Source organism: Oncorhynchus gorbuscha, linkage group LG14, assembly GCF_021184085.1.
Source record: "Oncorhynchus gorbuscha isolate QuinsamMale2020 ecotype Even-year linkage group LG14, OgorEven_v1.0, whole genome shotgun sequence".
Lineage (NCBI taxonomy): Eukaryota > Metazoa > Chordata > Actinopteri > Salmoniformes > Salmonidae > Oncorhynchus > Oncorhynchus gorbuscha.
Genome location: NC_060186.1, coordinates 30,239,445 through 30,383,623, shown reverse-complemented (window position 1 = coordinate 30,383,623; position 144,179 = coordinate 30,239,445). Strand labels below are relative to the sequence as shown.

The following is a 144,179-nucleotide window of genomic DNA, read 5'->3' as shown; positions in this document are numbered from 1 at the left end:
CTCCCCTCTCTCTCCAGATGAAATCTCGCGTCTTGTGACGGCCGGCCGCCCAACAACCTGCCCGCTTGACCCTATCCCCTCCTCTCTTCTCCAGACCATTTCCGGAGACTTTCTCCCTTACCTCACCTCGCTCATCAACTCATCCCTCACCGCTGGCTACGTCCCTTCCGTCTTCAAGAGAGCGAGAGTTGCACCCCTTCTGAAAAAACCTACACTCGATCCCTCCGATGTCAACAACTACAGACCAGTATCCCTTCTTTCTTTTCTCCCCAAAACTCTTGAACGTGCCGTCCTTGGCCAGCTCTCCCGCTATCTCTCTCAGAATGACCTTCTTGATCCAAATCAGTCAGGTTTCAAGACTAGTCATTCAACTGAGACTGCTCTTCTCTGTATCACGGAGGCGCTCCGCACCGCTAAAGCTAACGCTCTCTCCTCTGCTCTCATCCTTCTAGACCTATCGGCTGCCTTCGATACTGTGAACCATCAGATCCTCCTCTCCACCCTCTCCGAGTTGGGCATCTCCGGCGCGGCCCACGCTTGGATTGCGTCCTACCTGACAGGTCGCTCCTACCAGGTGGCGTGGCGAGAATCTGTCTCCTCACCACGCGCTCTCACCACTGGTGTCCCCCAGGGCTCTGTTCTAGGCCCTCTCCTATTCTCGCTATACACCAAGTCACTTGGCTCTGTCATAACCTCACATGGTCTCTCCTATCATTGCTATGCAGACGACACACAATTAATCTTCTCCTTTCCCCCTTCTGATGACCAGGTGGCGAATCGCATCTCTGCATGTCTGGCAGACATATCAGTGTGGATGACAGATCACCACCTCAAGCTGAACCTCGGCAAGACGGAGCTGCTCTTCCTCCCGGGAAGGACTGCCCGTTCCATGATCTCGCCATCACGGTTGACAACTCCATTGTGTCCTCCTCCCAGAGCGCTAAGAACCTTGGCATGATCCTGGACAACACCCTGTCGTTCTCAACTAACATCAAGGCGGTGGCCCGTTCCTGTAGGTTCATGCTCTACAACATCCGCAGAGTACGACCCTGCCTCACACAGGAAGCGGCGCAGGTCCTAATCCAGGCACTTGTCATCTCCCGTCTGGATTACTGCAACTCGCTGTTGGCTGGGCTCCCTGCCTGTGCCATTAACCCCCTACAACTCATCCAGAACGCCGCAGCCCGTCTGGTGTTCAACCTTCCCAAGTTCTCTCACGTCACCCCGCTCCTCCGCTCTCTCCACTGGCTTCGGCACCTCAGGCTTCGGCTCTGATCAGGCCCTACACCCAAACAAGGGCACTGCATTCATCCACCTCTGGCCTGCTCGCCTCCCTACCACTGAGGAAGTACAGTTCCCGCTCAGCCCAGTCAAAACTGTTCGCTGCTCTGGCCCCCCCAATGGTGGAACAAACTCCCTCACGACGCCAGGACAGCGGAGTCAATCACCACCTTCCGGAGACACCTGAAACCCCACCTCTTTAAGGAATACCTAGGATAGGATAAAGTAATCCTTCTCACCCCCCCCCCCTTAAAATATTTAGATGCACTATTGTAAAGTGGCTGTTCCACTGGATGTCATAAGGTGAATGCACCAATTTGTAAGTCGCTCTGGATAAGAGCGTCTGCTAAATGACTTAAATGTAATGTAAATGTAATTATTGGCAAGGATTCATTTGACATCCAATCACCAGGAGAGATTCTTTATTTTGCATTCAATACTTCTATTGCAGGAGAGGAGAGCGCCTATCAGATCCCCCTGCTGTCCTTCAGCCTCTTGGTGCAGTCTGCTGACCATCGCTGAGGCCAGGAATAACTCCACCAGCCAAAGTAGGAGCCATGTTAATCGCCATGCAACACTCTACTGACCGAGGTAGACTATTCTTTGAGTAGCAACTAACTAACTGACAGGCAGGCACACACACACATTTGACATTACTCGTCAGTATAGGTCCCTTTCACCACCTTAGGTGCCAAGTGGTCTCCCATCTCCTTCATAGTATCCTCAGCTGGACCCCGCTGCATAACCTCTTGGTCTAGAAAGGTGAATCAAGAGCTTCACCAGAGACGGAAGTAGAAGTAAGACATCCCACTCCCAAATGTTTTCCGTTTCAATTCAAGTCAATGAACTAAGTAGACCAGATCCAGCTGCTATCGGATTGGGTGTCTATGGGAGAGCCACCCCCTTAAGTAGACAAATGGTACACGGCCTGATTGAACCATCTTAATTTATCCACCATCTTTGGCTTCCTCTGAACCCCCTCCCCTAAGTGTATCCCCAAAGATGGAGGAAGCACACCTGCTTGCTCTGTCCCTCCAGTACTGTTTACACCATATTTGCTTGAGTCAATACTTTAAGAAACATCTTATTTCACAAGATAGAAAATCCTACAATAAATGCATATCAAGTTGTCACTGTCAACATGAAAAGGTTGTGTGAGGTATAATGTAAATAATGTTGATATCATTAGTACATTGATTTGTCATCGCCAATCTGAACATTTAACCATATACCCTTACTGTAGCCTTGGGGACCTATGATGGAAACATTGTCCTAAAATATATACGCAACATGCAACAATTCAAACTATTTTACTGAGTTACAGATCATATAAGGAAGGACTAGGCCCTAATCTATGGATTTCACATGACTGGGGCGCAGCCATAGGCCCACCCACTGGGGAACCAGTCCCAACCAATCAGAATGGGTTTTATTATAGACAGAAATACTCCTCAGTTTCCTCAGCTGTACTGGTGGCTGGTTTCAGATGATCCTGCAGGTGAAGAAGACTGATGTGGAGGTCCTGGGCTGGTGTGTTTACACATGGTATGCAGTTGTGAGGCCGGTTGGACGTAGTGCCAAATTCTCAAACTACGTTGGAGGCAGCTTATGGTAATTCTCTGGCAACAGCTCTGGTGGACATTCCTGCAGTCACCATGCCAATTGCACGCTCCCTCAAAGCTTGAGACGTCTGTGGCATTGTGTTGGGTGACAAAACTGCACATTTTAGAGTGGCCTTTTATTGTTCCCAGCAGAAGGTGCATCTGTGTAATGATCATGCTGTTTAATCAGCTTCTTGATATGCCACAGCTGTCAGGTGGCTGGATTATCTAGGTAAAGGAGAAATGCTTAGTAACAGGGATGTAAACACATTTGAGCACAACATTTGAGAGAAATAATATTTTTGTGCGTATCGTTCTGGGATCTTATTTCAGCTAATGAAACATGGGACCAACACTTTACATGTTGCCTTTATATTTTTGTTCTGTATAGGTTTCCGTGAATATGGTTTCCAACAAAGTGGACAGAACTTCACTAAAGAGCAAGTACATGTCTGTAATGTAATTATATGTACAGAATACATTGGCCATATGACTATGTAACACCTACCGCCTATAGTTACCTAACATGGCACAACTACCAGACTACGGCAGTTCCTTTTTACTGAGGGGGAACCATAAGAAGACTGGTTCGTGTCAGGCCACCCATTGAATTGGCTCATGAGTTCTGAGCATTACAATGGACCAGACAACACTTTATAAAAAGTGTATTTTTAAGTTACAAGATTAAAACTGGCACTTCCTGTTTGTTAGCTAGTTCCAACATTCATCAATCAATAATACATAGCCCGGATGGTAGTCTCAGACGGGTTGCCTCCCACAGTGTACCGGCTTATACGTCTGTACGTAAAAAAACGTCAGTTTGGCATTGAGGAACGGACGGAGTTGGGACATCCGGCATTTCTACATCACTGCCATATCTGCATTATTGCCCTAGTGCAGTGTTTCACAACTCCAGACCTCAAGTACCCCCAACAGTACACATTTTTAATGTAGCCCCAGACAAGCACACCTGACTCAACTTGTCAACTAATCATCAAGCCCTTGAGTTGAATGAGGTGTGTTTTTCCAGGGCTACAACAAAATGTGTACTGTTGAGGAACGGAGTTGGGAAACACTGCCCTTGCACAATGAGGGAGTTCTATTAATCTGAGCTGCGGTGCAACAGTATGGCCTGTGAGGTGAATGAGCAAAAGTGGTGAGGGAGGAGCGCCCTTCTCAAATCTAATAGTAATTTGCCTCGCTCTGTCATTTTGTCAATAAGGCAGCATGGTGCATCGTCTAGTATCCCTTCTCCATAAAATATGTTAACATTTTAAAACTAGTTCTCATTGGGAAGGCCCATTTAAAGCATTTTTTTCTACAAAAGCAATCACTTTTGCATGTAAGAACAACAACCCTACTCATTACACCACGTGCTTAATCTTGCCTTCGTCACCTTCGTTTTGAGCTGACTTTGCATTGGGCTTTTAAATGGGGCACCTGGCTCACGCCCAAGAGGCGGTTCCAAAATGAATGCAATCACTTTTCACCAGGTGCAAACTCCTCTCACTGGGTTAATCTGGGCAGGATAATCTTATCCCCTCAATTCCCACTAGCATTTTAAACCTTGTCCACCCAAACGTGTGATTTGTTGGGAGAGTTATTTCTTCTTTCATTTTACGAAGTTACCAATAGAGTCCGTCATTAATCCAAAACCCAGTCACTGCTGTTGCCTTGGTCTGGATTTCCGAAACTCCCCGGATGGTGGTTTGCGCTCTATTCAATCAATACTTTAAATAGCTTGGAGTACAAAGCAATAAATGAGTTACATCTCAATCATAAGAAATACCTTAGCGAACCCACCATCACACCAAGCATGGGGAAGCACGTGGAGTGGCGCAAGATATAAAAAATAAAATAACGATAGCCGACAACCCGGGAAAGCAAGGCCAACTACACGGTGTACAAAACATACTATGATCCCTTGTTAAATCCACTTCAATCAGTGTAGCTGAAGGGGAGGAGACAGGTTAAAGAAGGATTTTTAAAGGTGCACTATGGAGAAATCGCTCCGCCAGTTCCTGGTTGCAAAAATTTGAATAGTTTGCCTTATGTCAATTTATGTGAAAAACCAAGCAAGAATAGCGTAGAGCGGGGGTATTCAGCTCTTGCCCTACGAGGTCCGGAGCCTGCTAGTTCTGTTCTACCTAATAATTAATTGCACCCACCTGGTGTCCCAGGTCTAAATCAGTCCCTGATTGGAGAGGAATAATGACAAAAAAGCAGTGGAACTGGCTTCGAGGTCCAGAGTTGAGTTTGAGGGGTGTAGAGAATCATTCTACCATCTAAACCGCTGTTTGAAGCAGGTGTACAAAATTGATACCTAACACGAAGCATAGAAAGTGGACATAGAACATATCTACTTCTTCTTAGACTTGCTTCCAATGAGAATGACAGATTTATAACACACATTTCTATGTGAATTTGGTCGGGATGCCCCAAAAAGGTACATATTGCAGCTTTAAGCCTTGAGACATGGATTGTGTATGTGTGCCATTCAGAGGGTGAATGGGCAAGACAAACTATTTAAGTAGTATGGTAGTAGGTGCCAGGCACACCGGTTGTGTGAAGAACTGCAACGCTGCTGCTCAGAAGTTTCCTGTGTGTATCAAGAATGGTCCACCATCCAAAGGACATCCAGCCAACTTGACAACTGTCGGAAGCATAGGAGTCAACATGGGCCAGCATCCTTGTGGACTGCTTTCGACACCTTGTGGAGTCGATGCCCCGACAAATTAAGGTTGTTCTGAGGGCAAAATGGGGGGACGGAGTGCAACTCAATATTAGGATGGTGTTCTTAATGTTTTGTACACTCAGTAAGTTAGGTCGGACGCCACTATGAGCTAGCTCAACTAGAGCTCCGCAGCGCAGACATTTGCAGTTTGGACCGACAGCGTGTTCATTGGACACAAGCGCCATGGAAATGTTCCTGCTCCCGTAAGAGGTGATCGAACACAAACACAGGTGGACTACAGGTTATAAAGAGGCAGAGGGCATGAAATGCAAGGAGAGGAGTTGAGTAGTATGCTCGAATCACAACAGGAGGGTATTTCAAAATGTTCAGATAATGAAACACAGTCGGTTGGAGTGGAGGCTCAGTAGTTGTTGAGTACTGTAGGATGGTTGTGGTAGGAAGAAATGTTTGTTGTTTCTGGAATGGAGATACCAGCACGTCAATTAGGATAGACATAATATAAAAAAGTACATGCGTGATGAAGTAGTGGCAAATATGTAGGGAGAGTGCCAGAGCTGAACAAAACTTTAATAGCGTACCCAAAGTGGAGATAAGCAAGATCCTAACTTGTTACCTGAATATATTGCAGATTCGGAATGACAGGAAAACATGGCTTGCCTTAAAACAGTCTTGTCCATAGTTGCCAGTTAAATGCGCCAAGATTTTCAGGGGTACATTTGACTTTTCAGAGAAAGGAAGCGGTAACCAGGCAACTTTAGGCCAATTTGTTGCCACAACATCCCTTACTTTCCATGGGAGAACATCCTCACCTGGCTGATAGTGGACAGATCTAAAAGACAGGTGGTCTGCTGGAGCACCTAGAGGAGCTGCTGAAGTTAACTACACACATCAATGGCATTGGTCAGGTGTCCCACTCCCTTCTCATAATCTCCTGAGGGTTGGAAAACAACATAGATTAGTTGAAAGGCACACTGTCAGGTCGGGACTAGGTGGGGTCTAAATTATTATACTGAACAAAAATATAAAGGCAACAAGTTAAGTGTTGGTCCCATGTTTCATGAGCTGAAATAAAATATCCCAGAAATGTTCCATATGCACAAAAAGCTTATTAATCTCAAATTTTAGGCACACATTGGTTTCATCCCTGTAGGTGAGCATTTCTCCTTTGCCAAGATAAATCATCCACCTGACAGGTGTGGCATATCAAGAAGCTGATTAAACAGCATGATCATTACACAGATGCACCTTGTGTTGGACATTAAAAGGCCACTAAAATGTGCAGTTTTGTCACACAACACAATGCCACAGATGTGTCAAATTTTGAGGGAGTGTGCAATTGGCATGCTGACTGCATGAATGTCCACCAGAGCTGTTGTCAGAGAATAGAATGTTCATTTCTCTACCATAAGCCACCTCTAATGTTATTTTAGAGAATTTGCCAGTATGTCCAACCGGCCTCACAACCGCAGACCACGTGTAACTACACCAGCACCTCCACATCCGGCTTCTTCACCTGTGGGATCGTCTGAGACCAGCCACCCGGACAGCTGATGAAACGGAGGAGTATGTTTGTCTGTAATAAAGCCCTTTTGTGGCAAAAAAACAAATTCTGGCTCCCCAGTGGGTGGGCTTCGCTCCCAGGCCTACCCATGGCTGCGCACCTGCTCAGTCATGTGAAATCCATAAATTAGGGCCTAATTAAATGATTTCAATTGATTGATTTCCATATATGAACTGTGAATCAGTAAAATCCTTGTAATTGTTGCATGTTGCGTTTTATATTTTTGTTCAGTATAATATAGAAAATAATGTATTCCCCAAAAAACTTCTGTAAACTCCTAATCAGGCAACAGCCCACTTACAGTCCCCGGTACTGTCCCCTGAGGGAATATAATCATTCACTATTGTAAGTCATCAGACCATGATAACATTTAATTTATAAAGTAAAATCAGCGCCTCTAGAAGAATGTGAAGCCCCTAGTTGATAAATGAGGCTGGTGGAAGCAAACGGCATTGTAACTAATCCACCTGGAAGCCAAAGCCAGCTGAGGCCACTATGAAGTAGATGGGAGACCACTTTGGCACCTAAAGTGGAGAAAGGGAGGTGAATGGGATGGGAAGGAAGATGGGGCTACCTGTGAGTAGAGTGCTGTCACTAATAAGGTCAAGTCAAATGTGAGTGTGTTTCAGTTGCTACTCAAAGCATAGTCTACCTCGGTCAGTAGAGCGTTGCATGGAGATGAACATGGCTCCTACTTCGGAGTTCTTCCTGGCCTCCTGCAAAAGAAGTGTTGAAAAGGATAAGGCATCTCTCATGGTGATTGGATATCTAATAAATCCTTGCCAATAGTTAAGAGCTACTGTTGCTAGGCTAGTCCCAGATCTGTATGTCCACTCACTCACATCTACTAATCATAGACCAGGGGGGTCAATCTGAAGTTACAGATAGGATGAAGGAGAGACAGATTTCGCCATTAGAGTAGGAGTGCTGATCTAGGATCAGGTCCACTCTGTCCATATAATACTAGTATTCATTATGATCTTTTGCAAATTATTAGTCTGGATTGATGGCACCGACAGAGATGGTCGCCACGCTTCTATTCCTTAGTAAACTATGCAGAATTTAAAAAAATGTATTTCTTACATTGCTAGCCCAGAAAATCTTAAATGTTATTAAATACAGTCGGGAAGAACTATTGGATATCAGAGCAACGTCATCTTATCAACATCACGACCCAAGGATATTGGATCTGATTCCAGAGGCTGAGCCAAATTCAACGTCGCCGCAGAAGAAGTAGATGGAGCGGCCTCCTGGTCAGACTTCAAAGGCATGCAACACGACCCACCGCTTCGGAGTATATTACTCGCCAATGTGCAGTATCTAGATAAGACGAAATTAGTCGGTACAGCCATTCTTTATGCATCGCCCCGACAGAAATAAACATATCTCTGGGAAGGAGGGCGGGGGTGTATGCTTCATGATTAACGACTCATGGTGTAATCGTAACATACAGGAACTCAAATCCTTTCGTTCACCCGACCTAGAATTTCTTTACATATCAAATGCTGAGTACATAATCCCCTAAAATAATTATCGTCAGTCATTATCACAGCCGTGCATATCCCTCCTCAAGCCGATACCACAGCGGCCCTCAAGGAACTTCACTGGAGCCTACGCAAACTGGAAACCATATATCCCGGGGCTGCATTTATTGTAGCTGGGGATTTTAACAAAGCAAATTTGAGAACAAGGAAACCTAAATTGTATCAGCATATTGATTGTAGAACTCGTGCGGGCAATACACTGGATCACTGCTACTCTAACTTACGCGATGCATACAAGGCCCTCACCTCACAAGGCCCGCACTCCCTTCGGCAAATCCGACCATGACTCTATTTTACTCCTACCGTTCTATATAGGCAGAAACTCAAACAGGAAGTACCCGTGACTAGATCTATCCAACGCTGGTCTGACCAATCGGAATCCATGCTTCATTGTTTTGAACACGCAGACTGGTAAATGTTCCTGGCAGCCTCAGAGAATAACATTGATTTATACGCTGATTTGGTGAGTGAGTTTATAAGGAAGTGCATTGGAGATGTTGTATTATTAAAACTATTAAAACCTACTCTAACCAGATAGATGGCAGCATTTGCGCAAAACAGAAAGAACAAAACACTGCATTTAACCGCGGAAAGATGACTGGGAATATAGCTCAATATAAACCATGTAGTTTATTCCCTCCGCAAGGCAATCAAACAGGCGAAATGTCGGTATAGGGACAAAGTGGAGTCGCAATTCAACAGCTCAGAGACGAGACGTATGTGGCAGGGTCTACAGGCAATTACGGACTATAAAAAGAAAACCAACCAAGTCACGAACACCGACGTCTTGCTTCCAGTCAAACTAAACACCTTCTTTGCTCGCTTTGAGGATAATACAGTGCCACCAACGCGGCCTACTACCAAGGACTGCGGGACACCCCTCTCCTTCTCCGTGGCAGATGTGAGTAAGTCATTTAAACGTGTTATCCCTCGCAAGGCTACCGGCCCAGACGGCATCCCTAGCCGCATTCTCAGAGCATGCGCAGACCAGCTGGCTGGTGTGTTTACGGACATATTCAATCGCTCCCTATCTCAGTCTGCTGTCCATACATGCTTCAAGATGGCCACCATTGTTCCTGTACCCAAAAAGGCAAAGATAACTGAAGTAAATTACTCACTTGTCATCATGAAGTGCTTTGAGAGACTAGTCAAGGATCATATCACCTCCACTTTACCTGCCACCCTAGACCCACTTCAATTTGCATACCGCCCCAATAGGTCCACAGACAATGCAATTGCCATCACACTGACCTATCCCATCTGGCCTAAAGGGATACCAATGTAAGAATGCTGTTCATTGACTGTAGCTCAGCATTCAACACCATAGTACCCTCCAAGCTCACCATTAAGCTTGAGGCCCTGGGTCTCAACCACGCCCTGTGCACTTGGGTCCTGGACTTTGACGGCCACCCCTAGGTGTTGAAGGTAGGAAACATCTCAACTTCGCTGATCCTCAACACTGGGGCCCCACACGTTTGCATGCTCAGCCACTGCGCGGCCATATACGCCTCCAACTCCATCATCAAGTTTGCAGACGACACAGCAGTAGTGGGCTTGATTACCAACAACGAGAAAACCTACAGGGAAGAGGTGAGGGCACTCCGAGTGTGATGTCAGGAAAACAACCTCTACTCAATTGTAACAAAAGAAGATGATCGTGGACTTCAAGAAACAGCAGAGGGAGCACCCCCCTATCCATCGACGAGACCGCAGTGGAGGTGGAAAGCTTCAAGTTCCTTGGCGTACACATCACGGACAAACTGAAATGGTCCACCCATTCAGAGTGTGGTGAAGAAGGCGCAAGGAGGCTGAAGAAATTTGGCTTGTCACCCAAAACCCTCAGACTTTTACAGATGCACAATTGAGAACATCCTATCGGGCTGTATCACCGCCTGGTACGGCAACTGCACCACCCACAACTGCAAGGCTCTCCAGAGGGTGGTGCAGTCTGCCCAACGCATCACCCGGGGCAAACTACCTGCCCTCCAGGACACCTACACCACCCTAGCCACTGCCTGTTCATCCTGCTACCATCCAGAAGGCGAGGTCAGTACAGGTGCATATCAAAGCTGGGCCTGAGAGACTGAAAAACAGCTTCTATCTCAAGGCCATCAGACTGGTAAACAGCCATCACTGACACAAAGGTTGCTGCCTACATAGACTCAAAATCATTGGCCACTTCAATAAATTGATCACTAGTCACTTTAATAATGTTTACATATCTTGCATTTCTCATCTCATATGTGTATACTGTATTCTATACCATCTATTGCATCTTGCCTACGCCGCTCATCCATATATTTATATGTACATATTCTTATTCCAAATCCCTTTACTTAGATTTGTGTGTATTAGGCACGTGACCAATAAAAATCGATTTGATTTATTCATAGGTTGCACCGCTGTCAAGCTAACTCTGCTCACCTGGGGCACCGGGCCATGCAAAATTAATGTTCTTAAACTGCCCTCTGCCAGCAGCGCCATGGTGGTGCCCAAAAGTCGTGATAGAGGCAAACGACTTTTGTCTAAATGGTCTGGAAATATGACATTGCTATCTTTAGTAGGAAACAACTTTGCCATCAGCTAGCAAAGCTAGTCAAAAACATAGCTAGCAATGCTAACGGTCGCTAGCTAAAATGCGTGTTGGTCTCCCCCCAATCTTAACATTGAAGTAAATCAGGGAACATCAAAATTATGATTAAAGGTTAATTGAATATGCTCCATCAGTCAGTCGGACACGCTTCTCAGATAGGGTTTGCTTGGTCTTAAGAATAGCCATAGCTAGCTACAATAGTGATCCCCTCGAGAGTAGTTAATTTCAGTGCATCATTCAGATAAAGCTTGCTAACGAATTGGTTGTGCTAGAGAATATATAATCATGCTAGCTAATTGTTTCACCGTCCAAATATGAAATTACAAGACAAAAAGGACACTTACCTAAACTGTTCCTCTATGTCCTCTTAGTGGTGAAGGTAAGGTAGCTAGCTGATCTCTTTCCCAGAGACTTCTGCCCAAATGCAGTCCATGGGGGTCTAGAAGTAAATGTCTGACTTTGTTTTGGGTCACCACAAAACCCGTTCTGATACATTTAAGATGCATTAGTTAGTATCCATTAAATGTCCCATGTCCGTCCAGTTGATCAAGACGGAATAACGTTATGTCAAGGAGGTCCGATTGTTTTTTCTGTCTGCCTTAGAGAACTCAGATTTCTCTGCAATATAGGTAAACTACTGAGAACACCATCTACAGTATATTGCACAATGACACGAATATCTCCTAATGCCTCAAATTGTGGGGAAAATAAAACCGGCCATAATGTCAAGCTGTGCATGAGATGAAGTCAAGCCGGCCAAGTACCCTATGCTAACATTTCAGCATAATAAAGGCTCTCTCTCATAATAACATGCATTCGGCTTATTTCGTATTAACTTGATCTTTAATGTCTTAAAGTAATGTTCTGCCATAATATGGACTTGGTCTTTTACCAAATAGGGCTATCTTCTGTATACCACCCTTACCTTGTTACAACACAACCGATTGGCTCAAACGCATTAAGGAAAGAAATACCCCAAATTAACATAACAAGGCACACCTGTTAATTGAAATGCATTCCAGGTGACTACCTCATGAAGCTGGTTGAGAGAATGCCAAGAGTGTGCAAAGATGTCAACAAGGCAAAGGGTGGCTACTTTGAAGAATCTTAAATATAAAATATTTTTGATTGGTTTAACACTATTGGTTACGACATGATTACATGTGTTATTTCATAGTTTTGATGTCTTCACTATTATTCTACAATGTAGAATGTAAAAATAAAGAAAAACCCTTGAATGAGTAGGTGTTCTAAAACTTTTGACCGGTAATGTATGTAAAAAAGTGAACTAGGCCTTTATTACTTCTGTATGAGCAGAGAAAAATACTTGTCAGCACCCACTGTGTTTGATATGCTCCTTGTTCTCTTAAGTAAAGCATTCCTCGCTGAAGTCAAAAGCATTTTGTCTTGTCATCTAGCACAATAGAACGAGAAAGATTGAAAATGAACTAAACTGACACAGTATACTGTACACACTGTATCAAAAAGGGAAACAGATACTACATTTAGCTTGTGACTTTATTCCAGCAATAGTGAAAGCAGTGTATCATCTTTTGTTTAACACCAAAGGCCTCCTGGATTAGATTGTGTGGCAGAAGTCATAATCCTAAAAGAGAATGAAGTTAATGGAGATTTTACATATTAATTGGCAATAAAGTATTATTCTATTCAATTAATAACTTATTTAATACGAACAATATTATTTCATCAATCAACAAAAAAATGGACCAAAATCATAAGCACAAGGATAAATCTCTTTTGTGTGTCTCCCTACCACATCAGTGTGTTGGCTCTTGCACAGCCACTGTTTTCTGTAACTCTCGTAGTGTGTGTCATGGGTCATGTCCTTCAGGTCCTGCATATGAGTCCTCACCAACATGTTCCTCAGGTGGACAAAGTCACTGTGATATGGGTTCTCCACTGACAGCACAACAAGACAACAGTGAACTGCAATAAACTTAAATGGAGTGGACAGTACATTTATCTCAAGTTCACTTACAAAGTGTGTGAGTGTGCATGTTCGTGTGTGTGTCTGTATTTAATCTGCACCTTCCACCACTCCCCAGGGGTAGAGACGGGCGCGGATCCGCCGACCATTAACATCCACCACCATGTTACTGCCGATCACTGCAAACGGAACACTCCTCTGACAGAGAATGAGACACAGAAACTTATAGAAGACACTTCCTCATTTAGCAGCAGGGTAAATCCATTTGAACGGATTTTATTTTTTTGTTGTTATTGACAGCATCACTTTTGATTTAAGCAAAACTTTCCTTACATGTTTGCCCATGGAAGAGGTGGTCAGAAAGGGACTTTTTTGACCTGAATGCAAAAACATTTAGGAGATAAAGGTCCTCAAAGTTCACCCATTTTGCATACTTTACGAGACAATGTCTTATTCCTGGAAAAGATAAACAGTTGAGTTTGACATAATTTAAAAGCTTACAGTGTTGTCAAACTATTTTATTATATCATTATGAAAAATAAAACATTTTAAAACCTTTAATATAAATTATCTAAAAACGTGTCAAATCAGATTGTCATTCACATATGTGGTAGCTTAGACCATATTTCACATCTGAAGCTGTTGTGTTGTGCCCGCCATCGGTTGGGACAACATGCTCTTGAATAAAGCGTGGATGTCATTTCAAGCATAGAAATAAGTCACAGAATGGACCCGTCCCTTCAGACCACTGCAATTTAGCTGGTACACCCCTCACCTACCAACCGGCGAGGACGCTGTAATCAACTGATCTGATAAGGTACTTATTACACATCAGGCGTCTGCTTTAAGCAAAGGCCTCCCTTTTGTCCCCACACTTTTTTTTGACAAATTTAACTTAGGCATATGTTTGGCAAGTCTAATGACTCCAATGATGCACAAAGTGCCAATATCTCTGTGTACAAACCCAAGAGTTGATTTATGCCGCAAGTATCAAATCCTTCCATTCACACCTGTAGAATTGTGGAACAGAATGTTTTACATTTTTCATTCCAAACTGACTTATTCCCCAAAGAATGTGAGCCGAGAGGAAAGACTAGCTATTCAGGAACTTGGATTGTCATTAAACCTGCCAATTAGGGAGGGGCTATAGTCATTCACACTATAAGGCAGAAGATTATCACCAGCCTGATGAACATTTCTATAGGAAATTCAGAACAGACCCTGCATCGGACAAACCAACTATCTGACATTTGCTGTCGATCAGAACTGGATCTCTAAACATGAATTTGACTACCTTCATTGCAAAATCCTTGTCATACCTGTTTTCTATATGCTACCTAAGATCCATAAGAGCTTATTCAAACCTAAGGGCAGACCCAAAATTGCCAGTATTGACTCACTTCTGGAGCCACTCTCCAACTTTGTTGACTCCTTCATTAAGCCTATTGTGCAAAAACTCCCAGCATTCGTCAAAGATTTTACAGATGTGATTAACAAAATATCTGAACTGTCTAATCTCCCTGGAAACTTATTGGCTACATTTGATCTAGATATCCTCACCACGAATCTCTCATGAAAAAGGCCTAGATGCACTGGGATATTACCAACAGGACCGTCACGGAGAAATGTCACCACCTAGTGAATTCTTCTGTGAACTGGCTTCTCTAGTTAATAATAATAATAATATATGCCATTTAGCAGACGCTTTTATCCAAAGCGACTTACAGTCATGTGTGCATAGTTCACAAGCTCAACTACTTTAACCTTTGTTAGTGGAGTTGCTATGGGCTCCACCTTTGCCCCTAATTATGCTAATTTATACACGAGCCATTTTGAGCAAATGTTTCTGTGATGAGACCAGAAACCCTTCTCCAAGATCCTCCAATGGTTTAGGTATATTGCTGAAATTCTCTGTTTGGATTGGCACTGAACAAGACAATGAGTTCACTTCCGTTTTGAACAATAGCAACACTGACCTGAAGTCTATTGTATATGACCATAAGCGGGTCAATTTCTTGGACATGTGGATCGAGGTTGCTAATGGGGAACTTATCACCACTCTATATCAGAAAGAGACTGACAAACACATTTCTCCTAGCAAGTAGCACTCATCGTAGTGCCCAAGAGACAGTTTTATAGGCTCAAACGTGTGTCATTAAACAGAGGACGCTGTCAACATGAAACAATGTTTTCTGGACAGGGGTTACTCCACTCCGTGTTTGGAAGAGGCATACCAAACTGTGCTTTCTAAACCTCGCCAAGATAAACAAAAAAAAGTTAAAACTTCTGAGTTGTTTGTTACTTGCATTTCTACATTCACTGACATATGCTCACCTCAGACCCAGCACTGGAATTCAGGAATTCAAGGATCCCCCTTATTCATCTACAAACGGGAACCCAATTTTAACAGTTGACTAGTCTGTGCCAGCCTCAACACGGGTTCTAAACAAACCCTCCTTACTCGCCTGAGACGGAAACTACCCCTGTGGCAATTGAGCTCAGTGCAACACCAATACAACACCTCAGCGTTCCGACACCCTAGGTCTGGAAAAAGATAGCGTTAAAGGCCATAACAAATTTTGTGATTTACATCCTACGCTGTTTGTGATAGAATGTACATGGGCAAGACATCCAGAAGCTTGAAATAGAGAATAAGTGAACATAAGAATTCTATAAAACGTCTGCTTTATAGAAATCCAAGATGGCGTAGCAGTGAAGACGTGTTTGTTTTGTCCTTGTTTTGTCCTCTCTGCTCCTTTAATTCTTTGTCCCCAACGCTCTAGGCGACCAGTTTTGATAGCCTTTAGCCGTACCCTCATCCTACTCCCCCTTGTTCCTCTGGTGATGTGGAGATTAACCCAGGCCCTGCGTGCCCCCAGGCACTGTCATTTGTTGACTTCTGTAACCGAAAAAGCCTTGGTTTCATGCATGTTAACATCAGAAGCCTCCTCCCTAAGTTATGTTTTACTCACTGCTTTAGCACACTCTGCCAACCCTGATGTACTTCCTGTGTTCAGGGAAGTCAGGAACCAATACACGCAGTCAGTCAGGAAAGCAAAGGCCAGCTTTTTCAAGCAGAAATTCTCCTCCCAGCTGCCCACTGCACTGAGGCTAGGTAACATGGTCACATCGAAAACTTCAACAAGCATTTCTCAACGGCTGGCCATGCTTTCCTCCTGGCTACTCCAACCTCGGCCAACAGCTCCACCCCCCCCGCAGCTACTCGCTCAAGCCTCCCCAGCTTCTCCTTTATCCAAATCCAGATAGCAGATGTTCTGAAAGAGCTGCAAAACCTGGACCCGTACAAATCAGCTGGTCTTGACAATCTGGACCCTCTATTTCTGAAACTATCCGCCGCCATTGTCGCAGCCCCTATTACCAGCCTGTTCAACCTCTCTTTCATATCGTCTGAGATCCCCAAGGACTGGAAAGCTGCCGCGGTCATCCCCCTCTTCAAAGAGGGAGACACCCTGGACCCAAACTGTTACAGACCTATATCCATCCTGCCCTGCCTATCTAAGGTCTTTGAAAGCCAAGTCAACAAACAGTTCACTGATCATCTCGAATCCCACTGTACCTTCTCCGCGGTGCAATCTAGTTTCCGAGCCGGTCACGGGTACACCTCAGCCACGCTAAAGGTACTAAACGATATCATAACCGACATTGATAAAAGACAGTACTGTGCAGCACTCTTCATCGACCTGGCCACGGCTTTCGACTCTGTCAATCAACATATTGTTATCGGCAGACTCAGTAACCTCGGTTTTTCTAATGACTGCATTGCCTGGTTCTCCAACTACTTTGCAGACAGAGTTCAGTGTGTCAAATCGGAGGGCATGTTGTCCGGTCCTCTGGCAGTCTCTATGGGGGTGCCACAGGGTTCAATTCTCGGGCCGACTATTTTCTCTGTAAATATCAATGATGTTGCTCGTGCTGCGGGCGATTCCCTGATCCACCTCTACGCAGACAACACCATTCTGTATACTTCTGGCCCTTCCTTGGACACTGCTATCTGACCTCCAAACAAGCTTCAATGCCATACAACACTCCTTCCGTGGCCTCCAACTGCTCTTAAACGCTAGTAAAACCAAATGCATGCTTTTCAACCGTTCGCTGCCTGCACCCGCACGCCCGACTAGCATCACCACCCTGGATGGTTCCGACCTAGAACATGTGGACATCTATAAGTACCTAGGTGTCTGGCTAGACTGTAAACTCTCCTTCCAGACTCATATCAAACATCTCCAATCCAAAATCAAATCTAGAATTGGCTTTCTATTTCACAAACAAAGCCTCCTTCACTCACGCCGCCAAACTTAGTAAAACTGACCATCCTACAGATTCTCGACTTCGGCGATGTCATCTACAAAATGGCTTCCAATGCTCTACTCAGCAAACTGGATGCAGTTTATCACAGTGCCATCCGCTTTGTTACTAAAGCACTTTATACCACCCACCACTGCGACCTGTATGCTCTAGTCGGCTGGCCCTCGCAACATATTCGTCGCCAGACCCACCCATCTACAAGTCCATGCTAGGTAAAGCTCCGCCTTATCCCAGTTCACTGGTCACGATGGCAACACCCACCCGTAGCACGCGCTCCAGCAGGTGTATCTCACTGATCATCCTAAAAGCCAACGCCTTTCCTTCCAGTTCTCTGCTGCCTGTGACTGGAACGAATTGCAAAAATTGTTGATGTTGGAGACTTATCTCCCTCACCAACTTCAAACATCTGCTATCTGAGCAGCTAACCAATCGCTGCAGCTGTACATAGTCCATCGGTAAATAGCCCACCCAATTTACCTACCTCATCCCCATACTGTTTTTATTTACTTTTTTGCTCTTTTGCACACCAGTATCTCTACCTGCACATGACCATCTGATCATGTATCACTCCAGTGTTAATCTGCTAAATTGTAATTATTCGCCTAGTCTTTTGAAGATATTTATACGAGGGTCAAGTTATAATTCCTATTGTGATCATCTTAAACACACACCTTCCCTGTTATTAGGGTGTCCTGTATTCATGACGGCCCTAGTGGCCCAATTTTTCCTTGACAGGTTACCTTTATCTAGTTATTTTCTAGATTTCTCCTGGTTCTATATTTGAAGGTGTCCACATACTTTTGTATATAGTGTTGAATGTTTTATTTTTCTTTTGCCTTTTTTGCTCTCTTTGAGAGTATGTATTCCTTATACTAACACCACATTCCCAGTGTAGATGTGTTTTTGTTCTACTATAAATCCATGTCATGTTCTGTTCTATCCTGTAATGACACCTTGTGGATACTTTAGATTACTACAGGTGTCTGCAATTACCTCTGGCTCACTGTGTGGCCTTACCTGTCCCACTTTTGTTTGTGGAGTTATGCTCTGATGAAGGTCGATTGACCGAAAGCTTGGATGTAATTGAAATACATTCACATCTCACTCGAAGTGAGCAAGCCCCCATTCTCATCGACGGGGCTGTAAGTAGAGCAGTTGAGGGCTTCAAGTTCCTTGGTGTCCACATTGCCAATAAACTAGAATGGTCCAAACACACCAAGACAGTCGTGAAGAGGGCACGACAAAACCTATTCCCCCTCAGGAGACTGAAAAGATTTGGCATGGTTCCTCAAAAGGTTCTACAGCTGCAACATCAGGAGCATCACCGCCTGGTATGGCAAGTGCTCTGCAAGGCACTACAGAGGGTAATGCGTACGGCCCAGTACATCACTGGGGCTAAGCTGCCTGCCATACAGGACCCCTACACCAGGCGGTGTCAGAGGAAGGCCCTAAAAATTGTCAAAGACCCCAGCCACAGACTGTTCTCTCTACTACCGCAGCTTTTACCCCCAAGTCATAAGAGTCCTGAACAGGTAATCAAATGGCTACCCGGACGATTTGCATGGTTCCCCCCAACTCCTCTTTTATGCTGCTGCTACTCTGTTTTTCATCTATACATAGTCCCTTTAACCATGCCTACATGTACATATTACCTCAATTTGCCCGACTAACCGATGACCCAGCACATCATAATCTAAAATAACCCTAATTTATAAAACAGTTCTTATTTGAATGGTCAGACCCATCTATGTGAAGCCAGCCACAATAAGGATTAGCCACAATAGTGGACTTCAAAATAAACGTATGTCACTGACAGTGATGCAAATGAATACAAATAGTAGAATTATACCATAATTGAATAGATCATGCTAAACAAGGTTGGAATGTTATATAAAAATCAACAAAAGACAATAATTAGTTAATTTGACAAAATATCTGTTGAAATCACACTGGATGTATTATACTTTAGAATTGTATTGGGAGCATACTTATTTCACTGCACAGCCTTACCTTTGGATTGTGAATAAATGACATGGGGTATCAGTCTACTCCGTGACACCCAGGGAACATTAGCATCGTAGCTCTTATTGCGGGACTCTGAAACAACTGAATTGAGCCACATTTGCTTTTAAAAGCCACAAGATGCTTTTACAACCTGGAATTAAAATAGATTTTTTTGGGGGGGGGGGGGGGGGTTTGTATCATTTGTATTACACAACATGCCTACCACTTTGAAGATGAAAAATAAATAGTTATTTTGAAACAAACAAGAAATAAGACAAAAAAAATGAAAACTTGAGCGTGCATAACTATTCACCCCCCCAAAGTCATTACTTTGTGGAGAGCCACCTTTTGTAGTAATTACAGCTGCAAGTCTCTTTCTTGGGGTATGTCTCTATAAGCTTGGCACATCTAGCCACTGGGATTTTTGCCCATTCTTCAAAGGCAAAACTGCCCCAGCTCATTTAAGTTCGATGGGTTCCGCTGGTGAACAGAAATCTTTCAATCATACCACAGATTCTCAATTGGATTGAGGTCTGGGCTTTGACTAGGCCATTCCAAGACATTTAAATGTTTCCCCTTAAACCACTCAAGTGTTGCTTTAGCAGTATGCTAAGGGTCATTGTCCTGCTGGAAGGTGAACCTCCGTCCCAGTCTCAAACCTCTGGAAAACAAACAGATGTCCCTCAAGAATTTTCCTGTATTTAGCGCCATCCATCATTCCTTCAATTGACCAGTTTCCAGTCCCTGCCGGTGAAAAACATCCCCGCAGCATGATGCTGCCACCCCCATGCTTCACTGTGGGGATATTGTTCTAGGGGTGATGAGAGGTGTTGGGTTTGTGCCAGACATAGCATTTTCCTTGATGGCCAAAAAGCTCGATTTTAGTCTCATCTGACCGGAGTACTTTCTTCCATATGTTTGGGGAGTCTCCCACATGCCTGTTGGCAAACACCCAACGTGTTTGCTTATTTTTGTCTTTAAGCAATGGCTTTTTTATGGCCACTCTTCCGTAATGCCCAGTTCTGTGGAGAGTAGAGCTTAAAGTGGTCCCATGGACAGATACTCCAATCTCCGCTGTAGAGCTTTGCAGCTAATTCAGGGTTATCTTTGTTGCCTCTCTGATTAATGCCCTCCTTGCCTGGTCCGTGAGTTTTGGTGGGCGGCCCTCTCTTGGCCGGTTTGTTGTGGTGCCATATTCTTTCCATTTTTTAATAGTGGATTTAATGGTGCTATGTGGGATGTTCAAAGTTTGATATTTTTTTATAACACAACCCTGATCTGTACTTCTTCAACTTTGTCCCTGATATGTTTGGAGAGCTCCTTGGTCTTCATGGTGCTGCTTGCTTGGTGGTGTCAGACTCTGAGGCCTTCAGAACAGGTGTATATATACTGAGATCATGTGACACTTAGATTGCACACAGGTGGCCTTTAACTTATTATGTGACTTCTGAAGGTAATTGGTTAAATAGGTCTTAATAGCAAAGGGGTGAATACATATGCACGCACCACTTTTCAGTTTATTTTTTTCATTTCACTTCACCAATTTTGAATATTTTGTGTATGTCTATTACATGAAATCCAAATCAATATCAATTTAAATTACAGGTTGTAATGCAACAAAATAGGAAAAACACCAAGGGGGATGAATACTTTTGCAAGGCACTATGTGTATTGAACACTATTCCCAAGGAAAAACAATACTGCGTGGATGTTTGAGTCTGATAACTCTGAGGATGTTGGGAGAAAAAATAAATAATAATTGCTTGGGTATTGATAAACTGATACCCCATTTCACTGATCCCCAATCCTTAGGTAAAGCTCTACAGTGCAATATGAATGTCAACACACACACAATAGCCTGACAAGGGAGGTGATTTCACAGTCACGAGATAAGAGCTACAACGTCAATATTTGCGTAAACTCTTCACAGTTGTGTTCTGCGGGTGTCAGCGAGTAGACTGATACCCCATTTCATTGCTTCACATTTCAACCTTGTTTAACATTATCTAGTCTAAATACGGCATGATTCCACCAATTGTAACCTTCTGCATCACTGTCTAAGAGATACTTTTATTTTGAAGGCAAACCGCAAATTACACTATTGTGCCCTAATCCTTCACAACATATAACCCAGTTCGGTCAAGCCTCACTAGCCAGATGAAGCTAGCTGGCTGCTTATAACATTAGCTTTTGGGCAAAAGGGTTTAGTAGCTGGCTAGCTATTTATTTTCATTAACTGAAGTTCAATTTCAATAGGCGAACAACAACTGGCTACCTAGCTAATACTTACCTCACAAGGATTCCTAAATCATTGCCAAGAATAATGAAAATGACTGCAGTTCCTACTGGTCATTGTTTTCAGGCTGGTTGAGTTGGTGGTTGCTAGGTACCAAGCTAAAGCTAGCTAGCTCGCTAGAAGCTGCGATCGAACAAATAAGGCTTTATTGTAAACACCTTGTTTGTGGCCGGTGTTTGCAGACCTTTTTGTACAGCTTTGACAGTGCTACTGATAGTAGTGGTGGCGCTTGGCTTGCACGTGCAAATTCTGAACACACATTCTATAATAGAACTGTGTTATTTGACGTGTATCTTTTTTGACACGAAAAGACCCAAACGGCATTCCATAGTATGTCGTGAAGCTAATAGCAGTGACACTATTACTGTGCAACTCCGGTAGGGAAACATCTGAAAAATAGCTCACTTGGTAGTGTGTACTGGTGCTCGACCAGTCGCTAAAGCCAACATCACCCACGACAGAGAACGGTTGATTGTCAAGGGCAAAGAATTCCATTATCTTGGCATTAATGTATTTCGCCTTCGAGTTGTCTCGCTGAAATGTTCTTACTCTTTCAAATGACTGTTCGACTTGTTGACTGCTCGTTCCACACAGCAGATATTGTGGGCTAGGTTAGGAATGCAGTGTTGCTTGTGTAGCGCAAAACTTTACGTGACTTCATTACGTCATGTAATTATATAGGTATGCATGTCAGCTTCGACATTGGTTTTGCACTGGTGGCATAGCTCAGTTGGTAGAGCATGGCGCTTGTAACGCCAGGGTAGTGGGTTCGATTCCCGGGACCACCCATACGTAGAATGTATGCACACATGACTGTAAGTCGCTTTGGATAAAAGCGTCTGCTAAATGGCATATATTATTATTATTATTATTATTATTATAATATCGCCGTTAAACTAGACGTCAGGCCGATACCGATGTTGGCATTTTTAGCTAATATCGATATGTTCACCGATTTATCGTGCATCCCTAGTAGTAACCAAAAAACGTGTTAAATCAAAATATATTCTTCTTTGCCTGGACAGTTTTGCACAGTCTTGGCCTTCTCTCAACCAGCTTAATCTGGAATGCTTTTCCAAAAGTCTTGAAGGAGTTCCCACATATGCTGAGCACTTGTTGGCTGCTTTTCCTTCACTCTGCGGTCCAACTCATCCCTAACCATCTCAATTGGGTTGAGGTCGGGGGATTGTGGAGGCCAGGTCATCTGATGCAGCACTCCATCACTCTCCTTCTTGGTCAAATAGTCCTTACAAAGCCTGGAGGTGTTAGGTCATTGTCATGTTGAAAAACAAATGATAGTCACATTAAGCCCAAACCAGATGGGGTGGTGTATCACTGCAGAATGTTGTGGTAATCATGTTGGTTAAGTGTGCCTTCAATTCTAAATAAGTCACTGACAGTGTCACCAGGAAAGCACCCCCACACCATCACACTTCCTCCTCCATGCTTTACGGTGGGAACCACACATGTAGAGATCATCCGTTCACCTACTCTGCGTCTCACAAAGACACAGCGGTTGGAACCATCAAACCAAAGGACAGATTTCCACAGGTCTAATGTCCATTGCTCGTGTTTCTTGGCCCAAGCAAGTCTCTTCTTCTTATTGGTGTCCTTTAGTAGTGGTTTCTTTGCAGCAATTCGACCATGAAGGCCTGATTCACGTAGTCTCCTCTGAACAGTTGATGTTGATGTTTCCAAGCATTTATTTGGACTAATTTCCAAGGCTGGTATTTCTAATGAACTTATCCTCTGCAGCAGGGTCATTTCCTGTGGCTGTCCTCATGAGCGGCAGTTTCATCATAGCGCATTATGGTTTTTGCGACTGCACTTGAAGAAACGTTAAAAGTTCTGACTGACCTTCATGTCTTAAAGTAATCTTTGCTAATTTGAGCTGTTCGGGCAATAATATTGACTTGGTCTTTTACCAAATAGGGCTATCTTCTGTATACCATCCCTACCTTGTCACAACACAACTGATTGGCTCAAACACATTGAGGAAAGAGATTCCACAAATTAACATGGCACACGTGCTAATTGAAATGCATTCCAGGTGACAACCTCATGAAGCTGTTTGAGAGAATGCCAAGAGTGTGCGAAGCTATCATCAAGGCAAAGGGTGGCAACTTTGAAGAATCTCAAATATATTTTGTTAAACACTTTTTTGGTTACTACATGATTCCATATGTGTTATTTCATAGTTGATGGTCTTCACTATTATTCTACAAATGTAGAAAATAATACAAATAAAAACCCTTGAATGAGTAGGTGTGTCAAAACTTTTGACTGGTACTGTATATGTTGGAGGTCAATGAAGGGTGAATAAGAACTTTGTGTATAGAAAGTTACTGAGTGAGACAAGGGGAAGTGCAGAAAGTTCATATTCTGTTCAAACATGTTATTGCTGAATATTAATATTTCTAAAGGAAGGACCAAAGGGTAGCAGTCTGGTTTCAGTTCCTGACAAGGCAGGCAAGCTGCTGTGGAACTAGGACAATGAGGGATGTGGAACTCAACTCAAGATAAGTCAACAGTTAAAGAGAGAAGACACTGCTGGGAGGGGGGCCATGGGGGTCCAACCTGAAGACCATTTGACTACAGTCCTATCTTATATGCACACACTTCCACACCTAGATTTAGGCAGGCCATGACAATACCAGTTAGAGGAACAGACTGAGAATTGTAAAGGAGGTGACTGCCTAGTCAGACGGTATAAATATGTTATTTTGTGACTTGTATGTTGTGTTCGCAGCAGAAGCACCCAGTGGGTTGAATTAACACAGTTTTAGCTTTTTCTAGATGTCTGAGATTTTACTCGATTTGTTCAGAACCTAACAATATATATACACACACACACAACTCTGACATTGCTTGTCCTAATATTTCTTAATTACATTATTTTACTTTTTAGATGTGTGTATTGTTAGATATTACTGCAGTGTTGGAGCTAGGGACACAAGCATTTCACGACACCCGCAATACCATTGCTAAATATGTGTATGCAACCAATAAAATTTGATATTTTAATTTGAAAGAAATCAGATTAGATTTTTTTAAATAATTGACGTTAAAAGTAAAATAATATATATATGTTTAAGAAAAGAAACAGTTTGACAACCCTGTTTATAGGCTTTTAAATGATATAAATCTCAACCATATATTATTATTATTATTATATTTTCCAGTAATGAAGACATGGATGTCTCATTGTATGGTGGGGGATACTAAATAGGTCAACTTTGAGCACCTTTATCTCTTGAATGTTTTGGCATACAGGTCCAAAAAGTCCCTTTCTGAGCACTTCTACAATGGGCAAATATGTATGAAAGGTTTTGTTCAAATCAAAGGGTGTGCTGTCAAAAAGTGATTGAATTCAAATGGTTTTAACCAATATTTTGCTGACAAAGCTGTTATTATTGTCATCATCATCCGTCTGTCCGTTTTCACCTTGAGCTCCATGTCCTGCCTCCTGAACTCCTCGTCAGAGTCAGAGTCACAGTCTGGGAACTGGTAGATCTTTAACCTGTACTTATCTATCTCACTTAGGATCTGTATAGGGGAGGGAGATGGGGGAGGGAGGGGGAGAGTGAAGTAGAGAAAAAGGGAGGGAGAATACAAGGGATAGGGGAGCGGGTTAGGGGGAATATATATAGATATAGAAGGCAAGAAAGGGGAAGCGAGAGAGACGGGGAGTTATAAAATATCTGCACGGTGAAATAAACAACTGGTGGGAAAGGTGATAGCTTGAGACATGTCACTCTAACTAGGGTCTGGAAAACTATCTTATTTACCCTGCTCTTCTTCTTCTTAACCTCATCATAAGTGAGACCATCAGATTTGGCCACAACAGGGATGATGTTGACCTTGTCCTGCAGAGCCCTCATACACTCTACATCCAATGGCCGCAGACTGACGACACACAGACACACAATGTGTAACGTTTGCATAGGGTGAGTGTGTAGTATGAGTGTGTGTGTAGTCTGGTACCCATGTCCGAAGGGAGAGATGAAGTAGAGGCAGCAGTGGACTCTGTTATCCTGGATGTTCTTTCTGTTCAGGCCGATTTCATCCCTGCGGTACTGCTCAAACTGATGGTCAATGTAGTCTGAAACACACTTATAGCTACAGCAGCACACGCACACAGGACAGAAGTGTGTGTAAGCACAGCTCCCATGACACACACACACACTCACAATGGCTCTGGGGAATACTTTTTCATGAGCACACCATGTCATTTTGAGACTAGGCTAAGCTTATTACTATTTAGCGTCTTTATGAACCTACATGTACCGGTGAATACCTATATACCTGTCTGTATTATTGATGGTATCTCCATAGCCTTGTGTGTCCACTATGTTGAGTTTGAGCTTCACTCCCTTCTCCTCGATGCACACTGTGTTCTTAGTGATGCCCACAGTCTGAGCCAGCCTCTCTGGACAACACACAGATGCACACACACACATAAACAAAAACACACACGTGTACACAGAAGATCAGAGGTTGTATAAAATCAATCTTGTAGATCAGGGTTGGGTAGGTACAGTAGAGAAAAACCACTCCACAGGATACAACTTGATGTTGCAGAAGTACAATATCAACAGTAATAGACTCATTGAGAAATTAATCTCACCCTCTGCATTCAGCACCTTCCTGTCCTTGTAGAGGTCTGTAAGGAACAGACTGTTGACTAGTGTAGATTTACCCAGACCAGACTCTCCTAGAGAAAGAGGGGGAGGGAGAGAGAGCGCAAGAGATCCTGCTTAGCCTCAGACCCTGATCATATCCCTGCTAAATACTTCTAATTTAGCAGTGGAAACTTTGTCATGAAAGTGAACAAACTACAACTCCCTGACAGCCCTTCCCCTGTCCTCACCTACCACCATCAGAGTGAACTCAAATCCCTTCTTTACTGACTTCCTGTGTACCTGGTTGGGCAGAGTAGCAAAGCCTACATACTCCCTGTCCTGGTCCTGCAGGGGTTGACCACATGACAAACCAACATAAAGCAAAGACAAAGAGATTATACTGTAACTCACTACTTGCATAAAAGAGAATATACTGTACTCACTGCTTACATAAAATAAACTCAGCAAACAAAGAAAACGTCCCTTTTTCAGGACCCAGTCTTTCAAAGATAATTCGTAAAAATCAAAATAACTTCACAGATCTTCATTGTAAAGCGTTTTAACACTGTTAATGAACAAGCACCTATGGAACGGTCGTTAAGACACTAACAGCTTACAGACGGTAGGCAATTAACTTCTTTGGGGTAAGGGGCAGTATTTTCACGGTCCTTCTGTAGCTCAGTTGGTAGAGCATGGCGCTTGTAACGCCAGGGTAGTGGGTTCGATTCCCGGGACCACCCATACGTAGAATGTATGCACACATGACTAAGTCGCTTTGGATAAAAGCGTCTGCTAAATGGCATATATTATTATATTATATTATTCACGTCCGGATGAAAATAGGCTAGGATATGCATATTATGCATATTATCAGTATATTTGTATATAAAATACTCTGAAGTTTCTAAAACTGTTTGAATGATGTCTTTGAGGCGAAAGTCTGCCATATGAGTTCTGTTATACTCAAAGACAAATCAGAGACAAATCCAACCAGGAAGTGGGAAATCTGAGGTTTGTAGTTTTTCAACTGATTGACTATCCAATATACAGTGTAAATGGGGTCAGATTGCACTTCCTAAGGCTTCCACTAGATGTCAACTAGATGTCAATGGTCTTTAGAACGTTGTTTCAGGCTTCTATTGTGAAAGGGGAGCGAATAAGAGATGTTTCAACCAGGGGTCTGGCTAAATGCCTTTAGTTTAGTCACACGCACAGTTGTGATCACGAGCTCCGTTCCCTTTAATTTCTAATGACAAAGGAATTGTCCGGTTGGAATATTATTTATGATAAAAACATCCTAAAGATTGATTCTATACATCGTTTGACATGTTTCTACAAACTGTAATGGAACTTTTTTGACTTTTCGTCTAGACTTAGTGCCCGTGCCTCATGAATTTGGATTACTGGGCTGAACGTGCGAACAAAAAGGAGGTATTTGGACATAAAGATGAACTTTATCGAACAAAACTAACATTTATTGTCTAACATGGAGACCTGGGAGTGCCATCAGATGAGGATCATCAAAAGGTAAGTGATTCATTTTAACGCTATTTCTGACTTTTGTGACACCTCTCCTTGGTTGGAAAATGGCTGTATAGTTCTCTGTGGCTAGGCGCTGACCTAACATTTTGCCGTAAAGCCTTTTTGAAATCCGACACAGCGGTTGCATTAACTTCTTGGTGACAGGGGGCAGTATTGAGTAGCTTGGATGAATAAGGTGCCCAGAGTAAACAGCCTGCTACTCTGTCCCAGATGTTAATATATGCATATTAATAGTAGTATTGGATAGAAAACACTGAAGTTTCTAGTCGCAGTTGCAAATGAGAACTTGTTCTCAACTAGCCTACTGTAACGGCGTTCTTCGTTTGTAGAAAGAGAGTCGGACCGAAATGCAGCGTGGTGGTTACTCATGTCTTAAATGAAGAAAAACGGAACGATACATGAAATAACTAATAAATACAAAAACAACAAACGGAACGTGAAACCTATTACAGCCTATCTGGTGAACACTACACAGAGACAGGAACAATCACCCACGAAATACAAAGTGAAACCCAGGCTACCTAAATACGGTTCTCCATCAGAGATAACAAGAATCACCTGACTCAGATTGAGAACCGCCTCAGGCAGCCAAGCCTATACTAGACACACCCCTAATCAACCACAATCCCAATGCCTACTAAAAACCCCAATATGACAATACAATAACCCCATGTCACACCCTGGCCTGAACAAAATATATAACGAAAACACAAAACACTATGGCCAAGGCGTGACACCTACCTGGTTAAATAAAGGTGAAATAAAGTTTCTAAAACTGTTTGAATGATGCCTGTGAGTATAACAGCACTCATATGGTTGGCGAAAACCTGAGAAAAATCCAACCAGGAAGTGGGAAATCTGATGCTTGTAGTTTTTTTTATTTTTTTTTTTACTTAGCCCCTATTGTAGATACAGTGGGATATTGGTTATGTTGCACTTCCTAAGGCTTCCACTAGATGTCAACAGTCTTTAGAACTTTGTTTGAGGAGTCTACTGTGAAGTGGGGGCTCATAAGGGCTGTTTGAGCCAGGTGTCTGGCAGAGTGCCACAGGCTCCGAAGTGCGGTCAGGAGAGAGTTAGCTCTCGTTCCATTGCTTTTCAACAGACAATGGAATTCTCCGGTTGGAACCTTATTGATGATTTATGTTAAAAACATCCTAAAGATTGATTCCATACTTAGTTTGACAAGTTTCTATGGGCTGTAACGGAACTTTTGAACTTTTCGTCCGACGTTCGGCGGGACCCGAACGCGCTTTTGGATTTGTTTACCAAACGCCCTAACAAAAGAAGCTATTTGGACATAAATGATGGACATTATCGAACAAAACAAACATGTATTGTGGAACTGCGATTCCTGGGTGTGCATTCTGATGAAGATCATCAAAGATAAGTGAATATTTATAATGCTATTTATGACTAAGGTTGACTGCCCAATATGGCGGATATCTTTTTGGCTGCTTTGTTGTCTGAAAGCTGTACTCAGATTATTACATGGTTTGCTTTTTCCATAATGTTTTTTTTTTTTTAATCTAACACAGCGGTTGCATTAAGGAGAAGTATATAACAGTATAACAGTATTTTCATCAACATTTCTAATGAGTATTTCTGTAATTTGATGTGGCTCTCTGCCCTTTCACCAGATGTTTGTTGGAGACAATGCATTTCTGAACATAACGCACCAATTTCAAATGATGTTTTTGGACATAAAGATGAACTTTATCAAACAAAACACACATTTGTCATCTAATATGGAGTCCTGAGAGTGCCATCTGATGAAGATCAATCCCATTGAGCTAGTCTGGGACCTGTTGGATCGGAGGGTGAGGGCTAGGGCCATTTCCCACAGAAATGTCCAGAAACTTGCAGGTGCCTTGGTATAAGAGTGGTGTAACGTCTCACAGCAAGAACTGGCAAATCTGGTGCAGTCCATGAGGAGGAGATGGACTGCAGTACTTAATGCAGCTGGTGGCCACAACAGATACTTTTGATTTTGACCCCCCTTTGTTCAGGGACACATTATTCAATTTCTGTTAGTCACATGTCTGTGGAACTTGTTCAGTTTATGTATCAGTTGTTGAATCGTATGTTCATACAAATATTTACACATGTTTGTAAGTTTGCTGAAACTAAACGCAGTTGACAGTGAGAGGACGTTTATTTTTTGCTGAGTTTATAATAATATGTAGCTCAATCAACAGAGGCGTTGTAAATAGTTATGATGGCATCATGAGAAAGCCCTGAAAGCTGCCTATTTTCAGACCATATATCACGTTTCACCTTTGACACTTGAAATCTACGTTTTGGATTTTCATCAGCAAAATCTAACTCCATTAACAACTCAGCACAGGAGCCAATGTTCACAGGCAGTGTGTATTGGAAGAGATTTCTGAATGTTCCTTGCCCAACATACACCCCTCCAACCAGACATGCTTTATCTACTATTTTGCAGGATACAGAGTTCAACAGAGTTCAAGTGAAGGTAAAGCAAATCATAGAGAAATAAGACTGTATTGCAATCATCTCTGATGGGTGGTCAAATGTTTGTGGGCAAGGAATAATTAACTCCATCATCTCCACCCCTCAACCAGTATTCTACAAAAGCAGAAACAAGGGACAACAGACACATCCATCTCTACATTGCCGATGAGCTGAAGGCAGTCATCAATGACCTTGGACCACAGAAGGTATTTGCACTGGTGATAGACAATGCTGCAAACATGAAGGCTACTTGGACTAAAGTGAAGTAGTCCTACCCTCACATCACACCCATTGGCTGTACTGCTCATGCATTGAATCTGATCCTCAAGGAAATAATGGCACTGAAAACAATGGACACACTCTACAAGAGAGCCAAGGAAATGGTTAGGTACTGTGGGGCAAAAAAGTATTTCGTCAGCCACCAATTGTGCAAGTTCTCCCACTTAAAAAGATGAGAGGCCTGTCATTTTCATCATAGGTACTTCAACTATGACAGACAAAATGAAAAGAAAGAAATCCAGAAAATCACATTGTAAGTTTTTTTGTTTTTTTATTAGCAAATTATGGCGGAGAGTAAGTATTTGTTCAATAATAAAAGTGTATCTCAATACTTTGTTATATACCCTTTTTTGGCAATGACAGAGGTCAAACGTTTTCTGTAAGTCTTCACAAGGTTTTCACACACTGTTGCTGGTATTTTGGCCCATTCCTCCATGCAGATCTCCTCTAGAGAAGTGATGTTTTGGGGTTGTTGCTGGGCAACACAAACTTTCAACTCCCTCCAAAGATTTTAAATGGGCTTGAGACTCCAGGACCTTGAAATGCTTCTTACGAAGCCACTCCTTTGTTGCCCAGGCAGTGTGTTTGGGATCATTGTCATGCTGAAAGACCCAGCCAGGTTTCATCTTCAATGCCCTTGCTGATGGAAGGAGGTTTTTTTCAGAATCTTACGATACATGGCCCCATTCATTCTTTCCTTTCCACGGATCAGTCCATGCAACTCAGCATTCTTTGTCCTCCAAACACGACGAGTTGAGTTTTTACCAAAAAGTTCTATTTTGGTTTCATCTGACCATATGACATTCTCCCAATCTTCTTCTGGATCATCCAAATGCTCGCTAGCAAACTTCAGACGGGCCTGGACATGTACTGGCTTAAGCAGGGGGACACGTCTGGCACTGCAGGATTTGAGTCCCTGGCGGCGTAGTGTGTTACTGATGGTAGGCTTTGTTACTTTGGTCCCAGTTCTCTGCAGGTCATTCACTAGGTCCCCCCGTGTGGTTCTGGGATTTTTGCTCACCGTTCTTGTGATCATTTTGACTCCACGGGGTGAGATCTTGCGTGGAGCCCCAGATCGAGGGAGATTATCAGTGGTCTTGTATGTCTTCCATTTCCTAATAATTGCTCCCACAGTTGATTTCTTCAAACCAAGCTGCTTACCTATTGCAGATTCAGACTTCCCAGCCTGGTGCAGGTCTACAATTTTGTTTCTGGTGTCCTTTGACAGCTCTTTGGTCTTGGCCATAGTGGAGTTTGGAGTGTGACTGTTTGAGGTTGTGGACAGGTGTCTTTTATACTGATAACAAGTTCAAACAGGTGCCATTAATACAGGTAACGAGTGTAGGACAGAGGAGCCTCTTAAAGAAGAAGTTACAGGTTTGTGAGAGCCAGAAATCTTGCTTGTTTGTAGGTGACCAAATGCTTATTTTCCACCATAATTTGCAAATTAATTAATTACAAATTCTGCAATGCGATTTTCTGGATTTTTCTTCTTCTCATTTTGTCTGTCATAGTTGAAGTGTACCTATGATGGAAATTACAGGCCTCTCATCTTTTTAAGTGGGAGAACTTACACAATTGGTGGCTGACTAAATACTTTTTTGCCCCACTGTATGTGGTTCAAGTTATAGCAGCAATCTACCTCACCAAGCAAAGTGAGAAGAATAAGAGCACCACAATGAAGCTGCCTTGAAATACATCCACAGGTACACCTCCAGTTGACTCAAATGATGTCAATTAGCCTATTAGAAGCTTCTAAAGCCATGATATAATTTTATGGATTTTTCCAAGCTGTTTAAAGGCACAGTCAACTCAGTATGTAAACTTTTGACCCACTGGAATTGTGATACAGTGAATTATAAGTGAAATAATCTGTCTGTAAACAATTGTTGGAAAAATTACTTGTGTCATGCACAAAGTAGATATCCTAACCGACTTGCCAAAACTATAGTTTACACAGGGTCGCAAGAAATTTGTGGAGTGGTTGAAAAATGAGTTCTAATGACTCCAACCTAAGTGTATGTAAACTTCTGACTTCAACTGTATTCCCGTTAATTCCCACTGAAAATTTCCACCTCTGAATATTCCCCAAAATGTGCAACCCTACGCTGTGCCTAAAGCCTAATTGTGAACTTACACAGGTACGCAACCCAATAACACAACTACACAAAATGGCTGTTCTGCATACTTGCGTAGCAAAAATATGTAGACATGTGCAACCCCACAATTTGTAGCTCGACGCAACTACACAGGGTCGCAATTTTGTGAAGCCAATTGGGTCTTTCTGTGTTTACTTCCTTAAGGAATAAATTCGGCTTTAGGCCGTAGCTAAATTACCTCAGAGGTGTAGGGGTCTAGGCAGCCCCAGGGGCTCTTGGGTCGTGGGGGGCGGTCAGAGGTCCAGCTGGTGGGTGTGGCCAGGTAGTGGTGTTCTGGGAGAGGGGAGGAGTAACAGAAGTTTCCTGAGATCAATCCTGTGCCCTGATGAAAGGAACAGTTGTATCTGTTCTGGGGAAACTCCCTGATGAAACTCTCCAGATTTAAGTTCCCCAATTCATCTTTAGCCAGGCAGGAGAACTAGACAGAACAGAGGACAGAGAGGAGGGAGATGAGAACGAATGTGAGAGGAGAGGGAGGGTTGTAGAGAAAGGAGAAGTAAGAGGGGGAGAGGAGAGGGAGGATAGATTCCTTATTAAAAAGGTGTGCTTTGTGCTACTGTATGTCTGAGTGTAGGGTTTACAGTAGCTTACATATGGAGAAAACAATCTGATGACACTTCATCATCATTGGCATGGCACAGTGATAGCAACACTATTTTTGGAGATACTGTTTTAACTGCTTTCTGTGCATCCTACATACCTCTCCATCTGAAGGCAGTGCAGGTATGGTGGCAGAGGAGAGAGAGAGACACACACACACACACATTCAGGATCATAAAGAGAGAGGGGACCAGGATGATGTCAGCACAATTTCAACACCAAAGGGCAGAATTTTACTGTTATATTATAGGCTAGTCTACACCTGCTGAACATAACATCAAAATACCTCAATTGCAGCCAATAAATGTGAGTATCTGACAGACAGCAATAAGTTACATTTCTATTGATTATGCAGGGCTCTAGTGACATTTTTTACAAGGAGCAAATGTGCTCTAAGTAAAAAGATGTAGGAGCACAATGAAAAATATTTAATGTGGCAATCCGCAGTTGAAACAAAGCATTTATCCGCACCACTGTTTCTGTAAAAGGTTGAGAGATGCGGCTGGAGAAACGTAACCACACTCAAATTCATAGACGGATGCATCCATGATATCAAAATGACAGTTTGAACCATGTTTTGAGGCTATATAGTGTTTGTTTACATTTAGCTTGTTTACAAACCTCATGTTATATTTTGGCTTCTTATGTGGTACGACAGTTAAACTAAGCTCATGGGGCATTTAAAAGTGATATTCTTCAATAATCAATGGGTTTACATCATTAATTTAAGTCCAAAAAGTGATGTATTTACTACTGCAGCAAGCCCTTTTAAATTATAAGAATTGCCAGCAATAAAAACATACAGGGTTTAGGAGCACCAGAACATTTTATTTTTAAGATTGGGCCTATGAATCCTAGCTACTTTATAAGCAGTCCATTTTCCTTTCTTTGTGCTACCACATATTTGCACTACTGTGGCTGCGGGACATTCCAACAATTATTCCATGAGTGATTTTTTTCTTCCTAGGGGCACTGGTTCCAGGTAGCACAGCAAATTCCATATAGCATAGCTGGCCACTCCATTATAGACAGAATACCAGCTGACAGCTTCTTCCCTAAATAGTTCTCGCATAGTTTGGAGCTGTACTTTCGGTCATTGTCCTGTTGTAGGAGGAAATTGGCTCCAATTAAGCGCCGTCCACAGGGCGTTGCAAAATGGAGTGATAGCCTTCCTTCTTCAAGATCACATTTACCCTGTACAAATAACCCACTTCACCATCACCAAAGCATCCCCAGACCATCACATTGCCTCCACCATGCTTGACAGGTGGCGTCAAGCACTCCTCCAGCATCTTTTCATTTTTTCTGCATCTCACAAATGTTTTTTCGAGATCCGAAACACCTCCAACTTAGAATGGTCTGTCCCTAACACTCTTTTCTAGTCTTCCTCTGCCAGTGTCTGTGTTCTTTTGCCCATCTTAAGCTTTTATTTTTATTGGCCAGTCTGAAATATGGCTTTTTCTTTGCAACTCTGCCTAGAAGGCCAGCAGCCCGGAGTCTCCTCTTCACTGTTGACATTGAGACTAGTGTTTTGCAGGTCATCTTTAATGAAGCTGCCAGTTGAGGACTTTCTATTCTGGGTTGGGGGAAGTTTGCGCTGTTCTGTGAAGGGAGTAGTTTGTTTTTTCACCTTTATTTAACCAGGTAGGCTAGTTGAGAACAAGTTCTCATTTGCAACTGCGACCTGGCCAAGATAAAGCAAAGCAGTGTGACACAAACAGAGTTACACATGGAGTAAACAATAAACAAGCCAATAACACAATAAACAAATCAATGACACAGTAGAAAAAATAAAGTCTATATACAATGTGTGCAAAAGGCATGAGGAGGTAGGCAATAATAGGCCATAGGAGCGAATACTTACAATTTAGCAGATGATGATGTGCAAGAAGAGATACTGGTGTGCAAAAGAGCAGAAAAGTAAATAGAATAAAAACAGTATGGGGATGGGGTAGATAGATTGGGTGGGCTATTTACAGATGGACTATATACAGCTGCAGCGATCGGTTAGCTGTAGTACACAGCGCTGTATGAGATCTTCAGTTTCTTTGCAATTTCTCACATGGAATAGCCTTCATTTCTCAGAACGAGAATAGACTGACGAGATTCAGAAAAAAAGTTATTTGTTCCTGGACATTTCGAGCCTGTAATCGAACTCACAAATGCTGATGATCCAGATACTCAACTAGTCTAAAGGCGGACAGTTTTATTGCTTTTTGAGTTTTCATCTGTGCTAACATAATTGCAAAAGGGTTTTCTAATGATCAATTAGCCTTGTAAAATGATAAACTTGGATTAGCTAACACAACGTGCCATTGGAACACAGGACTGATGGTTTCTGATAACGGGCCTCTGTACGCCTATGTTGATATTCCATAAAAAACTGCCGTTTCCAGCTACAATAGTCATTTACAACATTAAAAATGTGTCTACACTGTATTTCTGATCAATTTTATGTTATTTTAAATGGACAGAAAAATATATTTTCTTTCAAAAACAAGGACCCCAAACTTTGGAACAGTAGTGTCATAAACCCCTCAAAGTTCCAGGATGGTTTGAAAATGACAGCCATATTAGCCAGCAAGAAAAATTAAAGGCATGTGATATACACTATACAGACAAAAGTATTTGGAGACTCCTTCAAATTAGTGGATTCTGCCATTTCAGCCACACCCGTTGCTGACAGGTGTTAAAATCGAGCACACAGTCATTCAATGTGGCACCTTCATAGGATTCCACCTATCCAACAAGTCAGTTCTTCAAGCTTTTGCACTGCTAGAGCTGCACCGGTCAACTGAAAGTGCTGTTATTGTGAAGTGAAAATGTCTAGGAGCAACAACGGCTCAGCCACAAAGTGGTAGGCCACACAAGCTCACAGAACGGGACTGCCGAGTGCTGAAGCATGTAAAAATGAATCACAGTTCACCATCTGGCAGTCCGGTGGACAAATTTGGGTTCACCATGCGCAATGCCAAGTCTCGGTTGGAGTGGTGTAAAGCCGCCATTGGACTCTGGGGCAGTGGAAAAGCATTCTCTGGAGTGATGAATCACACTTCACAATCTGACAGTCGAATCTGGGTTTTGCGGATGCCAGTAGAAGGCTACCTGCCCCAATGCAAAGTGCCAACTGTAAAGTTTGGTGGAGGAGGAATAATGGTCTGTGGCTGTTTTTGATGGTTCAGGCTAGGCCCCTTAGTTCCAGTGAAGGGAATATTACCTCTACAGCATACAATGACATTCTACAAGATTCTGTGCTTCCAACTTTGTGTCAACAGTTTGGGGAGGGCCCTTTCCTGTTTCAGCATGACAATGCCCCCGTGCACAAAGCGAGGTCCATACAGAAATGGTTTGTCGAGATCAGTGTGGAAAAACTTGACTGATCTGCAGAGAGCTCTGACCTCAATTCCATCAAATACCTTTGGGATGAAAAGGAACACCAACTGCGAGCCAGGCCTAATCTCTCATCAGTGCCTGACCTCACTAATGCTCTGGTGGCTGAATGGAAGCAAATCCCCACAGCAATGTTCCAACATCTAGTGGAAAGTCTTCCCAGAAGAGTGGTGGCTGTTATAGCAGCAAAGGGGGGACAAACTCCATATTAATGCCCATGATTTTGGAATGAGATTTGAAGAGCAGGTGTCCACATACACTATATGACCAAAAGTATGTTGTAATAGCATTATTGTCAACCTAAAATTATGTAATATGTTTTATACAAATTTTCTGCATAAATACCCTCTAAAATATATGTAAGCAGACCATAAATGTCTAAATTTCAGTGGTGTAAAGTACTTCAGTAAAAATACTTTAAAGTACTACTCAAGTAATTTTTGGGGTATCTGTACTTTACTATTTATATTTTTGGAACTTCTACTTTTCCTTCACTACATTCCTAAAGAAAATGGGTCCTTCTGTAGCTCAGTTGGTAGAGCATGGCGCTTGTAACGCCAGGGTAGTGGGTTCGATTCCCGGGACCACCCATACGTAGAATGTATGCACACATGACTGTAAGTCGCTTTGGATAAAAGCGACTGCTAAATGGCATATATATATATAAAATAATGTACTTTTTACTCCACACATTTTCCGATACCCAAAAGTACTCATTACATTGTAACAGGAAAATGGTCCAATTCACACACTTATCAAAAGAACATCCCTGGTCATCCCTACTGCCTCTGACCTGACGGACTCACTAAACACATGCTGTTTGGAAATGATGTCTCAGTGTTGGCGTCTGCCCCTGGCTAACTGCCAATATATATATATTTTTTTTTAAATTGTTCCTTCTGGTTTGCTTAATATAAGGAACTTGATATGATTTATACTTTTACTTCTGATGCTAAAATGTACTTAAGTAATTCCATTTACTTTTAATACTTAAGTACATTTAAAACCCAAATACTTTACTCAAGTAGTATTTTACTGGGTGACTTGAGTCATTTTCTATTAAGGTATCTTTACTTTTACTCAAGTATGACAATCGAGTACTTTTTCCACCACTGCTAAATTTGAGTTGAGTTCTTGGAAAGCTATATGTGCTATTATATGATAAAATGTCAGTACTTCGAATTAAGCATTAAGGCCCAAGTAGGTGTGGTATATTGCCTATATACCACGGCTAAGGGCTGTTCTTGTACACAATGCAGAGTGCCTGGACACAGCCCTTTGTATATTGGCCATATTTCACAAACTCTTGAGGTGCCTTATTGCAATTATATACTGGTTACCAACATAATTAGAGCATTAAAAATAAATGTTTTGTCATACCCATAGTATATGGTCTGATATTCCATGGCTGTCAGCATTCACGGCTCAAACCACCCAGTTTCTCATTCTTAATTATATGCCCAGAAATGTTAAAGTATGTCATGTTGTAAGGTAGCCAATGTGCCTGTGCAGCGAGCTTTGCTAATGTTGCTAGCTAGATAGAATTTGTAGAAAGTCATTTGGCTACAACTAGCTAGTCCAAGATGTACTCTTAAAGAGCCAACCGTTACTCCCTAAGGTCCAGGGCCCTTTTAAGTTATTTACTGAGGTAGACTGGCTTTGGGAGCCAAAACAGCCATATACTCCATCTAAACAGGAATCGATTCTCAATCGGATATCTAGAAACATAAAGCACTTTACTTTCATATGACATCAAAATAACTTCACAAATGCAACATATACACGGTTTTAACCAGATTTCACTTTTGCCGCCGACGGTATTTTTCAATGACACGTTTTGGGAGCCTTCTTCCATTACACAGGTGTTTGGAGCATGCTAGATAGCTCATTAGCACTCAGTCTTCCGTAAACACGCGCTGTAACACGGTGATATGGCTGTCTGAGAACACTAACCCTAAGGTGTGTATCAAACGTTTTTTATTATTACAATATTTCTTGATTATATAAAACGGTCCTTATGCTTCCCAAAACGTACCGCAAGCGATGCGTAATTACGTTCGGACCGAGAATTTGGGCTCTTAATTAAACTCCCCCTTAGAGAAAATTACTTAATCCAATGACTCTTACGTGTAATGTAATGAAACGGAGTCATGATCACAGGCTAGATAACTAGTTAGCAATACGTTTAAGAATTGAATTCACCCTCACCACCCTGTAACTAACACCATGTAGCTAGTAGCTATGTACACAGACACCTGCAAATAAGACTTCTTAGACTAGCCTACCTGGAAGGCCTTCGTCTGTCTGTGTGCCTGGAGTGGAAAGATGTTTAAGGTTTTAGCAAATAAAAGTTAGCTTTGTTAACCAACTCAAATGGCATAATGCCATGTTATGACTAAATAACCCATGTTCAACTTATCTCTGAACAACAAAGTCACACATGGACAAGTGAGAAGCAGGGAAGTTACGATTTGTTTGCTAACTACCTCAACCTGGTCTCAGAGGACTTCACATTATTGTAAATAATCCGAGAAAATCAAATATAGTTTGATATGTTACGTTTCGTATGGTATGTATTAATTTGTGGATATCCATCATCCATTTCGTATAATGTTACGAATTACAATTTGTATGACTTAAGAACTTGAAAGATGTACAATATGTTACGAATTCTAGTCAGTGAACTCCGACATTTGCTCGTTCTAATAATTATAAATGTCTGAATTACCTTTTTACTTGTATATTGTTAGATATTGCTGCACTGTTGGAGCTAGGACACAAGCATTTCGCTACACCCGCCATAACATCGGCTAAATATGTGTGTGACCAATACAACTTGATTATAATTTTCTAAAAGTGTATGTTACAAATTCTAATTTCATGTGGCTAACGTCAGCTAGGTGGCTTGTTTAGGAGCAAAAACGTACTAAGTACAGTAGTTGAAGTTGCTAATTAGCTAGCTAAAGTTCTCCGTGATGAGATTTGAACATTTGGGCGGCTAGATGTTCGCGTCCTGTCTTATGTAGCTAACGTTAACCACATCAAACCTAAGAAATCATACTCATTTGTACATACAGGATTTACATTTCCTACGTTACGTCTAGTCTACTATATATATATATATATATATATATATATATATATATATATATGCTGTTTTCAACCCACAATCAAAAGACAAGGCAAGCTAGCTGGAGACAGCCAATAGCTTATTTAATGTATACTGTAAAAGCAAACGGGACGGGCGAAAATAAATGTGTCATTTTAGTATATATTGATGTGGCTGGCTTATTATGGTCTCGTTTTGTCTACAACTTGTGTTTACCTTGTTCATCGTTGTACATTGTATTTATGTCGTTAGATAGCGAGGCTCAACGGTTAGAATCGTTACATTTAAAAGTAGGCTATATACCCAATGCGTTCGGGCACCAACATATAGATAAAACCCGCGCGCTCGACGACGTGCTAGTGGCGCCAAGATGCACTTACTACAGCATGTGTTTACGCCTCATGTCCACCAGATGCATCAAACGCTTTGCGTTCCGCAGGAAGCAATTTATTTTATCAATCTAGCAGACCGCAACGCTACCTTGGGGGTGCAGCACTAGACTTCTTCGGTGGGGTTTATCGGTGGTTGGCATCCAACGTTATGGTACATTACCGCCACCTATTGTACTGGAGAGTGGGACCAGAAACTAAATCCTACCTGCCAGCCCTGTTGCTCTTACAAATATAAAATATTTGACACTATATCTAATTACGTTCTACTCCATATACTCTTTAAACAAATTTCCTGTATCCCCTTCTCCCTCATACTAGATCTCATCCTCTCTCTTTCCCTCCAACAATGTCCACACTATCAATACATGGACCACTGTTTGTTTCCTGGCAATAATCACACTTTCCGGTTGGATGCTTTCCTGTCACATTTAAGGTCTTATTCAACTGGCTGTGTCCCACCCATAATCTTGTAAATATAGCCTCCTCTCTTCTGTCCCTTCCTGCCATTCTCCCCTCCCCAACTTTCCTCTGTATCATTGAAACTGCCACATCAACATCCCCACTACTTAGTGCTTGTTTAGTCTTTATATCAACTGCCCCGTTCCCTTCCACTCCCACATGAGCTGGAACCCATGTAAATATTATCTGTATACCCACTTGTTTACTCCTGCCAAATGCGAAATGCCCCACTACATATTCTGAGTCCTTGTCCCTATATGACATCTAGCCTTTCCAATGATGTCCGGGCTGCAGAACCATACACTACACTTCCATAGTGTATAACAGATCAGATCAATGCAACATATATGGTCTTCAATGAGGCACACCCAGCCCCCTACTAAATGCACATCACATTTAGTACCTTCCTACACCCCACTACTCACTTGATGTGTTCTGCCCAGGTCATTCTAATATCAAAGTAAATAACAAGGTTGCCAACAAACAACGCATACAGAGTCGTATAACAGTAGAATGAGAGACCGGGTAGGGAGTGAGCTATGTAATTACGTTTATCACTCACCACGTTTATTCTCAAAAAATGTCTTCGTTCTGGTAGCCTTCACCATTTCTCATTCGTTGGTTTAGTTAATATTTCCCGGTGAACTCTGTTGCGCATTAATTGGGGAATCGCTGTGTTGAAATGTAACTAATGACCGCAAGCCCCAGTATTTTATTAGCTAGGTGGCTTGTACACAATTGTTACCGATGATACTGTACTACTCGTACTACAGAAGCATGCATTGTATTTTGTCAAGTTCTCTCTGTGTTAATCCTGTTTCCCAAATATAGCAGGTAACGTGTGCCTATGTCGATGTTGTTGAGTTCATCTTGCCTAGTTAAATAAAGATTAAATAAATTAGAACATTTAAAATACACTGCTCAAAAAAATAAAGGGAACACTAAAATACATATTCTTATTAAATATTTTTTTATTAAATACTTTTTTCTTTACATAGTTGAATGTGCTGACAATAAAATCACACAAAAATTATCATTGGAAATCAAATTTATCAACCCATGGAGGTCTGGATTTGGAGTCACACTCAAAATTAAAGTGGAAAACCACACTACAGGCTGATCCAACTTTGATGTAATGTCCTTAAAACAGTCAAGCTACCTCTGGCGAGCACATGGAGGGCTGTGCGACCCCCCCCCCCCCCCAAAGAAATGCCACCCCACACCATGACTGATCCACCGCCAAACCGGTCATGCTGGAGGATGTTGCAGGCAGCAGAACGTTCTCCACGGCGTCTCCAGACTCTGTCACGTCTGTCACATGTGCTCAGTGTGAACCTGCTTTCATCTGTGAAGAGCACAGGGCGCCAGTGGCGAACTTGCCAATCTTGATGTTCTCTGGCAAATGCCAAACGTCCTGCACGGTGTTGGGCTGTAAGCACAACCCCCACCTGTGGACATCGGGCCCTCATACCACCCTCATGGAGTCTGTTTCTGACCGTTTGAGCAGACAGACACATGCACATTTGTGGCCTGCTGGAGGTCATTTTGCAGGGCTCTGGCAGTTCTCCTCCTGCCTCTCCTTGCACAAAGGTGGAGGTAGCGGTCCTGCTGCTGGGTTGTTGCCCTCCTACGGCCTCCTCCACGTCTCCTGATGTACTGGCCTGTCTCCTGGTAGCGCCTCCATGCTCTGGACACTACGCTGACAGACACAGCAAACCTTCTTGCCACAGCTCGCATTGATGTGCCATCCTGGATGAGCTGCACTACCTGAGCCACTTGTGTGGGTCGTAGACTCCGTCTCATGCTACCACTAGAGTGAAAGCACCGCCAGCATTCAAAAGTGACCACTTCTCCAACTGAGAAGTGGTCTGTGGTCCCCACCTGCAGACCCACTCCTTTATTGGGGGTGTCTTGCTAATTGCCTATCATTTCCACCTGTTGTTTATTCCATTTGCACAACAGCATGTGAAATGTATTGTCAATCAGTGTTGCTTCCTAAGTGGACAGTTTGATTTCACAGAAGTGTGATTGACTTGGAGTTACATTGTGTTGTTTAAGTGTTCCCTTTATTTTTTTGAGCAGTGTATATACTTTGACCTATTTCAGGTAACCCCAAGATGCCCAATTTCAACTTCCTGCTACTCATGCCAAGAATATAAGATATGCATATGATTCATAGATTTGGATAGAAAACACTCTGAAGTTTCTAAAACTGTTTGAATCATGTCTGTGAGTATAACAGAACGTATGTAGCAGGCAAAACCCAGAGGACTAACTGTTCAGATGTTGTTGTTGTTGTTGTTTTTGCCTCTCTCTGTTCCCGAGTTGTCATTGCCAAGGGATATTTCTTAGGAACCTGTTTCCAGTTCCTACCGCTTCCACTGGATGTCACCAGTCTTTGGAATTTGTTTGAGGTTATTCCTTTGTGCAATGAAGAAGTAGGCCAACTAGGAACGGGTAACACTTTTGTGAGTTGCGCAAGACGTGAAAAGCAGCTCTGGTGTGTTTTCTTTCCTGTATGGAATACAGATCACCCCGTCTCCAATTTGATCGATTGTTAACGTTTAAAAATACCTAAAGTTGTATTACAAAAGTAGTTTGAAATATTTTGGCAAAGTTTATAGGCAACTTTTGAAATATTTTGTAGTGACGTTGCGTTTTTTGTAAGTTTTTTTTTCTGGATCAAACGCGCTTTATAAATGGACATTTTGGATATATATGGACGGAATTAATCCAACAAAAGGACCAATTGTGATGCTTATGGGACATATTGGAGTGCCAACAAAAGAAGTTCATCAAAGGTAATGCATGTTTTATATTTTATTTCAGCACTTTGTGTAGCGCCTGCAGGGTTGAAATATGCTAACCCCTTTGTTTAATGCTGGTGCTATCATCAGGAAATAGCTTCTCATGCTTTAAGTAACACAAGACAATTACATAACAATAAGGAGGCTATATACATGGGGTACTTCAGCCCTGTCGATGTTAATGGGGCCCTGTTCGGCCCTCCTTTTCCTAAAGTCCACGATCAGCCCCTTTGTCTTGCTCACATTGAGGGAGAGGTTGTTGTCATCAGGCTAGCAAGTCCTGAGGCATGGTTCCAGGGCTCAGGACCTCTGGAAGGGGAGGGAGAAAGAATTAGAGGGTGCATGATACTTGTGAAAAATTAACCAGATTCTTTCTGTGTATATGCAGAACAGTATACAAAACACTAATAATACATCCACACCGCGTGGCCGCTGCCACCCTAATCTGGTGGTCCCAGCGCGCACGACCCACGTGGAGTTCCAGGTCTCCGGTAGCCTCTGGAACTGCCGATCTGCAGCCAACAAGGCAGAGTTAATCTCAGCCTATGCCTCCCTCCAGTCCCTCGACTTCTTGGCACTGACAGAAACATGGATCACCACAGATAACACTGCTACTCCTACTGCTCTCTCTTCGTCCGCCCACGTGATCTCGCACACCCCGAGAGCTTCTGGTCAGCGGGGTGGTGGCATCGGGATCCTTATCTCTCCCAAGTGGTCATTCTCTCTTTCTCCCCTTACCCATCTGTCTATCGCCTCCTTTGAATTTCATGCTGTCACAGTTACCAGCCCTTTCAAGCTTAACATCCTTATCATTTATCGCCCTCCAGGTCCCCTCGGAGAGTTCATCAATGAGCTTGATGCCTTGATAAGCTCCTTTCCTGAGGACGGCTCACCTCTCACAGTTTTGGGCGACTTTAACCTCCCCACGTCTACCTTTGACTCATTCCTCTCTGCCTCCTTCTTTCCACTCCTCTCCTCTTTTGACCTCACCCTCTCACCTTCCCCCCCCTACTCACAAGGCAGGCAATACGCTCGACCTCATCTTTACTAGATGCTGTTTTTCCACTAACCTCATTGCAACTCCCCTCCAAGTCTCCGACCACTACCTTGTATCCTTTTCCCTCTCGCTCTCATCCAACACTTCCCACACTGCCCCTACTCGGATGGTATCGCACCGTCCCAACCTTCGCTCTCTCCCCCGCTACTCTCTCCTCTTCCATCCTATCATCTCTTCCCTCTGCTCAAACCTTCTCCAACCTATCTCCTGATTCTGCCTCCTCAACCCTCCTCTCCTCCCTTTCTGCATCCTTTGACTCTCTATGTCCCCTATCTTCCAGGCCGGCTCGGTCCTCCCCTCCCGCTCCGTGGCTTGACGACTCATTGCGAGCTCACAGAACAGGGCTCCGGGCAGCCGAGCGGAAATGGAGGAAAACTCGCCTCCCTGCGGACCTAGCATCCTTTCACTCCATCCTCTCTACATTTTCCTCCTCTGTCTCTGCTGCTAAAGCCACTTTCTACCACTCTAAATTCCAAGCATCTGCCTCTAACTCTAGGAAGCTCTTTGCCACCTTCTCCTCCCTCCTGAATCCTCCTCCCCCTTCCCCCCCCTCCTCCCTCTCTGCAGATGACTTCGTCAACCATTTTGAAAAGAAGGTCGACGACATCCGATCCTCGTTTGCTAAGTCAAACGACACCGCTGGTTCTGCTCACACTGCCCTACCCTGTGCTCTGACCTCTTTCTCCCCTCTCTCTCCAGATGAAATCTCGCGTCTTGTGACGGCCGGCCGCCCAACAACCTGCCCGCTCGACCCTATCCCCTCCTCTCTTCTCCAGACCATTTCCGGAGACCTTCTCCCTTACCTCACCTCGCTCATCAACTTATCCCTGACCGCTGGCTACGTCCCTTCCGTCTTCAAGAGAGCGAGAGTTGCACCCCTTCTGAAAAAACCTACACTCGATCCCTCCGATGTCAACAACTACAGACCAGTATCCCTTCTTTCTTTTCTCTCCAAAACTCTTGAACGTGCCGTCCTTGGTCAGCTCTCCCGCTATCTCTCTCAGAATGACCTTCTTGATCCAAATCAGTCAGGTTTCAAGACTAGTCATTCAACTGAGACTGCTCTTCTCTGTATCACGGAGGCGCTCCGCACCGCTAAAGCTAACTCTCTCTCCTCTGCTCTCATCCTTCTAGACCTATCGGCTGCCTTCGATACTGTGAACCATCAGATCCTCCTCTCCACCCTCTCCGAGTTGGGCATCTCCGGCGTGGCCCACGCTTGGATTGCGTCCTACCTGACAGGTCGCTCCTACCAGGTGGCGTGGCGAGAATCTGTCTCCTCACCACGCGCTCTCACCACTGGTGTCCCCCAGGGCTCTGTTCTAGGCCCTCTCCTATTCTCGCTATACACCAAGTCACTTGGCTCTGTCATAACCTCACATGGTCTCTCCTATCATTGCTATGCAGATGACACACAATTAATCTTCTCCTTTCCCCCTTCTGATGACCAGGTGGCGAATCACATCTCTGCATGTCTGGCAGACATATCAGTGTGGATGACGGATCACCACCTCAAGCTGAACTTCGGCAAGACGGAGCTGCTCTTCCTCCCGGGGAAGGAGTGCCCGTTCCATGATCTCGCCATCACGGTTGACAACTCCATTGTGTCCTCCTCCCAGAGCGCTAAGAACCTTGGCGTGATCCTGGACAACACCCTGTCGTTCTCAACTAACATCAAGGCGGTGGCCCGTTCCTGTAGGTTCATGCTCTACAACATCTGCAGAGTACGACCCTGCCTCACACAGGAAGCGGCGCAGGTCCTAATTCAGGCACTTGTCATCTCCCGTCTGGATTACTGCAACTCGCTGTTGGCTGGGCTCCCTGCCTGTGCCATTAAACCCCTACAACTCATCCAGAACGCCGCAGCCCGTCTAGTGTTCAACCTTCCCAAGTTGTCTCACGTCACCCCGCTCCTCCGCTCTCTCCACTGGCTTCCAGTTGAAGCTCGCATCCGCTACAAGACCATGGTGCTTGCCTACGGAGCTGTGAGGGGAACGGCACCTCAGTACCTCCAGGCTCTGATCAGGCCCTACACCCAAATAAGGGCACTGCGTTCATCTACCTCTGGCCTGCTCGCCTCCCTACCACTGAGGAAGTACAGTTCCCGCTCAGCCCAGTCAAAACTGTTCGCTGCTCTGGCTCCCCAATGGTGGAACAAACTCCCTCACGACGCCAGGACAGCGGAGTCAATCACCACCTTCCGGAGACACCTGAAACCCCACCTCTTTAAGGAATACCTAGGATAGGATAAAGTAATCCTTCTCACCCCCCCCCCCCCTTAAAATATTTAGATGCACTATTGTAAAGTGGCTGTTCCACTGGATGTCATAAGGTGAATGCACCAATTTGTAAGTCGCTCTGGATAAGAGCGTCTGCTAAATGACTTAAATGTAAATGTAAATCCAGTCTCTGGTTATTGGTGATACTTTCCATTCTGCCCTATTGTAACCTTTGACCCCTTGCAGATGACATTTCCAGGCGAAAGACTGAAACACCTGGAAAAGTACACTGACATGACCAATAACCCACCACCACCCCCAAACACATCATTCATGCCAGAGTACCAACCTCGCAAATTGGCACAAGTGAAGAACACAATTCGTCGAGCAAGGGACATTACTGTTTTGGACCAGGACGAGTTGGTGGCACAACACATATGATGGGTGATGTGAAATCCCTTGCTTGCTGCTGTTGGCTGTTGCCGTGGGGGTGGGGGACAGCGGAAAACAAAGTAGTGAACTAGCACAGTATGAGGCTTGATGCAGCAACTCATACTCCATTTTTTTGGAGCCCTGGTGCTTCCTTCCCTGCATACTAATATATGCCATTTAGCAGACGCTTTTATCCAAAGCGACTTACAGTCATGTGTGCATACATTCTACGTATGGGTGGTCCCAGGGATCGAACCCACTACCCTGGCGTTACAAGCGCCATGCTCTACCAACTGAGCTACTATCGCAGTAGTGTAGGGGCAATCTGGGAGACGGAGGGGGGTTGCGCATGGCTATACTTCACCTCCTCCACACGTCGTAGAGTTGACGATGATAGCTGAGGGTGTTAGACCTTTCCAGTTCAATGACCAGCACCGAAAATAATAATTTTCCTGATGGTAGCACGCTGCTCTAACTTCGTCTGGTGAGGCCTAGCCTTTTAACAACTGAGGCAATGTCAACAAAAGTTGGGGCCCTCTTTCTTTTTGGCATTCTGATAAGTATGGAGATGACACATAGGACACGTTTTCCAGACAGTTACAGGCTAACTATATGGAATGTTATATGGAGAAATGTCCCCTAGTGCTTCAAATAGTTTTCCAGCTAGATTGGGGTCCATTCAGAATTAAATTGAGACATGTTACATTCTACATCAGTTACTTCTTTTTGAATGGAAATAATCAGTATACAGAATTTGACATCGAATGTAAAGAACATGGATTGAAAGTGAATTACAATAGTAATTTCTTTTAACCATATCCCCCCTGTAATCAATGATAATTTCTAAATACATGACTTGCCCAATCATGTCTAAGCAATGATTACTTCCAGTGAGGATGGAATTGCGCTATGACGCATAACCACAGTGGGCTGCAGGCATAATCCACATAAGCAGTAGCTAGGGGGCCACCGTCCATTATTATCATTATTATTACATTTTTTTTATCAGCGGTCACTTTACAATAGTAAAATACACAAGGTGAAATTTAGAGATTTGGTTGTGAATCAGCATTTGGTTAGCAAATAAAAGTTTGTCACATACAGATACAGTGGGGCAAAAAAAGGATTTAGTCAGCCACCAATTGTGCAAGTTCTCCCACTTAAAAAGATTAGAGAGGCCTGTAATTTTCATCATAGGTACACTTTAACTATGACAGACAAAATGAGAAGAAAAAAATCCAGAACATCACATTGTAGGATTTTTAATGAATTTATTTGCAAATTATGGTGTGAAATAAGTATTTGTAAGACTTAAAGCATAATACATGCAAAAAGTAACTAAATGTTTTTTTGGTAGGGTCCACTACATCATAGGCCCTGTCCGGGGGAATCATAGGACATGGCCACAGTGTCTCCCTACCCCTCGTATCTCAGCCTCCAGTATTTATGCTGCAAAAGTTTGTGTCAGAGGGCTAGGGTCAATCTGTTATATCTGGAGTATTTCTCCTGTCTCATGCACCCTCTAATTCTCTCTTCCCCTCTCCCGCCCCTCCCAGAGGTCCTGAGCCCTGGAACCTTGCCTCAGGACTTCCTGGCCTGATGACAACAACCTCTCCCTCAATGTGAGCAAGACAAAGGGGCTGATCGTGGACTTTAAGAAAAGGAGGGCCGAACAGGCCCCCATTAACATTGACAGGGCTGAAGTGGAGTGAGAGTTCCAAGTTCCTTGGTGTCCACATCACCAACAAACTATCATGGTAGAAACACAACAACACAGTTGTGAAGAGGGCATGACAAACCCCCCCCCCCCCCCCCCCCCAAGGAGACGGACAATATTTAACATGGATCCCCAGATCCTCAAAAAGTTCTACAGCTGCACCATCGAGAGCATCCTGAGAGGTTGTATAACCGCCTGGTACGACAACTGCTGGGTATCTGGCCATAAGGCGCTACAGAGGGTAGTGTGTACGGCCCAGTACATTACTGGGGCAAAGCTTCCTGACATCAAGGACCTATATACTAAGCGTTGTCACAGGAAGGGCCCAAAAATAGTCAAAGAGCCTCCACCCAGTGTTTTTACACTGCTGCTACTCACTGTTAGTTATAAATGTAAAGTCACTTTACAAATGACCTCAACTAACCTGTACCCTCGCATATTGACTCGGTACCGGTACCCCATGTATATAGCCTCCTTATTGTTATGTAATTGTCTTGTGTTACTTATGGATTTAATTACATTTTTTTACTTTAGTTTACTTAGGAAACATTTTCTTAACTCTATTTCTTGACCTGCATTGTTGGTTAAGGGCTTGTAAGTAAGACCATCACGGTAAGGTCCACAGCTGTTGATTTCGGCGCATGTGACAAATACATTTTAATTTGGCTTGGTTTTTGCTCTGGCATGCACGGTCAACTGTGGGACCTTATATAGACAGGTGTGTGCCTTTCCAAATCATGTCAAATCAATTGAATTTACCATAGCTGTACTCCAATGAAGTTGTAGAAACAGCTCTAGGATGATCAATGGAAACAGGATGCACCTGAGCTCAATTTGAGACTTATTGCAAAGGGGATGAATCATTATGTAAATAAGGTATTTCTGTTTTTTAATTTGTAAATAATTTGCTTAAATGTATAAACCCGATATTAACTTTGTCATCATAGAGTATTGTGTGTAGATTGAGGGAGAATATGAATGTAATTGATTTTAGAATAAGGTTGTCAGGTTATAGCATGTGAAAAAGTAAAATGAGTCTGTCTCTGGTAGAGTAGTGGTTATGGTGTTTCCTCCCCAAACTGGACTTTGAGAGTTCAAATCTGAGGAGAGCATTTTTTAGAGAGCCATTTTTTATGTTGCCTTTTGTTGGCATGAAAGAGCTAACTTGAGGTTTGTAGAGGGGTAGAGGCTAGTTCCCATCAAATAGAAGGACTGAATTGACACCCTGTATAGAATGTCCTTTTAATCGAGTTGTGATAACATACTATGTCGTGGAGTAACAATATATTCCTTGTCTGCAAAAGCCAAATTTGACCTGGGGGCATGCTTTGTAGACCATTCAAAAGCGTTCCGATACCTTGTCCCCAAGAAAAAAACACATGTTATGATAGCTTATAGACACCAATATTAAGATGCTGGAATAACATTTCTAGGGTCTATTTGCTGGTAATTGGAAACACGTCCCTTTCAAATTTCGTCCCCCGTTCCTAAACACATCCATCCTATAGTGTAGGTTTTGAAAATTCATGTTTGTAGTCATCAGAAGAAGATTGAGGAACGGTTGGTGGACCCAAGAAGTACAAGCCCCCACACCATTCTCCAATATTTTAAGTGTTGTCTTTGATGTGTGCATTTTCAAGTACCCTTTACTATTTAGTCTCTTGTCTGTCTAGTAGAGTAGTAGTTATGGTGGTTGCTCCCCAAACTAGAGTTTGAGTTCAAATCCCAGAGAAACAGTTAATGGAACAACTTCTTTCTTGTTGCCTTTTGTGTGCCTGAAAGAGCAAACAAGAGGGGAAAAGAGGCAAGTTCCCATCAAATAGCAAGAATGAAGTGACACCTTGTTTCAAATATCATTTCAAGAGAGTTGTGATAACATACTATGCTGTGGAGTAACAATACAGCCACACTCTGCAAAAGCCAGATAAAGATAAACAGAATGTATTGGAGTACTTTAAATACAGTTTTATGAAGTAATTTATAGCCTCACTATTTTTATTTTACTGCTGATCTTTAATTATGTTACATTTATTTCTAATTTTTTAATTAACACAACTAAATTGTTGGTTAAGGGCTTCATTACAGCATTTCACTGTAAGGCCTACACGTAGTATTCGGCGCACGTGACAAATACAATTTGATTTGTTACGTGAAAACATGTGAACCTGGTTTTACATTATTGAACCAGTGCTGACACCTAGTGGACATCAAGAAGACCTACACTACACACATGTACACACATTAACCTTAAAACAGATGGAATGCTTTCCATGAGTTGATTTATTTGACAATAATATATATATTGTATGTCCAATAAACAGACATTCAAAAGTCGGAATGTAAAGCAAAAACGACTGGAACGTTATTTAAAAGCAGCTATAGTGAATCAAGCATCTTGCGGTTACCTGAAATAGGTCAAAGTATATATTTTAAATGTTCTAATTTATTTAACTAGGCAAGATGAACTCAACATCGACAGACACAAGTTACCTGCTATATTTGGGAAACAGGATTAACACAGAGAGAACATAGCAAAATACAATGCATGCTTCTGTAGTACGAGTAGTACAGTATCATCGGTAACAATTGCTTATAAGCCACCTAGCTAATGAAATACTGGGGCTTGCGGTCATTAGTTACATTTCAACACAGCGATTCCCCAATTAATGCGCAACAGAGTTCACCGGCAAATGCAGGAACAACGGAAATAACTAAACCAACGAATGAGAAATGGTGTAGGCTACCAGAACGAAGAGACATTTTTTTCCAGAATAAACGTGGTGAGTGAAAAACGTAATTACATAGCTCACTCCCTACCCGGTCTCTCATTCTACTGTTATACGACTCTGTATGCGTTGTTTGTTGGCAACCTTGTTATTTACGAAGTTTTTGGAACGTTCGACAAATTATATCCACCCGCGGCGAATAGTCCGTGATATGCAACCTTTCAGGAAAGTTAAGAACAAATATACACAGGCAGTTAAGAAAGCTAAGGCTAGCTTTTTCAAGTAGACATTTGCATCCTGTAGCACTTACAACTCTAGGAAGAGTGAACGCGACACCCTGCTACAACGCAATTCCCTGTAGAGTGAAAGCGGTATGGGATTGTAGGTGCGAGTAAGGATGACAAAAGGTAGAATTTATTCCTTCACAGTAAATTTTGGAAAACGGGGCTGAACGGAACCAAAGCAAAGAAAGTAAATGACAAAGCCCCCTCTCCTACCTTACGACCCACTATTTAGCTACCTTAGCACCACCTGGTGTGCTAACCAAAATACAGATGGTGGTCCGCCCAGGTCTTACCGAGTGTGTGTAGACAGTAAATACTATGGGTTATGTATGCCCGCAGGCCTCTTGCCTAAGCGCCGCGCCGCCCCCCTCGGAACAAATGAAACATAATAACACAATGTCAATACTAAAAACTGCATCCTATTGACAAACACAGGACATGCCAATTAGCTCTCTCGCCGCAACAACCAACACAGGACATTGACTTATATAGCGGGAGAATGAGTCTGTAATGGGATACAGCTGTATCCTGACGAGGGGGCGGGGTCAGCTCTCCAATCATCAATGGGGCCGACCAATCAGCTGCTTGGGGGAATCCAGGAAGCCATTTTTCTGAAACACACACATACAAACAAAACCACAACACAGGAACTAGGGAATGTAACAAGCACAAACTCGAAAGTTCTGGGACACTGTAAAGTCCATGGAGAATAAGAGCACATCCTCCCAGCTGCCCACTGCACTGAGGATAGGAAACACTGTCACCACCGATAAATCCACGAAAATTGAGAATTTCAAAAAGCATTTTTCTACGGCTGGCCATGCTTTATACCTGGCTACCCCTACCCGAATCAACAGCCCCCCCCCCCCCCACAGCAACACGCCCAAGCCTCCCCACTTATCCTTCACCCAAATCCAGATAGTTGATGTTCTGAAAGAGAAAGAGCTGAAAGAGCTGCAAAATCGGGACCCCTACAAATCAGCCGGGCTAGACAATCTGGACCCTCTCTTTCTAAAACTATCTGCCAAAATTACTAGCCTGTTCAACCTCTCCTTCGTATCGTCTGAGATTACCATAAATTGGGAAGCTGCCGCGGTCATCCCCCTCTTCAAAGGGGGAGACACTCTAGACTCAAACTACTACAGACCTATATCTATTCTACCCTGTCTTTCTAAGGAACATTTCGAATCCCACCGTACCTTCTCCTCTATGCAATCTGGTTTCAGAGCTGGTCATGGGTGCACCTCAGGCACGCTCAAGGTCCTAAACGATATCATAACCTCCATCAATAAGAGACATTACTGTGCAGCCGTATTCATCGACCTGGCTAAGGCTTTCGACTCTGTCAATCACAACATTCTTATTGGCACACTCAACAGCCTTGGTTTCTCAAATGATTGCCTCGCCAGGTTCACTAACTACTTCTCTGCTAGAGTTCAGTGTGTCAAATCGGAGGGCCATTTGTCCGGACCTCTGGCAGTCTCTATGTGGGTGCCACAGGGTTAAATTCTCGGGCCGACTCGCTTCTCTGTATACATCAATGATGTCGCTCTTGCTGCTGGTGATTCTTTGATCCACCTCTACGCAAACGACACCATTCTTTATACCTCTGGCCCTTTTTTGGACACGTGTTAACTAACCTCCAGACGAGCTTCAATGCCATACAACTCTCCTTCTGTGGCCAACCTCAGCGTGAGCCTTGGTTATGAATGGTTGAACGACTACAACCTAACGAAATTAACATTGTGTTCCCCAGGACGTGAGGACTGCTGTCTATACATTTAAAAGGGCTAATTTCAATGTGGAGGTGATGATCGACACGCTGGAAGGATGAATTTTGACTATACCAGCCAGAATATAGCATAAGTTTATAGTATGGGAACTTGGTATGAATTTTGAACTCTTATTCACTAAAGAAGTGATACATCCTAGACGTTGAGTTATCAGCAGCAGCTGTAAACGTGGGCTAGGAAAGGACAAACTATCTCTTCAGAAAGACAGGGTACTACAATGTATCCATTCTACCACACAACGACGGTACTACAACGTATCCGTTCTACCATACGACAACGGTACTACAACAAGACATATTCTTCAAAGGACAAGGGAGATCTCTGCTGGGCAACCCAGCCTTCCATCTTTGACCAATCTATCGAAGCACAGCTCAGAGTAAATATATTTATTGCATTTTCCTTTTCCAAATGGGCGGTTATTTAGAATGCATAAGATTCTGTATTTACGATAGCATAACTTCATAAGGTCTGATTGAGGAACAAAAGGATTGGGTCTCTGTCTTCCCACGCTTTCATTCAAACCCAACCCCTTTCTTTGTGTAACCAGCTGTCATATCGGTTCCGTCCGCTAGGGACCTTTTCTTGTATGACATAATTGGCAATCAATGTATGATCCATCCTATGTATATGTAATTCTGTGTGATTATTTAGTAAATAAATAATTAAACTAAATATTGTAATGCTGACACAACTTGCTAGCCAGGGTTTGTGAAGATAACCAAGAATTTTACGATGTTCAGATGAGACTGAATAAGGTGACGATTTATAATTGACTGCTATTAGCCAGCAGCATACCACCCTGCATACCACTGCTGTCTTTCTTCTGAAGCTAAGCAGGGTTGGTCCTAGTCAGTTCCTGGATGGGAGACCAGATGCTGCTGGATGTGGTGCTGGCGGGCCAGTAGGAGGCACTCTTTCCTCTGGTGTAAAAAATATCCCAATGCCCCAGGACAGTGATTGGTGATACTGCCCTGTGTAGTGTGCTGTCTTTCAGATGGGATGTTAAACGGGTGTCCTGACTCTCTGAGGTCATTAAAGATCCCATGGCACTTATTGTAAGAGTAGGGGTGTTAACCCTGGTGTCCTGACTAAATTCCCAATCTGGCCCTCAAACCATCACGGTCACCTAATAATCCCCAGTTTAAAATTGGCTCATAAATCCCCATCCTCTCCCCTGTAACTATTCCCCAGGCCATTGCTGCAAATGAGACTGTGTTCTCAGTCAACTTACCTGTTAAAATAATTGATATAAAAGATAACCAGGTCTATAAAACATTATTCCATGATGCCCCAACTTTCTAGTTAATTACATTTACATGATTAGTTTAATCAGGTAATATTAATTACAGAGAATTGATTTGATAAAATAGCATGTCAAATATCACTTAATCTATAGTAAAGACATGACAACAACTTCCCCAATCAACTCTTTTATCACAGGCATCAACCTTATCGGACTCATCGCCCCTACTCCCACTTCCTCCCTAAACATCAGAATTACTTCATGCTCCTCACTGTAGCAATATTGATGTTACTCATATCAACACAGGAAACGGAAACAAGTTGTTACTTACCTTATTCATGTGCTGGTTGAAAACATGCCTCATAAAGTTTGCTTAACCACTTGCTCCTACCTGGCACGCAGGCGTCCCATCTAGAGCTCTGGAAATGCAAATGCGCTACGCTAAATGCTAATAGTATTAGTTAAAACTCAAACGTTCATTAAAATACACATGCAGGGTATTGAATTAAAGCTACACTCATTGTGAATCCAGGCAACAAGTCAGATTTTTAAAATGCTTTTCGGCGAAAGCATGAGAAGCTATTATCTGATAGCATGTAACACCACAAAAGACCCGCAGGGGACGTAAACAAAATAATTAGCATATTCGGCGCTACACAAACCGCACAATAAAATATAAAACATTCATTACCTTTGACCATCTTCTTTGTTGGCACTCCTAGATGTCCCATAATCACTATTGGGTCTTTTTTTTCGATTAAATCGGTCCATATATAGCCTAGATATCGTTCTATGTAGACTGTATGATAAACGGAAAAAAGAGCGTTTCATAACGTAACGTCATTTTTTTAAATTCAAAAAGTTGACGATAAACTTTCACAAAACACTTCGAAATACTTTTGTAATGCAACTTTAGGTATTAGTACAGGTTAATAAGCGATAAAATTCATCAGGAGGCGATGTACCTTCTATAGGTGTCGTCTGAAAAAAAACATGGCCGAGAGAGCTCGACCAAAACATCCGGTCGGAGAACGGAGGGAAGGAGTTCCCTTGAACCGGTTAGACCAAGAATCAATTGCGAATCAAATGACAAGACTCTAGACAACGTGTGGTAGCTGTAGGCGCTGAAACTTCGGTCTCATGTAATTCGGTTCACTTTGAACAATTCCTGGAAGTAAGCGCAAGGATATTTATTTCCATTTTCAGTGATCAGGTTTTCCTGCGCTATTCGATGAAACTCACGCTCTGTTAAAGTCACAGCCGTGATTTAACCAGTTTTAGAAACGTCAGAGTGTTTGCTATCCACACATACTAATAATATGCATATACTATATGCCTGGCATGAGTAGCAGGGCGCTGAAATGTTGCGCGATTTTTAACAGAATGTTCGAAAAAGTAGAGGGTCGACTTAACAGGTTAACTATATATCTTTGTCTGTCGTGACTACAACACAAAGCATATTGAAACATGCTGGCAGCGGGAGTCAAAAGAACCTGGATCTCATCGATGTAAATGAAGAATACATCCCAGGCGGCAGTTTGAAAAAGTGCCACGTTTACAGGCTAGTCATCGCGCCGAACGTTAACTGGCTATTGTGAGTGACTCAATGCTAAAAGCTAGCTGGCTATTGGACACAAGCAGATTCATGAGTAGCTAACATTCCATTCTACAAATAAATCGACATGGAAAATGCACTGAAACCTCCGGGGAAAAATAGACTTTGATGATTGTAATTTAGCACTGACCTGGAAAGACTGACAGAGACTGAAAAGGGTATGAACAGAGAGAGAAGGAGCTGCTTGCAGAGCCCTGACAGACTGGACAATGGTATGCACAGATAGAGAAGGAGCTGCTTGCAGAGCCCTGACAGAGACTGGAAAATGGTATGCACAGATAGAGAAGGAGCTGCTTGCAGAGCCCTGACAGAGACTGGAAAAGGGTATGCACAGATAGAGAAGGAGCTGCTTGCAGTGGTGTTTGGCATGGAGAGGTTCCACCAATTCACATATGGACGAACTGTGGAAGTGCAGTCAGATCACAAGCCTCTAGAGAGCATCATGACAAAGCCTCTCCTCAGCGCACCACAAAGACAACTACGCATGCTCATGAGACTCCAAAACTACGAGGTTAGTCTCCGATACGTTACGGGACAACATGTGGTGCTGGCCGATACCCCTCACAGAACAAGACAACAGAGGCCTTGTGGAGGTCGAAGTGGAATGAATCAATATGATACACTACCTCCCTGTGTCAAGCATGAGACTAAAGGACATTCAGAGAGCCACTGAGCTGGACCGTGAGCTCCAGACACTGAAAAATGTGATCCTGCAGGGGTGGCCTGAAGTGAAAGAACATGTACCCTTGGAAGTTTAGAAAGAGACGCTGAGGCCACACGAAGCACCAAAGTGTCCCTGGGCAAAAAAATAGGCACTGACCTGTTCCAGTTCAACGACAGAGTCTACATGGTCACACTTGATTATCTCTCTAACTTCTGGGAAGTGGACCATTTGGAGAACACACAGGTCATTCGAAAACTGAAGACACACTTTGCACGCTATGGGATACCCGACATCCTTTACTCAGACAATGGGGCCCAGTACTCTTCAGACGAGTTTCAGCAAGGCTTGGGACTTTACACACAAAACATTGTCTCCAGGATACACACAAATTAATGGGAAAGTGGAATCAGCAGTAAACAGCCAAAAGTCTGATGGCAAAAGCAAAGAGAGAAGGTTCTGACCCATACCTGGCCCTTCTGGATCACAGAAAAACCACATCACAAGGAACAGACAACAGCCCTGCAATGGTGCTCATTGCTTTGAGAGACTAGTCAAGGACCATGAGAGACTAGTCAAGGACCATATCACCTCCACCCTACCTGACACCGTAGACCCACTCCAATTTGCTTACCGCCCAAATAGGTCCACAGACGATGCAATCTCAACCACACTGCACACTGCCCTAACCCACCTGGACAAGAGGAATACCTATGTGAGAATGCTGTTCATCGACTACAGCTCGGCATTCAACACCATAGTACCCTCCAAGCTCGTCATCAAGCTCGAGACCCTGGGTCTCGACCCCGCCCTGTGCAACTGGGTACTGGACTTCCTGACGGGCCGCCCCCAGGTGGTGAGGGTAGGCAACAACATCTCCTCCCCGCTGATCCTCAACACGGGGGCCCCACAAGGGTGCGTTCTGAGCCCTCTCCTGTACTCCCTGTTCACCCACGACTGCGTGGCCACGCACGACTCCAACTCAATCATCAAGTTTGCGGACGACACAACAATGGTAGGCTTGATTACCAACAACGACGAGACGGCCTACAGGGAGGAGGTGAGGGCCCTCGGAGTGTGGTGTCAGGAAAATAACCTCACACTCAACGTCAACAAAACTAAGGAGATGATTGTGGACTTCAGGAAACAGCAGAGGGAACACCCCCCTATCCACATCGATGGAACAGTAGTGGAGAGGGTAGCTAGTTTTAAGTTCCTCGGCATACACATCACAGACAAACTGAATTGGTCCACTCACACTGACAGCGTCGTGAAGAAGGCGCAGCAGCGCCTATTCAACCTCAGGAGGCTGAAGAAATTTGGCTTGTCACCAAAAGCACTCACAAACTTCTACAGATGCACAATCGAGAGCATCCTGGCGGGCTGTATCACCGCCTGGTACGGCAACTGCTCCGCCCTCAACCGTAAGGCTCTCCAGAGGGTAGTGAGGACTGCACAACGCATCACCGGGGGCAAACTACCTGCCCTCCAGGACACCTACACCACCCGTTGTTACAGGAAGGCCATAAAGATCATCAAGGACATCAACCACCCGAACCACTGCCTGTTCACCCCGCTATCATCCAGAAGGCGAGGTCAGTACAGGTGCATCAAAGCTGGGACCGAGAGACTGAAAAACAGCTTCTATCTCAAGGCCATCAGACTGTTAAACAGCCACCACTAACACTGAGTGGCTGCTGCCAACACACTGTCATTGACACTGACCCAACTCCAGCCATTTTAATAATGGGAATTGATGGGAAATGATGTAAATATATCACTAGCCACTTTAAACAATGCTACCTTATATAATGTTACTTACCCTACATTATTCATCTCATATGCATATGTATATACTGTACTCTACATCATCGACTGCATCCTTATGTAACACATGTATCACTAGCCACTTTAACTATGCCACTTTGTTTACTTTGTCTACACACTCATCTCATATGTATATACTGTACTCGATACCATCTACTGTATGCTGCTCTGTACCATCACTCATTCATATATCCTTATGTACATGTTCCTTATCCCCATACACTGTGTATAAGACAGTAGTTTTGGAATTGTTAGTTAGATTACTTGTTGGTTATCACTGCATTGTCGGAACTAGAAGCACAAGCATTTCGCTACACTCGCATTAACATCTGCTAACCATGTCTATGTGACAAATAAAATTTGATTTTGATTTGATTTGAAAGACACTACTTATAATGAGTGAAAATCTTCTGAGACCAGGGATGTCAAACTGTCAGCTGGAGAACTTCAAAGAAAGATAGCAGAAACAGGCAAAGTACCATGACACCTCTGCTAAGTATCTCACAGAGCTGCAACAAGATGACAGAGTGAGAGTTCAGCCACTCACAGGACAGAAACAGTGGTGGCAGAGGGCCACAGTAGTCAGACCTGTGGAGCAAAGGTCCTATGAGGTGAAGACAGAACAGGGACAAGTCTTCAGGAGGAACAGGCAACACCTTAGGAAGAGCAGAGAAATAGAGGAGGATTTCCCTACTTTTGAGGAGCCTGGCACAGAGCCAGTAAACAGAGCACCAGCTGACACCCAGCAAGGTGCAGAGCACAACCTAGAGGTGGACGCTGCACCTCAACAAGAAGATCCAAACATCTCAGGTCAAGCACCTCCTGATGTAATCAACACTCCACGCACAAGGTCTGGTAGCGCCAGCCGAAGACCTATACACGTGAAAGACTTTGTGTGAAGGTAAAAATAATAATAATTAATGGACAGTCAGAGACAGTAAACAAACATTCAGTTGTAGTCCAGCAGACATGGACTACAAGCCAAAGTTAGGTGGAGTCTGCCTTTGTTAAAAAAAGAGAACATGTAGCAATATTGATGTTACTCATTGATGTTACGTAGGAAACGGAATCTTTGTCGTGACTACAACACAAAGCATATTGAAAAACTCACCTCCATGCTCCCCTCGTGTTTTATCTGTCACTAGCGTTAGAAATGGTTGCTCTCCTCAAACTTCCTTTTCTGCCTCCATAGACCTTTCGCTCCCCTTCAAACCACTACTCCATTTATCTCCGTCTTTCTTACTCCCTCATTTATTTGTACCACTATGCTCCATACTTGCTTCACTTTGTTCTCGATCACTATCTCCTACCATCTCTAAACCAGTCACAGCACAACTGTGCCGAGCCGCCGCCACACCAAGTAAAGTTAGATTGCTTATTTTTCCGCTATTTCTAACAGTTCACACAATGTCCCTTCACCCTCTCCGCCGCACTAGACTGCGGTGCACTCAATAATTTAAACTTGTGCATTGCTTTACTGTGCGGTGGTAAAAGCGAAAGTACAGTCACAGACTCCAACTAGCTTGCTTTTAGCTAGTTGAAAAGCGAAACACATGCGTAGTATAGCTCTCCCCCTCACATATCGATCACCTCCAGCTCGTGGCTTCAGCAAACCAGACTGTCCCCATGCACTGATCATGCGTCACGTGAGTTGTCAGATGCTCCTAGCTAGCCCAGCACTGGCCTGTTGTGTCCTCTCTCAGGTGCACACTTATTAGCGGGCTTAAACTCATTTTATTTGCCATTTAAGAGCATGGGTAGTACATAGACTGCAAAAAATACAGTGAGCGAAGTATACAATCCAAGCAGGTAATATATTATAACGAACCATTACATTACAGGGTAGAAGACCATATTATATCATATAATGAGTGCCTCTGTATGGGCTGGATTTTACAAGCATTGCAATGATAAAGGCCTACGTGTGTCTTTCGATTTCAAATACAATCAATAAATAAGAACTCACAGACCAAAAGGAGGCAGAAGTAGTCCTCAATGACCCTTTTATTAAAGTTTTTGACCAAATACATTTTTACAACAATTTCAATATCACTTGGCAGACGTTTTCATCCAAAGGATTTACAGCATAGTGAATCAAATAAAATTGTATTTGTTTCATGCGCCGAATACAACAGGTGTAGACCTTACCGTGAAATGCTTATTTACAAACCCTTAACCAAAAATGCAGTTTTAAGAAAATAGAGTTAATTCTTAAGGCTGGTGGGCAGTTTTCGGAAGTTCGGATGACTGACATGCCCAAAGTAAACTGCCTATTACTCAGGCCCAGAAGCTAAGACATGCATATAATTGGTAGTATTGGATACAAAACACTCTGAAGTTTCTAAAACTGTTAAAAATAATGTCTGTGAGTATAACTGATATGGCAGGCAAAAACCTGAGGAGAATCCATCTGGAAATTTTTGTTTTGAGGTCAACACCCATTGAAAATGCTTGTCTATGGGAATTTCAAATGAAATCCTCCCAGATTGCAGTTCCTATCGCTTCCACTAGATGTCAACAGTCTTTAGAAAGGGTTTCAGGTTTGTTTTTTGAAAAATTAGCGAGAATTTGTAGTGTTTCAAGGTGGCACTCATTTGGATTGTAGTCTTGTGGCACGTGTGGATGAGGGCGCGCACTTCGTTATTTTTCTCCGGGTAATGAACATACTATTCTCTGTCTTAAATTTTATCATTCATTTACATATTAGGGTACCTGAGGATTGATTAGAAATGTTGTTTGACTTGTTTGGATTAAGTTTATTGGTAAGTTTTGGGATTGCTTTGTCTGCATGTTGAACGACTGGAACGGGTGGATTACTGAATCAAACGCGCCAACTAAACTGACTTTTTGGGGATATAAAGGACTTTATTGAACAAAACGAGCATTTGTTGTGTATCTGGGACCCTTGGAATTGCATACAGAGGAAGATCTTCAAAGGTAAGTGATTTATTTTATCGCTATTTTTGACTTTTGTGACGCCTCTGCTGGATTGGAAAATGTTTTTAATGATTTTGTATGCGGAGCGCAGTGCTCAGATAATCGCTTGGTATGCTTTCGCCGTAAAGTATTTTTGAAATCTGACACAGTGGCCTTATTAACAAGAATTCATGCTTTTAAATGATGTAAGACACTTGTATTTTCATGAATGTCTAATATTACAATTATTATATTTTGCATTTCGCGCTCTGCAATTTCACCGGATGTTGGCCAGGTGGGTCACTAGAGCCCCACCTAGCCCAAAGAGGTTTTTACTAAAGAAACTAAAGATACATTTTAAAATAATAACAGAGATGAGGTAGGCATAAAAAGATCATGTTAAACACTATTATTGCACGCAGATTGAGTCCATGCAACGTATTATATGACTTGTTAAGCACATATTTACTCCTTAACCTCTTACCTCCACCCGACATGCAGGCGTCCCATCTAGACATCTGGAAATGCAAATGCGCTACGCTAAATGCTAATAGCACTCGTTAAAACTCAAACGTTCATTAAAATACACATGCAGGGTACTAAATTAAAGCTACACTCGTTGTGAGTCCAGCCAACAAGTCAGATTTTTAAAATGCTTTTCGGCGAAAGCATGAGAAGCTATTATCTGATAGCATGCAACACCCCTAAAGACCCGCAGGGGACGTAAACAAAATAATTAGCATAGTCGGCGCTACACAAAATGCAGAAATAAAATATAAAACATTCATTACCTTTGACCATCTTCTTTGTTGGCACTCATAGATGTCCCATAAACATCACTATTGGGTCTTTTTTCCGATTAACCTTATGACTCCTCCTCTATACTGCCCCTGTTGGAGAAAGTGCGTACCCATAGTAAACTGAAAATATTTTTTCCCAAAATTGCTAATATATGCATATAAAAATTATTATTGAATAGAAAACACTCTAAAGTTTATAAAACCATTTAAATTATGTCTCTATGTAAAGCAGAACTGAAAGGGCAGCCTTTCTCCCAAACTCTCTCTTGTGAAGAGAAAAGTTGGTTCAACTTTGACGTCATGAGCCACACCCTTCCCAGGGAGCTACAGATCCAGGAACAGTCTCTATCTCTTCAGCGCGATGTCAGCTTTCAAGTGACGCGTTCATTGTGAGAATCCCACGAGCCCTGCACGTTTGGCGGGCGAAATTGCTCGTGTCCCTCTGAAAATCAGGCACTCTTTTGCGCGTGGCTGCGCTGGCTCTTTACGGCAGCACTGGCAAAGTGGGTTAGAGAGCATGGGTTTGTCGGTCTTGGATCTTCTCTGTTTAGTTGAGGTTTGGGAGTGTCACGTGGTGACGCCAGCTCCACTGTCGTCAGCAAGGTAGCTCTGCTAGAGACAAGAAATCAGCAGCAGCTGTGTCTTTGGAGCTCCGGCGTCGGGCGGCCTAGAACACAAGTGAAATTGGTTAAATGGCATGCGATTAACAACTCTAGCTTTCACACTCAAGTTAATGAATGAATTTGAAAATTATCAAGTAACATGTGAACACAAAAGGAAAAACATCTTCCCTCTGCAGGGCTTCTTCCTCGGCCAATGCTGCAAGCTATGTTGATAGACAGAGAGATTGTGTGTGAGGGAAAAATACAACTGAATAAGACACAATCTTACATTAGCATCAGAGTAGCACCAGACAATGGATGGGCTTGCAGAGTTTGGACGGTGGGTGGACCTACTGTCACCACAACAACTTCTATTTAACACCCTGAAACCTGGTTGTTGTAACCTGGACAGGACCTCCCTTGGTAAATCATTGAAGATCTTCATCAGTTCTGCGCAGTCTGTTGAGACCCATCGTTTCTCTTTGAACTCCTATGTGACATGACAAAGAAGAAACCTTTCTATTCAATCGGCTGATCTCCTGTCACCTTTGTACGGCATGCTTTCAGCTGACCCTGGGTTGAATCCATTTTCTTCTTCATTGTTCTTGGAGATGACGCATTGTAGGAGTGATCCGGTGCCACAATGTTGGAGTGATCAGTCTCAAAATAACCTTTAGTAAGCGCAGCTGCGTAACTATGGTCTAGTGAAACTAGACTTCCATCAGCCACATCACCATTTCGTTCGACTCCACTAACGTCGTTGTCCACTGTCACGTCGATGACGTCATGATCAACATCATAGACAACAACCCAACAGGCACACAATGTCATTTCGACGTCTCACTATGGGCATATTCTGGTCGCAATGTCATATGACAAAAATATGACCAGCTTAAGATGTCTTTAGCCTAACGTTTTCCCAACTGACTCGAACCAGATGTCGTTTCAGGTCTCATGGCGGTCGCTTATTAAAACAAATCTTAAAATAGTGAATCTTCTCCGGGACATGCACAGATATGGCCCTACCTGTGCAGAGCACTTGTGTCAGGATTTGGCCAGTTCCGGTTTTTGGTCTCTAGATGCCCCCATTGTGCCTTTTGACCTTTTGTTTTCCCTTGATCCCCATTATTATTTGCACCTGTGCCTCGTTTCCCCTGATTGTATTTAAACCCTTTGTTTTCCTCAGTTCTTTGCTCTGTGTTTGTATGTTAGCACCCAGCCCTAGTACCCTGTGAACTCTTGTTGATCACGGTGGACTCTCTGAAGTTCGTCAGACGCTGTCGGCTTACGTGGAGGAAGACCCGTCTTAATCTTATGCGTTCCTCACAGAGGTACCAACAACAAGCCAACAGACGTCGCCGTCCCGGGCATACCCTGCGCCCCGGCCAGAGAGTCTGGCTCTCCACAAGAGACTTACCACTACGGGTGGAGTCTCGCAAGCTGTCCCAAAAATACATCGGTCCCTTTAAGGTTGCCAGGAGAGTTAACCCAGTTTCTTATCGCCTACACTTACCCAGATCCCTTAAGATTAATCCCACGTTTCACATTTCCTTATTAAAACCTGTTGTTTTTTCTCCCCTTGTCATGGCAGACAGACCTCCCCCTCCGTCTCGTTTCATTGGAGGCCAGCCGGCCTATACCGTCCATCGGATACTGGATTCCCGCTGGGTGCAGCGGTCCTGGCAGTATCTGGTGGACTGGGAAGGCTACGGTCCCGAGGAGCGCTCCTGGGTTCCTGCCAAAGACATACTGGACCCTGACCTCATTCGTCAGTTCAGGGCCCTCCACCCTGAGATAGCTGGTAGGAACGTCAGGAGCCGTTCCTAGGGGGGGGATTCTGTCAGGATTTGGCCAGTTCCGGTTTTTGGTCTCTAGATGCCCCCATTGTGCCTTTTGACCTTTTGTTTTCCCTTGATCCCATTATTATTTGCACCTGTGCCTCGTTTCCCCTGATTGTATTTAAACCCTTTGTTTTCCTCAGTTCTTTGCTCTGTGTTTGTATGTTAGCACCCAGCCCTAGTACTCTGTGAACTCTTGTTGATCTCGGTGGACTCTCTTGTGGAATTCTGTTTTTTTTTGTTCTTGTTTGTTTGTTTTTGAGTATCTTTTGAGGCTTTTTGTGCTTTACCTTCCACCTTGTGGATTTACCTTTTTTGTCTTGGAGGATTACCTTTGTTCTTGTGGAATTCCTTTTGAGGTTGTGGAGTTACATGTTTTCCTGAAGAACTTCACTTTTTACTTCATTAAATACACCGTCTCAAGTACTGCTGTGTCTGCCTCATCTTCTGGGTTCTGCCGACTATTCGTGGCTCAGTTGGTTAAGTGACTGTTTCTCACTCCGGAGACCCGGGTTCGTAACCGGGTCCTGACAACTTGCCCCTTTTCCCTATACATTTTTGGTCGTTGTTCTGAACCCATTGCTCGCAAGTCGTCATTAAATTCATATCTATTCTTTAGAACTGAAAAGCTGCGCCACGAGTCTTGATTGTTGATCAATGACCAGTTATCAGCATTGGCACGCAAGGCGGGTCTATCCAGATTAGTGAACAGAAACAACTTGTTTTGTTCCCTCCAGTTTTGCCTAGCAAAACTAGAGTAGTACTACATTTATCATCCATATAAAATACAGTTTAGCAATCTACTACTGACTCATGATCATTTTCATATTTCAGATAAGCCCAGTTTGGGTGGCTATATGTCTAAAGATAAGCATCTGTAACATCGCACTGCCTTAAATATTATGGGATGATGATGTAACATTTTCTGGCAAATGTATTATGATATTTGTGAGGAAGAAAAGGGCTACCAGGCTGGCAACAAGCATTCTGCAGGCAGGTTGCCCTCCAACGTGATGGTACGCTTTCCATCCGATCCTGCAACCTCTGCTAAAAGTAGGCCATATGATTTAGCTTGCTCTGGACTCCAGAGATGTGACATCATATATCCCTACTAACATGAATGACTTTCAGTTCCAAATGCAGGTGAAAAACGCAGTTCAGTTCTGTAGCCTATCTTGCATTTTATGACTGAAATGACAGTCAACGTTTGGAGTTCGGTTGGATATAGTAATGGTAGGATACAGTATTTCCTGCAATCTTATTTTTTTGACTGGAATTGTGTTGGTTATTGTTAAGTGGTGAATTTATTCAATTTCAAAATAGTTTTTAAAAATCAAATGTATTTATATAGCCCTTCGTACATCAGCTAATATCTCAAAGTGCTGTACAGTAACCCAGCCTAAAACCCCAAACAGCAAGCAATGCAGGTGTTGAAGCATGGTGGCTAGGAAAAACTCCCTAGAAAGGCCAAAACCTAGGAAGAAACCTAGAGAGGAACCAGGCTATGAGGGGTGGCCAGTCCGCTTCTGGCTGTGCCGGGTGGAGATTATTACATTACATTACATTTAAGTCATTTAGCAGACGCTCTTATCCAGAGCGACTTACAAATTGGTGCATTCACCTTATGACATCCAGTGGAACAGTCACTTTACAATAGTGCATCTAAAACTTAAGGGGGGGGGGGTGAGAGGGATTACTTATCCTATCCTAGGTATTCCTTAAAGAGGTGGGGTTTCAGGTGTCTCCGGAAGGTGGTGATTGACTCCGCTGTCCTGGCGTCGTGAGGGAGTTTGTTCCACCATTGGGGGGGCCAGGGCAGCGAACAGTTTTGACTGGGCTGAGCGGGAGCTGTACTTCCTCAGTGGTAGGGAGGCGAGCAGGCCAGAGGTGGATGAACGCAGTGCCCTTGTTTGGGTGTAGGGCCTGATCAGAGTCTGGAGGTACTGAGGTGCCGTTCCCCTCACAGCTCCGTAGGCAAGCACCATGGTCTTGTAGCGGATGCGAGCTTCAACTGGAAGCCAGTTATAACAGAACATGGCCAAGATGTTCAAATGTTCATAAATGACCAGCATGGTCAAATAATAATAATCACAGTAGTTGTCGAGGGTGCAGCAAGTCAGCAATTTAGGAGTAAATGTCAGTTGGTTTTTCATAGCCAATCATTAAGAGTATCTCTACCACTCCTGCTGTCTCTAGAGAATTGAAAACAGCAGGTCTGGGACAGGTAACACGTCCGGTGAACAGGTCAGGAATCCATAGCCGCAGGCAGAACAGTTCAAACTGGAGCAGCAGCACAGCCAGGTGGACTGGGGACAGCAAGGAGTCATCATGCCGGGTAGTCCTGACGCATGGTCCTAGGGCTCAGGTCCTCCAAGAGAAATAGAGAATTAGAGAGAGCATACTTAAATTCACACAGGACACCGGATAAGACAGGGGAAGTACTCCAGATATAACAAACTGACCCTAGCCCCACGACACATAAACTACTGCAGCATATATACTGGGGGCTGAGACAGGAGGGGTCAGGAGACACTGTGTCCCCATCCAATTATACCCCCAGACAGGGCCAAACAGGAAGGATATAACCCCACCCACTTTGCCAAAGCACAGCCCCGACACCACTAGAGGGATATCTTCAACCACCAACTTACCATCCTGAGACAAGGCCGAGTATAGCCCACAAAGATCTCCGGCCTGGCACAACCCAAGGGGGCGCCAACCCAGACAGGAAGATCACGTCAGTGACTCAACCCACTCAAGTGACGCACCCCTCGTAGGGACGGCATGAAAGAACACCAGTAAGCCAGTGACTTAGCCCCTGTAATAGGGTTAGAGGCAGAGAATCCCAGCGGAGAGAGGGGAACCGGCCAGGCAATAAATTGCCACCATTGTTTGGTCTACCATTTTTCTTTACAATTCAGAAGAACTGTTTTGAGGTAAAGGCACCAAATTTGGAACCAAGATCATTTTATGGACCCTGGAAGATGTAGATTTGGAACCCCCACAGACTTGGAACCTGGGGGTCGTAGCAGACTGTACCACTATTTTACAAACCATTAATCTACAAAAAGTTATTGCCTTTTAAAAGTAATATATTTATTGCCTATACTACTTGCCCTGGAACTCCTGAAAACAAAAAGATTTGACATTAACACACAGTATATTTCAGTGAGTACAGAGGGAAACACAGCAGTCATGTAGGCCACATTTATTTTATTTTATCTAGGATAAGTGTAGCAGAGTCGAGTTAAAACACTCTGGTGATGAAGTAGCTCGGCATACAACTTAAAACCACCCTTGGCCAAAGACTGATTATTTCTTTGGTCTAATGGTTAAGAAGTTTGGTTCTGTTTATGTACTGTACATGTGCACCTCACTCAGGTTTCAACTCAGGTTGCATGGCCTTACCTTGTGTATGGAATACTACATGATACGTGTGTAACAGTATATAAAGTATGCTAATGTACTGGTATGAAGGCATTTGGGGCGTGGTCAAAAATACTTAAGTAGGTCGTCACGTTCTGACTGATCATAGTTCTTTTGTGTTTTCCTTGTTTTAGTGTTGGTCAGGACGTGAGCTGGGTGGGCATTCTATGTTGTGTGTCTAGTTTGTCCATTTCTATGTATGGCCTGATATGGTTCTCAATCAGAGGCAGGTGTTAGTCATTGTCTCTGATTGAGAACCATATTTAGGTAGCTTGTTTTGTGTTGGGGTTTGTGGGTGGTTGTTTCCTGTTTTTGTGTTCTCTGCACCAGATAGGATTGTTTTGGGGGGTTTTGCTACGTTTGTAATTTTGTATATGTGTAGTGTTCACATTATTGTCTTTTATTAAACATGTTGAACACGAACTACGCTGCATTTTGGTCCTCCTCTCCTTCGACGGAAGAAAACCGTTACAGTAATTTAAAGTATTTTTGGGGGGTATCTGTACATTACTATTTATATTTGGGGATCTTTTACTAAACTACATTCTGAAAAAAAATCATGTACTTTTTACTCCATACATTTTCCCTGACACCCAAAGATACTCGTTACATTTTGACAGGAAAATTATCAAATTCACACGCATATCAAGAGAGAATCCCTACTGCATCTGATCTGGCAGACTCACTAAACACAAATACTTTGTCAATTGTCATACTTGAGTAAAAGTATAAATCTTTTCAAGTTCCTTATAATTAACTAGACGGCCAAAATAATGTACTTTTTTATTTTTATTAAGTACTTTTTCCACCACTGGATGTGGCTGGGCGTTAAAAGCATGTCTTTCACATGACCCATCAATTTAGTGTGTCTGGGTAAGCGTCATCTAATATTTATCTAATATTTCTGTCTGGACGCTTGCTGTTTACCTGACATTTTTCCTTATTGTAGGCTCACTGTTTAGCACATGACCTCATGTGAATCCTTAAAGAGATGGGTGGGGCTGGCTTTGGAGGGTGTGAACAATGCTGAATGGGTGTAGACAAAGGAGAGCTCTCCAGTAGGTACCAAAACATTCAATAGCTCCTTTCCTCAAAAGTGAGTTTACAAGTGTATCAATTTTCAAAGCAATACCAATGAGAATACCAAGAGTGTGCAAAGCTGTCATCAAGCTAAAGTGTGGCCACTTTGAAGAATCTAAAATATATGCTCACTACCACATATGTCATTTCATAGTTTTGATAGTCTAATAAAGGAAATGTGTCCAAACATTTGACTGGTACCGTATACTGTGGTTCTGTTAATGATACGCATAGCCCCAGGCTGTAACTCAGGGTTTCGGTGGTGGTATAGCATGCCAGGCCAGCGGAGGAACACGTATGGTTAATGCTGGGAGCAGAATGTCATGTGCCTGGGTGGGAGGGGTGTATCTGTTTACTCTTGCTGTGCAAAAAAGCAGACAGTCACTAGAGTTGTGTGTGTGTGTGTGTGTGTGTGTGTGTGTGTGTGTGTGTGTGTGTGTGTGTGTGTGTGTGTGTGTGTGTGTGTGTGTGTGTGTGTGTGTGTGTGTGTGTGTGTGTGTGTGTGTGTGTGTGTGTGTGTGTGTGTGTGTGTGTGTGTGTGTGTGTGTGTGTGTGTTGGAAAAGATTAGACTCACAACACAACATTCAGGTAATTTCTTTATTTAAAAACTGTGTACCGTGTAAAAAAAAAAGTGCATCATTCTCTTCTAAGGTAAAACACAGATGTTCTTTGTCTGTCTGGGCTTAATGATATAAACACTAGAGCCCATAGATGATAACTCAAGATTACAAAGTTTCATTAAACATGTAACATGACACCTCAGGTAACACTAGCATTAGAGAGCATTCAAAGGCAATGTAAAAAAATAAAGCACTTTTTTTTTTTAAATCAGAAGAGTAGACATTGTTGAAAATGTTTTAGCATTTTTTTCCTTCATAATTTAAAAAGCTAAAGTAAACAAATAGTTTAAATTCAGAGTGAAAAGACTTGAACTGCATCGGTGTTAAACCGAAATTACACCCGGAGATGCCTGTCAACGGTGTGAAATTTGCTTGCGAGAGGCCAGCGTCAATTCACATATACTGCGTAGCGTATGCCAACGTAATCGTCATGATAATCCATAATAAACAGTTGTAATTGTTATGTTCGCTATATAGCACCTGGGAACTATTTTTGCGTGTTCCTTTTGACTCATCTTAGATGTCCTATGGGAGCCACCGTACCTGCCTGCACAGGCTAAAAAATTGTTATTCATGAACATGAGGAGAGTTGTAGCTAATAAACCCGAGCAGTCTATAAGGAATTTAGCTAGTTCGTTCTTCCTACATAATAGTATTCTCTCTTGAAATCGTAGTTCCTCGAGTTTCCCAGCCGTAGTCTGCCAAGGCCTGGGGTCTACAGCAGGTTGTTCATGAGCTACCAGTAGCTCGCAGCTCACCTATGAGTAGCTCACCAAACAATTCTGAAAGTATATGCAATTTTTCATCTGTTCCATCGCAAACTGTCATAAACAAATCTCCCATCCGACACTGCAAGCTACCACTTATCTAAACAACGCAACATTGACATTATTCCACCCCTTGTTAGCCACTATTGGCATAAAGAATTAAACCTTCACAATATCTGACAATTCATTTCCGGTAGTATTGCCTGTCTGTCTACTGTATATGGTGTGGCGCGTTGTCAATCACTCCGTGTGTAGCCAGGTGATGCGATAACCGTCTTGTGGGCTGACAGTAGGCTTACCAGGCAGAAGTTTATCATAAGTAAAGATATCATTTGTATCTATTTGTTATTTACTAACTTTGCCATTAAATGAGCAGCAGCAGGAGTACAGAACCATCGCCAGACTGGCACATTAGAAGGCACATTCCTTACTTGCTAGATGCACAATAAAGGGGAAATCTATTTGTTTCCCCCCCCCAAAAAAAGGTATCCTGATGTGATTTAACCATTGACATGTCCTCAGAGCAAAGTTCTCTATGAACAATTGTAATTTTGAGAGTAAAATCAACATCTTAAACCAGAAAATATAAATCAGAGAAAACGTATTTTGGGGAATTGAAAACATAATTTTGGAGAAAACAAATCTGACTTTATAGGTCTCCCCTTGCTGTTTATTAATCCTTATTTTACCAGGTATATTGACAGGAAACCGTGCACTACTTTCTCTTATACACTAAGGACCTGAGGAAGAGTTGAATGGGAGAGGAGAAGCGACATGTCACATTTTTCTTAAAGTAACTCAGGCTAGAAAAGTTTGGAGACCCCTGGCCTAGGCTATATGCCTGTGATTGAAATTCTATGTATTTGTTTTCAAATATGTATTGGCAGTTAAACTGATCAACACTGAATAGACACTTTTTAACTATACATTTCACATTTCCAGACATAACGATGAAAACAGTCTATTTTCTGGCAATTTATTTGCGAATTTTACCAGCATTGCTTCTTGTAGATGTGGAGAGAAATAGACTTCCTTCTAAACTGATGTGTAATGACACCGGTGAGGCCCATCTGTTGTCTCTCATTCTCTCCCATGCATTCTATTTCCTGGGTGAATTAACGCGCGTAAAAACGTTGGGCTTTTGTCAACAGTCTGCAGTTATATGCTCTCTACTGTTTAACATAATCTTCTAAGTCACTAAAACTAAATTAACTGAGTACTGGTAACTTACAAAAAATGTGTTGCTTTAATTTAATGAGTCAAGGAAATCAGTTTTTCAAATAATTTGAGTTAACAGAATTATGTTTTACGGTGATAGGTCTGAAAACAGGCCAATCTGTGGAGATGAGCATGATTATAATATTAGTTTTAATCAACTGCAAATGTCATGTAGGTACTGTTGCTCTCAGTAAAGCCAAGATGAGGATTTTAAACAAAGAAAATATACGTTTGCATTTTCAGTCATCTCAACTATGGCTGTACTAACACAGTCATATCGGTGTGATTAAGTATTCAAAACACTCACAGCAATTCAGTGTTATACAGCCATTCAGAAAGATGTTGATAATATTTCAGGCAAGTGGCTTAGTTAAACCTTACTATATATATTCTGTAAAGGCATTATACACGACTGCATATAAGATCTTAAAACCTTTACTAATGGCTCTAAGGGCAATAAGCTCCTTTTTTTGAGAACTGCTGAAACTAGAATCAGAGTTAGAACATGAGCGTTGCTGTGGACACACACTGCTTTTGAGGGTTCAGAGTAGACACAGTTCTAAATCAAAAATGGTGGTTGTAAGATTACCACTCTAAAGAGATCTCCTATGATTTTAATTTATGGCAGCAGTGTGTGTATATATCTCAAGACTCCTTGGGCCAGATATTGTAAATGTTTGCAACTAAACAACTTGAACAAAAACTAGGTATATTGAAAAGTGCAGGTGCAAATGTTGAGTAAGTCTGGGCCTGTGTGTCAATAGCATAGCTTTATAGAGGGATGTTAGTCACATTAATCAGAAAACAGACAGTTTAGTCAGCATACAGACAGGTCTAGAGGCACTCCGTTGTGGGACGCCTTAGTATCAGTGTTTTAAACAAACATGATTCTTGGTGGAGCTAAATGGGTAAATGGGGTACACACAGGAGGGGCTAAAGGGGTACAGGTGAGGAACAATAAACACATGATCACAGTTTCAGAATAAAAGATCAAACAGGCTCTGGTTTTGCCATTGCCCGAGATTCACACTTTAAAAGAAAAAAGGGACATATTAGTAGTTGAAAATCAGTACATTCTTGAATCATGCAGTAGCACCACAATGTTGTTGATGAGGTCACTTCTTTTTGCTGCTCTCTCACTTCCTCCTCCGTCCGCAGTATATACCCTGGCAGTTGGCGACCCCTGAAGGACCATTCACAGCACAGCATCTCAGGGCCATTTGATCAAATTACATACAATCAAAAAATAATATTTACAGTATAGCAAGGGTGGAACAACATGTATTATGCACAGTGGTGTCCGAAATTACTGACAACGGCCCCAGGACCAGTGGAAGGAAGCAAAATAGCCCCATAACTTCAATGATCCACCACCATATTTGTCTGTTGATACGGGGTTCTTTTCTGGTTATGCATTCTCATTTCAACACCAAGCTCACCACTGGTGTACGTGGCCAAAGAGCTCTATTTTTATGTCATCCAACAAATGGAAACTTCCACATGCCTCTTGTGTCTGAGCCGTTGAATTGAGATTCTACTTTGTCTCTGTACTGACGCTTAGCTTGTTTAATAGCCTTGCGGAGGGAATAGCTGCATTGTTTATATTCGGTCATGTTACCAGACACCTTGCCCTGATTAAAAGCAGTGGTTCGCGCTTTCAGTTTCACGCGAATGCTGCCATCAATCCACGGTTTCTGGTTAGGGAATGTTTTTATCGTTGCTATGGGAACGACATCTTCAACGCACGTTCTAATGAACTCGCACACCGAATCAGCGTATTCGTCAATATTTTTATCTGACGGTTCCGGTTGGAGCGAGTGGTCGCATCTGCACTTCGCTCCCGCGGGTAGTATAACTTTTTCATTATATTTCATTATAGCACAACGATTTGATTTGTCTAATCTTAGCAATTTCTTCTCAGCTATCTACATAGCCGTCTTTGTATCAAAGATAATTGCGTAATTATCGTATTTCGCCGTCCTAACGTAGTCTTCACTAGCCAGCTAGCTAACGTCCACTGATTAGCTGCACTGGAGAAACTATTACACTCAACTGAACGACTTGATTAGTGTAGTGTTAGCTAGCTACATAGCTGTCTTTGCTGTCTTCGTATCATCGTATCCAAGATAATTGTGTTGTTTAGGTTTAGAGTGTGTAGTCTTAGAGTGATTATCTTAATTTACCGAGGTTAGCTAGCCAGCTATTTGTCGTCCTTAACGTAGGTGACTCTGCTAGCTAGCCAACGCTAGCCAACGTCTTCTGTATAGAACTCAACAACCCGGTCGCATTCACAGGTAGTATCACATTTTCACTTCATTTCATTACAGTACAACGGTTTGATTTGTTTGATCGTAGCTAGCTACATAGCTAGCTACATAGCCGTCTTTGTATCAAAGATAATTGTGTAGTCTAGAGCGATTTTCTAGGTTCGCTAGCCAGCTATTGTCGTTCTTTTAACGCAACGTAACGTAAACAACACTGCTAGCTAGCCAGCTAGCCCCCGAATAGCAACACTGCAGAAACTATTACACTCAACGGAACGACTTGATTAGTGTAGTGTCAACAACGCACCCACTGCCAGCTAGCCTACGTCAGCAGTACTGTATCATTTTAATCATTTTAGTCAATAAGATTCTTGCTACGTAGCTTAACTTTCTGAACATTCGAGACGTGTAGTCCACTTGTCATTCCAATCTCCTTTGCATTAGCGTAGCCTCTTCTGTAGCCTGTCAACTATGTGTCTGTTTATCCCTGTTCTCTCCTCTCTGCACAGACCATACAAACGCTCCACACCGCGTGGCCGCGGCCACCCTACTCTGGTGGTCCCAGCGCGCACGACCCACGTGGAGTTCCAGGTCTCCGGTAGCCTCTGGAACTGCCAATCTGCGGTCAACAAGGCAGAGTTCATCTCAGCCTATGCCTCCCTCCAGTCCCTCGACTTCTTGGCACTGACGGAAACATGGATCACCACAGACAACACTGCTACTCCTACTGCTCTCTCTTCGTCCGCCCACGTGTTCTCGCACACCCCGAGAGCGTCTGGTCAGCGGGGTGGTGGCACCGGGATCCTCATCTCTCCCAAGTGGTCATTCTCTCTTTCTCCCCTTACCCATCTGCCTATCGCCTCCTTTGAATTCCATGCTGTCACAGTTACTAGCCCTTTCAAGCTTAACATCCTTATCATTTATCGCCCTCCAGGTTCCCTCGGAGAGTTCATCAATGAGCTTGATGCCTTGATAAGCTCCTTTCCTGAGGACGGCTCACCTCTCACAGTTCTGGGCGACTTTAACCTCCCCACGTCTACCTTTGACTCTTTCCTCTCTGCCTCCTTCTTTCCACTCCTCTCCTCTTTTGACCTCACCCTCTCACCTTCCCCCCTACTCACAAGGCAGGCAATACGCTCGACCTCATCTTTACTAGATGCTGTTCTTCCACTAACCTCATTGCAACTCCCCTCCAAGTCTCCGACCACTACCTTGTATCCTTTTCCCTCTCGCTCTCATCCAACACCTCCCACACTGCCCCTACTCGGATGGTATCGCGCCGTCCCAACCTTCGCTCTCTCTCCCCCGCTACTCTCTCCTCTTCCATCCTATCATCTCTTCCCTCCGCTCAAACCTTCTCCCACCTATCTCCTGATTCTGCCTCCTCAACCCTCCTCTCCTCCCTCTCTGCATCCTTTGACTCTCTATGTCCCCTATCCTCCAGGCCGGCTCGGTCCTCCCCTCCCGCTCCGTGGCTCGATGACTCATTGCGAGCTCACAGAACAGGGCTCCGGGCAGCCGAGCGGAAATGGAGGAAAACTCGCCTCCCCTGCGGACCTGGCATCCTTTCACTCCCTCCTCTCTACATTTTCCTCCTCTGTCTCTGCTGCTAAAGCCACTTTCTACCACGCTAAATTCCAAGCATCTGCCTCTAACCCTAGGAAGCTCTTTGCAGACCTTCTCCTCCCTCCTGAATCCTCCTCCCCCCCCCCTCCTCCCTCTCTGCAGATGACTGCGTCAACCATTTTGAAAAGAAGGTCGACGACATCCGATCCTCGTTTGCTAAGTCAAACGACACCGCTGGTTCTGCTCACACTGCCCTACCCTGTGCTCTGACCTCTTTCTCCCCTCTCTCTCCAGATGAAATCTCGCGTCTTGTGACGGCCAGCCGCCCAACAACCTGCCCGCTTGACCCTATCCCCTCCTCTCTTCTCCAGACCATTTCCGGAAACCTCCTCCCTTACCTCACCTCGCTCATCAACTCATCCCTGACCGCTGGCTACGTCCCTTCCGTCTTCAAGAGAGCGAGAGTTGCACCCCTTCTGAAAAAACCTACACTCGATCCCTCCGATGTCAACAATTACAGACCAGTATCCCTTCTTTCTTTTCTCTCCAAAACTCTTGAACGTGCCGTCCTTGGCCAGCTCTCCCGCTATCTCTCTCTGAATGACCTTCTTGATCCAAATCAGTCAGGTTTCAAGACTAGTCATTCAACTGAGACTGTTCTCCTCTGTATCACGGAGGCGCTCCGCACTGCTAAAGCTAACTCTCTCTCCTCTGCTCTCATCCTTCTAGATCTATCGGCTGCCTTCGATACTGTGAACCATCAGATCCTCCTCTCCACCCTCTCCGAGTTGGGCATCTCCGGCGCGGCCCACGCTTGGATTGCGTCCTACCTGACAGGTCGCTCCTACCAGGTGGCGTGGCGAGAATCTGTCTCCTCACCACGCGCTCTCACCACTGGTGTCCCCCAGGGCTCTGTTCTTGGCCCTCTCCTATTCTCGCTATACACCAAGTCACTTGGCTCTGTCATAACCTCACATGGTCTCTCTTATCATTGCTATGCAGACGACACACAATTAATCTTCTCCTTTCCCCCTTCTGATGACCAGGTGGCGAATCGCATCTCTGCATGTCTGGCAGACATATCAGTGTGGATGACGGATCACCACCTCAAGCTGAACCTCGGCAAGACGGAGCTGCTCTTCCTCCCGGGGAAGGACTGCCCGTTCCATGATCTCGCCATCACGGTTGACAACTCCATTGTGTCCTCCTCCCAGAGCGCCAAGAACCTTGGCGTGATCCTGGACAACACCCTGTCGTTCTCAACCAACATCAAGGCGGTGGCCCGTTCCTGTAGGTTCATGCTCTACAACATCCGCAGAGTACGACCCTGCCTCACACAGGAAGCGGCGCAGGTCCTAATCCAGGCACTTGTCATCTCCCGTCTGGATTACTGCAACTCGCTGTTGGCTGGGCTCCCTGCCTGTGCCATTAAACCCCTTCAACTCATCCAGAACGCCGCAGCCCGTCTGGTGTTCAACCTTCCCAAGTTCTCTCACGTCACCCCGCTCCTCCGCTCTCTCCACTGGCTTCCAGTTGAAGCTCGCATCCGCTACAAGACCATGGTGCTTGCCTACGGAGCTGTGAGGGGAACGGCACCTCAGTACCTCCAGGCTCTGATCAGGCCCTACACCCAAACAAGGGCACTGCGTTCATCCACCTCTGGCCTGCTCGCCTCCCTACCACTGAGGAAGTACAGCTCCCGCTCAGCCCAGTCAAAACTGTTCGCTGTCCTGGCCCCCCCAATGGTGGAACAAACTCCCTCACAACGCCAGGACAGCGGAGTCAATCATCACCTTCCGGAGACACCTGAAACCCCACCTCTTTAAGGAATACCTAGGATAGGATAAGTAATCCCTCTCACCCCCCCCCCTTAAGTTTTAGATGCACTATTGTAAAGTGACTGCTCCACTGGATGTCATAAGGTGAATGCACCAATTTGTAAGTCGCTCTGGATAAGAGCGTCTGCTAAATGACTTAAATGTAAATGTAAATGAAACGCCTGGAGTTTGCTAAACGGCATTTGGATTGGAACTGTGCTTTTGTCAGATGACATGAAAATAGAGCTCTTTGGCCACGTACACCAGTGGTGGGTTTAGTATCGAAATGAAAGCAGAAAAGAATCCCATACCTACTGTCAGGGACGGACTGGAACAAGAATTCGGCCCTGGAATTTCATCCTCACTAGCCCACATCACTGTGCGCACTACCAACTCGTCCCAATATGTATACATATTTTATTTTTTACCTTTTAACCTAGGCAAGTCAGTTAAGAACAAATTCTTATTTATTTATATGCAGTACAGTACCAGTCAAAAGTTTGGACAACACCTAATCATTCAAGGGGTTTTCTTAATTTTTTACTATTTTCTACATTGTATAATAATAGTGAAGACATCAAAACTATGAAATAACACATATGGAATCATGTAGTAACCAAAAAAGTGTTAAACAAATTAAAATATAACTGACTCTTCAAAGTAGCCATCCTTTGCCTTGATGACAGCTTTGCACACTCTTAGCATTCTCTCAAGCAGCTTCATGAATGCACTGGAATGCATTTCAATTAACAGGTGTGCCTATAACACTTTTTTGTTGTTGGTTACTACATGATTTCATATGTGTTATTTCATAGTTTTGTGTGTCCAAACTTTTGACTGGTACTGTACACATAAAACATGATGTACTAAAAAATCACTCATATTGGCCCGTCGGCCACTTGTTGCCGACCCCTGCTCTACCCTGCCCCTACACACCTTAGTTAAAAACAGGCAGTAGTGCTGACACATAACAGTACAGTACAGTGTTTATCAACCCATTTCTGTACCAGTGACTGGCGAGATATTGTCCTCATCTTTTTTAACCAGCTTATTTTTTTAAACAAATACAATGTGTAAAAACACTCCTGGCGATACAACTCACCGCTATTAACTGTGCCTCTGCTCTAGCCATTTCGTTTCCCTCCCTGTTGTGCTGTCTGTCTCAGCGTCTTCTCTGCTGTAACTCTGTGCTTCTTTTTGTTCTCTGTCTGTCAGCCTGTCTGCTTCAGCCTTATACGTTACAAAAGCCAAGCTAATGTCTTAAGGCCGGTTTATAATTGGTCTAACGACATGTCTGTAGACAATTTAGAATGCGAGTCAAACTCTGGTGGAATGTCTGTAGGCCTTCGCTGCAACTGTCGGTTTCCTTTTCGCACAGACATTTAAAAAGTTTACGCCTCTGCGACTGACACAAGGTCGTTGCCATGGTTACCGGACATCCACAGCAACCAGACAAATCCTCCTGTGACCAAACAATGCAGGAGTTCTAAAGTTCTCTAAAATAATTACCTACTGTTATTTATTCACACTGTTGCAGTAAGCTATTTTCTGTAAGCTCGCCATTACCTTGTAAATAATGTTGTGGATTTATTTTCCTGTAATAACGAATAAAAAGTAGCTTAAGTTGTCAGCTATACTTTGGTCATTATTTGAACTGGCTAGCCAGCTAGCTAGCTAACTAGTTAGAAATTAACCAAAGCATTGTTTAGAAAATTGCTTTTAGTTGCCTGGCTTGCTAGGTTGACATTTACTAAATCATTTTGGTTCAGAAGTAAGTTGTTTAATCTTTTCCGGCGTGTGTGCTCCATCCATATCTCAAAGCCATATCAAATATCTTGGTTGTATTAAGTTGTTATTAAGCTGAATAGTGAGAGTTGAGAAATTATACATACAGAAAGCTGAGACCCTGCTCTCTTTGACAGGGACAAGGGGACGAAGCTTCCAAAGGTGTGTTTTTCCCGCAATTGCATTTTTAAATGTTTTACGATCAGAACGCATTTTTCTCTCAAGTGCATTGGGGAAGAGGAGAGTGGTTCGCTTATCACAGCAGCATACTCCAGCATAACAGGCACAGGGGTAGGGCAGACACTTTCATTACAGGAATAATTAGGATAATGCCCTTTACTGTTAGCCATGAAGTTGAGTGAGGTTACAATATAGAATGTGCTCTTTCTACGTTTATAGGCACCCTTTCTGTTTTTTACGATTCATGATCTTGGCTGTCTAACTAATGATGGAGTCGGAGCAGGTCTCTTTGCTGATGTCGCATTTGACTTTGAATGTTAGTTTGCGTGACTTCAGCTCAGCCTATCAGAAAACCGTGCTGGTCCATCTTGGTATGGGGGCTGGCCGTTGCCCACTGATCAGCCAAAGGCTTATTATATAAATTGAGAAATTGCAAACACGTTGTCAAAAAATGGCCCAAAAAACTGTTCCAAAGCCCATGGGCCGCCAGCCATGTCACCTTTTTTAGTTGACCTTTTTTTAACTAAGCAAGTCAGTTAAGAAAATTCTTATTTACAATGACGGCCTAGGAACAGTGGGTTAATTGCCTTTTTCAGGGACAGAACGACAGATGTTTTAATGTTCTATTTTTCTATAAAACAAATATGGTGGTGGATCTTTGAAGTTATCGGGCTATTTTGCTTCCACGTGTCCTGGGGTCCTTGTTAAGGTCATCATGAACTTTACCCAGTACCAGGACATTTTCCCCAAAATTTGGTCACCTCTACCAGGCGAATTCTGTACGGAGTAATGGACTAAGATCACTCCCAATGTGTTCTCCAAAAAATAAAACATCCTCGCAAGGTGAGGTATTGAAAGCTATTAAAAACAGAGGTTTCAACCATTTTGACCCCTACCTTTTTTTTGAGAAAAAAATGATTACCTGTTAAACAAAATATATTTCTGTGAGCTATTGTATTAGTATGAAATAATATAATTTCAAAAAAAATTGAGCACACAGCATAGCTCATCTTTATCAAGTAGGTAAATCATTTTGGACCCCACTGTATATTATTTACAACACAAGACATTGTGCTCTGGTGTTGTTGTTTACCTCTGTAGCTGCGTGCTCCCAGGAAGCCTTGCATGGCTGTGTATTTGGCTGCCTTCTGTGCCTTTGCTGGAAGAGTAGAATAAGACAAGGAGGTTCATCTATTTAAACCTTATGTGTCCAGTACAGCTCAGGAATGCCAGAAACATGTCTATTTCATGTATCAGGTGTTGTGCCATAAGGTCAAGTAGTTTTGACTCAATTCATCACTAAGCAAAATGAGACCAAGTCCCTAAAAGACAAAAGAATAGCAAACTATTTGCGAGTCTTTGAGCTGATATTGTGTTTCATTATGTTAATCATTCTGACTTAGTGAGGTGTCAAGCTAATCAAGATTAACATGTGTTAATTAACTGTGAGCAAGCGGGAGTGAACATGCGTACATGTGTATTTGTGCTTACATGTGCATTTGAGTATCAGGACAGTAATTGATTATAATATGTGAAGCGGAATGTCTTACATTTCTGCCCTGACTGTCCCGCTTCTCCTACTCCGTAGCCTCCTAGAGGAGAAGAAAAATAACAGGAAATAGACAAACCCACATCAGTCATAATAAACAGCTGATCATTCCTACTAAACTGACTATTTAATCTGTTCATTTTTTGTCAGGCATTTGTTAACATAATAAATAAAGGACTGACATCTCTGCAACATCAATGTTTAATAAAAACCAAAGACTTTGACTCTCAGAAAATTGTATACTAAAGCTTTTCCAACCTCTTTTTTCATACCATGGGAGATCATAGTGAATATAAACTCATGTGAGAGGTCTCTATAGTAAAACTCCTTAACATCTTCTAGCATACACAGTGGAGGATTACACTTAGAAATATTGAGAAAAAGTGCTTTGATATGGCGTCGCAACAATGTTTTACGACACCTTGGCTGTTATTTAGATATTTCACTATTGACTATTTTGAAGCAGAGATGAATTGGTATTTGTGAATTGACATTGTAGTCTCGGTCCTAATTTATGTGCTCTACATCACTTCTGGCCGCATGGCAAATGGCCCAATACAATGCCCAAAGGTCAGTCAGCCCTTCCCTGTCAAGAGGCCAAATTCTCTCTCTACAGTATCCAGAGGACTTAACATTGGAATGTGTGATATAATAATAGTAAGGATTCGTGTTTGGTAACTATCTGAAACTTGTTCACTGAGGGTAACTCTGATGCTATATGGATGTATGATCTCTGTGGTAACGTGTATATGTTCAGTGTGTACTCTCGACACCATAAGCAAGGGTCTCTTTTGTCCTCTTGGGAATTATCGCTCTCCCTCACCCCCCTAGGTGACCACATATACAGTAACTTCAGAAAGTATTCATACCCCTTGACTTATTCCACATTTTGTTGTGTTACAGCCTGAATTCAAAATGTATTAGATATATATTTTTTCTCACTCACGTACACACAATACCCCATAATGACAAAGTGAAAACTAGAAATGTTTGCAAATGTATTGAACATAAAATACAGAAATCTCTCATTTACATTAGTATTCACACACCTGACTCAATACTTAGAAGCCCCTTTGGCGGCCATTACAGCTTTAAGCCGTCTTGGAAATGTCTGTATCAGCTTTGCACATCTGGATTTGGGGATTTTCTCCCATTCTTCCTTGCAGATTTTCTCAAGCTCTGTTAAGTTAGACGGGGGAGTGGTGGTGCACAGCAATCATTAAGTCTTTCCAAAAATGTTCAATGGGATTCAAGTCTGGGCTTTGGCTGGGCCACTCAAGGACTATCACATTCTTGTTCTGAAGCCATTCCAGCGTTGCTTTGGCTGTATATGCTTTGGTCATTGTCCATCTTCGCCCAAGTCTAAGGTTGTTTGCACGCTGAAGCAGGATTTACCTTTATTTGGCTTTACCTTTATTTACCTTTATTTGGCTCCATTCATTGTTCCCTCTATCCTTAACAGACTCCCAGTCTCTGCTGCTGAAAAGCATCCCCATAACATGATGCTGCTACCACCATGTTTCACAGTAGGGATGGTGTTGGAAGGGTGATGAGCTGTATTCTCCAGACATAGCGCTTTGCATTCAGGTCAAGGAGTTACATTTCAAAGACTTACATTTTTTTCTCATCAGGCCACAGAATATTTTGTCTTATGCACTCAGACTTTCACATGCCGTTTGCAAACTCCAGGTTTGCTGTCATGTTCGTTTGTCTCAGGAGCGACCTCTTGTCTTGCCACACTCCCATAAAGCCCAGTTTGGTGAAGTGCTATAGAGACTGTTGTCCTTCTGGCAGGTGCTCCCGTCTCAGCCAAGAAACTCTGTCGTTCTGTCAGAGTGGTCATTGAGTTGTTGGTCACCTCCCTGACCAAAGTCCTTCTTGCCCAGTTGCTCAGTTTGGTTGGATGTATGTGTGTGTGTGTGTGTGTGTGTGTGTGTGTGTGTGTGTGTGTGTGTGTGTGTGTGTGTGTGTGTGTGTGTGTGTGTGTGTGTGTGTGTGTGTGTGTGTGTGTGTGTGTGTGTGTGTGTGTGTGTGTGTGTGTGTGTGTGTGTGTGTGTGTGTGTGTGTGTGTGTGTGTGTGTGTGTGTGTGTGTGTGTGTGTGTGTGTGTGTGTTTAACACAGGACAGGTCAGTTTGTGTAACTAAAGAACAGCTCCTTAGAGCCTGCATGTTTGAATTCAGAACCATAGTTAGCAACATGTTCATAACACTTGCACTGTTAAAGCTCCATGGCCTTTGCGGTGTTGCTCTCTCACCTGGTTGATAGCCAGCTCCACCCTGGGAGCCATAATAATCTGGTTGATAGCCAGCTCCACCCTGGGAGCCATAATAACCTGGTTGATAGCCAGCTCCACCCTGGGAGCCATAATAACCTGGTTGATAGCCAGCTCTACCCTGGGAGCCATAATAACCTGGTTGATAGCCAGCTCCACCCTGGGAGCCATAATAACCTGGTTGATAGCCAGCTCTAACCTGGGAGCCATAATAACCTGGTTGATAGCCAGCTCCACCCTGGGAGCCATAATAACCTGGTTGATAGCCAGCTCTACCCTGGGAGCCATAATAACCTGGTTGATAGCCAGCTCCACCCTGGGAGCCATAATAACCTGGTTGATAGCCAGCTCCACCATGGGAGCCATAATAACCTGGTTGATAGCCAGCTCCACCCTGGGAGCCATAATAACCTGGTTGATAGCCAGCTCTACCCTGGGAGCCATAATAACCTGGTTGATAGCCAGCTCCACCCTGGGAGCCATAATAACCTGGTTGATAGCCAGCTCCACCCTGGGAGCCATAATAACCTGGTTGATAGCCAGCTCTACCCTGGGAGCCATAATAACCTGGTTGATAACCAGCTCCACCCTGGGAGCCATAATAACCTGGAAAGAGCACACAGTAAACAAGCCATCTAGCCTGCACTAAACAAGCAGAGGCTACAGAGAATACCAACACATGGGATGTATGTTCCTACCCCCCTTGGTAGTTCACCTTGTACCTAACTCCAGGTACACCCTATATTTACCCCCCAGGTAACTAACCTGGTACTCCTCCTCTTCTCCCGGTAGCTCCAGCACCAGGTACCCCACCTGCTCCACCACCTGGATAAGAGGTACAGGTGTGTTAGGGTGTGTGTAAGATAGAGGGGAGTTCAACAAGGGTGCTGTTTGCGATGAACAATTTCAGTTCAACCATTTGAATTACCATTCCAAAATGTTACGGTAAAGCTGCAAATAGCAAATCTTAGTATGGATAACTGTGACTTTTTACCAGCAATATTCAAAGTGCAAATTACTTTGCTATTATTACTGCATAGAAACCCTACACAGCCACATTATTATTTGTATCAGCAGTTTAAACCCGAAACAGATACTTATGTTCGCCAAACAATGACCTTCCCATATCAAATACATGGTAAATATAAAGAATTGGCCCAAAGATATATTTCCAAATGTATGTATTACAAATATATTTATGTTTCAAAATTGCCAAAGAAATACCTTATTTGGCAAAACATTTATAATTCACATGTATCCTAAAATGCATCAAGGTTATATACAAAACAAATGGAATGTTTCCCTTCTTAAACGCACCTATGGACTAACACAGGTAAACTGGACACACCTGAAGAACAGATTGATTGTAAATTCAAAAGCGCCAGAAGGCCAGTGAAAAGGTAAGCAGGTGTCTAGTCATCATCAGTTGTAGCTACACCAAGACCCTGGACAGTTAACTACAGAGGGGATACAAGTATGTTTTCTTCCATACCTGGTCCAAAGAGAGCTCCACCCGAGGAGGAGGAGCCATAACCTGATTTGTTTGGCTTCACTGCACCCTGTCCGGCTCCACCTGGTCCATAACCACCAGGCCCAGTCCCATAGCCATCTGGTACGACCCCAACTCCTCCCTGGCCAAGTCCGGTCCCAGCACCCCCTCCTGGTCCATAACCACCAACAGTTCCACCACCAGGTCCAAATCCAGCTCCAGGACCATAACCACTGGGGACACCTCCACCACCACCAAGCCCAGATCCAGGCACTCCACCCTGGCCTACTCCAGTCCATGCTCCCCCTCCTGGCACACTTCCCTGGCCAGCTGCTTGTCCTCCTCCAATGGTACCACTTAGCATACCTGTCAGTGGAAGAACTTCATCAGCAAAAAGATTATTCCTTGCGAGAATTAATGGAACTTCTAAAAAGATTACATACTCACCATATTTACGAGCTTTTGCATTTGCGTCATACCCTGCAATACAAAACAGGTATCACAAATTGTTTGCTCTAAAGTGCATTTTTCTGAGTGGAGAGGTGTATAAATAAATACAAAGAGATGATCTCTATTGATCCACACTTAAAAGCAGTTATTTTCAGTACCTCCAGCTCCAGTTCCCTGTCCAGCCCCAGCTCCAGGTGGTCCATAGCCACCTGGTCCGGCCCCGGCTCTTCCCTGACCAAGTCCGGTCCCAGCACCACCTCCTGGTCCATAACCTCCATGGGTTCCAATGCCAGGTACATACCCAGCACCCGGACTACTACCGCCACCAAGCCCAGATCCAGGCACTCCTCCATGGCCTAGCCCGGTACCTGCTCCCTCTCCAGGCACTCCTCCCTGACCTAGCCCAGTCCTTGCTCCCCCTCCTGGCACTCTTCCCTGGCCAGCTGCTTGTCCCCCTCCAAGGGAACCACTTAGCATACCTGTCAGTGGAAGAACTTCATCAGAACAAAGATTATTATTCTTTGAGAGAATGAATGGAACATCTAAAAAGATTATGTACTCACCATATTTATGAGATCCAGCGCCACCTGGTCCATAGCCACCAGGTCCAGCCCCATAACCTCCAGGACCAGCTCCGCCAGGACCAAGACCAGCCCCAGGCCCATAACCTCCAGGCCCAGCACCATAGCCACCAGGTCCTGCCTCTGCTCCACCTGGTCTGGCTCCACCTGGTCTGACCCCAGCTCCTCCTGGCCCTGCTCCACCTGGTCCATAGCCACCAGGTTCAGCCCCATAACCTCCAGGACCAAGACCAGCCCCAGGCCCATAACCTCCAGGCCCTGCACCATAGCCACCAGGTCTGGCCTCTGCTCCACCTGGTCTGACCCCAGCTCCTCCCGGCCCTGCTCCACCTGGTCCATAACCTTTATGTCCGGCACCATATCCACCTTGCCCGGCCCCAGCCCCACCTAGTCCGGCCCCGGTTCCTCCTGGTCCATAACCAACTGTTCCGCCACCATAACCACCAAGCCCATCTCCAGCTCCAACAGCTCTCCCATAGCCTGAAACAGAGGGGACAGTGAATTCACAGACACTGGATACATTTTTATTTTCACACATGATGTAAATGTGATGTGACATTATTAAAAATGCATGTCACAATACATTTAGGTGGTTTTCCAGTGCCAGTTCCTGTACCTGTTCCAGCACCTGTGGGGTATCTGCTACCAACTCCACCTGGTATATATCCACCTGGTCCAGCTCCACCTTGACCTCCACCTAGACCGCCTCCTTGACCTCCACCCACTCCTCCTGGTCCGGCTCCTATGGCACCCAGGCTGCCAGCTCCACCCAGACCTCCACCAACACCACCGGCTCCAGCACCTCCAGTCTTGTATGGTTTGGATCCATATCCTCCAGGCCCAGCCCCTGTCCCGTAGCCACCTGGCCCAGAACCATGGCCACCTTGCCCAGCACCATAGCCACCAGGACCAGCTCCAGCCCCATAACCACCTGGACCAGCACCATAACCAACGGGTCTGGCCCCATAACCACCGGGTCCAGTGCCATATCCTCCAGGACTGGCTCCGTATCCGCCTGGTCCGGCACCATATCCTCCAGGACGTCGTCTTCCTGCTCCAAATTGGCCAGCACCATATCCTAAGTGGAGGAAAGAGAAATTACATGGATGAGCTTGAAGCAGATATTTTTTTAGAAGAGATACAAACACAGAAAGACATGCAGACAGCTGAAAGAATGCTCAAAGGTACCTTTGCCCGGCTTCCCTGAGCCCAGTCCTTCTCTAGCCCCAGTTGGGTAACGTAGACCTGAGAAACCAAGCCTGTGATTAATGCTCTAATAAAATTAACATTACGTGTGTGAACTCCTTTCAGACTGACAGGGCAGTAACTTTAACATACCTCCACCTGGCAGGACTCCACCAGCTCCGTAGCCTGCAGAGAGAATAATTACCATAATGAAAACATCAGGACAATCATCTTGTTGTGGTGTTGAGTTGAAACCAGAAGACTTATCTGGTTTGCAGTCATGGCTTACTTTTTCCTGGTTTGGGGGTTCCAGCTCCTACATCACCAGCACCACCACTCCCAGGGACCAGAGCTGCTCCTCCAGCACCTCCTGCACCCAGACTGCCATCCCCACCTGCTCCATAACCTAAAGCTGCAGAGACCAACAGATCATTAAAGTGTCATCTTAATCTTTACTTCGTTAACAGTGACAGCCCTATATAGTCTTGTTATAGTAGCTTTTAAACTGTACCTTTGGGTGGTTTGTCACTACTGCCTGGTCCTGCACCTCCTCCAACTCCTCCAGGTTCTACTCCTGCTCCTCCAACTCCTGAACCTCCAGCTCCCCCTGTACCGTTAGGACTTCCTCCCACTCTAACTGCACCACCGTCTTTCCCCCCTGCTCCTCCTGGTCCTCCTCCTCCTTTACCATCACCATCTCTTCCTACACCGCCAGATCCACTGCCTGCTCCTCCTGGTCCTCCTCCTCTACCATCACCATCTCTTCCTACTCCGCCAGATCCACTGCCTGCTCCTCCTGCACCATCAGGACCTCCACCAACACCTCCTGCTCCTCCTCCTGCATCTCCCTCTCCTTCACCAGGTGTATCTCCTCTTGGAGCCTTCAGAGGTTTAGCTCCAGGTAGAGTGCCCCCTCCAGTGATATCACCGTTAGCAGCACCTGTAGAACCAATCAGGTGACAGAGGTTTCAGACCCAAACCTTGCCAGACAGATCGATGTGGAACACAGAATACCACGATCGTAACTGCTGCAATTGTCTCTTGTTAATAACTTCTTATGGCTGGGGGCAGTATTGAGTAGCTTGGATGAATAAGGTGCCCAGAGTAAACTGCCTGCTCCTCAGTCCCAGTTGCTAATATATGCATATTAGTATATTTGGATAGAAAACACTCTGAAGTTTCTAAAACTGTTTGAATGATGTCTGTGAGTATAACAGAAATCATATGGCAGGCAAAAACCTGAGAAAAAATCAAAACAGGAAGTGGGAAATCTGAGGCTTGTAGTTTTTTTAACGCAGACCCTATTGAAGATACAGTGGGATATTGGTCATTTTGCACTTCCTAAGGCTTCAACTAGATGTCAACAGTTTTTAGAAACTTGTTTGAGGCTTCTACTGTGAAGGGGAGCCGAATGAGAGGGGAATGTGTCAGAGGTCTGCCAGCAGCCACGAGCTGGTCATGCGCATTCACATGAGAGGTAGCTCCTGATCCATTGCTTTTCTGAAGACAATGGAATTCTCCGGTTGGAATATTATTGAAGATTTATGTTAAAAACACCCTAAAGATTGATTCTACACATCGTTTGACATGTTTCTACTGACTGTAACGGAACTTTTCAACTTTTTGTCTGCTCGCGCATCATGAATTTGGATTACTGGGCTGAACGTGCTAAAAACAAGGAGGAATTTGGACATGAATTATGGAAATTATCGAACAAAACAAACATTTATTGTGGAACTGCGATTCCTGCGAGTGCATTCTGATGAAGATCATCAAAGGTAAGTGAATATTTATAATGCTATTTCTGACTAATGTTGACTACCCAACGTGGGGATATTTCTTTGGCTGTTTGGTCTCTGAGTGCCGTACTCAGATTATTGCATGGTATGCTTTTTCCGTAAAGTTTTTTAAACATCTGACACAGCAGTTGCATTAAGGAGAAGTTTATCTAAAGAGCCATGTGTAATAGTTGTATCTTTCATCAATGTTTATTATGAGTATTTCTGTGAATTGATGTGGCTCTCTGCAAAATCACCGCATGTTTTGGAACTATTGAACATAACACACCAATGTAAACAGATTTCTGGATATAAATATGCATTTTATAAAACAAAACATACATGTATTGTGTAACATGAAGTCCTATGAGTGTCATCTGATGAAGATGATCAAAGGTTAGTGATTCATTTTATTTCTATTTGTGTTTTTGTGACTCCTATCTTTGGCTGGAAAAATGGCTGAATTTTTCTGTGACTTGGCGGTGACCTAACATAATCGTTTGTTGTGCTTTCACTGTAAAACCTATTTGAAATCAGACACTGTGGTGGGATTAACAACAAGATTAGCTTTAAAATGGTATAAGATACTTGTATGAGAGCCCTGCATTTCACTGGCTGTTGTCATATCCGTTAACGGGATTTCAGCCCTAAGAAGTTTTAATAACCTTTCTTTTAACAGTTTCATTCAGACAGTCTTAGCTGATATTCCATGTTTTAGGTTTTACAGGAGATTGTTTTGGTGAAATCATGTACACAATGAAACCATCACCTGCTTGTCTTTCTTTAGAGGGTTTTCCGCCGGCACCAATACCGATGCCTGTTTCCGAACCTAATGAAGATAAAGGACTTCAAATGACATCACCTGTACACATAGCATAACTGTTAGTCAAGCACTACTGAAGGCTATAGGGGCGGAACTTGATTTGGCATCTACAGTACCTTCAGAAAGTATTAAAACCAATTCACTTATTCCACATTTCGGTTTTGTTACAATCTGAATTCAAAATGGATAAAAAATGTTTTTTCAATCTCACCCATCTCCACACAATACTCCGTAATGAAAAAGTGAAAGCATGTTTTAAGACATTTTTGCAAATGTATCTCTTTTACATAAGTATTCACACCCCTGAGTCAATACTTTGTAGAAGCACCTTTGGCAGTGATTACAGCTGTGAGTCTTTTTGGGTATGCCTCTTTCTACCCCTGGATTGTGCAACTTTTACCATTATTCTTTTCAAAAATCTTTAAGCTCTGTCATATTGGTTGTTCATTATTGCTAGACAACCATTTTCAGGTCTTGCCATAGATTTTCAAGTAGATTTAAGTCAAAACTGTAACTCGGCCACTCAGAAACATTCACTATCTTCTTGGTAAGAAACACCAGTGTACATTTGGCCTTGTGTTTTGTGTTATTGTCCTACTGAAAAGTGAATTAATCTCCCAGTGTCTGGTAGAAAGCAGACTGAACCAGGTTTTCCTCTAGGATCTTGCCTGTGCTTAGCTCCATTTCCTTTCTTTTTTTTCCAGAAAACTCCCCAATCCTTAACGATTACAAGCATACCCATAACATGATGCTGTCACGTTCTGACCTTAGTTCTTTTGTTGTGTCTTTGTTTTAGTATGGTCAGGGTGTGAGTTGGGTGGGTTGTCTATGTTCTTTTTTCTATGATTTGGGTTTTCTGTCGTTGGCCTGGTATGGTTCTCAATTAGAGGCAGCTGTCAATCGTTGTCCCTGATTGAGAACCATACTTAGGTAGCCTGGTTTCACTTTTGAGTTGTGGGTGATTATTTTCCGTGTCAGTGTTTGTGCCACACGGGACTGTTTTGTTTGTTTCGGTATTTCACGTTGTTATTTTGCAGTTTAGTGTTCATGTCAATAAAGTATCGTTATGGACACTTACCACGCTGCACATTGGCCCGATATCTCTTACTCCTCGTCAGAGGAGGAAGAAGAAACTCGTTACAGATGCATCCACCACTAGCTTGAAAATATGTAGAGTGATACTCAGTGTCACGTTCTGACCATAGTTCTTTTGTGTTTTCTTTGTTTTAGTGTTGGTCAGGAAGTGAGCTGAGTAGGCATTCGATGTTGTATGTCTAGTTTGTCTATTTCTATGTTTGGCCTGATATGGTTCTCAATCAGAGGCAGGTGTTAGTCATTGTCTCTGATTGGGAACCATATTTAGGTAGCCTGTTTTGTGTTGGGTTTTGTGGGTGGTTGTCTTCTGTCTTTGTATCATTGCACCAGATAGGACTGTTTCGGTTTTCACAGTTGTTGTTTTGTATTTTGTAGTGTTCTCGTTTATCGTCTATATTAAAGATGTTGAACACTAACCACGCTTAATTTTGGTCCTCCTTTCCTTCAACGGAAGAAGACCATTACACTCAGTAACGGATCCTGGACAACACCCTGTCGTTCTCAACTAACATCAAGGTAGGTTCATGCTCTACAACATCCGCAGAGTACGACCCTGCCTCACACAGGAAGCGGAGCAGGTCCTAATCCAGGCACGTGTCATCTCCCGTCTGGATTACTGCAACTCGCTGTTGGCTGGGCTCCCTGCCTGTGCCATTAAACCCCTACAACTCATCCAGAACGCCGCAGCCCGTCTGGTGTTCAACCTTCCAAAGTTCTCTCACGTCACCCCGCTCCTCCGCTCTCTCCACTGGCTTCCAGTTGAAGCTCGCATCCGCTACAAGACCATGGTGCTTGCCTACGGAGCTGTGAGGGGAACGGCACCTCAGTACCTCCAGGCTCTGATCAGGCCCTACACCCAAACAAGGGCACTGCGTTCATCCACCTCTGGCCTGCTCGCCTCCCTACCACTGAGGAAGTACAGTTCCCGCTCAGCCCAGTCAAAACTGTTCGCTGCTCTGGCCCCCCAATGGTGGAACAAACTCCCTCACGACGCCAGGACAGCGGAGTCAATCACCACCTTCCGGAGACACCTGAAACCCCACCTCTTTAAGGAATACCTAGGATAGGATAAGTAATCCTTCTCACCCCCCCCTTTAAGATTTAGATGCACTATTGTAAAGTGACTGTTCCACTGGATGTCATAAGGTGAATGCACCAATTTGTAAGTCGCTCTGGATAAGAGCGTCTGCTAAATGACTTAAATGTAAATGTAAATGTAGTAAGATGTTTTGGATTTGCCCCAAACATAACACTTTGTATTCAGGAAAAAAAGTGAATTACTTTGCCATATTTTTATCGTTATTACTTCAGTGCCTTGTTGCAAACAGGATGCATGTTTTGTTATATTTTATTCTGTACAGTCTGCCTTCTGTTCACTATGTCAATTAGGTTTGTATTGTTGAGTAATTACAATGTTGCTAATCTATGCTCAGTTTTCTCCTATCACAACCATTAAACTCCATCTCTTTTTAAAGTCACCATTGGCCTCATGGTAAAATCCCTGAGCAGTTTCCTTCCTCTCCAGCAACTGAGTTAAGAAGTTTTCCTATATCTGTAGTAACTGGGTTGGTACACCATCCAAAGTGTAATTAATAACTATACCATGCTCAAAAGGATACGCAATATTTTTACCCATGTCCCAATTAGGTGCCATTCTTTGCGAGGCATTGGAATAGCTCCCTAGTCTTTGTGGTTGAATCTGTGTTTGAATTTCACTGCTCGTCAGAGATCTTACAGAGATGAGGTAGTCATTTTAAAAATCATGTTAAAAACTATTGCTACTTTTATGTGACTTGTTAAGCACATTTCTACTCTTAAAACTTAGTTAGGCTTGCCATAACAAAATAGTTGAATAATTATTGACTCGATATCAGTTTTTAATTTTTAATTAATTTGTAACAATGTCAAAAAACATACATCCACGTTGACATTATGGAGTATTATGTGTGGGCCAGTGGGGACAGTGTTTAGATTATAACTGGAGGTAATTCAGACACTTGCACATATATAGACTAGGATTAATTTGTTTCTAATATATGTTAATAAGTATTGGTGGTTACATTGTACAGGTACATTGTTATTGTTTAATTTGTTTAAAAAATAACACAACTGCTTAAAGCAAGTTAGTTACAGTACGCTCATATTTGTCATGGAGACTCAGATTGTTGATTAGTTTTCGGTGCAAGAGGAAAGTACTTTGGTTTTACAATTCCAAATGGCTGAGACAGCCATGCAGTAATAGAATAATCCAGAAATTGTACCTGCATTAGCCCTAGACTAGGCAGGGTTAGATCACAACAATAGCCAGGTTAAAGTCCTGAACTAAGTGTTTGAGACATCACTTTTAACTCTTATCTTGAACAATGATGAGCATCTGGAAAATGAATGATTAATTATGTAAGCAGAAATCTTCGATTATGAAAGGGCTTATCTTTGCACTGGCAATGTATTATTAGTAGTAGTAAAACAGCTTGTTTCCTTCTTGAAGCTATTAGTGGCGAATACTGCCAAGTTCAGGCATATCTACATGAATGTCACATAATGTTCTGCATAAACATGTTATGGTTAGCCCCAGTCACATACTGTACTGGCCTGGCATGTTATGACAAGCTCCAGTCACATACTGCACTGGACTGACATGTTATGGTAAGCTCCAGTCACATTCTGTACTGAACCGACATGTTATGTTAAGCTCTAGTCACATTCTGTACTGGACTGACATGTTATGGTAAGCTCCAGTTACATTCTGTACTGGACTGACATGTTATGTTAAGCTCCAGTCACATTCTGTTCTGAACTGACATGTTATGTTAAGCTCTAGTCACATTCTGTACTGGACTGACATGTTATGGTATGCTCCAGTCACATTCTGTTCTGAACTGACATGTTATGACAAGCTCCAGTCACATACTGCACTGGACTGACATGTTATGGTAAGCTCCAGTCACATTCTGTACTGAACCGACATGTTATGTTAAGCTCTAGTCACATTCTGTACTGGACTGACATGTTATGGTAAGCTCCAGTTACATTCTGTACTGGACTGACATGTTATGTTAAGCTCCAGTCACATTCTGTTCTGAACTGACATGTTATGTTAAGCTCTAGTCACATTCTGTACTGGACTGACATGTTATGGTATGCTCCAGTCACATTCTGTACTGGACTGACATGTTATGGTAAGCTCCAGTCACAGTCTATACTGGACTGACATGTTATGGTAAGCTCCAGTCACAAACTCGACTGACATGTTATGGTAAGCTCCAGTCACATACTGCACTGGACTGACATGTTATGGTAACCTCCAGTCACAAACTCGACTGACATGTTATGGTAAGCTCCAGTCACATACTGCACTGGACTGACATGTTATGGTAACCTCCAGTCACAAACTCGACTGACATGTTATGGTAAGCTCCAGTCACAAACTCGACTGACATGTTATGGTAAGCTCCAGTCACATACTGCACTGGACTGACATGTTATGGTAACCTCCAGTCACAAACTCGACTGACATGTTATGGTAAGCTCCAGTCACATACTGCACTGGACTGACATGTTATGGTAACCTCCAGTCACAAACTCGACTGACATGTTATGGTAAGCTCCAGTCATATACTGCACTGTACTGACATGTTATGACAATGTCCAGTCATATACTAATGTCAATATCATGGCATGTTATGACCAGGTTCCAGTCACATACGGTACTGGCCTGTCAAGGCACAGAGCCTTCATTTACCTCCAGCTTTACCACCAGAGCCGATACCGATACCCAACCCAATACCACCATCGCCCAGCATGACAATACCAGTGCCCGCACCAATCGCATCACCAGATGAACCTGACCCAGAACCAGTGGAACCTGATGAAGAGACTATAGGTTGAAAGAGATGAACCTGTTGTCAATGAGGTCATCACTCTGGAGGTACTTTCATGCTCCTCCCATGTCTTCTGAGTGTTGTAGAAAGACAAATAATCTACATTCAGTTTCAAACAGCCAATTCGACTGGATCAAACAGACTTATTTAGTTAAAACTCCACCTTTTCTCTTTGTATATTAGACAGTATGCTAGACGAGCATCATGTCCATAGATATCTATATACAGACACACACACACACAGTGGTGGAAAAAGTAGAAAATTGTCATACTTGAGTAAAGTAGATAACTTAATAGAAAGTTTTACATTTAAAAAAAAGTGAAAGTCATCCAGTAAAATACTACTTGAGTAAAAGTCTAAAAGTATTTGGTTTTAATTAGTCTCTAGTTCCCCTCTTTATGTGAGGAACATCAGGGGTCTGACAGTCACTTACCAGCACCAGACTGGCTCTGGTGCTCAACACCAGCTCCTAAGTCCTCTGTAGAAAAACAGACCACGTGATCCAAGTGCAGACCACAGAATGAAAAAATAGGCACGTAGACATAAGGGTATGGTATTAGTTTACAAATATGTGGTTATTCTATTCCTCACCTCCAGAGGGAACTCCTACCCCATCTGCACCTCAAGAGAGTGATAGTGGGAGAGGAGGGGGAGGTGATTTAGAGGAGGGGGGGGGGTGAGTTAGAACAAGAGAGAGAGGAATCCGGATGGAGTGAAAGACAAAGAGAGAGAGAAAGAAAGAGAAAGAATACCTTAAGTCATGTATGCATGCAACAGATATCAATCATTAAAAGGCTGTTATTACATATGTATATTGATATCACAATTAACACAAAGACAACTGATACTCACCAACTCCAGCTCCAGCTGTATAAGACAAGACATGAAAGATAGTATTAGACTTCATGTAATGGTGACACAGACATCAAGATAATATCAATGCACCACAGACTCACCACTGGGTTGAACAACTCCAGCCCCAGCTGTATAAGACACAAGAATTTCAGATGTTGGCCAATGAAACCACACATTATTGAATTCAGGATTAGTATATCATACGTCTAGATAACGTGAGATTCTTAAATCACTTACTTTCTGGCACTGCAATTCCACCTACGGAACCAAATGGAAACAGACATTTTAGAAGTGAAACAATACTATGTACTGTACATCTGTTACGTAATAGTGATGAAAGTTAGCATGAAAAGGGTTGAGAGCTGATGTGTGAGAAACTCAGAGTTGGAAGCGAAGAGAGGTGAGAAAGGGTGACAGCGAGATGCATATTGCCTTACTGGGTGAATCAGGGGCTGTGTCACTAATGATAATAGCGATGCCTGTTGCCAAAAGAGACAACAGAGAACAATGACTATGGTCCTCATCCTCAACATCACTGCATCCTCTCTGCAATCTCATTGGCAGTGCTGTGTGTGCAAAGTACCAGTAGTTGGTTTTCGTCTGGCTTCATGTGCACACATATGATACCAGAAAACTTTGTGTGCTTTCCGCACCCTATTCCCAACATAATTCACTACTTTTGACCAGGCACTACTTTGACCAGAGCCCTTGTCGGACCCTGGTCAAAAGTATTGCACTATACAGGGAATAGGGAGCCATTTGGCACGCATCCCTTTTGTGTTCTACAGTATGTCTGGTATCATATGTGTGCACATGAAGCCAGACAAAAACCAACTACTGGTACTTTGCGCACACAGCACTGCCAATGAGGTTGCAGAGAGGATGCAGTGATGTTGAGGATGAAGCAAAGGTAACTTTAACACAAACAGTGCTCATTAACAGATGCAGAAGAGACCTATTACATTATCTCTAAAAGATCAGATGAACACACCTGGGATTGCTGTCCCCCCGAGTCCCGATTGATCTGTTAAACAGAAAAGAAAGAGAAATGCATGTGTTCACACATACAACTAAAGCCCAAGACTGGAACTAGGGATGTTTGATCAGGTAGTTATCAGAAATACCTGGTTTTCCTCCAATGCTAGGGATTCCTGTGTCTCCCACCCCTCCTCCAACAGCACCAGCTGTGACGCCGGTGCCTGTCATGAGATGATAAAGGTGTTATAAGAATTATATAATGTCAAAAACATCACCTTAGTTTATGGCTTCTTCTCTAAAACCACTGTTGCACTCATTGAAGTCAATGGCTAAATCTTGATTGGCCAGAAATGATGTTCGAATGGTTTCAGCAATAGGATTTGGCCTAACCCACCATCTCCTGGGCCACCAGAACTTCCAGATCCTTCTAGAACCCCACCGGCACCACCAGGCTCACCTGGTGGAACAAAGTAACAACAGGTAACTACCAAAATAGAGGAAACACCAACATAAAGTGTATTAATAGGGCGTTGGGCCAGAACAGCTTCAATGCACCTTGGCATAGATTAGTGTCTGGAACTCTACTGGAGGGATTCAACACCATTCTTCCATGAGAAATTCCATAATTTTGTTGATGGTGTTGGAAAACTGACTCTAGAATCTCCCATAAGTGTTTAATTGGGTTGAGGTCTGGTGACTGAGACATATGGTTTACATCGTTTTGATGCTCATCAAATCATTTAGTGATTACTCATGCCCTGTGAATGAGGGCATTGTCATCCTATGGGGGTATAGCCATGGTAGCCAAAATAATAGCCTACACAGCATTTTTATATATGATGGGATGCTCATTGCTGAATTGACTCAAGAACCACACCTGTGTGGAATACTTGCATTCCTCATTTACTCAAGGGTTTTCATTATTTTGGCAGTTACCTGTACTATGAAAAATGGGAAAGTTTCAAATATTAATGGAATGAATATGACACATGCAGTGACATTCCAGTGTGACATAGCAAACAAAAAGGGAGAAAAGTGTTTATACTGGACATCCTAGATATTATTTAAACATCCATTGCAAAGTTATGGCATGTGTAACCACGCATTTACTGTAACTGTTAATGAAAACATACTCCAACAGACCAAATGTAAATATCTAAATTCCATGGAGGCACCATCCAATATTGTTACCTCTGTCCACATAAACCTAGGTAACATCCCAAATGGTACTTTGACTTTACCAAGTATTAGATAAAATGCAATTGTGTTGTCCATAGCTTATGCCTGCCCATACCATAACCCCTCCGCCACCATGGGCCACTCTGTTCCCAACGTGGTGGATATCAGAAAACCGCTCGCCTACACGATGCCATACACGTGTTCTGCGGATGTGAGGCTGGTTGGATATACTGCCAAATTCTCTAAAACAACATTGGAGACGGCTTATGATAGAGAAATGAACATGGAATTTTCTGGAAACAGCTATGGTGGATATTCCTGTAGTCAGCATGCCAATTGCACGCTCTCTCAAAACTTGAGACATCTGTAGCATTGTGTTGTGTCCCCAGCAGAAGGTGCACCTGTGTAATAATCATGGTGTTTAATCAGCTTCTTGATATACCACATCTGTCAGATGGGTGGATTATCTTGGCAAATGAGAAATGCTCACTAACAGGGATGTAAACAAATTTGTGCACAACATCTGAAAGAAATAAGCTTTTTGTGCATCTGGAAAATTTCTGTGATCTTAAAAATTTTAGCTGATGAAACATTGGACCAATATTCTACATTTACGTTTATATTTTTGTTCACTGTAAATAGTGTGCCAAAAAATGTTGCTAGAAATATGCAAATGTTTAATGGCAAACAGTTCACCAGAGTTTTTTTTTTCTGCCGAAATACTTGTGGCAGCCATATTTAGAACCATATAAGAAAAATATATTGGAATTGGAAACCTAGTAAACTAGCTTTATACCAAAGTTGTAACTGATAACTTGTTAATAAATTGTCCTAATAAACCTAACACTCGCTAGGTATTTGATGCCTGGTTAGCATTGTCATGTTTTTATGGTATAAAGGGAAGCACATTTTGTTACTGGGTAGGTAGCTAATGGCTAGCGCTTAGCTAGCTAGCTTAGCTTGCTAAAGTTGGCTATTATAACTAGCTAACTAATGATTCGATTGATATCTTAAAGACATATTTTTAGATGAAGACGTTGCTGTCTTTAAATACCAATATACATGTCAATATGGTAGCGTCACTGTTCGTTAGCATGTTTATTAGCTAGCACAACAACTAAGGTAGCAACTATTTGAGTTGACATCTTTTGCGGATTGGATACCTTTTTTCCCTACTCATGGTGTTGGAAGAGGCTGCATCAACACCCTGGAAAGATTTTTGTGGTACACTCAGACTTTTTTTATTGATAAATATGTGTATCGTCTTCAAGCTTGATAAGGTAAGAAAATGCATGTATTGTTCTCAAACGCCAACTCATTCATTATTTGTAACAATTGGATCTTTCATTACTTTATACTAGGAGGTCTCTCTCTCTCTTTCTAGAAGCAATCAGTTACCAGGCAAAAATACAGATTGAAGGTTTCAAACGGAGGAAAGCGAAATATGTGTGCACCAAATCAAGACTTCTTGCATGCATTACCTTGATGTAACTCAAATATAATTAATTTTGGAAAAATAATATGAATAGCCATATTAGGCATAACTCAATTTTATGTTGCTTTTCTTCCACACAAGCCTTATAAACCCAAATCAGGAATAAGAGACAGCTAGTAGACATCTGGCTTTTCATCATGATGTCCGAATGCAGTCTAGATTGAAGATCGTAATTAGGTAATTCGTTTGAATCAATTGTGTTGAGGCTTGGCTGGAGAAAAATCTTGTATAGGAACGATTTAGCCACACATTTAAGATTTAGTAGGCCTAAATCCCACTTTATGCTAGCTACATCGTTTGTCTATATAGAATTTATACAAGGCAGAAACATTGTTTCCTTGCTGAAAAATATATAGAATATCTGTTTTAGTTAGAAGAAAAGCAACATCAAGGCAACTTTGTTACAGCTCAACCAGTTTTCCCTAAGCCTAACCCACCCATTAGCTGGTGAGTCTACCTCCTTAAGATGCACAAATATTAAATGTTTAGGTACTAGGTTTAAGATGCACAAATATTTAATGTTTAGGTACTAGGTTCAGGTTTTCTATCTTCATTTTGTTTGTGCTCTCTGATTGTTCCAGTGCATGCATTCAACAAGCTTTGGATGAAGGACTCCAAGGTTTACTCAAAAAAATGCAATAGTTCTGACCTGGGTTTGATTTTGTTGTTTTAATTGTTTATTCTATTTTAAACCCATTGGTTGAAAGCTCATTGCTCAGTTATATACTGTCCTAAGGCTAACATCCCTATAGTGTTCACATTTATCTCATGTAAATGTTGTAGTAATGTGAAAGCATTAAATAAACAATTTATTTGGGAAATATTCAGTCTTTGTTCTTTTTTTCATTAGCATGCTGATGATTTTAAGGTTAATATTGTAACACTTGGCATTATGTTTTAATTGTAGGATAGATAGGTGCTTCTACACCTGCATTGCTTGCTGTTTGGGGTTTTAGGTTGGGTTTCTGTACAGAACTTTGAGATATCAGCTGATGTACGAAGGGCTATATAAATACATTTGATTTGATAAGAATTTGATTGGATTTATTTGTATATGTTAAGACATTCAATACATGTTGTTTAGTTTACTCTATGAAAAACAAGTTCATTTTAAGCTATGTGTGATTGGTTTTATGTAAATAAGACATTTCAATGTGAAGTAATCAAAAACCTCATCTAATTTGCATATTCAGAATGAGTTTGAAACAAATTTGCAACAAACCGCGTTCTCCACAAGTTTCCCAGAATTGTTTGCCAGATGTTCACGTCGTCGCAAATTTGGCACATCAGTTTAGTGAAAATATTATTGCCACAACTGTTTGCCAGAAGCCTGTTTTTTTTCTGTAAGGGCATGCAGCAGGTAAAGAGAGATGAATAGATGCCAGAACCAGTTCAAACAGGATTATTCAGTTGAAATGAAGTCGACTCAAACTTTGACCCATAAAGAATTGAGGTGAAGTTAACTCAAACTTTGACCAATAACTCTGATTATGTAAGCTACCTCCTGTGCCTGCTCCTCCTGCGCCTGTCCTGTCTCCTCCTGCTCCTGTCATAGTGCCATCTCCTCCTGCTCTTGTGCCAGGGCCAGGTGTAGGTCCTGCACCTCCTAAGTAAAAATATAAATAAGTCATCCTCAACATCCTCCTCCTCGTCATCATTAGACCGGATAACAAAGGATGGACCCTCATTGTATTTATCAGGTTTGCTTCCGGCTCCACTAGGCGCACCTGCAAAACAGATAAATCATAAGCTCTGTCCCTTCCTAGACTCTATCCCTAACAGTACCAACTTGACCTTACCTCCAGCACCTGTCCCAGCTCCGGTCCCGGTCCCAGCCCCTGTCCCAGCCCCTGCACCTCCAGCTGCCCCAGCACCAAGGGCCCCTCCTGCCCCACCTGGTCCTAGAAAAATAAACATCAAGGCAGTTCTTATGTCCTCATCTTTCCATCTGAGAGATGATGGGAAATGCAGCAGCAAGGTATAGTAGGGGTAATGGGTGCCGGTTTAGCTCTGGGAACGGCTTCACTTTAATGCAACAGTGCAGTATTCTGGAAAACAAAACCCATTCTCACCGTATTTGTCTGCCTTAAATCCAGATCCAGTACCATAGCCTGCAGATCCCAACCAAACACACAGAGACCAGTGTCAGACATCAGAACATACTGATACAATACACTTACCCATTGGTCTTTCTCTGTACATTTCATGTACTTACCAACTTGTCTTCTATGTAATGTAAAGGTCAGTGAAATGACCCAAACTAACTCATCTATATCCTCTCCACTCTCTCAGCTCTCCTCACACTTACCCCTTTTCCCCCAGGGAGAACCGCTGTACCCTCCTGGAAACCCACCTGGCACCCTTCCTGATCCTGCTCCGCCCCCCGCTCCAAAGCCACCTGGTCCGGCTCCATAGCCACCTGGTCCGGCTCCATAGCCACCTGGTCCGGCTCCGAAGCCACCTGGTCCGGCTCCGACGCCACCTTTGTATACAGAGTGTGTTAATATAGGGATGTGATGATATTGTATCATCTGTTTAGCTAGAATGTGGTGTTGCAGTGTGAGTATATGTACAATTTTCAGCTGTTACTTAAATTGTGGTAGTGCAGTAAGTAGCTTTGAGAGGCAAAGTCGACATTGGTGCTAAATAATAGGCGATATTTTCTCACCTGGTCCATAGCCACCTGGTACCCCTCCGACTATGGAAGTAAGAGGTAATCCCCCAGATCAAAGTTAGATATTTTCTGGACATCGATTCAACTTTATATTCCCTTAAAGGGATAGTTCACCCAAATTACCATATTGGTTTTCTTGAACAACGTACGACCAGACTGACAAGAAAAATAAACTCACATCCTTGTCCAGCTCCTCCAAGGGCCCCACCGGCCCCACCAGCAACTTGTCCATATTTAGCAGCTTTTGATCCGGCTCCATATCCTGTAGAATCATAGCGACTCTTTTCACTACAGAATGTTGAACTCAAACCAACAGAAAAAAACTGCCCAACCAATGCCATTTAGTAGGAAGCTTGAAGCCCAACAAACAATGTTTTCCCTGGAATACACAACAAGGATTCCCAATCAAATAATCCCCCCAAGTCCAACTATTATTAGTTGCCTTTATTTAACCAGGTAAATCGTTAACATATTTTCAACAAACAAGGAACGTTGCTTTGTAAATAGCCCCTATATCCCAACCTGTCCTAGGGAACCCCTGGCTCTGCTGTTGACTAACCTCTTCCAGGTCCATATCCGGCCCCAGGTAGTCCTCCTGCTCTTGCCCTAGCTTCATAGCCTCCTCCAGGGACTCCTCCTGCTCCTTGACCGTACCCTGCTCCAGCTCCAGGCCCTGTTCCTGCTCCATACCCTGCACCAGGCCCAGCTCCGGTCCCGTATCCACCCCCAGGCACTCTTCCTCCTGCTCCTGCTTCTCCTGCTCCTAAAGCGCCTCCTGCCCTTGGTCCGTAGCCTCCTCCTGGCAGACCTCCTCCCGGGGCACCGAATCGCCCACCAAGGCCTCCACCCGGAGCTCCTCCACCTCCTCCTGGACCTGGCAGGACAACACGGGAGGGGTTAGACAACATAAATATGGCAGCCATATTGTTTTGTTTGAAGGATTTTAACATAAATACTCTCCACAGAGAGAAAATAATGATTACCGTATTTCAGAGACTTAGCCCCAGCAGGATATCCTGTGAGACAGAGCACATGATGGGAGACATTTTAATGATGGGAGACACTTCGTTGGTCCTATACCAGGCAGTGACAGAGGAAGGCCCTAAAAATATTTGAAGAGTCCAGCTACCCAGGTCATAGACTGTTCTCTCTGCTACCGCACGACAAACGGTACCGATGCACCAAGTCTGGAACCAACATTACTCTGAACAGCTTCTAGCCAAAAGACTGCTAAATAGTTAACCAATTAGCTACCCGGACTATCTGCATTGACCCTTTTTGCACTAACTCATCACATGCAGCTGCTGCTGCTTATTATCTATCCTGTTGCCTCGTCACTTTACCTCTAACTATACAGTGACTTGCAAAAGTATTGTTGTAGCTGAATCAGAATTAGTTAGGTAACATAGATAAATAAGATGTTTTATTTACTTTATACTTGTCATTAGAATGTCTTCTTTTGGACTATACTGTTGGCAGTTGCATTTTCCTCTCCTCTAGGGAAAAATCACTTGGGGCCCAGAGAGGGGAGAGGTCAGGCTTGTCTTTTACATGTCTGGTAATAGGCAGAATACCAGAAAGGGAGAAGTCAGGTTTGAACATTGTCTTCATAACGAATATATCTGTGAAACCATGTGAAGGGCTCCATAATGTCTGTACTCCAGTCACTCCCTCTCTTTTCCCATTTGGGGAGGAGTATGGCAGTGTCTGGAACCATTGTATGTCCCCTCTGATGTTGCCCATCTCTTGACCTAGTATATGACCTGGAGGCTCACTCTCCTCCGTGAGCTTGTCCAGGAGGGGGTGTATTTGAGATGGGAGTATCTAGAATTGACAATTGATATATGCCATTGGATGAGGTAATGTTTTGGTAATATGAAGTACCAAGAATGAGAAGTAGAACCTCGTCTAAGAGACCAAACTGAACGATAATTTATAGTTAATGCTATCTGGCTATGGGATACTCCTCTTTCAAGTAAAAAGCCCTTTGTGAAGTTCCTAAGATCTGTGGTTCATCATTGTGAGTTGAGAGGGGTGTATCTTGGCTATAAAATATGAAGTATTATTTTGTACGCACTCTCAGAATTCATTTATAGACACTGAATTGATCTGAGAGTCACAGGGCTATGGTGAAGGTCATATTATTAAAATATTAAGTTTAAGTACAACTCTGACTGGTGTGTGGTTTGTAACTCTCCTCATTTAGTAATACAGGAAATTACCATGACATTATTCATCCCCCTTGGTGTTTTTCCTATTTTGTGGCATTACAACCTGTAATTTAAATGTATTTTTATTTGGATTTCATGTAATGGACATACACAAAATATTCTAAATTGGAGAAGTGAAAAAATGACTTGTGCAAAGAAAGAAACAACTGAAAAGTGGTGCGTGCATATGTATTCACCCCCTTTGCTATGAAGCCCCTAAATAAGATCTGGTGCAACCAATTACCTTCAGAAGTCACATAATTAGTTAAATAAAGTCCACCTGTCTGCATTCAAAGTGTCACATGATATCAGTATATATACACCTGTTCTAAAAGGCCCCAGAGTCTGCAACAGCAATAAGCAAGGGGCACCACCAAGCAATCGGCACCATGAAGACCAAGTAGCTCTCCAAACAGATCAGGGACAAAGTTGTGGAGAAGTACAGATCAGGGTTGAGTTATAACAAAATATCCGGAACTTTGAACAACCCACGGAGCAACATTAAATCCATTATTAAAAATGGAAAGAATATGGCACCACAACAAACCTGCCAAGATAGGGCCACTCACCAAAACTCACAGACCAGACAAGGAGGGCATTAATCAGAGAGGCAACAAAGAGACTAAAGATATCCCTGAAGGAGCTCCACAACGGAGAGAATCTGTCCATAGGACCACTTTAAACCGTAGACTCCACAGAACTGGGCTTTACGGAAGAGTGGCGATAAAAAAGCCATTGCTTAAAGAAAAAATTAGCAAACACATTTGGTGTTCGCCAAAAGGCATGTGGGAGACTCCCCAAACATATGGAAGCAGGTGCTCTGGTCAGATGAGACTAAAATTGATCTTTTTGGCCATCAAGGAAAACGCTATGTCTGGCGCAAACCCAACACCTCCCATCACTCCGAGAACACCATCCCCACAGTGAAGCATGGTGGTGGCAGCATTTTCGTCCACAGGGACAGGGAAACTGGTCAGAATTGAAGGAATGATGGATGGTGCCAAATACAGGGATATTATTGAGGGAAACCTGCTTCAGTCTTCCAGAGATTTGAGACTGGGACGGAGGCTCACCTTCCAGCTGGACAATGACCCTAAGCATACTGCTAAAGCAACACTCAAGTGGTTTAAGGTGAAACATTTAAATGTCTTGGAATGGCCTAGTCAAAGCCCAGACCTCAATCCAATTGAGAATCTGTGGTATGACTTAAAGATTGCTGTACACCAGCGGAACCCATCCAATTTGAAGGAGCTGGAGCAGTTTTGCCTTGAAGAATGTGGCTAGGTGTGCCAAGCTTATAGAGACATACCCCAAGAGACTTGCAGCTGTAATTGCTGCAAAAGTTGGCTCTACAAAGTCTTGACTTTGGGGGGGGTGAATAGTTATGCACGCTCAAGATTCCATTTTTTTTGTCTTATTTCTTATTTCTTTCATAATAATAAAAAATGTGAATCTTCAAAGTGGTTGACATGTTGTGTAAATCAAATGATACAACCCCCCCCCCCCCCCCCCAAAAAAATATATATTTTAATTCCAGGTTGTAAGGCGACAAAATAGGAAAAATGCCAATGGGGGTGAATACTTTCGCAAGCCACTGTATGTACATGTAAATCCAACATTGTTATCAGGAACTATTCCAAAAGTTAGAAAAACAGCTTATGTGCTGCCACTCCATAAGTCAGGGATTATCGTGAACTTGATCATTATCGTCCCATCTCCAGGCGTCCATATCTCGCTGAGATTTTCAAATATTTGGTAAATAATCAACTTCACTATTTTATATCTGAATGGTATTTTGAATATAAATCCATCTGGATTTAGGCCAGGGCACTGCACTATCACAAAAAGCACATTAGTTGTTAATGATATTGTCAATGCTTTTTCTAAAGTGAAACGTGCTGCTTTGTTTGTGGACCTGTCAAAAGCTTTTGATACTGTTGATCATGCTATTTTAATGAATAAATTGTCCTAGATTGGCCTGGGCTCTGATGCCTGCCCATGGTTTCATGATTAACTCAGTGACAGAATTCAGGCCATCTTGATTGATGGGGTTAAGTCCAAATGTCTTGAAAATAAAGGTGTTCCGCAGAAGTAGATACCAGGAGCTGTTCTTTTCAAAAATTTTATGAATGCAATTGGTCAATCTGTAAAAAAAAATGTTAACATTTCATCAATATGCTGTATGTACTACTATGTATGCAATTTCCCCGACTGCTGACCTGGCTGTGACAAGGCTACAGTTAGATTTTATAGCTGTACAGGAAGCCCTTACTGATTTTAAAACTCGTGCTTAATACGGGCAAACTAAATAAATGCTGTTTTGAAGTTCTCCTAAAATTGTCTCTGCTGGATTACATCTTCATTCATCATCGGATGGTTCTATAAATAGAACAAGTCCCTGCATACAAATACCTTGGTGTGTTGATTGACAGTGATTTAACATTAAAAAAAACATATGAATGAGAAGCTAAGATTAAAAGTGGGCTTTTTTACAGAAACAGATCTTGCATCTCTCTAGTCAGTAGGAAGCAGATTGTGCTGTCAACCTTTCTAGCTGTTCCTGATTATGGTGATACTATTTATCAAAGTGCAGCTGCCACTACTCTTAAACCCTTTGATGTACCCTTCGTTTTATCACAGTAGGCAGTTGTATTACTGATCACTGCATTCTTTACTAAAGGTTGGCTGGACGGTTAAAGGTGAAAGTCACGTACAGTAGATCACATCATTATGCTCTTTTTGTTTATAAAGCCCTGCTCAACAAGCTTCCAACTTACCTATCTTTACTGTTACGATTTATAACTACAAGTTATCAACCCCGTTCACAGGGTTAAATAACTTGCAATAAATAACTTGTTATTATTTTTCTGTTTTTCTCTCTGCATTATTGGTAAGGGCCTGTAATTAAGCATTTCATTTTTAGCCTACACCTGATTACGAAGAATGTGACAAATCATATTAGATTTTTTGACCCACTGGTTTAATGTACCTCCAACACCAGCACCAGGTCCGTAACCAGCACCACTACCAGGTAAACCACCTCTGGGTGTGTATCCACCACCAGGCACTCCACCAGCACCAAGCCCAGCTCCAGGCCCAGCTCCCTGGCCAAGTCCAGTCCCAGCACCCACTCCTGGTCCATAACCATCACCGGTTCCACGGCCAGGTCCAAATCCAGGACCATAACCACCAGGGACACCTCCACCACCACCAAGCCCAGATCCAGGCACTCCACCCTGGCCTACTCCAGTCCCTGCTCCCCCTCCTGGTACTCCTCCCAGGCTGGCTGCCTGTCCTCCTCCTGGGGTCCCAAAGACACCACTTAGCATACCTGTCAGTGGAGACATTGATTTACCTCTCTATTAAAGTATTATACCAGCTGGTACAGTATGCATACAAATAAATATTTCAAAACGGAACTTTCAACTTTACAAAAGACAAGGATATTGGATTTACTCACCATATTTACGAGCTTTGGCATTTGCATCATATCCTGTAAAGGAGCACATTTTTGAATTAAATACACATCCTGTTTTCTCTTTTACAGATTATTCTTGTCACTGAACAGGAATACAATTATGCCTCCAGCTCCAGTTCCTTGTCCTTCCCCAGCTTCACCTGGTTCTTTGACTGAATGTCTATTTAATGTGTATATTTATGTTTATCTATACTTGTCTATTGATACACTTGTTTTGTATGGTGCAGGGCTCATTTGTAAAAGATACTTTAGTATCAATATGACTTCCCTGTTGAAATTAAGTTAAATAAATATATCTACCTCATTTACCTCGAACCCCTGCACATCGACTTGGTATTGGTACCCCGTCTATATAGCCAAGTTATTGTTACTCATTGTGTATTTATTCCTTGTGTTATTATTTTTCTATTTTTCTCTCTGCATTATTGCGAAGGGCCTGTAATTAAGCATTTCAATGTTAGCCAACACCTGTTTATGAAGAATTTGACAAATCATATTAGATTTTTTGACCCACTGGTTTAATGTACCTCCAACACCAGCACCAGGTCCGTAACCAGCACCACTACCAGGTAAACCACCTCCGGGTCTGTCTCCACCACCAGGCACTCCACCAACTCCTCCACCTGGTCCATAGCCAGCTCCACCATGTCCTTCCCCGGCACCACCTGGTCCAACCCCTCCACCTGTTCCATAACTTCCAGCACTACCTGGTCCATAACCACCAGGTCCAGCTCCACCTGGTCCATAGCCGGCCCCACCTGGTCCATAACTGGCCCCCCCTGGTCCAACTCCACCTCCAGGACCGAAGCTACCGCCAGGCCTGTAACCGCCTCCTGGTTCCCCTCCAGCCCCACCAGGCAGTCTTCCGGTTCCAATCCCAGATGCAGGCACTCCCTGGCTGAGCCCACCACCAGCTCCAGTGCCTGCTCCACCCTGACCTGGAGAAAGGGAGGCAATGGTCTTGTATGAAGAGTGCTTATACCTCAACAATTAGAGGACCAGTGTTGGGGAGTAGTGAACTACATGTAGTTCAACTAGTAATTTAACTGCATTTTGCAGTAGCTTGGTGGTAGTTCAACTAGTTATTTAATTCCACTTTGCAGTAGCTTGGTGGTAGTTCAACAAAATTCAAGTCTAGGTATTGTTTTCAGAAGTTAATAACTTTTTTTTGCCATGCAGTGGTGTACCCAACTACACACTATTATATATATACTGTATATATATATTATACAGTTGATGTCGGAAGTTTACAAAGTCGGTTAGGACATCTACTTTGTGCATGACACAAGTAATTTTTCCAACAATTGTTTACAGACATATTATTTCACTGTATCACAATTCCAGTGGGTCAGAAGTTTACATACACTAAGTTGACTGCGCCTATAAACAGCCTGGAAAATTCCAGAAAATTATGTCATGGCTTTAGAAGCTTCTGATAGGATAATTGACATCTTTTGAGTCAATTGGAGGTGTACCTGTGAATGTATTTCAAGGCCTACCTTCACACTCAGTGTCTCTTTGCTTGACATCATGCGAAAATAAAAATAAATCAGCCAAGACCTCAGAGAAAATAATTGTAGACCTCCACAAGTATGGTTCATTCTTGGGAGCAATTTCCAAATGCCTGAAGGTACCCCGTTCATCTGTACAAACAATAGTTCGCAAGTATAAACACCCTGGGACCACGCAGCCGTCATACCACTCAGGAAGGAGACGCATTCTGTCTCCTAGAGATGAACGTACTTTGGTGCGAAAAGAGCAAATCAATCCCAGAACAACAGCAAAGGACCTTGTTAAGATGCTGAAGGAGACAAGTACAAAAGTATCTATATCCACAGTAAAACAAGTTCTATATCGACATAAGCCACTGCTCCAAAACCACCATAAAAAAGCCAGACTACGGTTTGCAACTGCAAATGGGGACAAAGATCGTATTTTTTGGAGAAATGTCCTCTGGTCTGATGAAACAAAAATAGAACCGTTTGGCCTTAATGACCATCCTTATGTTTGGAGGAAAAAGCGGGATGCTTGCAAGCCAGAGAACACTATCCCAACCGTGAAGCACGGTGGTGGCAGCTTCATGTCGTGGGGGTGCTTAGCTGCAGGAGGGACTGGGGCACTTCACAAAATAGATGTCATCATGAAGTTGTCACGACTTCCGCCGAAGTTGGCTCCCTTGCCTCATCGTCACCGTCCTATTAGCCGCCACTGATCCCTTTTTCGTTTGTCTGTTTGTTTTATCTTATTAGTTTCACCTGTGTTCTGTTGTATGGCTTAATGAGCTTCCCTATTTTAAGTACGTGTACCCGCCCTTGTTTTGTGCGGGATTGTCTTTATGTTACATGTGTGCGTTTTAGGTAGAGGTGGTTATATTTTCTGGACTTGGCACCCTGTGTTTTTGGGTAGTCACTTTGTTGTCAGCGCCCTGTGTTATTGGGCTTGTAATTTTTGTGTGCTGTATTAAAGAGCACTTTTCCCCGGTGGAACTCTCTGCGCCTGATTCCTTCACCCACCTAGTCCCGCGTGACAGAGGTAGGAAAATGATGTGGATATATTGAAGCAACATCTCAAGACATCAGTCAGGAAGTTAAAGCTTAGTCTCAAATGGGTCTTCCAAATGGACATTGACACCAAGAATACTTTAAAAGTTGTGGCAAAATGGCTTAAGGACAACAAAGTCAAGGAATTGGAGTGGCCATCACAAAGCCCTGACCTCAATCCTACAGAAAATGAGTGTGCAGAACTGGAAAAGCGTGTGTGAGCAAGGAAGCCTACAAGCTTGACTCAGTTACACCAGTTCTGTAAGGAGGAATGGGCCAGAATTCACCCAACTTATTGTAGGAAGCTTGTGGGCGGCTACCCGAAACGTTTGACCCAAGTTAAACAATTTAAAGGCAATGCGACAAAATACTAATTGAGTGTATGTAAACTTCTGACCCACTGGGAATGTGATGAAATAAATAAAAGCTGAAATAAATATTTCTCTCTACTATTATTCTGACATTTCACATTCTTAAAATAAAGTGGTGATCCTAACTGACCTTAGGTAGGGATTTTTTCCTAGGATTAAATGTCAGGAATTGTGAAAAACTGAGTTTAAATGTATTTGGCTAAGGTGTATGTAAACTTCCAACTTCAACTGTATATATAATAATAAAAGTAGTAATAATAATAATATGGGTAAGTTTGCGTTTAATAGGCTAAATTACCCATTCTGACTCCAGAGTGATCTATTCTTGCAATTTGTAGTCTGACATTTCAGATTTAGATATGATCATTTTTCCCAAAGTAGTTTGGATGTCGTGAACTACTTTTCCAAATTATTTTAGCTAAGTAAACTATACGTTTCTTAAGGGTAGCTTTAGTGTAGCTTAACGTCTTCCAGTGTGAAGTAATTGGTAGCTTGGTAAACTATATTTTCAGAGTAGCTTACCCAAAACTGAATAGGATGCAGACAGTTACCTTAAATAAATCATAGTTATGTGCTCTTGGTTTTGAAGCAAACTCTCACCATATTTGGCTGCCTTAGATCCAGCTCCTGTAAAATAGAGTGATGCAAGAAACTAAAATTAGCATTGGCATCAGATGAAATAACTTATCCTTCAACAAATAAGAATATTTAAGTGAACTCCTTTTGTATTTCAAACGCCAAATGCGTAGCCATGCAGAGTGTAGGATGGGAGGTAGCCAGATGGAGGGACCTGCTGGGTGGTAGGAGTGAGTGTACACAGATCTAGCACATTCTACACGTGTATGATATGTAAGATATCATGTGGAAAGATAGGAGAATGCCCCCACACACTGTTTAGATGCTCTTAGAGTTAGTTGAGGACCAGATTCAATGTTTAGGTCAATATGGTCAAAATTTTGCAACATCAAAACAGCTAGGAGTATTTAAAAAACTTGGCAGCAAGTATTCTCCTTACTTTTCCATTATGTCTCTAACTCACCTCCGGGGTAGGCACCTCCTACACCTAGGCCAGCCCCTGGGTACCGCCCTCCACCTGGGTAACCCCCTGGGTATCCATACCCACCTGAGCCAGGGACGCCCCCTGCCCCAGGTACGCCTCCTGGTCCGGCTCCGCCCCCGTAACCAGGTACGCCTCCTGCTCTGGCTACGCCTCCGAATCCAGGTATGCCTCCTGCTCCACCTCCGTAACCAGGTACACCACCAGCTCCAACTCCATAACCAGGGACCCCATCTGCTCCAGGTACGCCGCTAGGTACTCCTCCTGCTCCGGCCATGCCCCCTTGACGAAGTACACCTCCAGCTCCAACTCCAACTCCATAACCAGGGACCCCACCTGCTCCAGGTACACCGCTAGGTACTCCTCCTGCTCCTGACATGCCCCCTTGACGAAGTACACCTCCAATTCACCTCCAATTCACACTGAACCTCCAAACACATAGGTCCCCCACACTACAAACACTTAAGTCCCCCCACATCACAAACACCTGAGCCTCTCCACACCAAACACCTGAATCCCCCCAGACCACAAACACCTGAATCATTCAATACCTGGGTAATAAAACCTGTTATGTCACCAAACGTACTCTTACCATCTTCCTAAGGACTAGTTGATATGGTCTTACTATAAACCTACCAACTACCACCTTCCTAAAGGATTAATTATTAATTCAGTCTTACCATATTTAGCAGCAAGCTTGGCCTGGGAATTAGCTGATTTGCCTCCAGCCCCTAAAAATGGAAGAGAAGAAGAGGACAAAGAGGAGGAATGACATAAGAAAAGGAAGAGATATAGCAGGATAATAGATATGGATTGTGAATTGTTGTAGTAGTTTTCAAGTGTCCCAATCTGGTCTCAGAGCATTTCGTACGTAAATACTCAACACTCAATTTATACTGAACAAAATGTCAAGTGTTGGTCCCATGTTCCATTAGCTGAAATAAAATATCTCAGAAATGTTTCATTTGCACAAAAAGCTAATTTCTGTCAAATTTGTTTAAATCCCTGTTAGTGATCCTTTGCCAAGATAATTCCATCCACCTGACAGGTGTGGCACATAAAGGAGCTTATTAAACAGCATGATCATTACATTGGTGCACCTTGTGCTGGGGACAATAGAAGGCCACTAAAATGTATATTTTTGTCACAACACAATGCCACCAATGTCACCAATTTTGAGGAAGCATGCAATTGGCATGCTGACTGCAAGAATATCCACTAGAGCATTTGCCAGATAATTTAATGTTAATTTCTCTACCATAAGCCACCTCTAACGTAATTTTACAGAATTTGGCAGTACGTCCAACCGGCCTCACAAATGCAGACTACGTGTAACCACACCAGCCCAGGATCTCCACATCCGGCTTCTTCACCTGTGGCATTGTCTAAGACCAGCCACCCAACTGAGTATTTCTGTCTGTAATAAAGCTGTTTTGTAGGGAAAAACTCATTCTGATTGGCTGGGCCTGGCTGCCTAGTGAGTGGGCCTGGCTCCCATGGCTGCGCCCCTGCCCAGTCATGTGAAATCCATAGATTAGGGCCTAATGATTTTATTTAAATCGACTGATTTCTTTATATGAACTGTAACTCTGTAAAATTGTTGGAATTGTTCAATGTTGCATTTACAGATCTGAATGAATGAAATATTCTTATTAAATACTTTTTTCTTTACATAGTTGAATGTGCTGACAACAAAATCACACAACAATTATCAATGGAAATCAAATTTATCAACCCATGGAGGTCTGGATTTGGAGTCACACTCAAAATTAAAGTGAAAAACCACACTACAGGTTGATCCAACTTTGATGTAATGTCCTTAAAACAAGTCAAAATGAGGCTCAGTAGTGTGTGTGGCCTCCACATGCCTGTATGACCTCCCTACAACGCCTGGGCATGCTCCTGATGAGGTGGCGATTGGTCTCCTGAGGGATCTCCTCTCAGACCTGGACTAAAGCATCCGCCAACTCCTGGACAGTCTGTGGTGCAACGTGGCGTTGGTGGATGAAGCGAGACATGATGTCCCAGATGTGCTCAATTGGATTCAGGTCTGGGGAACGGGATGCCTTCCTCTTGCAAGAACTGCTGACACACCCCAGCCACATGAGGTCTAGCATTGTCTTGCATTAGGAGGAACCCAGGGCCAACCGCACCAGCATATGGTCTCACAAGGGGTCTGAGGATCTCCTCTCGGTACCTAATGGCAGTCAGGCTACCTCTGACGAGCACATGGAGGGCTGTGCGCCCCCCAAAGAAATGCCACCCCACACCATGACTGACCCGCCGCCAAACATGCTGGGGAGGATGTTGCAGGCAGCGGAATGTTCTCCACGGCGTCTCCAGACTGCCACGTCTGTCACATGCTAATTGCCTATAATTTCCACCTGTTGTCTATTCCATTTGCACAACAGCATGTGACATTTATTGTCAATCAGTGGTGCCTCCTAAGTGGACAGTTTGATTTCACAGAAGTGTGATTGACTTGGAGTTACATTGTGTTGTTTAAGTGTCCCCTTTATTTTTTTGAGCAGTGTATATATTATGAATCCGCAATTGTACAATATCTTACACATTTCTAAAACATACTATATGTTACGAATTTGCTAAACTTATGATATGTTTTGAATTCTAGCTAGGTGCTAGGTGGCTAACATTAGCTAGCTGGCTAACATTAACTAGGCTAGGAGTTAGGTTAAAGGGTTAGGGTTAGCTAAAAGGGTTAAGGTTAGGGTTAGTTAAAAGGGTTAGCTAACATGCTAAATATTTGAAAACTTGTTAATTAGCTAAAATGCTAAAGTTGTCCGTAACAAGATTCGAACTTGCAACTTTTGGGTTGATAGACGTTCGCGTTATATGCCCACCCATCCACTCCGACCAATCATGCTACTTTCATTAAGTCTCATACAAAACATAACATATCATACACATTTGAGTGTCCCGAATTTATGTTTACTATGTCTAGTTTATGAGACCAGGCTGAGTGTCCAGTACCTCCAGATTTAGGTGATATGAGGGGATATCCACGGAACACTCCATTTAAACTGCCTCGGCCACCTGAGGAGAAAAATATACACTATGTACAATGTATTTATTTCTATATTAATGTACATGTAACTGCCAAAATAAAGGAAACACCAACAGAAAGTGTCTTAATAGGGTGTTGGGCCATTACGAGCTACCAGAACAATTTCAATGCATCTTGGATTTGATTCTACAAGTGTCTGAATTCTATTGGAGGGATGTGACCATTCTTTCACGAGAAATTCCATAATTTTATGTTTTGTTGATGGTGGTTGAAAACGCTGTGTCAGGTGCCGTTCCAGAATCTTCCATATGTGCTCAATTGGGTTGAGATCTGGTAACTGAGACACACACACGCTTATGCTCCTTAGAGACTCCTCTTTCAAAATCTCTTCTAGCCATGGTAGACAAAATAATGGGCAACTGGGAATTTTTATAAATGATCTTACGCATGATGGGATGCTAATTGCTTAATTAGCTCAGGAATCACATCTGTATGGAAGCACATGCTTTCAATATACTTTGTGTCCTTCATTTACTCAGTGTTTCCTTTATTTTGCCAGTTACCTGTATATTAATGCACAAGGTGAGTGTTTATATAGAGTACATACAGTGAGCTACAAAAGTATTGTACTCCAGCACTTTCGATTTGAAATGATACAATGATTTTAAGGTTCAGACTGTCAATCTTAATTTGAGGGTATTTTCATCCATAGCAGGTGGAACATTTAGAAATTACTAGACTTTTTGTACATAGTCCGGGCATTTTAGGGGACGGAAACTATGGGGACAAATTCACTTATATGTGTATTAAAGTAGTAAAAAATTAAGTATTTGGTCCCATATTCATAGCTGTCATGTTTTGTCATATATTGTCTTGTCCTTGTGCTTTCCCTTCTGTTCGTTTCCCCCTGCTGGTCTTATTAGGTTCATTCCCTCTTTCTATCCCTCTCTCTCCCCCTCCCTCTCTCTCTTCTCTCTATCGTTCCGTTCCTGCTCCCAGCTGTTCCTCATTCTCCTAACTCACTCATTTACTCTTTTCACACCTGTCCCCTATTTTGCCCTCTGATTAGAGCCCCTATTTCTCCCCTTGTTTTCCGCTTCTGTCCTTGTCGGATCCTTGTATGATGTTCGCTGTTCTGTGTCCTGGTCTCGCCCTGTCATGTTTTGTCTTCTTCAGATGCTGCGTGTGAGCAGGTGTCTTAGTCTGCTACGGTCGGTGCCTTCCCTAAGCAACCTGCAGTCTATGATCGAGTCTCCAGTCAGTCCTCGCTACTACGAGTGGATTTAAGTTTTTCCTGTTTTGTTTTCTCCTTGTTATATCCAGGATTATTACTTTTGTCTAATACTGGAATAAAGACTCTGTTTTCGTTAAGTCGCTTTTGGGTCCTCATTCATCAGCATAACAGAAGGATCAGACCAAGAATGGACCCAGCGACTACGGATTCTTGTAACACTGCCGTCAAGATCCAGGGAGCAATGCTCGGCAGACACGAGCAGGAATTGTCTGCTGCTCGTCATGCCGTTGAGACCCTGGCCGCTCAGGTTTCCGACCTCTCAGGACAGTTTCAGAGTCTTCGTCTCGTGCCACCAGCTACTTCCTGGTCATCCGAGTCTCCGGAACCTAGGGTTAATAACCCACCATGTTATTCTGGGCAGCCCACTGAGTGCCGCTCCTTTCTCACCCAGTGTGATATTGTGTTCTCTCTCCAACCCAACACATACTCAAGAGAGAGAGCTCGGATTGCTTACGTCATTTCACTCCTTACTGGTCGGGCTCGAGAGTGGGGCACAGCTATCTGGGAGGCAAGGGCTGAGTGTTCTAACAATTACCTGAACTTTAAAGAGGAGATGGTACGGGTTTTTGATCGTTCAGTTTTTGGTAGGGAGGCTTCTAGGGCCCTGGCTTCCCTATGTCAAGGTGATCGATCCATAACGGATTACTCTATAGAGTTTCGCACTCTTGCTGCCTCTAGTGACTGGAACGAGCCGGCGCTGCTCGCTCGTTTTCTGGAGGGACTCCACGCTGAGGTTAAGGATGAGATTCTCTCCCGGGAGGTTCCTTCCAGTGTGGACCCTTTGATTGCACTCGCCATCCGCATAGAACGACGGGTAGATCTTCGTCACCGAGCTCGTGGAAGAGAGCTCGCGTTAATGGTGTTCCCCCTCTCCACATCGCAACCATCTCCTCCCTCCGGCTCAGAGACTGAGCCCATGCAGCTGGGAGGTATTCGCATCTCGACTAAGGAGAGGGAACGGAGGATCACCAACCGCCTTTGCCTCTATTGCGGTTCTGCTGGACATTTTGTCAATTCATGTCCAGTAAAAGCCAGAGCTCATCAGTAAGCGGAGGGCTACTGGTGAGCGCTACTACTCAGGTCTCTCCATCAAGATCCTGTACTACCATGTCGGTCCATCTACGCTGGACCGGTTCGGCTGCTTCATGCAGTGCCTTGATAGACTCTGGGGCTGAGGGTTGTTTTATGGACGAAGCATGGGCTCGCAAACATGACATTCCTCTCAGACAGTTAGGGAAGCCCACGCCCATGTTCGCCTTAGATGGTAGTCTTCTCCCCAGTATCAGATATGAGACACTACCTTTAACCCTCACAGTATCTGGTAACCACAGTGAGACCATTTCCTTTTTGATTTTTCGTTCACCTTTTACACCTGTTGTTTTGGGTCATCCCTGGCTAGTATGTCATAATCCTTCTATTAATTGGTCTAGTAATTCTATCCTATCCTGGAACGTTTCTTGTCATGTGAAGTGTTTAATGTCTGCTATCCCTCCTGTTTCTTCTGTCCCCTCTTCTCAGGAGGAACCTGGTGATTTGACAGGAGTGCCGGAGGAATATCATGATCTGCGCACAGTCTTCAGTCGGTCCAGAGCCAACTCCCTTCCTCCTCACCGGTCGTATGATTCTAGTATTGATCTCCTTCCGGGGACCACTCCCCCTCGGGGTAGACTATACTCTCTGTCGGCTCCCGAACGTAAGGCTCTCGAGGATTATTTGTCTGTTTCTCTCGACGCCGGCACCGTAGTGCCTTCTTCCTCTCCCGCCGGAGCGGGGTTTTTTTTTGTTAAGAAGAAGGACGGTACTCTGCGCCCCTGCGTGGATTATCGAAGGCTGAATGACATAACGGTTAAGAATCGTTATCCGCTTCCCCTTATGTCGTCAGCCTTCGAGATTCTGCAGGGAGCCAGGTTCTTTACTAAGTTGGACCTTCGTAACGCTTACCATCTCGTGCGCATCAGAGAGGGGGACGAGTGGAAAACGGCGTTTAACACTCCGTTAGGGCATTTTGAGTACCGGGTTCTGCCGTTCGGTCTTGCTAATGCTCCAGCTGTTTTTCAGGCATTAGTTAATGATGTACTGAGAGACATGCTGAACATCTTTGTTTTTGTCTACCTTGACGATATCCTGATTTTTTCACCGTCACTCGAGATTCATGTTCAGCACGTTCGACGTGTACTCCAACGCCTTTTAGAGAATTGTCTCTACGTAAAGGCTGAGAAGTGCGCCTTTCATGTCTCCTCTGTCACATTTCACGGTTCTGTTATTTCCGCTGAAGGCATTCAGATGGATCCCGCTAAGGTCCAGGCTGTCAGTGATTGGCCCGTTCCAAGGTCACGTGTGGAGTTGCAGTGCTTTCTAGGTTTCGCTAATTTCTATTGGCGTTTCATTCGTAATTTCGGTCAAGTTGCTGCCCCTCTCACAGCTCTTACTTCTGTCAAGACGTGCTTTAAGTGGTCCGGTTCCGCCCAGGGAGCTTTTGATCTCCTCAAGAAGCGTTTTACGTCCGCTCCTATCCTTGTTACTCCTGACGTCACTAAACAATTCATTGTCGAGGTTGACGCTTCAGAGGTGGGCGTGGGAGCCATTCTATCCCAGCGCTTCCAGTCTGACGATAAGGTCCATCCTTGCGCTTATTTTTCTCATCGCCTGTCGCCATCGGAACGCAACTATGATGTGGGTAACCGCGAACTGCTCGCCATCCGCTTAGCCCTAGGCGAATGGCGACAGTGGTTGGAGGGGGCGACCGTTCCTTTGTCGTTTGGACTGACCATAAGAACCTTGAGTACATCCGTTCTGCCAAACGACTTAATGCACGTCAAGCTCGTTGGGCTTTGTTTTTCGCTCGTTTCGAGTTCGTGATTTCTTATCGCCCGGGTAATAAGAACACCAAGCCTGATGCCTTATCTCGTCTCTTTAGTTCTTCTGTGGCTTCTACCGATCCCGAGGGGATACTTCCTGATGGGCGTGTTGTCGGGTTGACTGTCTGGGGAATTGAGAGACAGGTTAAGCAAGCACTCACTCACACTGCGTCGCCGCGCGCTTGTCCTAGTAACCTTCTTTTCGTTCCTGTTTCTACTCGTCTGGCTGTTCTTCAGTGGGCTCACTCTGCCAAGTTAGCTGGCCACCCCGGCGTTCGGGGTACACTTGCATCTATTCGCCAGCGGTTTTGGTGGCCTACTCAGGAGCGTGACACGCGCCGTTTCATGGCTGCTTGTTCGGACTGCGCGCAGACTAAGTCAGGTAACTCTCCTCCTGCCGGTCGTCTCAGACGGCTTCCCATTCCTTCTCGACCATGGTCTCACATCGCCTTAGACTTCATTACCGGTCTGCCTTCGTCTGCGGGGAAGACTGTGATTCTTACGGTTGTCGATAGGTTCTCTAAGGCGGCACATTTCATTCCCCTCGCTAAGCTTCCTTCCGCTAAGGAGACGGCACAAATCATCATTGAGAATGTGTTCAGAATTCATGGCCTCCCGTTAGACGCCGTTTCAGACAGAGGTCCGCAATTCACGTCACAGTTTTGGAGGGAATTCTGTCGTTTGATTGGTGCTTCCGTCAGTCTCTCTTCCGGTTTTCATCCCCAGTCTAACGGTCAAGCAGAAAGGGCCAATCAGACGATTGGTCGCATATTACGCAGCCTTTCTTTTAGAAACCCTGCGTCTTGGGCAGAACAGCTCCCCTGGGCAGAATACGCTCACAACTCGCTTCCTTCGTCTGCTACCGGGCTATCTCCGTTTCAGAGTAGTCTGGGGTACCAGCCTCCTCTGTTCTCGTCCCAGCTCGCCGAGTCCAGCGTTCCCTCCGCTCAGGCGTTTGTCCAACGTTGTGAGCGCACTTGGAGGAGGGTGAGGTCTGCACTTTGCCGTTACAGGGCGCAGACTGTGAGAGCCGCCAATAAACGTAGGATTAAGAGTCCTAGGTATTGTTGCGGCCAGAGAGTGTGGCTTTCCACTCGTAACCTTCCCCTTACGACAGCTTCTCGCAAGTTGACTCCGCGGTTCATTGGTCCGTTCCGTGTCTCTCAGGTCGTCAATCCTGTCGCTGTGCGACTGCTTCTTCCGCGACATCTTCGTCGCGTCCACCCTGTCTTCCATGTCTCCTGTGTCAAGCCCTTTCTTCGCGCCCCCCGTTTGTCTTCCCCCCCCCCCCGTCCTTGTCGAGGGCGCACCTATTTACAAAGTATGAAAGATCATGGACATGCGTTCTCGGGGACGTGGTCACCAGTACTTAGTGGATTGGGAGGGTTACGGTCCTGAGGAGAGGAGTTGGGTTCCATCTCGGGACGTGCTGGACCGTTCGCTGATTGATGATTTCCTCCGTTGCCGCCAGGGTTCCTCCTCGAGTGCGCCAGGAGGCGCTCGGTGAGTGGGGGGGGTACTGTCATGTTTTGTCATATATTGTCTTGTCCTTGTGCTTTCCCTTCTGTTCGTTTCCTCCTGCTGGTCTTATTAGGTTCGTTCCCTCTTTCTATCCCTCTCTCTCCCCCTCCCTCTCTCTCTTCTCTCTATCGTTCCGTTCCTGCTCCCAGCTGTTCCTCATTCTCCTAACTCACTCATTTACTCTTTTCACACCTGTCCCCTATTTTGCCCTCTGATTAGAGCCCCTATTTCTCCCCTTGTTTTCCGCTTCTGTCCTTGTCGGATCCTTGTATGATGTTCGCTGTTCTGTGTCCTGGTCTCGCCCTGTCGTGTTTTGTCTTCTTCAGATGCTGCGTGTGAGCAGGTGTCTTAGTCTGCTACGGTCGGTGCCTTCCCTAAGCAACCTGCAGTCTATGGTCGAGTCTCCAGTCAGTCCTCGCTACTACGAGTGGATTTAAGTTTTTCCTGTTTTGTTTTCTCCTTGTTATATCCAGGATTATTACTTTTGTCTAATACTGGAATAAAGACTCTGTTTTCGTTAAGTCGCTTTTGGGTCCTCATTCATCAGCATAACAATAGCATGCAACATCAAGTTTGTGACTTTACAAATTTGTTGGACGCATTTGCTGTTTGCTTTGGTTGCATTTCAGATTATTTTGTGCCCAAAATTTTGTGTACAAATTAATGCTACATAATGTATAGTGAGAAGTTTAGACACAAAAATATCATACCCCCAAGACATGCTAACATCTCACCATTACAATAACAAGGGAGATTAGCATTTTATATTGCTGTGGGGGGGTATGAAATTGTGCATCTGTATCTTTCTCACTCATCATTATTCACAATTCATCAGGACTATCCGTAATCAAGTGACTTTCAATACAATACAGAATTACAATACATTATTTACCATACATTTCTGTTGGGCAGAAAATAATCTGAAAGAACTAAAACAAACAGGAAATGTATTAAACAAAAACTAAAAGTTTTTACTACTTTTATACACATATACAATGCATTAGGAAAATATTCAGTCCCCTTGACTTTTTCCACATTTTGTTACATTACAGCCTTATTCTAAAATTGATTAAATAGTTTCTCCCCCTCATCAATCTACACACAATACCACATAATGACAAGCAAAAACAGGTTTTTAGAAATGTTTGCAAATTTATATAAAAAAGCCTGAAATATTCACAGACCTTATACTCAGTACTTTATTGAAGCATCTATGGCAACGATTACAGCCTCGAGTCTTCTTGGGTAACGCTACAAGCTTGGCACACCTGTATTTGGGGAGTTTCTCCCATTCAACTCTGCAGATCCTCTCAAGCTCTGTCAGGTTGGATAGGCAGAGTTGCTGCACGGCTATTTCCAGGTCTCTTCAGAGATGTTCGATCGGGTTCAAGTCTGGGCTGTGGCTGGGCAACTCAATGACATTCAGAGACTTGTCCCGAAGCCACTCCTGCATTGTGTTGGCTGTGTGCTTTAGGATCTTTGTCCTGTTGGATTGTGAACCTTCGCCCCAATCTGAGGTCCTGAGCACTCTGGAGCAGGTTTTCATCAACAATCTCTCCATACTTTGCTCCATTAATCTTTTCCTCGATCCCGACTAGTCTCCCAGTCCCTGCCGCTGAAAGACATCCCACAGCATGATGCTGCCATCACCATGCTTCACCATGCATCACCATAGGGATAGTGCCAGATTTCCCCCAGGATGTGACACTTGGCATTCATGCCAAAGAGTTCAATCTTGGTTTCATCAGAACAGAGAATCTTGTTTCTCATGGTCTGAGAGTCCTTTAGGTGCCTTTTGGCAAACTCCAAGTGGGTTGTCATGTGCCTTTTACTGAGGAGTGACTTCCGTCTGGCCACTCTATCATAACGGCCTGATTGGTGGAGTGCTGCAGATATGGCTGTTCTTCTGGAAGGATCTCCCATCTCCACAGAGGAATTCTGGAGCTCAGTCAGAGTGACAATCTGGTTCTTGATCAACTCCCTGACCAAAGCCCTTCTCCCCCGGTTGCTCAGTTTGGCCGGGTGGCCAGCTCCAGAAAGAGTCTTGGTGGTTCCAAACTTCTTCCATTTAGGAATGATGGAGGCCAATGTGGTCTTGGGGACCTTCAATGCTGCAGACATTTTTTGGTACCCTTCTCCAGATCTGTGCCTCGACACAATCCTGACTCAGCGCTCTATGGACAACTCCTTCCACCCTATGGCTTGGGTTTTGCTCTGACATGCACTGTCAACTGTGGGACCTTATATATACAGGTGTGTGCCTTTCCAAATCATGTCCAATCAATTGAATTTACCACAAATGGACTCCAATAAAGTTGTAGAAACATCCCAAGGATGATCAATGGCAACAGGATGCGCCTGAGCTCAATTTCGAGTAACATGGCAAAGGGTCTGAATACTTGTAAATAATGTAAATAATGTATTTCTGTTTTTGATTTTTAATCAATAATTTTTTTCGCTTTGTCATTATGGTGTGTTGTGTGCAGATTGATGAGGACATTTTTTTTTGCGTAATCCATTTTAGAATCAGGCTTTATGGTAGCAAAAATTGGAAAAAGTTAAGAGGTCTGAATACTTTCCAAATGCACTGCAAGTGAATTTGTCCCAATAATGTTGGTCCCCTAAAATATGGGGAGAGCGATGTACAAAAAGTGCTGTTATTTATCAACATTTCACCTGATATGGATGAAAATACCCTCAAATTAAAGCTGACAGTCTGCCCTGACAGTCTGCCCTTTAAGAGGTTAACCTCCTATCATTTCAAGTGTTGGAGTACAGAGCCGAAACAACAACAAAAATGTCACTGTTTCAATACTTGGAGCTCACTGTATATTCACGTCTTATAAAATCAATTATAACACTGTTGTCCCTCTCTGTTTGATAAACCCTTACCTCCAGCTCCAGTGCCAGCTCCAACTCCACCCTGGCCCAGCACACCTGCCCCTGTAGGAAAGACGAGACCAAGGTCAACAGGGTGCAGAATTAGGGGTCAAAGGTCAGTAGTTCAACAGGTGGATGACAGACTCACCTGTCTGGGGAGCAAGTCCGGATCCAGTGGCAACACCTGGTAGAACCCCACGCCCTCCGAAACCTAAACACAATAATGGAGGAGAAATGAGAGAGCACCAAAGCAAAGTTTTGCAAAAGCAGACATGTAAAGTATTGTAACGCATCTCAGCTCATCTAATCTCACAACATATCAACCAAATCAGAACATCTTGGCAGACATACCTTGACTAGGCACTATTCCACCTTGATAAAGTCCAGGAACTCCAACACCTGTGTTGATAAAGTAAGGAATATATGACAAAACAAAACTACTGTGTTTTTAAATAAAACTACTACCTTTACATCTGTACTGCAGTAAGATATGGAGTTGGCCTCTGGGATTTGTAGTTTACCTGGCACTTGTTTGTTGGCCTTCCAACCGCTCTTCTCTCTAGCTCCACCCCCAGGGACTCCAGTCTGTGGAAGTACTGGTGCTGCAACAATATACATCATTCATCTTAATGAGGTGTATTGTACTGCATATCTTCTCCCTTCATTTCCCACTCAGTCTAATATATATACTTTACACAATGAGATAGTGTTCAGTCTCGCTCTGTTTTTTTGCATGTTCTCTGTGGATGTCGTAGTTCTCGAGTTTGATAAACCCTTACTAACCTCCAGCTGGTACTGCTGCGCCACCAGGCCCAAAACCACCAAGGCCAACTCCACCTGCGCCACTAGGCCCAGTTCCTGCGCCACCAGGACCATATCCACCTGTGCCACCAGGTCCCGTTCCTGCGCCACCAAGCCCAGTTCCTGCGCCACCAGGCGCAGTTCCTGCGCCACCAGGCCCATGTCCACCTACGCCACCAGGCACATGTCCACCTACGCCACCAGGCCCATGTCCACCTGCGCCACCAGGCCCATGTCCACCTGCGCCACCAGGCCCATATCCACCAGCACCACCAGGCCCATATCCATCTCCTCCTAGTGTGCTTCCTGCTCCTAATGCAAATCAAAAAGGGTGAGAGAAATGCACAGAACAATCAGGCAATAGCCAGGTGGCCATAAAGAGCTGACCAAACTCTGTATACCTGTGACATATAGCTCTGGTCATTCCACCCCTAGCCCCATCCTCCCAGAGCCTGTACCTGTTTTGGGAGGTTTCTGGCCTGCCCCCGCCCCTCCAGCTCCAGGGTACAGACCACCAGCAGCACCACCATATCCTCCTCCAGGTCTGTATCCATCTCCTTGGCCGGCTCCAAGACCTTGGCCTGCTCCAAGTCCTCCAGCCCCCTGACCTGTACCTCTGGATCCCAGTCCCCCAGCTCCGAGGCCTCCATACCCTAATGGGAACACAGTATAGACATGATGTGTTACATGAATCCAACACATGACGGCATCATTAAATTGTGGCCTCACCCTGCTCCGAGGCCTCCATACCCTGATGGGAACACAGGAGTAATTATGTTTTATATGAATCCATCCATTTTTCTGAGGTTAATGTAAAAGACATTTTAAATAACACTCCAAAATAGAACACTGAGATTAATGTTCTAAAAACACACTGGGTATATAAGGGTTTAGTGCTTGATTTAAATCCAAGCCCTGCTCCAAGCCCTGGAGTACAAAGCACTGCCCTCCTTTGGCCAGTTACATTACAGCATGCAGTCTAATTCCCAGGTGTATTACACCACATTAGTGTTTCCGAACTGGTTTAACCCCGGTACCCAAATTGAACCAGGTTGTCTCAGTTTCAACCCAATACTCGCATTGCAATTTAAAATAAAATAATAATCGACAAGATACAATCTGGAAAACATTTTTCATTGTTATATTTTAAAGTATTTCAAATAGTGTTTGAACCAAGGTCTGTGGCACACTTTCTATCTCAGGGTCTAAAGCAGGGGTCTCCAGTAGCTCGCAGCCCACCTATGAGTAGCTCACCAAACAATTCCAAAAGTATATGCAATTTTTTATGTAATCCATCGCAAACTGTCATAAACAAATCACACAAGTATCTGACACTGCAAGCTCCCAGCTACTGTCTAATCAACGCAACATTGACGTTATCCCACCCCTGGTTAGCCACTATTGGCTTAAAAAGCCAAACCTATGAAAATATCTGCCAATTAATTTCCAGCAATATTGCCCCTGTCTGTCTGTATGGTGTGCGTATTTGTCTATCACTCCGTGTGTAGCCAGTTGATGTGATAACCATCTTGTGGGTTGACAGAAATACTTTCCCCAAAACCTTCTCAATTAAATGTTAACTGCAAAGTCAACTCGGTCTCAGAGCATTTTGTATTATTCTGGACATAAATTCAAGACACTCCATTTAGTATGATAATTATAATTATAAAACCAGGAAAAATAAAACTGCTAAAACATAATTTTGGAAAAAAAATCCAATTTTATAGGGCCCCCCTTAAAGTTGTTTTTTAACCATTATTTTACCAGGTATATTGACAGAAAACGTAGTGCATTACTTTCTCTTATACACTAAGGACCTGAGGAAGAGTTGCATGGGAGAAGAGAAGAATGTGCCTATTTAAAAGCTAGAAAAAAATTAACTCACAACATTTCATTTTTTTAAGAAGCTCTCATGCTAGAAAAGGTTGGAGACCTCTGGTCTAAAGGGTGGAACATCTAACTAAAGGTTCCACAAAGCCGGGTCATAAGCATCGAGAACTGCTCCTCGGATAACATCATCAACATTCCTCATTCTATATAAGCTGTGTGTGTGCCTGTGTGTACGTGCATGTGCGTGTATGTGTGTGTACGTGCATGTGCGTGTATGTGTGTGTACGTGCATGTTCGGTGTGCATACAATCCAAATAACAACCCCAGGCTTCAGTTATGTCTGAGGAAATGAAATGATGGATAACTTGATCCATTTCCTGCTTTCACTTATGCAGGAAAATACAATTAAAGCATGTGATGTATCAGAAATTGTGTAATGGAATATAATCGACCTAAAGTATTGTCATATAATTCTAAATAAAGTTTATATAGACATTTTCTGTATAAACAACTATAAATGTCTCAGATTTTGTTTCTTGGAAAGCTGTGTTATTATATGATATATGCATGTATATATCATATGATATACACTCAACGGCCAGTTAATTGTGTACACCCCCCAGTTCACAAAAATGTATCACTCCTACAGACAGTGGCCGTGGCTTGCTATGTAAAGCAGGCAGGTAGGCTGGCAAGCAGGCATTCAGTTACTCTTTGATTGAACGTGGTATGATTGTAGGTGCAAGGCGTGCCGGAACCAACATCTCAGAAACAGCCACCCTCCTGGGCTTTTCACGCAAGACAGTGTCTCGGATTTTCCGAGAATTGTGCAACAAACAAAAGAAATCCAGTCAGCGGCAGGCCTGTGGGCAAAAACAGATTGTCAAAGGAGAATGGCAAGTATCGTGCTCGGTAACAGACGGACCACAAACAGACAAATAATAGCGCACAGTGGTGTGTAGAACACACAACTCGTCAGTCCTTGTCACGGATGGGCTATTGCAGCAGACGACCACACCGGGTTCCATTCCTATCAGCTAAAAACAAAAAGAAGTTGGATTTGGCGTAAGCAGCATCAGTCCATGGACTCATCCTGCCTGGTGTCAATGGTACAGGCTGGCAGCGGTGGTGTACTGGTGTGGAGAATGTTTTCCTGGCACACTTTGGGTCCCTTGATACCAATTGAGCAACGATTGACCGCCACAGTGTATCTGAACATTGCTGCTGACCAAAGCCAATTGACCATCTTTGAGATGAGATGGAATGGGCTGTTCACAGAATGAATGTACCGCTGTCACATCTACAGCATGGACCAACATCCCTGTGGAACATTTCCAACACCTTGTCAAATCCATTCCCCGAAGAATTCAGACTGTTCTGTTGGCAATGGGTGTACCTAATAAACTGACCATGGAGTGTATATGTATATGAGATATCATATTTGATTATATGAGGAGTACTTGTTTAATGTAGGATCATAATTTGAGACAGCTTGCTACAGCAGGAAAATAATCCTGCCGCAACAGGATATTTGAATTATTATGTGAATTATAATTAATATACCTTTTTGTAGGGGTCGATACATTTTCCATTAGGGCAAAACAAGTCTGAAATTTCAAAGTTGAAATTACAAACTTTAGAAGCCTTTTTAAAAATCAAATACACTAGAAGTTTGCATTTCCTCCTGTGCAGGAAAATTATCAGCAGAAAATAGTGAGCAAATGAAGATCCTACAGTACATCTGTATCATCAACTGATTTCAGCCAGTGTATGGCTGTGGATTAACTGCATTGCTTGAATGGAATGTTGGCAGTTCATTTGAAAAATTAATGGAATCATTCCTCTAAAACTGTGGATACCTAGCTAACACACATACAATGCATATAAATGATTAACATTCATTGTTTTACACAATATCTTATCTCAGCACTGGCAAACCATGGTTGACAAACTCCCTGACCAACATGGCTGACCTTTGGACCATCATAAGAAGGTCCATTCTAATAATCAAATTCCCAAGTCTATGGATGCTTGTGCATAAAGATGGTAACATGGCTTTGACTTTACTCCATTACAGAAGTCACAGACTTTGTCATCATTAATAGCACCCAAAGACGCACCTACAATAGCAAGTTACAGTATATCAGACTCATGGTCTATATGAGTTAGGCCTTCCACCCTACCAGCTCCAAGGGCGTCTCCTTGTCCGCCAGCTCCAAGACCACCACCAAAACCACCTGGACCAGCTCCACCCTGGCCAACACCAGAACCAGGCCCATATCCTCCTGGTCCAGCTCCACCTGGTCCATAGCCTCCAGCTCCTAATCCAGCCCCCTGTCCCCCAGGACTGCGACCTACATAGCCAGCTCCTGGGGATCAAACACAAGAAATACAGACTCAAACAGACAAAAACACATACATCTCAAAGGTCTACTGAACATAGAGACAAGATTCACACACATCTGTTTTGGAAGGCTTCCCACTGGCTCCTGTAGAAAGATGGAGAAACAGCAGAGGAATAACAGAGGCCATAAGATCAGTTTGTACTGCATGAGTTAGTGTGACTCCCAAAACTCACCCACTTATGGGAAAAAGTAGTGCACTATTTAGGTAATATGTTGCCCTTTGGGGACACGGCCGGTATCTTTGACTGTACTCCATCTGTAAACCTCAGGGTTCTTTACCTGTTCCATCGGGTCCATAACCACCACCAAAAACTCCAGGACCAGCTCCACCAGGACCAAGACCAACACCAAGCCCATAGCCACCTGGTCCAGCACCAGCTCCACCTGGTCCATAGCCACCTGGTCCAAAACCTCCAACACCTAGTCCAGTCCCCTGTCCTCCTGGATCTCTACCACCGTAGCCAGCTCCTGGAGATCAAGATTGACTGCATCATCCTCTCGATAACAACAAACAGGCTTAAAAGCTTTAGGAGGGTCTTTGTCATGTGTAGTGTTAATTTGGATATACTGAGGAAATAGGCTGCCATTGAAAAAACAAGTCAATAGTTTGTGAGCCCTAAAAGAAGTCTAGGGCAGACCTGAACTGCATATGTCACTCACCTGCCTTCTCTGGCTTTCCTCCAGCTCCTGTGGAAACACAACAATCATCAAAAATAAATGTCTGTAAAATGAACTGAAATTAGTTATAATTGATCAGATGATCAAATCAAGAGCCTCATACCTGCTCCAAGGCCTCCGGCACCTAGACCCCCGCCAAGTCCGTAACCACCACCAAGACCTCCAGCTACAGCCCCGCCCAGACTAAGATCAGCACCAGGCCCATAACCACCTGGTCCATAACCTCCTGGTCTGGCTCCTGGTCTAAGACCTCCTCCTCCCAGACCTCCAGCTCCTAGTCCAGCCCCCTGTCCTCCAGGACCCCAACCTCCATTGCCAGGTCCTGGAGAGGAAGACTCAAGTATCAGTACCACAACTGAATCTGTCCATTACATCCAGGGCCGGCTTACAGAAGGGGCACGCAGGGCACGGGCCCCCAGATACCATATGATAGCAAAATGTGTAGAATTGCAGGAAATTAGCTTTAAATCTGCCCTACCCCACTCCCCCCACAAATATCCCTGGGGCCCCAAATGCAGTTGTTCGGCCCTGATTACATCTCTAAACCAAGAAAATACCAATATAACAAACACAAACAGTGAGTAGCTCATAGTATACCTGCTCCAAGGCCTCCAGCTCCTAAACCACCGCCATGTCCATAACCTCCTGGTCCGGCCCCAGCTCCTTCTGGTCTAACTCTTCCTTCCCCCAGACCTCCAGTCCCCAGTCCTCCTTGGCCTTGGCCTACAACCTGACCACCATAGCCAGCTGCAAGATACAATGGTCATATCAACAGGATTTACATCCCAGCAAATGAAAACACCGATATTTGTTTAATCGAAGGTCATCATCCTAACCTTGAGACTAAATAAAGGCAATTATAATTTTGTTGATTGATTGTCTGTGAGAGCATGAATCATTGTAAGACTTTAATAGGAATATGATAAACATTGGCCTTGGCAGCAACACTGACGATCAATAAGAAAAACATAGGAAGGATTTTCTCTACTGGCTCAGTTCCTTCTTCCCATTCTTCATTCTTCAGTCCACAGTGGACGGCTGATTTCATAACCATGTTCATCTTAAATACAAAGGACTTGGCCTTCTATGTTAATAAAGTATCAGCGGGACTTAAATAAAGACATTACAGAAATGAATGCAATATGCTGTATTTGCATGTATTACGGATGTCCATTACTTTTCCTGGGGTCCAGCAAAATTAAGGCAGTTACATTTTAAAGACATTACAAGACATTCACAACAGATTTCGCAACATATTAAGTGTGTGCCCTCAAGCCCCTACTCTCCTACCACATATCTACAACACATAATCCATCTGTACATGAGTGTGTAATGCGTATGTTATCGTGTGTTTATATGCATGTGTCTGTGCCTGTGTTTGTGTTGCTTCATATTCCCCGGCTGTTCCATAAGGTGTATATTTAAGTGTTTTTTAAATTCAAATTTTACTGCTTGCATTACTTGATGTGAAATAGAGTTCCATATAGTCATGGCTCTATGTAGAGCTGTGCGCCTCCCATAGGCTGGTCTGGACTTGGAGACTGAAGAGACCATTGCTGACATGTCTTGTGGGGAATGCATGGGTGTCTGAGCTGTGTGCCAGTAGTTCAAACAGACAGCTCGGTGCATTCAACAGAAGTTTGAGAAACAAACGCCTCGTTAACAGTGAAGAGACGACTCCGGGATGCTGGCTTCTAGGCAGAGTTGCAAAGAAAAAGCCATATCTCAGACTGGCCAATAAAAAGAAAAGATTAAGATGGGCATAAGAACACAGACACTGAACAGAGGAACTCTGCCAAGAAGGCCAGCATCCCGGAGTCGCCTCTTGACTGTTGACGTTGAGACTGGTGTTTTAAGGGTACTATTTAATGAAGCTGTCAGTTCAGGACTTGTGAGGCGTCTGTTTCTCAAACTAGACACTCTAATGTACTTGTCCTCTTGCTCAATTGTGCACCGGGGCCTCCCACTCTTTCTGTTCTGGTTAGACCGCGTTTGCTCTGCTCTGTGAAGGGAGTAGTACACAGCGTTGTACGAGATCTTCAGTTTCTTGGCAATTTCTCCAAATGGAATAGCCTTCATTTCTCAGAACAATAATAGACTGAAGAGTTTCAGAAGAAAGGTCTTTGTTTCTGGCTGTGTTGAGCCTGTAATCGAACTCACAAATGCTGATGCTCCAGATACTCAACTAGGACAGTTTTATTGCTTCTTTAAACCAGGACAACAGTTTTCAGCTTTGCTAACATAATTGCAAAAGGGTTTTCTAATGATCAATTAGCCTTATAAAATGATAAACTTGGATTAGCTAATACAACGTGCCATTGGAACACAGGAGTGATGGTTTCTGATAATGGGCCTCTGTACACCTACGTAGATATTCCATAAAAAATCTGCAGTTTCCAGCTACAATAGTCATTTACAACATTAACAATGTCTACACTGTATTTCTGATCAATTTGATGTTATTTTAATGGACAATGTTTTTTGATTTTCTTTCAAAAACAAGGAAATGTCTACGTGGTCCCAAACTTTTGAACGATAGTTTACGCTTTTCCAGCAACAGACTATGATCGATAATGTCAAAAGCAGCACTGAAGTCAAACAAAACAGCCCCCACAATCTCTTTATCATCAATTTATCTCAGCCAATCATCAGTCATTTTTGTAAGTGCTGTGCTTGTTGAATGTCCTTCCCTATAAGCATGCTGAAATTCTGTAAGATAGCATTGTATCTGATCAAATATAATTTTTTCTTAAAGTTAACAAAGGGTTAGTAACAGGCTGATTGGTCAGCTATTTGAGCCAGTAAAGGGGGCTTTACTATTCTTGGGTAGGGAATTTTTTTTAACCTTTATTTAACTAGGCAAGTCAGTTAAGAACAAATTCTTATTTTCAATGACAGCCTAGGAACAGTGGGTTAACTGACTGTTCAGGGGCAGAACAGACAGATTTTGTACCTTGTCAGCTCGGGGGTTTGAACTTGCAACCTTCCGGTTACTAGTCCAACGCTCTAACCACTAGGCTACCCTGCCGCCTAACTTTTGCTTCCCTCCAGGCCTGAGGGCACACACTTTCTAGTAGACTTAAATTGAAGATATGGCAAATAGCAGTTGATAGTTTAACGTTCTCCCTTACCTCCCGTCTTCCCTGGCTTGGTGTAACCTCCACCGGCTCCAGGGCCAAAGCCTGCACCTCCTGGACCAGCGCCAGCTCCACCTACACCTCCTGATCCAACTCCGGCTCCGCCACCTGGCCCATATCCAGTGCCTACACCACCTGGCCCATATCCAGTGCCTACACCACCAGGCCCAAAACTGGTGCCAGGTCCACCTGGACCAAATCCAGCTCTGCCTCCTGCTCCAGCTCCTAATCCAGCCCCAGCTCCTTCACCTACACCAGCAGGTATGTACACACCTGGAACACAGCACAACCATGTTAAACCACTGTATACACACAACTAAAGCACACACCTGAAACATAGCACAACCAGTTCTGGTCCTGGAGAGTTATAGGGAGTCCAGGCTTTTGTTCCAGTCCAGCACCAAAATACCTAATCAATCGTCAAGTGAGGTATGGGATTGAGTTCGTGTTCAGGGACATTTCTGTATTGTGGTTAAAAATATATATACATTGTGTGTTTGATTGCCAGATTGATTGGTTGATTGGTGGGTTGATTGATTGTCTGTGATAAATATTGCCCTTGTTAGCAACACTGATGACCAATAAGAAAAATAGAGGAAGGATTTTCTCTACTGGCTCAGTTCCTTTTTCATTCTGTCAGTCCACAGTGGACGGCTGATTTCAATACCATGTAAATTTTAAATACAAAGGGCTTGGCCTTATATGTTAATAAACAACCGTTTATCCATATTTTCATTTGTTCTGGACTCTTAAATGACCAAAAAACTTCTGCGGTTCTATGTCAGGCAGAACAATTCTGATACTTTTACACTAATTGGTCTTTTGACCAATCAGATCAGCTCTGAAAAAGAGCTGATGTGAAATCATCTGATGCAATTTGTCAAAAAATATCAGATTTGGTCTGTCTGTGTAAACCCAGCCTGTATTAAATCTGTCATAGTTTATAAAGCACCGTTTAATTTCCTCATTGCCTGTACTGTTCAATATGGTTCTGATAGTTTACTCTAACTTGTTCCATTGCACAATTTTGGACATTTTGCAAATTTGCACACACAATACAAAAGAAAAAGTTAGTTTTTTAACATTTTTGAAAATAATAATAAAAATAAATAAAAACACACATTTACATAAGTATTCAGACCCTTTACTCAGTACTTTGTTGAAGCACCTTTGGCAGTGATTACAGCCTTGGCACACCTGTATTTGGGGAGTTTCTCCCATTCAACTCTGCAGATCCTCTCAAGATCAATCAGGTTAGATCGCGAACGTCACTACACAGCTATTTTCAGGTCTCTTCAGAGATGTTCGATTGGGTTCAAGTCCGGGCTCTGGCTGGGCCACTCAAGGACATTCAGAGACTTGTCCCGAAGCCACTCCTGCATTGTGTTGGCTGTGTGCTTAGGGTTGTTGTCCTGTTGGAAGGTGAAAATTTGCCCCAGTCTGAGGTCCTGAGTGCTCTGGAGCAGGTTTTCATCAAAGATATCTCTGTACTTTGCGCCGTTCATCTTTCCCTCGATCCTGACTAGTCTCCCAGTTCCTGCCGCTGAAAAACATCCCCACAGCATGATGCTGCCACCACCATGCTTCACCATAGGAATGGTGCAGGTTTCCTCCAGACGTGACACTTGGCATTCCTGACAAAGAGTTCAATATTGGTTTCATCAGACCAGAGAATCTTATTTCTCATGGTCTGAGAGTCCTTTAAGTGCATTTTGGCAAACTCCAAGTAGGCTGTCATGTGCCGTTTACTGAGAAGCAGCTTCTGTCTGGCCACTACCATCAAGGCCTGATTGGTGGAGTGTTGCAGAGATAGTTGTCCTTCTGGAAGGATCTCCCATCTCCACAGAGGAACTCTGGAGCTCTGTCAGCATGACCATTGGGTTCTTGGTCACCTCCGTAACCAAGGTCCTTCTCCCAGGATTGCTCAGTTTGTCCGGGCGGCCAGCTCTAGAAAGAGTCTTGGTGGTTCCAAACTTCTTCCATTTAAGAATGATGGAGTCCATTGTGGTCTTGAGGACCTTAAATGCTGCAGACATGTTTTGGTACCATTCGCCAGCTCTGTGCCTTAACACAATCCTGTCTCGGCGCGCTACGCACAATTCCTTAGACCTCATGGCTTGGTTTTTGCTCTGACATGCAATGTCAACTGTGCACTGTCCAATCTATTGAATTTACCACAGGTGGACTCCAATCAAGTTGTGTAAACATCTCAAGGATGATTAATGCAAACAGGATGCACCTGAGCTAAATTTCGAGTCTCATAGCAAAGCATCTGAAAACGTATGTAAACAAGGTGTTTCTGTTTAGTTTTTTATAAATTAGCAAACATTTCTATGAACCTGTTTTAGCTTTGTCATTAGGGGGTATAGTGTGTAGATTGAAGTGTTATTGAATCAATTTTAGAATAAGGCTGTAACGTAACAAAGTGTGGAAATGCTTATTCCTGTCATTGTCTTGAATAATGCTTGGTTGATGCCTGACAAATATTGTATACCAAACAAATTTAAGGAATTGCACTTTAAGATTATACATAAGATACCTGTACAACAACACAGAGTTACACATGGAATGAACAAAACATACAGTCAATAATACAGTAGACAAAAAAGAAAACAAAGTCTATATACAGTGAGTGCAAATAAGGTCAAATAAGGGAGTTAAAGCAATAAATAGGCCATGGTGACAAAATAATTACAATATAGCAATTAAATACTGGAATGGTAGATGTGCAAAAGATGGATGTGCAAGTAGAGATACTGTTGTGGAAAAGGAGCAAAATAAATAAATACAGTATGGGAATGAGGTAGATAGATGGGTTGTGTTCAGATGGGCTATGAACAGGTGCAGTGATCTGTGAGCTGCTCTGACAGCTGGTTCTTAAAGCTAGTGAGGGAGATGGGAATCTCCAGCTTCAGTGATCTTTGCAGTTCGTTCCAGTCAGTGGCAGCAGAGAACTGGAAGGAAAGGCTTTGGGGGTGATCAGTGAGATATACCTGCTGCAGCTCGTGCTACGAGTGGGTGCTGCTATGGTGACCAGCGAGCTGAGATAGGGCGGGGATTTATCTAGCAGAGACTTGTAGATAACCTGTAGCAAGTGGGTTTGGCGAAGAGTATGAAGTGAGGGCCAGCGAACGAGAGCGTACAGGTCGCAGTGGTGGGTAGTATATGGGGACTTGATGACAAAATGGATGGCACTGTGATAGACTACATCCAGTTTGCTGAGTAGAGTGTTGGAGGCTATTTTATAGATGACATCACCGAAGTCAAGGATTAGTAGGATGGTCAGTTTTATGAGTGTATGTTTGGTAGCATGAGTGAAGGAAGCTTTGTTGCGAAATAGGAAGCCGATTCTAGATTACATTTTGGAGATGCTTAATGTCTGGAAGGAGAGTTTACAGTCTAGCCAGACACCTAGGTATTTGTAGTTATCCACGTATTTTAAGTCAGAGCCGTCCAGAGTAGTGATGCTGGATGGGCGGGTAGGTGCGGGCAATTATCAGTTGAATAGCATGCATTTAGTTTTATTTTCGTTTAAGAGCAGTTGGAGGCCACGAAAGGAGAGTTGTATGGCATTGAAGCTCGTCTGGAGGTTAGTTAACACAGTGTCCAAAGAAGGGCCAGAAGGGCCGAAGTATACAGAATGGTGTCGTCTGCGTAGAGGTGGATTAGAGAATCACCAGCAGCAAGAGCGACATCATTGATGTATACAGAGAAGAGAGTCGGCCCGAGAATTGAACCCTGTGGCACCCCCATAGAGACTGCCAGAGGTCCGGACAACAGGCCCTCCGATTTGACACACTGAGCTCTATCAGAGAAGTAGTTGGTGAACCAGGCGAGGCAATCATTCGAGAAACCAAGGCTGTTGACTCTGCCAATAAGAATGTGGTGATTGACAGAGTCGAAAGCCTTGGCCAGGTCGATGAATACAGCTGCACAGTATTGTCTCTTATCGATGGCGGTTATGATATCGTTACCTCTCGTGACTCCCCATCCCGCATGCGGGAGCGTAATCATCGACTGACACTAATTAGTATAACACAACGGACATAAATATTCCTAGAAAATATTCCTATTCATGAAAATCACAAGTGAAATATATTGAGACACAGTTTAGCCTTTTGTTAATCACCCTGTCATCTCAGATTTTCAAAATATGCTTTACAGCCAAAGCTAGACAAGCATTTGTGTAAGTTTATCGATCGCCTAGCATAGCATTTTGTCCAGCTAGCAGCAGGTAACTTGGTCACGGAAATCAGAAAAGCAATCAAATTAAATCGTTTACCTTTGAAGAGCTTCAGATGTTTTCACTCACGAGACTCCCAGTTAAATAGCCAATGTTCCTTTTTTCCCCAAATATTATTTTTGTAGGCGAAATAGCTCCGTTTGTTCTTCACGTTTGGCTGAGAAATCGCCCGGAAATTGCAGTCACGAAAACTCCAAAAAATATTCCAAATTAGCTCCATAATATTGACAGAAACGTGGCAAACGTTGTTTATAATCAATCCTCAAGGTGTTTTTCAAATATCTATTTGATAATATATCCACCGGGACAATTGTTTTTTTCAGTAGGGCCGATTGGAATAATGGCTACCTCTGTATTTTACTCGAGAATCACTCTGGGAGACATCAGGTGACCAGTTGCGCAATGTAGCCGCTTACGGGTATTCTTCAAGATAAATGCGTAAAACTACGTCACAATACTGCAGACACCTTGGGGAATACGGGAAAAAGTAATCTGGTTGATAGCCCATTTACTGCTCAATAGGGACGCATTGGAATGCAGCGCTTTCAAAACATGAGGCACTCCCAGATTGGATTTTTCTCAGGCTTTCGCCTGCAATATCAGTTCTGTTATACTCACAGACAATATTTTGACAGTTTTGGAAACTTTAGAGTGTGTTCTATCCTAAGCTGTCGATTATATGCATATTCTAGCATCTTGTCCTGACAAAATATCCTGTTTACTACAGGAACGTTATTTTTCCAAAAATGAAAATACCCCCTAATCACAAAAGGTTCACCTTGAGCGTGACTGATGTGCACCCATGACCAGCTCGGAAATCAGATTGCATCGCGGAGAAGGTACGGTGTGATTCAAAATGATCAGTAATCTGTTTGTTAACATGGCTTTCGAAGACCTTAGAGATGCAGGGTAGGATAGATATAGGTCTGTAGCAGTTTGGGTCTAGAGTGTCTCCCACTTTGAAGAGGGGGATGACCGCGGCAGCTTTCCAATCTTTGGGAATCTCAGATGATACAAAAGAGAGGTTGAACAGGCTAGTAATAGGGGTTGCAACAATTTTGGCAGATAATTTAATAAAGAGAGGGTCCAGATTGTCTAGCCCGGCTGATTTTTAGGGGTCCAGATTTTGCAGCTTTTTCAGAACATCAGCTATCTGGATATGGGTGAAGGTGAAATGGTGGGGGCCTGGGCGGGTTGCTGTGGAGGGTGCCGGGCAGTTGACCGGGGTAGGGGTAGCCAGGTGGAAAGCATGGCCAGCCGTAGAGAAATGCTTATTGTAATTCTCAATTATAGTGGATTTGTCGGTTGTAACAGTGTTTCCTAGCCTCAGAGCAGTGGGTAGCTGGTAGCTGGGATGAGGTGCTCTTATTCTCCATGGACTTTACAGTGTCCCAGAACTTTTTTGAGTTTGTACTGCAGGATGCACATTTCTGATTAAAAAAGCTAGCCTTAGCTTTCCTAACTGCCTGTGTATATTGGTTCCTAACTTCCCTGAAAAGTTGCATATCACGGGGGCTATTCGATGCTAATGCAGAACGCCACAGGATGGTTTTGTGCTGGTCAAGGGCAGACAAGTCTGGAGTGAACCAGGGGCTATATCTATTCCTGGTTCTACATTTTTTGAATGGGGCATGCCTATTTAAGATGGTGAGGAAGGCACTTTTAAAGAATAAACAGGCATCCTCTACTGCCGGGATGAGGTCAATGTCATTCTAGGATACCCCGGCCAGGTCGATTAGAAAGGCCTCCTTGCAGAAGTGTTATAGGGAGCGTTTGACAGTGATGAGTGGTGGTCGTTTGCTCGCAGACCCATTACGGATGCAGGCAATGAGGCAGTGATCACTGAGATCTTAGTTGAAAAGAGCAGAGGTGTATTTGGAGGGTGAGTTAGTTAGGATGATATCTATGAGGGTGCCCGTGTTTACGGATTTGGGGTTATATCTGGTAGGTTCATTGTGTGAGGTTGAGGGCATCAAGCTTAGATTGTAGGATGGCCGGGGTGTTAAGCATGTTCCAGTTTAGGTCACCTAACAGCTCGAGCTCAGAAGATAGAATGGGGGGCAATCAAATCACATATGGTGTTCAGGGCACAGCTGGGGGCAGAGAGTGGTCTATAACAAGCGGCAACGGTGAGAGACTTGTTTCTGGAACGGTTCATTTTTAGAAGTAGAAGCTCAAATTGTACAGACCTGGATAGTAAGACAGAACTCTGCAGGTTATCTTTACAGAAAATTGCAACACCGCCCCCTTTGGCAGTTCTATCTTGTCGGAAAATGTTATAGTTAGGAATGGAAATTTCAAGGTTTTTGGTGGTCTTCCTAAGCCAGGATTCAGACACGCCTAGGACATCCGGACTGGTGGAGTGTGCTAGGGCAGTGAATAAAACAAACTTAGGGAGGAGGCTTCTAATGTTAACATGCATGAAACCAAAGTTTTTACGGTTGCAGAAGTCAACAAATGAGAGAGCCTGGGGGATGGGAGTGGAGGTAGACACTGCAGGGCCTGGATTAACCTCTACATCACCGGAGGAACAGAGGAGGAGTAGGATAAGGGTACAGCTAAAGGCTAACAGAACTGGGCGCCTAGTACGTTCAGAACAGAGAGTAAAAGGAGCAGATTTATGGGTACGGTAGAATATATTCAAGGCATAATGTACAGACAAAGGTATAGTTGGATGTGAATACAGTGGGGGTAAACCTGTGCATATAGTGATAATGAAAGAGATATTGTCTCTAGAAATAGCATTTAAACCAGGTGATGTCACTGCGTGTGTGGGGGGTGGAACTAAATTGTTAGCCGAGGCGTGTTGAGCAGTGCTAGAGGCTCTACGGTGAAATAAAACAATAGTTACAAACCAGAACAGCAATCGACACGGCATGGTGACGTTAGGAAAAGGCATGCGTAGCCGGGTGATCATTCAAGTCCAGTGCGTGGCTTCAAGCAGCTAGTGGCACGGGGCTAGCAGGCTAACAGAAAGGCCTGTGAGAGATGATGCGACGGAGGGAAGTCTGTTGTGCCCCCCTCGTGCAGTTACATCAGCTACATCAGCAAATGGCAGCCGATACACAGTATATAGTCACTACTTTTGATCAGAGTCCTTAGTGCACTGTAAAGGGTAGAGGGTGCCATTTGGGATGTAGGCTGTGAGTTTCAAATCATTTTGTTAACAGTATAGAGCTGGTCTTTTTTTAAACAATCTTTATTAAGAGCTGTCATTTTATTGTGAGGAACTGCAGTTTTATAAGAATGTATTTATGTTTTGTCATCTGTTATATGATTGATTTTTACACTTTAGTCTTTTCCCTTTTCAGTCATTCATCAATGCCATGTTTCTTCACTGTTTCAGAGATAATAAGAAATGATGCATCTAGTTTTGGGAGAGTTGTGGTCTGTGTTCAAAGGAAACTGAACATGAGAAGGACATCTGTTTCTAACATTGGACTTGACCAAGAGCACGGTGGAGCAGAAAGGTATAGGTTGTTCCCCATATGACAGCATATCCCTTATAAAGTGCACTACTTTGACCAGAGACTCCAGTGATATGTAACCAAGACCCCAGTGGGTTGGAAATGTACAGGAATTGTTGTGCATGTTGCTATAATCCACAGTGGGAGATTCAGTATCTGTGAAGTGGACAATATTACTCATTCCCTTCTGCCATGAATCGTCTGTAAAAGAACACGACAGTTCTGTATGTTTCAACAGAACAGGACAGATTTCTCACATCAGCATAGATGTTAGAGTCTTGGAGGGGCCCAATGCTGTATTGAGTATTTCTCTATCAATGGGGAACTCAATCATACAAACCTGAACCATGCTCTACAAATCATTTCCTTTCATTGAGTTACACTCCATATAAACTTAAGCCTGAACCACAAACCTCACTGTTATTTCACTGTTACCAAAGACCAGCAAGATTTGCCATTTTCTTCAATCAGTGTGTAATAATAAAGTTGCATTTTCTATTCAACTTCTGTTCTCCTCCAACAGTAGCTAAATATACAGTATTTCCAGTTGGTTCCACAGTTCACGCACCTTGGTTGAACATGTGAGATACTGATATTATGATCTTATTACATGCTTATTACAGTGTTAGAAACATAGTTATTACCCTCCAACCTTTGCCCTCTCTCAGAGCTGTTTAAGTCCTGTGTTCCAGTGAGCGGAGAGATCATAGGAACCAGAAACCCTCAGCTGGCCTATCAAAACAAGCTAAACAAAACCCAACAGCCAATCAGACAGCTCACTGTCTACCTATAGTATGGCATCATGGGTAATTCTGAATTATGCAACTGCCTGTACTGTAGCGGAGCGGGGAGCAGAGTGGGGAGAGGAGTGGGACTCGAACTACAAGCCCCACTCCTAGAGGGAATACCAGCAGGTAAATACACTCCACGGGCCGATTCTATGTCACTCCACAGAACAGTAGAGCTCCAGAATGTTGGACACTTTGAAAGACACTTTGAAATCTAAAATATGTTGAGAACATTTTTAACAAATCTATCAAAATAGCATAATACATCAATACGTCTTGAGCAAATCAGTACAACGCTCAAAACTGAAAACACTTCAACTAAAAACACTCAAGATTGTTTTATTGTTCTTTATAGAACATTCTCAATCTGAAAGGTTCTTTGTAGATCCTTTTGAAGAACCATACAAGGTTTTTTATTCTTGTCAACCATTTTATATTGTTAAAATTCCAAATGCGTTATTATTATGTTAATTTACTTGTTGAATAATGTGAGCTTTCTCAGAAACAGCTGGGGGTCCCTGTGGAAAGAATCAAAACCCACTGACCAATTTTGTCAACTGTTCACAATTGACACAAGACACTGTCACTAGCCATAGCCATTCAAAATATGTAATTTCACACAGTAACACAACACATTAGATAAACTGGAATGACACTCCCAATCACGGTTTTACAAAAAGAGCTGTGTACAAACCACACCCCAAAAATAAACCCTTTTGTGAACCGTAAAGAACCATTGAAGAGTTCAAAGGATTCTTTGACTCATTATAAATGCACATAGAACAATCACCCTTACCAAAGAACCCTTGAGAAACCCTCCTTTTTTTGTGTGTACAAGCTTAGAGTGGCACCTGAAACACAGGGGTGTATTTAAATAGATATCCATAGTAAAGGGGGTCCTACCTCCTTGCAGTGAAGGTTTCCACAGAGACAGGAGCAGGAATCCATACAGGAACATCGCCACCGTCCCACCCGCCATCTCGCTCCCAAATGTCCTTTTCCTCTCCCAAACTCTTGATTCTATTCCCTTGTCAGAGCTCAGCCAGCCAGAATAAGAAGGAGAGGAATAAAAAGTAAGAGAGACAGAAAACAAAAGACAGAAAGGATGAAAAGGCAGGACAGTATGTAATTAATGAAGAGAGCAAGAGAGAGAAACACTGAGTTGAATAGATCACTTCATTGAACCAGCGGCTTTTCTCCCCCACAGACTGGTGGGGCTGCTTTTATTTGGTTGACTCCTGCCATAAAAACATGGTTTCCTAAAAGAGAGAGAGGGGGGGTTAATTGAGAAAGGGGTGGAGAAAAAGAAAGAGATGAAGAGGAGAGAGAGAGAGATGAAGAGGGAGAGAGAGTTGGGTGAGTCCACCCCTATCCCACCCCTCCCAAAAAAAGAGAGTGGTGGAGGATGTAAAGAGAGAGAGATGGAGAGAGAAGGAAATTGAGAGAGAGTTGGGGGTCCACCCCCCATCCCACCCCACCAAAGGAAAATAAATGGGACAGTCTGCCAGATATTCTCATAGATTCCAAAATGATGTCATTTTGTTAAGTCAAGGGGAAGAGGTAACTAACTATACAGGCCTGATACGGCAATTACAGATGTGTGTTTTTTCTGCTGAATTGTAACTGAAGAAAGACGGAAACTTTTCCGGAACATTATATACAATACGGTATATCCATGGACAACTCTAGAACAGTGGAGTAAGTGGATACTGTGTTGATGACAAGTAGCACCAAGTAAAGACTGAGGAACCTCACCTGATCATCCCATTATCCTCTTTGCACACTCTTCTAGACCCACAGTTTATTTGTTTGTGTGTGTGTGTGTGTGTGTGTGTGTGTGTGTGTGTGTGTGTGTGTGTGTGTGTGTGTGTGTGTGTGTGTGTGTGTGTGTGTGTGTGTGTGTGTGTGTGTGTGTGTGTGTGTGTGTGTGTGCGTGTGCGTGCGCGTGCGCGTGCGTGTGCGTGTGTGTGCGTGTGTGTGTGTGTGTGTGTGTATACATGTGCATATTTTGTGCATGTGTTGGTGTATGTGTATAGAGGGGGTGGAGGGTCCTTGGCAGGCTTCCACTCAACACAGTCCTTTCTTGAGAAGAGCATGAAGTCATGTCACTAACGGGGGAAACTGAAATGTAAACTTGTTATTCATAGAAAGACGTAATTAAAGAATAGGAGATATATCAGCCAGATAGAAATTAGCACCTCCTAGTACCATTCCTTTGAAAAAGTGACACACACACACACACAATCACACAGACACACAGCAAATTGGCCAGTGTTGATTTTTCAGTGTAATAATTCTACTGTTGATTCAGGAGTTAAATTCACTCTGTAAGAGTGAAATTAACATTCAGTGGTATAAAATAACCTCCAGTGTTGGTGTTAATAGCTAGAGTTATTGTTTTACACTGTGGAAAGTAAAATAGTCCCATCAAAACCACGCCCATCATTATCACATTTCCCAGCATGCTCTACTGCGGGGTCGATTTTTTAAAAATATCTGCATGTACTGTATATTGATATATTCATTAATCTTATGCTACACAAAGATATATAACATACATTCTGCTAATCTAATCCAATCAATTGGTTAGATTTATGTTTTTTTCCAGTTTAAAAGATTTAGGTAGTGTTTTTTTAACCAAGTATCTTAATCCACACAGTCAATCTGAATGCAGGTTGCGGGTGAATAAAAATGCCACCTGTTGGATATCCTATCCCAGGCTGGATTTCAATACACATAACCTTGCAAGCAAGCGTAATGCAGACCTGATGTGGCCTGTCATCCAGGAGTTTCCCAACACCACTGTTTTAGGGTTAATCTAGGCCATTTACTATACTAATAATTAAGACCTTATGATATATGTAATGCATTGGTTCATAGGGTTTCATTTTAAATGATAACGTTCCCCTAGGTACCTACTTGGCAAAAGCACGGGCCTTTATAATGGAAATAATTAAACAAACATGTCTCTGGGTGTTAACAAATACAGTCATGGGTGTTAACTCAATTTACTCAAAAAGAAAAGGCACCCTGGGAAACAAATTAAACGTTACTCTCTAAATCAAGTGTTATGTTTCACACTGTAGGTGTGGCATACTACTCCACAGTAAAGCTATGCAAGCACCACAATTTAGTTCCTTTGAACACTTTAAGAGTTACATGGGGAACAC

At 43.3% G+C, this 144,179-nt stretch overlaps 2 protein-coding genes and 1 long non-coding RNA gene across 9 annotated transcripts; 1 reads left to right on the top strand and 2 right to left on the bottom strand.

Moving 5' to 3' along the window:
* Window positions 1-12,778: 12,778 nt before the first annotated feature.
* On the bottom strand, window positions 12,779-40,370 carry LOC123994768 (septin-4-like). 3 transcript variants are annotated; one of them, XM_046297756.1, is made up of 13 exons: window positions 40,245-40,370; window positions 39,205-39,231; window positions 33,630-33,637; window positions 33,108-33,347; window positions 26,720-26,816; window positions 26,477-26,563; window positions 26,155-26,278; window positions 25,834-25,968; window positions 25,638-25,755; window positions 25,294-25,395; window positions 13,325-13,421; window positions 13,050-13,195; window positions 12,779-12,881 (listed from the first exon to the last, which is right to left on the bottom strand). In XM_046297756.1, the coding sequence occupies exons 1-13, from the start codon at window positions 40,261-40,263 to the stop codon at window positions 12,855-12,857; spliced, it is 1,227 nt and encodes a 408-aa protein (XP_046153712.1). In that variant the 5' UTR covers window positions 40,264-40,370; the 3' UTR covers window positions 12,779-12,854. The 3 variants fall into 3 exon arrangements, with proteins under 3 accessions (XP_046153712.1, XP_046153711.1, XP_046153713.1); XM_046297755.1 differs by lacking the exons at window positions 39,205-39,231; window positions 40,245-40,370 and having other exon boundaries at window positions 33,630-35,025; XM_046297757.1 differs by lacking the exons at window positions 39,205-39,231; window positions 40,245-40,370 and having other exon boundaries at window positions 33,108-33,202; window positions 33,630-35,025.
* Window positions 40,371-70,506: 30,136 nt separating this feature from the next.
* Window positions 70,507-142,229, bottom strand: LOC123994765 (fibroin heavy chain-like). Of its 5 annotated transcripts, none has more exons than XM_046297745.1 (49): window positions 141,913-142,229; window positions 132,506-132,784; window positions 129,972-130,121; window positions 129,478-129,696; window positions 129,357-129,383; window positions 128,976-129,164; window positions 128,475-128,660; window positions 124,920-125,114; window positions 124,444-124,773; window positions 124,182-124,262; window positions 124,012-124,059; window positions 123,809-123,871; window positions 123,673-123,723; window positions 115,074-115,136; window positions 112,763-112,813; window positions 112,065-112,466; window positions 111,626-111,652; window positions 108,642-109,052; window positions 108,097-108,129; window positions 107,626-107,967; window positions 103,410-103,442; window positions 102,986-103,300; window positions 102,605-102,688; window positions 102,421-102,450; window positions 102,106-102,234; window positions 101,825-101,863; window positions 101,552-101,653; window positions 101,254-101,358; window positions 97,473-97,535; window positions 97,225-97,299; window positions 97,092-97,124; window positions 96,338-96,358; window positions 96,202-96,228; window positions 96,098-96,112; window positions 95,837-95,860; window positions 90,215-90,274; window positions 88,179-88,607; window positions 87,957-88,079; window positions 87,821-87,853; window positions 87,671-87,727; window positions 87,099-87,560; window positions 86,465-86,962; window positions 86,060-86,380; window positions 85,899-85,931; window positions 85,455-85,817; window positions 84,728-84,787; window positions 81,691-81,732; window positions 81,234-81,299; window positions 70,507-73,711 (listed from the first exon to the last, which is right to left on the bottom strand). In XM_046297745.1, the coding sequence occupies exons 1-49, from the start codon at window positions 141,986-141,988 to the stop codon at window positions 73,665-73,667; spliced, it is 6,912 nt and encodes a 2,303-aa protein (XP_046153701.1). In that variant the 5' UTR covers window positions 141,989-142,229; the 3' UTR covers window positions 70,507-73,664. The 5 variants fall into 5 exon arrangements, with proteins under 5 accessions (XP_046153701.1, XP_046153703.1, XP_046153702.1 ...); XM_046297747.1 differs by having other exon boundaries at window positions 112,149-112,466; XM_046297746.1 differs by lacking the exon at window positions 90,215-90,274.
* Window positions 98,913-100,575, top strand: LOC123994766. The gene is made up of 2 exons (XR_006831711.1): window positions 98,913-99,537; window positions 99,642-100,575. It is a non-coding gene; the product is annotated as an uncharacterized LOC123994766 (long non-coding RNA).
* Window positions 142,230-144,179: the final 1,950 nt, after the last annotated feature.

Excerpts from the sequence above, each read along its gene's own strand:
- LOC123994768 (XM_046297755.1), bottom strand. The coding sequence starts at position 33,695 with ATGTGTGTGTGTGTGTGTCTCTCTCTCTCCTCTGCCACCATACCTGCA. Across the intron at positions 26,817-33,107 it reads TAGACCCCTACACCTCTGAG|GACCAGGACAGGGAGTATGT; the intron begins GTAATTTAGCTA and ends CAACCCCTGCAG. Across the intron at positions 26,279-26,476 it reads GAAGGTGCTGAATGCAGAGG|AGAGGCTGGCTCAGACTGTG; the intron begins GTGAGATTAATT and ends TGTGTTGTCCAG.
- LOC123994765 (XM_046297745.1), bottom strand. The coding sequence starts at position 141,988 with ATGGCGGGTGGGACGGTGGCGATGTTCCTGTATGGATTCCTGCTCCTG. Across the intron at positions 115,137-123,672 it reads AGCTGGCACTGGAGCTGGAG|GTGGCCGAGGCAGTTTAAAT; the intron begins GTAAGGGTTTAT and ends TTTTCTCCTCAG. Across the intron at positions 86,381-86,464 it reads CGCTGGATCTCATAAATATG|GTATGCTAAGTGGTTCCCTT; the intron begins GTGAGTACATAA and ends TTCCACTGACAG.